General features: G+C 38.3%; 13 protein-coding genes and 2 long non-coding RNA genes across 17 annotated transcripts; 7 read left to right on the forward strand and 8 right to left on the reverse strand.

Moving 5' to 3' along the window:
* The first annotated feature begins 15,345 nt into the window (after positions 1–15,345).
* Positions 15,346–18,708, forward strand: LOC126626404 (uncharacterized). Of its 2 annotated transcripts, XM_050295731.1 has the most exons (5): positions 15,364–15,568; positions 16,367–16,499; positions 17,481–17,577; positions 17,887–17,973; positions 18,290–18,708. In XM_050295731.1, exons 1-5 carry the CDS (start codon positions 15,535–15,537, stop codon positions 18,422–18,424), a joined length of 486 nt encoding a protein of 161 aa, XP_050151688.1. In that variant the 5' UTR covers positions 15,364–15,534; the 3' UTR covers positions 18,425–18,708. The 2 variants fall into 2 exon arrangements, with proteins under 2 accessions (XP_050151690.1, XP_050151688.1); XM_050295733.1 differs by lacking the exon at positions 17,887–17,973 and having other exon boundaries at positions 15,346–15,568.
* Positions 18,709–19,248: 540 nt separating this feature from the next.
* On the forward strand, positions 19,249–22,184 carry LOC126626403 (glyceraldehyde-3-phosphate dehydrogenase B, chloroplastic-like). Its single transcript, XM_050295730.1, is given in 10 exon segments — positions 19,249–19,416; positions 19,511–19,624; positions 20,053–20,068; positions 20,071–20,210; positions 20,350–20,517; positions 20,618–20,778; positions 20,908–20,969; positions 21,052–21,101; positions 21,237–21,643; positions 21,783–22,184. Coding segments are annotated over 10 exon segments (1,353 nt in total). The 5' UTR covers positions 19,249–19,317; the 3' UTR covers positions 21,919–22,184.
* A 1,970-nt stretch (positions 22,185–24,154) lies between these two features.
* LOC126626406 (uncharacterized) lies at positions 24,155–26,940 on the forward strand. Its single transcript, XM_050295735.1, has 9 exons — positions 24,155–24,319; positions 24,497–24,523; positions 24,620–24,699; positions 25,078–25,150; positions 25,234–25,276; positions 25,583–25,634; positions 25,800–25,824; positions 25,939–26,030; positions 26,681–26,940. The coding sequence occupies exons 1-9, from the start codon at positions 24,221–24,223 to the stop codon at positions 26,709–26,711; spliced, it is 522 nt and encodes a 173-aa protein (XP_050151692.1). The 5' UTR covers positions 24,155–24,220; the 3' UTR covers positions 26,712–26,940.
* A 167-nt stretch (positions 26,941–27,107) lies between these two features.
* Positions 27,108–31,706, reverse strand: LOC126626405 (probable protein phosphatase 2C 27). The gene is made up of 4 exons (XM_050295734.1): positions 31,085–31,706; positions 29,445–29,636; positions 28,235–28,440; positions 27,108–27,883 (listed from the first exon to the last, which is right to left on the reverse strand). Exons 1-4 carry the CDS (start codon positions 31,307–31,309, stop codon positions 27,325–27,327), a joined length of 1,182 nt encoding a protein of 393 aa, XP_050151691.1. The 5' UTR covers positions 31,310–31,706; the 3' UTR covers positions 27,108–27,324.
* A 6,953-nt stretch (positions 31,707–38,659) lies between these two features.
* On the forward strand, positions 38,660–39,094 carry LOC126626747 (uncharacterized). Its single transcript, XM_050296143.1, has one exon. The coding sequence runs from the start codon at positions 38,660–38,662 to the stop codon at positions 39,092–39,094; it is 435 nt and encodes a 144-aa protein (XP_050152100.1).
* Positions 39,095–44,707: 5,613 nt separating this feature from the next.
* On the forward strand, positions 44,708–49,740 carry LOC126626407 (glutamate receptor 3.3). The gene is made up of 6 exons (XM_050295736.1): positions 44,708–45,455; positions 45,599–46,947; positions 47,076–47,353; positions 48,416–48,447; positions 48,550–48,956; positions 49,076–49,740. The coding sequence occupies exons 1-6, from the start codon at positions 45,179–45,181 to the stop codon at positions 49,541–49,543; spliced, it is 2,811 nt and encodes a 936-aa protein (XP_050151693.1). The 5' UTR covers positions 44,708–45,178; the 3' UTR covers positions 49,544–49,740.
* A 598-nt stretch (positions 49,741–50,338) lies between these two features.
* LOC126626409 (glucan endo-1,3-beta-D-glucosidase-like) lies at positions 50,339–52,414 on the reverse strand. Its single transcript, XM_050295738.1, has 2 exons — positions 50,840–52,414; positions 50,339–50,708 (listed from the first exon to the last, which is right to left on the reverse strand). The coding sequence occupies exons 1-2, from the start codon at positions 52,251–52,253 to the stop codon at positions 50,677–50,679; spliced, it is 1,446 nt and encodes a 481-aa protein (XP_050151695.1). The 5' UTR covers positions 52,254–52,414; the 3' UTR covers positions 50,339–50,676.
* A 90-nt stretch (positions 52,415–52,504) lies between these two features.
* On the forward strand, positions 52,505–52,881 carry LOC126626410 (uncharacterized). Its single transcript, XR_007624675.1, has 2 exons — positions 52,505–52,675; positions 52,819–52,881. It is a non-coding gene; the product is annotated as an uncharacterized LOC126626410 (long non-coding RNA).
* Positions 52,882–53,014: 133 nt separating this feature from the next.
* LOC126626408 (serine/threonine-protein kinase/endoribonuclease IRE1b-like) lies at positions 53,015–57,512 on the reverse strand. Its single transcript, XM_050295737.1, has 6 exons — positions 57,202–57,512; positions 56,891–57,104; positions 55,162–56,591; positions 54,334–54,506; positions 53,779–54,025; positions 53,015–53,620 (listed from the first exon to the last, which is right to left on the reverse strand). Exons 1-6 carry the CDS (start codon positions 57,357–57,359, stop codon positions 53,173–53,175), a joined length of 2,670 nt encoding a protein of 889 aa, XP_050151694.1. The 5' UTR covers positions 57,360–57,512; the 3' UTR covers positions 53,015–53,172.
* A 1,298-nt stretch (positions 57,513–58,810) lies between these two features.
* Positions 58,811–62,010, forward strand: LOC126626412 (F-box/kelch-repeat protein At5g42350-like). The gene is made up of 3 exons (XM_050295739.1): positions 58,811–59,112; positions 59,395–59,481; positions 59,812–62,010. Exon 3 carries the CDS (start codon positions 59,866–59,868, stop codon positions 61,606–61,608), a length of 1,743 nt encoding a protein of 580 aa, XP_050151696.1. The 5' UTR covers positions 58,811–59,112; positions 59,395–59,481; positions 59,812–59,865; the 3' UTR covers positions 61,609–62,010.
* A 987-nt stretch (positions 62,011–62,997) lies between these two features.
* On the reverse strand, positions 62,998–63,707 carry LOC126626413 (uncharacterized). Its single transcript, XR_007624676.1, has 2 exons — positions 63,524–63,707; positions 62,998–63,374 (listed from the first exon to the last, which is right to left on the reverse strand). It is a non-coding gene; the product is annotated as an uncharacterized LOC126626413 (long non-coding RNA).
* Positions 63,708–65,218: 1,511 nt separating this feature from the next.
* LOC126626414 (U-box domain-containing protein 44-like) lies at positions 65,219–69,849 on the reverse strand. Its single transcript, XM_050295740.1, has 4 exons — positions 69,333–69,849; positions 67,966–68,538; positions 67,570–67,879; positions 65,219–67,020 (listed from the first exon to the last, which is right to left on the reverse strand). Exons 2-4 carry the CDS (start codon positions 68,518–68,520, stop codon positions 65,450–65,452), a joined length of 2,436 nt encoding a protein of 811 aa, XP_050151697.1. The 5' UTR covers positions 68,521–68,538; positions 69,333–69,849; the 3' UTR covers positions 65,219–65,449.
* A 1,126-nt stretch (positions 69,850–70,975) lies between these two features.
* On the reverse strand, positions 70,976–77,925 carry LOC126625963 (cysteine synthase-like). The gene is made up of 10 exons (XM_050295093.1): positions 77,608–77,925; positions 75,427–75,536; positions 74,953–75,010; positions 74,095–74,358; positions 73,301–73,438; positions 72,982–73,033; positions 72,792–72,871; positions 72,498–72,557; positions 71,982–72,062; positions 70,976–71,315 (listed from the first exon to the last, which is right to left on the reverse strand). Exons 1-10 carry the CDS (start codon positions 77,863–77,865, stop codon positions 71,223–71,225), a joined length of 1,194 nt encoding a protein of 397 aa, XP_050151050.1. The 5' UTR covers positions 77,866–77,925; the 3' UTR covers positions 70,976–71,222.
* A 461-nt stretch (positions 77,926–78,386) lies between these two features.
* On the reverse strand, positions 78,387–86,321 carry LOC126625958 (actin cytoskeleton-regulatory complex protein pan1). 2 transcript variants are annotated; one of them, XM_050295083.1, is made up of 13 exons: positions 85,936–86,321; positions 84,354–85,419; positions 83,495–83,713; positions 83,172–83,413; positions 81,975–82,049; positions 81,388–81,459; positions 81,204–81,302; positions 80,768–80,839; positions 80,577–80,691; positions 79,912–79,980; positions 79,456–79,753; positions 79,249–79,324; positions 78,387–79,152 (listed from the first exon to the last, which is right to left on the reverse strand). In XM_050295083.1, the coding sequence occupies exons 1-13, from the start codon at positions 86,068–86,070 to the stop codon at positions 78,589–78,591; spliced, it is 3,102 nt and encodes a 1,033-aa protein (XP_050151040.1). In that variant the 5' UTR covers positions 86,071–86,321; the 3' UTR covers positions 78,387–78,588. The 2 variants fall into 2 exon arrangements, with proteins under 2 accessions (XP_050151040.1, XP_050151039.1); XM_050295082.1 differs by having other exon boundaries at positions 79,249–79,327.
* Positions 86,322–87,091: 770 nt separating this feature from the next.
* Positions 87,092–88,531, reverse strand: LOC126625964 (S-protein homolog 5-like). Its single transcript, XM_050295094.1, has 2 exons — positions 88,325–88,531; positions 87,092–87,688 (listed from the first exon to the last, which is right to left on the reverse strand). Exons 1-2 carry the CDS (start codon positions 88,496–88,498, stop codon positions 87,275–87,277), a joined length of 588 nt encoding a protein of 195 aa, XP_050151051.1. The 5' UTR covers positions 88,499–88,531; the 3' UTR covers positions 87,092–87,274.
* Between the last annotated feature and the right edge of the window lie 53,485 nt (positions 88,532–142,016).

Consider the following 142,016-nt stretch of genomic DNA (forward strand, 5'->3'; position numbering starts at 1 on the left):
GTATGGTTTGAGGGTCCATTGAATGTTCAGATCAATCAAAGCTCAATTACTACTTTGGTTGAATGGGTGTATGGGGCGTTAAATCAAAATATGGGTTGTCAGGGGGATCTCGCTCGGTCTATGAGGTACCTGATTTTTACATGTTGGTTTATTTGGAGAGCCCGATGTGATGCTTTTTTCAACGGTGTTAAGCCCTCACCTCTTCGATCTATTCGAACTATCATTACTGCTTTGGAGTCTTTTATGCAAGCCTCCGCCCCCCTGCTGTTATCATTCACAATCCAAACTAGCCGTCATCGCGGTACGCGCCTTCTCACTCTTTGGTCTCCTCCCCCAGTCAATAAGATTAAGGTGAATGTTGATGCGTGTTGGAGGAGAGACTCATGTTGTGGTAAGATTGGGACTGTGGCCCGTGATTAGTTGTCGGGTTGCAGGGCGGTTAAAAGTGTATGGATGCATGCATCTTCGGTTAGGATGGCTGAAGCTCTTGCTATTCTGGAAGGGTGCTTGTTGGCTAAGTGTTTGCAAGTGTAGGAGGTGGTAATTGAGTCGGACGCACAAGGGGTTATTCGGTCCCTCAATTCCCCTTCTTTGAGCTGTGATTGGGACTTTCTCCCAATTCTTAGCCGTATCTTGGATGTTGGGAGGAGTTTTCATTCATGCTCCTGATCGTGGATTCCACGATCGGCAAATATGGCGGCGGATTTTGTCGCAAGGAATATTTCACTGGAGATGTGCAGCTTTAGCTGGGTTGTTCAACCTCCATCTTCGCTAGTTGGCATTTTGAACAAAGATAGTCTTCCCTGTCCTCCTTTGTAATTGGGGATGGGTTGTACTGGTAATAAGGCGACGCTGGTACTTGTTGAGGTGGTGTCTTTCTTGATCCTATTTATTTGTGTCTGTATCTTCTGGGGTTGCAGAGGTTGTTTCTCTGCGTGTTGTTTGTCCTTATGCCTCTCTGTTCTTTGAATCTATCATTTTACCAACAAAAAAAAAACTATATAGTAATTACATGAGCTTTTTCTCCAAGCATTGGAAAACAAACTTTATATGTCCGATTATAATTGCAAACGTTTCGTCACGTTTCCCTTGATAGTGTTTGGTTTCTGGGTTAGTTTCAATGGAAGTTCAAAGGTTAGTGAAATACACCGAAGAAAAAGGAGAGAAAATGTATTCAAGGATTGTGTCAATTCTATTCACTTCACTTACATACTGAAAAACATCTTCAGCATATATGACAGTTAGAGGAGTGAAAAAAAAAACAATTCCACTCACTCTATTACAAAGCAATCACAACCATTCATTCTTAAGTCATCATGTAAAATGCTTACACATGTCATGAGCTATGACTCATTACAAACTAATCTAAATGCCATATGGAATATGATCCAAAGGCTCACATTTGAACACAACTTGCTTAACACAAAAACTATCACAGCAAATACATTTACATATCAATACACCCTTCTAAATGTTTTGCTGATTTCACTCCAAGTGCAGTCCTCAGATACTCAAATCGATCCTTGGGAAGAGCCTTGGTAAAAATATCTGCCAATTGCTCTTCTGTACTGCAATAGCTCAGTTCAAGTGTCCCATTTTGAATCGCATCCCTTATGAAGTGATACCTCATGTTGATGTGTCTTGTTTTCTGGTGAAATGCTGGATTCTTGGACATGGCTATAGCAGAGGTGTTATCACATAGCAAGGGTGTAGCTTCCACTTGTTCCTCTCCAAAGTCAGATAGTACAAACCTCAGCCACATTGCTTGTGTTGTAGCTTATGCAGCACTCACATATTCAGCTTCTGCAATGGATAAAGCCACACTGCATTACTTGACAGAAGCCCATGAGAATATCCCTGAACCAAAACTAAATGCATAGCCCGAGGTACTCTTCATGTCATCCAAACTTCCAGCCCAGTCACTATCACAGTAGCCTATCAACACAGCAGCTTTACCCTTCACATACTCAATCCCAAAATCCAGTGTCCCTTGTACATATCTCAGAACCCTTTTAGCTATCCCCATGTGTTTCCTGGTAGGTTTCTGCATAAACCGAGCCAACAAGCATGATGCATACATTAAATCTGGTTTAGTAGTTGTCAGATATAACAAACTACCAATCATTTTCCTGTACAAACTTTGATCAGCATCCTCACTTCCATCTTCTTTAGATAACTTGTCAGTGATTGCAAGTGGAGTTTTCACAGCTTTACAGTCTTTTAAGCCAAATTTCTCAAGTAAAGACTCGGCATATTTCTTCTGATGAATAAATATGCCCTTCTCAGTTTGAATTATGCCCAAACCAAGAAAATGATGCAGCAATCCCAAATTTGACATTTCATATTGTTTCATCATATCCTTCTTAAACTCTTGGATCATTTCATCATAACTCCCTGTATAGATAATATCATCTACATACAGAGATACAATAAGCACACTTGCATCATTGAATTTAGTATACAAAGTCGCTTCACTTTGACTTTTCTTAAATCTGGACCTGTTGAAGTATGTGTCTATCTCATCATACCAAGCTCTAGGAGCTTGTTTTAGACCATATAAGGCCTTTTTCAACTTGTAGACCTTGTCTTCTTGCCCTTTTACTTCAAATCCCTGTGGTTGATCCACATATACTTCCTCATGCAGTGTACCATTTAGGAATGCAGATTTGACATCTAATTGGAACAATTTCCATTCCTTTTGAGCTGCCAATGCAATTAGAGTCCTAATGGTATCAAGTCTTGCCACTGGTGCAAATGTTTCATTGAAATCAACCCGAGGTTTCTGAGAGTAGCCCTTAGCCACTAATCATGCCTTGTTCTTCTGCACTGAGCCATCCAGATTAAGTTTTGTCTTGTAAACCCACTTTACACCAATTACAGGTTTGTCACTTGGCCTATTTACCAACTCCCATGTATCATTCTTTTCAATCATTTCAATCTCTGTGAACATAGCTTTTCTCCAAGCCTTATCCCCTAATGCTTCTTCAAAACACTCAGGTTCCACTACACAGAAATTGCATCTCTCATAAACTTCATTCAAACTCCTGAATCTGAAAGGAGTATGATCATACTCTTGTGAATCAGTATGATCCACTTGCTCCTCTTGACTTGAAGAAGAAGTAATAGTTTGATCGTGTTATTCCTATAATGATTCTATGTACTCCACATTTCCTTTATACTCTTCATTCTCAACATTGCTCCCTTCATTCCCATTAGCAATTGAAATAGGCAGGTTCTTCTTAGCACAAGATTTCCAGTCCCAGCAAGTATTATCATCAAAAATCACATCCCTAGAAATAACAATTTTCTTGGTTTCAGGATTGTACAACCTGTACCCCTTTTCACAGGTTCCATAACCAAGAAGAATGCATTTGACACTTGTTGCATCAAGTTTTTGTCTCATCTGTGATAGAACTTGTGCATAGCATAGAGATCCAAACACTCTTAAGTGTTTCACTCTAGGTTTCCTTCCACTGTAGGCTTCAAATGGAGTCTTCTTGTTCAGAGCTTTGGTAGGACATCTATTGAGAATATAGACTGCAGTATTAACTGCTTCTGCCCAAAACTCAAATAGAATGCCCTTCTCCAACAACATGCATTTAGCCATTTCTACAATGGTCCTATTTCTTCTCTCTGTTACACCATTCTGTTGAGGGGAATAAGCCATTGTGAGTTGTCTTTTTAGACCAAGATCTGCACAAAACTGAGAAAATTCCTGAGAAGTGTACTATCATCCCCTGTCACTTCTTAATTTTTTCAGTTTGAACCCATTTTGTAATTCAACAGTTGCTTTGAACCTTTTGAACACATCGAATGCCTCAGATTTGTTCCTAAGAAAATACACCCATCCCATTCTGGTACAATTATCAGTGAATGTGATAAAATACTTATTTCCTACTTTGGTAGGTGTTTGCATTGGTCCACATATATCAGTGTGGATCAACTCCAATGGTAAAGCAGCTCTCCACTTGGTTTCTTTGGGAAATGAATCTCTGGAATGCTTGCCAAGGGCACACCTTCACACACTGTAGTGTTCACTTTCAGCTCAGGTAAGCCATTGACCATATCAAGTTCTTGCAGCTGCATTAGAGCATTCATATTCAAATGCCCTAGCCTTCGATGCCATATCTCAGCAGGTTGCCCAACACTGGCTCTCATGACAATTTGAATTCCTGGTTGCAACTTCAAAGGAAAAACTTTGATTCCCTTTCATTGGGATCTTGACAACTAGATTAGAACATGTGAGATCATCATAGATTTTGACTTCAGCACCTCCAAATACCAGATAGTAACCATGCTCCATCATCTGTCCTACACTTAACAAATTCTCTTTTAAACCAGGTACTAACATAATCTCCTTTATGTACCTTTTTCCATGCTTAATGTCAACCAGTAACTCTCCTTTTCCAACCACATTAACCAATTGTCCTGTACACATCTCAACTTTAGCAGTAACACTTCTATCTATGTTCACCAATAGATCTTCTCTTCCTGTCATATGATTACTGCAGCCATTATCAACATACCAAATGTCTTCATTCTTCTTCACTGCAACAGACATACATACATAGAACATAGTTGGATTGTTCTCCACTTGTTTGACATAATTGGCCTGTTGAGTAACCTTCTTTGACCTGCAATCCTTGGCAAAATGCCCTGGCTTATCACAGTTATGACACCTTGGTTTCCCCTTGAACCAGCATTCCCCAAAATGTAATTTATCACAATATTTGCAAGGATTATTGGCTCCATCAAAGGATCCAATGAATTTCCCTTGCTGATGTACATGTTTGTTATCCCACTTCTTTCCCTTGGTCTTCCAATTCTTGGTGGGTTTAAAATGTTGATTAGCATTTTATATAGGCTTCCTATGAGCTATACTCAAACTGGAAAATGCTTTTTCAGTATCATTTTCAGAGTGTCTCTCCATCCGTTGTTCATACCCCTTTAGAGTAGCAACAACATCATGCACGTCAATAGTTTCCAAATCCCTAGTATTCTCTATCACAACAACAATATTATCATAGGATTTAGGAAGACTTATCAATATTTTTTGCACAATTCTTTGATTTCCAATATCTTCACCATAACTTTTCATTTGTGTAATAAGATCAAATAATCACACAAGGTACACAGAAAATGCTTCATGCTCTCCCATTCGAGTATATTCAAAATCACGCCTTAAGCTTTGAAGTTTTACAAATCTCACCTGTTTGTCTCCAATAAACTCTTGCTTCAGTATATCCCATGCCTCCTTTGCCGTCTCTAGGATGGCGATCCTTGGGAAAATCTCATCTGACATAACTCCTTGAATAATTCCAAGAGCCTTAGCATCCTTGACTATGTTTTCCTTCATATTCTTATACTCAGTTGCAGTGATCTCTTCTTCTCTCTTCGCCGGAGGACTGTACCCTTTCTCAACCATATCCCATAGATCGTGAGATCTGAAAATGGTTTTCATCTTGATCTGCCAGAAATCAAAATTTTCTCCATTGAAAATTGGTGCGCGGAGATCCACAACACTCGATCCAACCATATTAGACTTGTTATCGAATTACCCAGAAATTTTCAGAGCTTTCTTCAGTCACAGCAGAACCCGATTCTTGGTCGAGTTCCTTTGCTGTCACCAACCACGTCATAGTTTCACGCCTAGCTCGAGATCGAACCTGGCTCTGAGGCCAAGATAGTGTTTGGTTTCTGGGTTAGTTTCAATGGAAGTTCAAAGGTTAGTGAAATACACCCAAGAAGAAGGAGAGAAAATGTATCAAGGATTGTGTCAATTCTATTCACTTCACTTACATACTGAAAAACATCTTCAGCATATATGACAATTAGAGGAGTGAAAAAAAACAATTCCACTCACTCTATTACAAAGCAATCACAACCATTCATTCTTAAGTCATCATGTAAGATGCTTACACTTGTCATGAGCTATGACTCATTACAAACTAATCTAAATGCCATATGGAATATGATCCAAATGCTCACATTTGAACACAACTTGCTTAACACAAAAACTATCACAGCAAATACATTTACATATCAATATCCATTTCTTTCTTTTAAAATGATTGGGGAGACGTTAAGTACAAGCTATTGTGCTCGATGTTGATTTATTTTTGGTGATCAAAGTATTTGTTTGTTAGATATTTAAAAATCAATTCCATGAAGGAGATTCTGATTTTATAGAGCCATAGATGAAGTGTAATATGGTGTTAACTAAACCCCATTCATTATAATCTCAACCCTTTGAAAACAATCGTAAAAAACATTTCATTTATAACAAATATTCAACCCATTAGTTTGTTATTGGGAATTTATCATAAAATTGTTCTTGAAATTTACTAAATTTCTCTTTGATTCTTCAATTACAAAATTGATCAAAGCTGTCCTTAAAATATAGCGCAAGACAAATTCATGTCATCCTTACGTTAAAAATTATGTTAGTTTGCTCACATGACACACGGATGAGAGGCCTACTGCTTCAATAATACAGTGCAACATGGATTACACCAAAAATAAATTTTGTTACAGAAATTTCAGGGAGCATTTGTGATGAAAATCAAATTATGACCTCCTTCTTTTATTTCTAGGAAAAAAAACATGGGTGCTCTCTTATTCTCTCTACCAAAATCCTTGATCTACAAAATTCATAGTCGTCGGCCCGTTGCTTCGGCCTGGGTCAATGGCAGCCCACTCCCCATTCTCCTAGTATTTATCCACCATCTTCTCATGGATTGTTGCAGATCTATTTTTCGTTTTAGTATTTCAATCAATAAGTGCTTTCTTGTGAGATTATTTGTGAGTATTTTAATTTTGTGTTGGTGTATTATCAGCTTCCCCTAGATCGACGTAATTGTTTATGGTAGCTTCATTAATGGTGTTGAGCACACAATTCATGTTGGTATGGACATTAGTTGGTTTGTTGTCATTTTTTTTTTGGAGTCGTCATTGCTCGTTATGAAAGGGTGTCTTCATGTTCGTTACAAGATAAAACCATAGAAATTTGAAAAAACATCATTTATTGGATATTGCTAGTAATCTGATCAGCCAAAACCACAAATGCATTAAAAACATCATACCCTTTTTATTCTAGCAAATAAAAGTATCTCCAAACATGTTCTCTATTTTTTGTTAAATTTTAGCTAAAAGGACTATAAGTTTTTTTTAGAAGCTTCTTAAAAGAATTTTACTCCAATCATAGTTATAATGATTGTGGACCAATAGTGACACACCCCGATCTCGATATCTCCAACTACCAGGATAGGCACGTGCTGGCTGACACCCGAGGGTGACGAAGCCATTTTAACATGCATGTAAATAAAATATGTAATTAGAAAGAAGTCTATCCATGCAAAACCGTGTTCAGAGCATACAACTAAACAAGAATAGAGTGAAAGAATTATGATAAAAAGATACGAACAAAGGAATAGGTCCTACGCTGAGAAGATTCGAAGATACCTAAGCGGAAGTGCTCTGATGCAGGGATTGTGTGCCTCGATTCTAACTCATGAGGGTGGAGCAAAAACAAAAGGATGAGTGTACCAAAGTTTATAATAATAATACTAATAATAAGAAAATCATTTTCTTTATGAACATACTAACCCCCTGTTTTGAAAACATATATATATATATATATATATATATATATATATATATATAATACTACGTAGTAGGTTTTCTGAAACTCTAGCATGCCATGAAAACGTTCGTAAAACATGTACGTGTAGAACAATGCTCAATAATGGTGTTATCGACGCCCGAGGGTAAATCCGTAAATCTCATCAATGTTGTACTCACTAGGGGTATCATAGTGGCTCGAAGGCATAACCATCATCAAAGGTGAAGTTGTACGACACTGGGTATACCAGTGAAGAAATCATGGTCCATCACCCGAATGTGAAGCTATACGACTCTGGGTTACGCCAGAGAAGAGATATTGTATAAGTATGTATATGGAGTGGGTCCATCATCCAAAGGTGACATTGTACGACTTTGGGTTACGCTAGAGAAGAAACATAGGGTCCATCACCGGAAGGTGAAGTTGTACAACTCTGGGTTACCCTATAGAAGAAACATATACATATAACATATCACACCGACACTAGCCCCTGGCTAATGAAGTTGGGGGGGGTATGTCATAGATATCCTCAACTGTGTCCTATGGCCATAGGACGTCTACATACCCGGTTGTGTGTATGTGTTGTATGATAACCCACTAGATAAGACCGAAAATACACCTCAAAAATCTCAAATCAAACTGGAGTTCAAAAGCTCAAAGCCTCATCGCATAAATCCACAATAATTCATATTCGTAAACCATAAATAAATCATATCCGCAAATCCATAGAATTCCATATACGATAATCCAATAATTTATGACCTTTTGTAAAACATAAATTCGATCAATCATAAATATTCCGTAAAAGCAATTTAAATAAATCATAAGTATGGAAATTCGTAAAACATATTATAAAACGTGCTCCATTCATGAAGTAAGAAATGCATGCAAGCCTAATATTTTATAAAAACATGCAATTTAAGAAGGGGTCCACTCATAGATATTTCGTCACCAAATAACCGCTCAAACTACGGAGGACGGTATCACTTTCATTGATGCACCTAAACGCACATAGAGACCATTTAGTAAAACTCTACTAAAACAGTCGAATTTGGGAAAATGGACAGTGGATTTGGATTCGACACATTGAGAAACCTAAAGAAAGACCTCGGGTAGCCCCACGTGCCGCCACGGGGCGACGGTCCAGGTGGCTACGCGCCATCGTACATGCCGAGTTGGGAGCCAGCACCGCCGTCACAAAACTTCCGACGAAGGAGCGTGTACTCCACGCATCGACCATGATGAGTGGCCACGCGCACCCACGCGCTGACTTGGAAGCTGGTTTGGATCTGCGTTGGGTCAAATCTGGGCTTGAGTTGATGGGTTAATAGCCCAAATGTTTGGGTTGAATTTTGAATTGGGCTAGTTTTGGGTTGGGCTTGGTTGGATCCAATTGGTTTATAGGTCGGGTCGACTTGATTTTAGATCGTGGGTTGGTCGGACTCCACGAAGAAGAAAACCAGAGCTTCCTAAGCTCCAATCAAGGTCAAAACTTAACCATTTACATCGTATAAATAGTCAAATTGAAGCTACGGAGATAAGGAGTAAGATTATACCATTTTGGTTCACCCAGCCGTGGCCGGAAAATGGTCAAAAAAATGCCTTTAACCTCGCGATCCTTCGCTGGAAACTGGAAAAGTTTCCACCTTCGTTGCTTCTGTGTTCAATCTCCTTAAATCAAAAACTTGGCATCCTAATATCATTTCTAACTCATGAAGGAAGAATGGCAGAGGTGATTTGAAGCTTACCTTGATCGAAGAACTGGAAATCTAGTCGGAGTTTGCGAGATCGAGTAACGGTGGTGATGTGCATCAGTGAACTGAGAATGAAATTGAGAGAACAGACGAAAAGGAAAAAGTGGTATGGTGACCTGAGGGCTCACCAGAATAGTGAGTGGTGGTGGTGTGTTAGTTTACCGAGAAGGAGAGAGAGAGAGGTAGCTGAAATGAGAGGTGAGAGCTGAGAGGTGAAAGAGAGTGTGTCACGAGAGAGAAATGAGAGGGAGAGAGTTCCAAAAGATTAGGGAAGGGGAAACACATGGCAGAATGAGAAGTAGGGTGTGGGCCCCATGTGCCAGAAATTGTTAAAATAATAAAATATCCAATCCTAATATCTAGAATAGTGAAATGACTATTTTGCCCCTCAACTTTGTAGTTTCGTGAAATCCTCATCGTAGCTCCAATTTCGATTCCGTTTGTGCCCACACGTTCATAACAACGAGTACTATAAGGATACACCAAGAAAACAAATCTTATATGACACGACAAGGTGGTCCCTAAAAGTCAACGTATTTGCCTCGAAGGGCATTTTCTTAAATTTACGCTATAAAATTATAAAAACCAAAATATTGGGGACGGGTCATTACAAATACGAATAAAGTTTTTATTTAAATATTAATTAAATATTGGTAATTAATGTTGTGAGCTTATTCCTCACTCCATAAATTTAGGAGCTCTTAAAAGAATCTCTATCTCAGTAGGTGGATAGGGAGCGTGATTGGAGATGGATTTTTCCAAATCCTCCCTAAAATTTGGCTAGTAGCTCATTTTGTGAGCCCATTGAAGATGTTCTAAGTGCCACTGATTGGTAATAATTCACTTTATCTCAAAGCTCCATAAAGACACTCGTGAACACATACGCATAGAAATTATTTTAGCTTTAGAGTGTCATCTCAATCTTTTGAGTTTGAATGTGCTTGATTTCAAGACTTGGATGTGTTACTTTGCTTATTCTCGGGTCAGTCTCGCATTCAATTCCACCAGTACAGTGACAACTAGTTTAGCCAAGTTGACTTTTTATGCTTCGTTGAAGTTTCTTGGGATAAAGGACCTTTTGGATGTTATTGATAAAATCCTCTTTGATATTTGCCCAAGTTGACCTTGTTCCGTTCAAAATCAAGCCTAAAGGCCCCATAAGAAACTTCAAACCCGATTCATGATTAAGTGTTCATTTTTTCTTAAGATCATTATTATTTGGGGTGCAATTCAATCCCTATTAAACCAGGACTCACCAAATTCTTGAGATTCCCTCATAATCAAGATCTAATTAAGTTTTCCATTCTTGGTAGGCTAGTAATATTGTAATACCCTGAAAATTTTAAGTATATGAATTTGATATTCATAATTATGAGTATGTGGAGAAAATAAAAAATAAATCGATTTATGGTTATGAAAATTTAATTGAGAAATTTTATAATTTTATTACCAAAAAATATTATAATTTATGTCGTAAAATTTATCTATAAGTGAAAAAGATGAAAATGCCTTTAGTTGGTTTAACGTAATTATACGAGGACGTATTTTATCCTCATATATTTGATCATATATCTTGGCATAATTGGATAGAGATCGATCTCACGAACGTGTAGGTGCAAACCATTTGTGAAACAGAGTTATAACAAATGAGTTATTAACGAACGAAGTTAGGGGCAAAAATGGTAATTTAATTATTGATCTGGAAGACTCCAGATTTGTTGGAATGTGGATATGGTGCCACGTGTGTGGCTGCGATTGGGAGAAGGGGGAGAGAAATGAGAGGGGGCCGCCAATCGGGAAGGGGGGGAGAGAAGGGATGACCAATGGGAAGGAGAAGAAATAAGGGAAGAGAGAATGAGGGGAACCCGGACCCTCCTTCGGCCCAATTCCATTTTCCAACCCGACCTGGTCCTCTTCACCTCATCCGACGGTTTTTCATTGGTTTTTCTAGCAAACCACATCAACTAATCACGGGGAAAACATTCTCCATCGTTCCCTCTACCTATTACACCTCAAAATTAAGATATTTGGTTTTGATTTGGTGACACCCACATCGGAAGGGGCGACGACACCGTGGCTTCAAATCCACCATTATTGAAACAAGTTCCTTCAATCACCACCACCTATAGCATCCTTGAGCCCAAGAACAAAGCCCAAACAAGGTTAAGGGCGGCAGAGCTGTTTTGGAGTCAAATCAAGAACACCCAATTCAAGGGTTTTCCAGTGGATTTAGGGCGATTTGAGGTGTTTCTCGGCCGAATTGGACTTCGGCCCAGGTATGAAAGTTGTTCCTCTCATTGAACTCTACTTGCCTGTAAAATTTGTTAATTTTGGAGTTCGTCGGAAAATTAGGTTTTCGTTCACTGGAAACCGCCACCCACAGCGGCGTGTGTCCAGTGGCCAGTGGCCCGACGCTGCCTTTTCATGCAAATTTTGATATTTTAAATCCGTAATTGGTACCATTTTGATGTGATTCAATTATGAAAGCTAATGTTGAATATTTCCGTTAGTAGAATATTTCATAAATGGATAAAAGAATGAATGTGAACTACAAAAGGCTTGATCTCATTCAAGGGTACGTAGGCAGTCTAATAAGAGTTAGATGCAACCTTAAAAATAATCGAGATTAATCGTTTGTTGAAAATTTGTCTAAGAAAAGGAATTGGATGATTAATTTAAAAATTAACCTTATGTTTTTGGGAAACAAATTGGGTTATAGATTTTGTAAGTAACTAAGAATTAAATAAAAGAATTGTGATAAAAGGTAGAAAATAAACAAGAGTTTAATTTGGGCATATCATAGTAATTATCTTCCGAAAATAAATTTTTCAGGTCGAGGAGTTACAAATATCCTCAATGGAATTAGCTCTATCAACCATTCTATACCTATTGGATCTCCTAAATTTGTGCTGTCTGGTGAGCCATATCCAGCTCCGCTTACAACTAAGGGTATTCCTAGTTGTTTTGACCACAACAATTGCCGCGTGTCATGATCCAAAAAAAACCATTGGTCCAATAGACAATGAGCTAACTCCAAAAACCCGTTGTCAGTTCGGATTGTAGGCCCAACTTGGCAAAATAAAGTCGGAAGTGCTAGTAATCGCCAGTTAGTCATATGATGGTGATTTCGTTCCCAAGCCTTGTACACACTGTTCATTAAACTATGGGAGTTGGCCTACTTGAAGCTTTTTTCTCAATTCTGAACCACAAGAAAGGGGAAGACATTAAAGGCAGAGTTAGTGATTAGAGTGAAGTCATAACAAGCTAGTCATATTGGAAGGTGCAGCTGGATCACCGCAGTCAAGGTTTCTTGCGCAATGGATCTCTTCTTTCTGTGGATCAACGAAGTGCAACCTGCCAACGACCATTAATTGATGAAGGGTGGTGATGGACTACGGTACCAGAGTGTATATGATCTCCATCAAACATACGTAACACTTTAGCTAGTACACGAAAGTGTAGACCATGATTCTTCTGTCATACAAGTAAAGAGACTCATTCTTTGATAAGAAAACGAAAAAAAAGTGAACACGGAAAAATAACACAACTCTCTAAGTTTTCTAACCCCTTATAAAATTGAAACATATTTGTATGTAAATATTTAGAATATTCTAGGCCTTTAACCAGTAAACGTTGCTCACATTCTCTAGGTGTACTATATCGGGTCACTTTTAATCAACGTGTGCCTTTACTCCTTGTTTCATTTCACTTGTCCCATTTCAATCAAATGGTACCAGGAACCCCCGAAAATTAGTGATGAGTCGTTATTATACTGTATATTTTACCCTAATCTTAGTATTAATTTATTGGTTATTTTGTGAGAACTTTGATATTTTGAATTATATTTCCAACGTAGGACATTGACTTCCTCTTAAGCAAAGAGTGATAAAACGGATGAATTTTGGACTGATTCCAATTATAGGATGTTTGTGAGTCTCCCAACTTGTTCGTGTCAAAGTTTCAGATGGTGTCTTCTGGTGATGGGCCTTCTGGAGATATGTTTAGGACATCTCAAGCTTTAAAAAGTCATGTTGGGCATGTTTTGGAGCTGTTTTCAACCTAGAACGTGACTGATCAGTTTGCTGGACAGTTTCTCCATGTTTGACTAGGAGATTCTTTCCTAGTTTCTAACTTATTATGTTTCCTAGTTTTTAGAAGACCTTTTCTAGGAAGGATTTTATTTTGTAGTACAAATAAGGCTAATTATCCATTAGGGTTCTCAACGCATTACTTTGAAGAATTCGGCTTAGAGAGCTTTCGACAATTCAAGTTTATTTTTAAGGTGTTTTCTATCCATATTCTTAATAGTATTTTGTGTTATGATTGTGTGTAACTAATCTCTTTTGGGGAGGCCACGAGCCTTAGTAAGAATATGTAGTTTCTTTTCAATTTACTTATGATATTATGCATGCTTGATTTGAATTATTAATTATCGTGTTTGAAACTATCTAATTGTCTTAATGCTTGATCACCATTAAGATCTTTAGAAAACTAATTTGAGGCTATTTTGTTTGAAAGGTTCCCTAAAATTGGTGATGGCTTCTTGGGGTTAATAATTGTAATTTCACTTGGGAAGAACCTCATGTCTTAAGAGTTGCATAGCTTTTTAAAGGGCTTATTGTGGTTAATAATTGTAATTTCACTTGGGAATAACCCCATATCTTAAGAGTTGCATGGTTTTTCTAAAGGTTTTTATAAAGCTTAATGAGTCTTTCATGTTCGCAACTTCAGAAAAATCTAATATGTATAAAAAGAAGATGAATTTAGCCTCACAATAAGTTAACAATAATATAATTCAAATTCGTTTTTAAGGTGCGTTTGGTACGTGGGATGGGACAGAACAGAGTGGGACGGACGCATTCCGTCCCACATTTGGTGTGCTAAAATTATGTGGAACGCGCGTCCCACGGAACGAAAATGGGTTAGATTTTGGTTCCCCCTTCCCCCCCTGGAACGGGTTTTTCCATCCTGTGGGACACAAAATTATATTTTTTTGGACAACAATACCCCTCTTATTTTTCATTAATTACATTGTCTACCTCACTTTCTCTCCCGTAACCTCCCTCTCTTCTACCCTTGTCTCTCCCGTAGCCCTCATCTTCCTCCACCACAAACCTAGTAACCCAACTGCTAACCTAATCCCAGCAAACCCATTCGACGACGACGACGTCACCATAGCAAACCCTCTTCTTCACCGGCGCCGTCTAGCGTCACGAACATGACCCGCATCTCTTCATCTCCGTCCGTGTAAGCGAGGTGGATCTGATCCGGAACATGACCCAATTCGAAGCTAAGCTCGTCATCTGAGGTGGCGAGCAAGTGGGCGGTGCTGGGGAGGAGGTTGTGGTCCTGGTCGAGGTGGTTGGGGTCGACCTCGGACTCGTTCCAGCGAAAAATCCAGAAGGAGTAGTTGAATCGGAGATTGACCAGAGGGAGGGAAATGGAGCCCGACCTAGATTTCCATGTGGGGGCGGAGGAGAGGAACTTGTATCCTATAAAGTTGTCGTGGTGGGAGGAAGGGGGCGAGTAGATGCCGAGCCAGTCGAGTCGAGAGGGCGAGTCGATGCCGGACCATTGGATTAGGACGGAGTCGCCCGATTTGGAGAGGGAGGTTGGAGAGAGAGAGAGTGAAACAGTTTGGTGGGTCGGAGGGAAGAAGGTGTACAAACAAGGCTAAGTTAGTCATTTAACACGAAATCCGAACCGTTCCGTCCTATGCATACCAAACATAACACGAACCTCCATTTCGTTTCGTTTCGTTCCGTCCCGTCCTGTCCCATCCTGTCCCTTCCCGTTCCGTCTCATCTGTGTACCAAACAGTACCTTAGCGACCTCATACCCCACTCCCCAACCCTGGGGCGCGAAAGGAAAAAAAAAAAAAAAAGCTCACTCTAGAAAATTGCTCCCTTGTCGAAGAGCATAACGTTTGCCAGTTGCCATAGCGGCAGAGCCCGTCTCCTTTCGTTAGTCACTACCGACAATTAATAATTAATTTCTTAATCAACATTTGAGAGAAGCAGCATTGCATTGTTATTACCGAACCAATTAAACAAGTCGTCTTCTTCTTCTCCTCCCAACACAAGAGTCTAGCAACACTCGTTTCCACTCTCTTTGTTGGTGAGGTGTGGCGTGCAAAATCCAGACCTCTAAGCAATAAGCATGGCTGCGGTTTCGAATTCGCTGGCTTTGACAGGTAAACTCCGCGCTTTCCTTGTTGCCTTCTTTGCTCATTTTTTCCCATCTTTTTATCGATTTATGATTACTAAATCTTAGTTGTAGAATTAACGATTAATGTGCTTTCTGACAACCGTTCTTGAATTCGATTGAATGATTAATGTTCTTGAGTTCGATTGAATTATTAATGTTGGGTTAGTGTATATGCTTTGGAACATTTCACGTTCATAAACTACGGATTCCCCGATGTGTTCTGTCATGTTTCAAGGTTTTTGCTCGAACCCAAAAACAACAACAGGACGAAATCTGAAATCATAAGTTTCCCAGTTTTGGCGCTGCATTGGTTTGGTAGCCCCGGAGAAGGACAAGTTTGTCTACAGCTCTCCTGAGCTCCTATATTTTTTGTCAAGCCTTTCCTGAGCTCCTATTAAATTAATCAGCATTGCACAGGACTTTATGGCTACTTCTTTTGCATCTAACCCGAAACTAATCGGAAATTCGCCGGGAGACCCATGATCTTATACCTTATTATGCTAGGCTTAGACTTGTCGACGCGAGATTCTGTAATCTGCGAGTAAACTGATGTAGCTAACTGGTTTGCAAATGGTAGTCTAGTTTATTCAAAATATCCCCACCTGGTCTAAGGGTTTTAAATAATATTGGTTTCCATTATCTAAGTCATTAGTATTAGAACTCGTTTAACATTCTTGTGACATTTTTCCTGTCGGAAATAAGTTGATTTGTGCACCGTGTGTCTGTTTTTGAGCTGGATTTGGAATGATGTTTCGTTTTCTGTTCCTGTGAAATTCTTCACCAGGATCTTCTCTGAAACCATCACAACAGTATCTTGGGAGTGTGGCCCCGACAAACTTTTCACTCAATTCAAAGCATTTTGGGAAAGTTCAACTTTCCAACTCCAAGAGGACCATCTCAGTTCAGGCTGCATATAGGTATTCTGTTTGGTCTTGCTTTTTTATCACTAGTATTTTTCAGGGCACGTGCTACTAGTTTAATGCAAAAGGTGTGGTTGCTGCTGATTTAATTTCCTTAAGCATGACCTGCTCAATAGAGTTCTATAGTGTTGGATTTGTGTTTTCCCCGACAATATGTATATGATGATTAACTCAAACTATTAAATCAGCAATAAATATAAATGAGATTAAATTTGGTTTCCAGTTAGATATAAAGGAAGTGGGAGAATATTTATAATGCTACCACTTTGGTGGGTTGTTGATTCTTCAAGATTGCACTTTCCTGTTTATGTTTGGGTTCTTGCCCATAGAATGTACCGGCCATTTTATATAAAACTTGTATATACAAATCTCACATGTAACTCACTTATGAGTCATGACTGCATCAATGTAACGGTTAGTTCTTAATACATTTTCTACTTATCATGTTTTCTGGGATTCAATTTTTGTTTCCAGAGTGAATATGTATACCGAATGCAGCTTAACTATGGGAACTTAGGAACATAGTAAACTCAACTAAATCTCATTTACCTAATTATTAGAACTTAGTCATCTTTCACAAATTGGTTAAACGATTGGAAAATACACTTTCATGTGTTTTGTCTTCTCCTATGACGAAAGAATAAGAATTGAGAGAGAATTAGTCTCTCCAATTTGAAGTTTTTTTCATAAAGGAGATGGTCCATTATTTTTATGTCACACTATGTCCTCCTCTAGTGAAACATGGACTTATAACCCTGTTTAATTTCTTTTCCTCATTATCCGGTGTGGTATTCGGCAGTGAATAGTGATATTTTCATATCTCTTCTGTCAGTTGGTGATGTTTTCACGATCGCAAAATTGTTCAAATCTCATTTGGTCTTTCGAAATTTAGTATTTTTAGCCTTTATATAATATTCAATTATATCACATTTTCTTTCAGTAATATTCTAATGTCAATCTCTAATTGTGTAATTACAGTGATGGTGGCAGGTCAAACAGTTCAAGCATCTTTGTCAGTGGCTTTGTATTGGGAGGACTTATAGTTGGCACACTGGGTGCTGTGTATGCACCTCAGGTTACTTTTCTTCTGTGATTAAAATATTGTTTATTTTTTTAAAATTTTGAAAATTCAATCATTATTTTGCTCCATTCTACTTTGTGTCTATGTTATTCATCAGTCAATTATTTTACTTTTCTTATTGTTTACATTTTGTGAGTAATGACTCATGAGTTATCCACTTTAACGAAATGTAAGTGTATACTCTACCACACAATTTTCTTGCGGATGGTGCTCTGTGATGCCTATATGTTGCAGTTTGTGGGCTCTTGCATTAAGCTAATGAAACCATATTTTCCCACTGAGCTTTTCCCTTTTAATCAACAGATCAGTAAAGCACTGGCTGGAGCTGACCGAAAGGATCTGATGAGAAAATTGCCCAAGTTTATATATGATGAAGACAAAGCTCTAGAGGTGAGAAGTTTCGGTTGAATGGTTGACCCTTTTTTTCCATAATCAGTTACAAGGATTATTTGAAATGGCCGTTTTCTGTTTGATATTTTTTTCTTTGGTTTTCCATATGTTTTAAGCATTTGTTGGAAATGCTGAAAGCTAGTTTGTTGTTATTGTGGTTTTGTTCGATCAATTATCTTCACTAACCATTTCTTGCCAAAATGTTTGGTTAATGTTGGCTATAGGTAGACAGACCATTGTGATTCTAATCCCATAACGGTCATTTTTTATTTATTTATTTGTAAATTCACAATATGCATGTATTTTTGCACCACAGAAAACACGAAAAGTACTGGCTGAGAAGATAGCGCAGCTAAACTCTGCAATTGATGATGTTTCTGGTCAGCTCCGACCAGAGGATGACCCAGATGAAGTACCTGTGAACTCGGAAGAAGTTGAAGCTATCGCATGAGTCCTACCTGTGAACTCGGAAGAAGTTGAAGCCGTTGTATGAGTTCTCTGAATTTCGTGTATTTCAGTGTTTCGATATTTTTCTCAATAATCAGTGTAGTGTTTCTTTTCTGTGGGAGCCTATAGTTCTGGTAATGTAATCGTACCCCCTGTGATCCTAAGATTGCTAATATTTGGACAACGCCAAATATAGGATTCTTCTCCTTTTCAATTGTATTTTGGTTAGCTTGTAATTTGTACTGTAAAAATAATATTTGGGATAAGGCTTTGTTGTTGATGTAGTAATTCATACCGTAAAATAATACCATATGCTTTTTACAAAAACAAAAAACAAAATAGTGATGCTGAACTCAATTCAGTGGTTCATGCTCTTCTGAAATCAGTTATCCATGATTTGTGGTTGAGATTTTCAACCCTTAGTGTTGTGGCTATTACGTGCCTTTTTTTATATAAGCGAGATTGTAAATTAAATTCATATAAACTACGGAGAGGGAAATTCGAACTCAGGTGCAAAGGAGAGCACACTGCTCTAACCTCTGACCAACTTGGTTGCATGCATTTTTCTTTCTTTTCTATTTTTGGAAATATGTTTTCTCCTCTTTTTGTCTGTTTTTCGGTCGGATTATATTCATCTCGTGACGAAAGAAATTCGATGGAAGGGCATTTTAGGAAGGGAAGGGTGGAAATAATCTGCGGTTCATATTTTGAAAGTGTTAGCCATAGACATGATCTTATCTCCTATATCTTCATGTACCATGCTATAACCACAAGTTCCCTTAATCCAATTGCAACCATACTTTAAAACATGGTAAAGTCCACAATGCCAATGACAAGGAGTTCAACTGTATATATATGTTGGCAAAGTCAGTCCCTTAGCTCTAGTTGCTTGCAGCCATGGCCTCACACGCAGCTCTCGCCTCTTCGCGAGTCCCGGCTAACACCAGGCTTCCCTCCAAGCCCTCCCACTCATTTCCCACCCAATGCTTCTCCAAGGTCTCTCTCTTTCTCTTGAACGGAGTTCATCGCATCGTGTTATTTATTGGCTTTGCTAGTTTGGTAATTTGCCTACTTTTTTTTGGCTGTGCAGAGGCTTGAAGTTGGTGAGTTTTCAGGACTAAGATCAAGTTCATGTGTGACCTATGCAAGCAATGGCAGAGAGCAATCCTTCTTCGATACTGTCGCAGCCCAGCTTACTCCCAAGGTTTTATCTTCCCATATTCATTCATTTCGTAAGGCAATATATACAATCTGTTTTGCATTTCTTTAGAACATCTCGTATAGATATGATTCCTTCGGATTCTGAGCATGCTTCTAAGCTTCAGTTGATTGACTAGACCAGTACCACAAGCACGATAAAGCATGTCGGAGAACCTTAACTCATACGAGCACTTAACAAACTGAAATTAAGGTGTGGTGACACAGTACAAACTATAAGTGCTACCCATGCCATGCTTACTAATCGGCTACAGCACGTTGGTTCATTACAAGAGGGTTACGTTTCCAGAAAATGCATTTGTGGACTCTCGGCAATGACCAGTATATTCCAAGAATGCTAACGTTTGATCAACGCTATGTTATTGAGTGGTTTTTCTGCTATATACTTTATTAACTGTTGTTTGTTCATAGCAGACTGCAGGACCAACTCCTCCGATGCTGGCATGGCCAAATTGAAGGTGGCAATCAACGGATTTGGACGTATTGGCAGAAACTTCCTCCGATGCTGGCATGGCCGCAAGGACTCACCCCTGGAAGTCATTGTTGTTAATGACAGTGGTGGTGTCAAGAATGTAAGGGAACTTATGACTATTATTTTCATTTTAATATCCTTCTGGAGAGTGGAGAGCCAAAGTACTGGAATTATATTAGCTTTAATTTAATATGATTTTGGAATATGCATTACTGAAATTTAATTCAATCCGAATGCAGGCTTCACACTTGCTGAAATACGACTCAATGCTGGGTACTTTCAAAGCAGACGTGAAAATCGTTGACAATGAGACCATCAGCGTTGATGGTAAGCCCGTCAAGGTTGTCTCTAGCAGAGATCCCCTGAAGCTTCCATGGGCTGAGATGGGCATTGACATTGTTATCGAGGTAACCGACTGCTCTACTTAATGCTTGAATATCAAGACTGAGGATGCCTTGGATAATATTGTAAATAGCAACTTATATAACAGAATTTGAAAACACACAGGGAACAGGAGTCTTTGTCGATGGCCCTGGTGCCGGCAAACATATCCAAGCCGGTGCCAAGAAAGTCATCATTACAGCTCCAGCAAAAGGTGCTGACATTCCTACCTATGTTGTCGGGGTGAATGAAAAAGACTACGGCCATGATGTTGCCAACATTGTAAGGTCAGTGTTCTCAGATAGATTAGCAAGATAGAGAGGGGGAAAAGCGAAAAGAAAACAGCTATGACTGAGCTCGGAGTAAATTCACTTCATATTGTAAAGGTATAAAGTTCTATTTCTGTGTATCTGCAGCAATGCTTCTTGCACCACAAACTGCCTGGCTCCTTTCGTAAAGATCCTGGATGAAGAATTTGGTAAGACGTCATTCGTATGTTCAGCGTGAATCGAACGGCACACCTTCTAGGACTAATAATTTGCTCCCCATGGAACTTGCAGGCATTGTCAAGGGAACCATGACAACTACTCATTCCTACACTGGAGACCAGGTAATGAATGGCACCTACATCCTCCTCTGCATACAGATTTCGTTCTTTCATTTACGATCAAGCATTGACATTTTGATATCGTTAAATCTTATGATCTTGGAGTTATGTGTCATTTAATGCTTATTCCAATTTCAGAGGCTCTTGGACGCTTCACACCGGGACTTAAGGAGAGCCAGAGCGGCAGCACTAAACATAGTCCCTACAAGCACTGGTGCAGCAAAGGCTGTGTCCCTTGTGCTGCCTCAACTCAAGGGCAAGCTAAACGGCATTGCCCTCCGTGTGCCGACACCTAATGTATCGGTGGTTGACCTTGTGATCAACGTTGCAAAGAAAGGTATTTCAGCAGAAGATGTCAATGCAGCCTTCAGAAAGGCAGCGGACGGACCACTTAAGGGCATATTGGCAGTGTGCGACGTTCCTCTTGTGTCTGTGGACTTCAGGTGCACTGATGTTTCCTCCACCATTGACTCCTCCCTGACCATGGTCATGGGTGATGATATGGTCAAGGTGGTGGCCTGGTACGACAACGAATGGGGATACAGGTGAGGTCACTAGTTACAAATCTTCAAAGAGTTTTCCATTAAACAAAGCTAATGTTGCATCGAATGCCAAATCTAGTTCGCTCTTCACTATTTATGCCATTGAGTCTTGATCTTTCATGTCGATTATTATTTTTCGCAGCCAAAGGGTTGTGGATTTGGCACATTTGGTTGCAAGCAAGTGGCCAGGCGCCGCAGTAGCGGGAAGCGGAGACCCATTGGAGGATTTCTGCCAGACAAACCCGGCAGACGAGGAGTGCAAAGTCTATGAAGCATAGACTAATGTTTTCGGCAGGGTTTAGCAGCATTTGTTATCAGCAAATGCTTAATTTGTAATGACAACTGAGGAGGGGGAACAAAATCATCAAGTAAATTACAAATTAAGACAATTCTCTGAACGATTATCTTTTAAAATAATGATCATCATCGTCATCAGAGTTTTCTGTGCAAAACTTTGATTAGATTTTGCACACCAGAGAATGAGTGACTTTGTCCAATCCAACCACCGTTGTTCAAGTTAATAAAAAGATTTCTCACGTCTCAATGTCTTCTAAACTAAATCTTCTTGAGCAACCTGAACTGATGGGATTAATTGAGCACAAGCAGTCTACAATGCATAGGCTAGCTATTTTGCTTTTTTTTTTTTTTTAATAGATTATTGACTCGAATTTGAGACATTCTGCTTATAAATGGAGAAGAATACCGTTGCTAGCTACAGTTCTTTAATTAGACTTTATAGACTTTGATTGCTCTCATGACATGATTACTTACGAGGAATGTTTGCTGCTCAGAGCTAATATTCTATGTTTACTTATCAGGAATGGGAGGAACTCCATAACTTTGGGCTTATTCAAAAATTTCGTGTTTATGATCGGAACCGTTCATATTGTAAATTACACTGTAGATATCATCTCTACAAAAAATCAATGGATAAATTTGGTTAAAGAATTATGAACCGTTTATCTATTTACTAAAATTGATTAACTAAATGATCTTAGTTTTAAGGGAACTTTCATGAAAATGGCTTGGGCAAAGTTTATTTTAATAAAAAAAAACCATGCTATAACGTTATTTAATTAAAAAGACTTAAAATTTAATGAAAATCCCTTAAATTTTAATAAAAAAAAGGACAAAGGGACTTAAATTTTAATGAAAAAGACATAATTTTAATATTAAAAAAAATCTAACATGTGCATAAACTGTTTATAAAACTTTGTACACTGTTTATGAAACTTACTATACTGTTTATGAAAACTTACGACACTATTTATGAAACTTACTACACTATTTATGAAAATACAGTTAAAGTTAGCAACCATCTAGAACCTGCCATACCAATCAGAATTTGCAATTTTCTCAAACAATTCACTTTGTATTGAAAAACTTGATTTGATATTGTTCCCTTCTATTATTGGCAAACCTTCCCTTATGCAACCTTGTTCCATCAAGCTATGGCTTTCCTGAAAATGAGGCACAAAGGAAACTGGGTTTGATTTGAAGGATAGGCAATTAGGGTATAGGTTTACTAGGCTTTGTCGTGGAACGAGGCGCGGAGACATAGAGGATGGTGCGTTTGTGGATGGAGCTAACGATGAAGTGTTGGGCAGATGGGTCGTAGGCGAAGCTTTCTGTAAAGGTTGGGGGATCGAAAATTGACAATGGCCAGGAGTAACAAGCGACAGGAGTGGAGGATGGAGGTGATCTCGTAGCAGAATTAGTGGTATTAGTGAAAGAGGGATAGACTATAGGTATTGTGGGAGAGGGGATTGGGATGGGGTTTACATATTGTGGGAGAGGGAATGGGGTTTACGGAGGAGGGTGAGTTGGAGTTACAGAGTTTTTGTTGGGGGGGGGGGGGAGAGAGAGGAAGGGACGTGCGCTCAGCGCACTTGGATTTGTTTAAGTTTTTTTTTCATTTTTATTTTTTGTTCTTATTATTAAATAAAATTTAGTGTATGGTTTTTTTATTAAAATGTAAAAATTTGAAGTCATTTTTATTAGTTTTAATTAGATTTTTTTTTTTTGGTAAATATTATCTTTATCGAGTAATTTACAATATAAATAGTTCGAATTATAAGTAAAACGTTCTTTGAATAAGCTAATAAGTGTTTTGAGGAGAAACTCCTCCTCAATCTTAAGGAGTTAAGTTTTTCTCGCGAGTGTCAAATTAAACTCAGTTATTCCAAAACCCTGAAAAAAAAATTAAAAAAAAAAAGAAACTTTAACGAAAAGCACCCGGTACTGTTCACTTTAACGAAAAACCACATTTTTACACTAAAAAGTCAATCCTGGTACTATTCACTTTACCCTTTATTTTGTCCTTATCATTAAAACTCAAAGTTTTCAAGCCATTTTCATTAGTTTTCCTAAAAAAAAACCTATGGAGGGTAGTTTATAACACGTGAACACCTCTATCTTTGGAGAGTAACAGTGAATGGATATGGGCCGGGATCTTGGCCCATTCGTCAGCCCACATCAAAATCAAGTGAATTCGCCCTTAAAATGATACTCGATCTAGAGAGTGAGAGAGAGAGAGAGAGAGAGAGAGAGAGAGACTGAAAGTGGAAGAAGTGAAAGAAAATGAGAGGGTCAATGGTGGTGAGGTTGGCTTTGATCTTCACCATTTTGTCGATGGCTGCTTCCATCGACGACAAATGCACTGCGTGCAATGCGGTCGCGGTAAAATCGGAATCCTTTCCTTCCTTGTCTTCTTCTTCTTCTTTCCCCCTTTTTTTTGTTGGTCAAAATCTTCTTTCCCATTTCCTTGATCTGAAAAATGGGAAGAAAAAGTAGAAAAAAAAAGTAATAAAGATTTCTTGGAATGGAATTTAATTCGGGTTTGAAATTGGGTTGCAGGAGGAGCTTGAGCTGGGACTTTCCAACGTAAGATTTTCGATTATTCCTATGTTTTTCGATTTCGCAATTCTGCACATTACATCATTAGTTACCGGATGCAGTTTCATAAGATTTGTTTTCCAGGAAAAACCCAGAAACCATTTGGATATGAGACACCGTTTGGACTCTACCGGTCAACGGAGAGGAAAGGTAATCGATTACAGGTACTACCTTCTCTGCATTGCCTCCTCACTCTCAATTTTACGCTCGCTCTTGTATAATTTGTCATGAATTTACATCTCAAATGCCCCACATCGAAAAAGCCCCAAATTAGTATTAAAACACTGAATTAAAATTTCGAGTTTTACCTATACTTCTTAACATGTGGTGTCAAACTTCTCGAATGGGGTGATCTATTGACTGATTTGTTTTGAATGCGTTTGGTGAGATTGTATATATGTACATAGTGCTTAGTCTTATAGCATTGGTTGGCGAGATCACGATGATGGCTATTTGTATACGATCACTTGTTGTACAAGTTGTTTTTACTTCACTTTCTTTTGCAAGTGGTTGGTGACTATTTCCGCAATTGTTTCCAACAGAGTCAGCGAGCTAAGAGCGGTTGAACTCCTCGATGGACTTTGCGATAAGATGCAGGAATACACTCTTCACAAGGTCAATGCACCTAAAAGGTTGCTTTCTTCTTATTTATTTTCGTATTTTGTTGGGAAACATCCAACTCTGGTTTTTGTTTGCAGAAAGAGTGGGTCAAAGTGGATAGCTGGGATAACCTCACGATAAGTAAGTATTTCTTCGTCTATATAATCAATTCTATAGCTGTTGTTTTTTCCTGATTCATTCTACATGTTATCTTTGTGACTGACATATCGATTCAGTAAGCAACAAGCGGATGTGCTGCCTTTTATTTTAGTCAAAGCGAACGAACTAATGGTCTAAGAGATTGATTAAATAGATCCTAGAATAGTAGAAAATGCAGAAAAGTTGATTATCTGTACCATACATAAAACAAAGGGAGTTCTTATAGATTCAAAGACAAACCATTTCATGAGATTATGATATTCTGAACAGTGAATGTGTGTTTTTCAGGTAAACAAGAAGCTAAAGCATATTCAAAGGATTTGTCGACCTATTGTGGAAGGTGAGATTCCAACTTTTTTCCCAATACCTATCGTTTACAGAAATTTTAATATTTTATCTTTCGAAACTCTAAACTGATTGTACTCATATGAACAATGAGCATTTTCATAAGCCGGTTAAGGCTCCCATGATTCAGAAGCCTAACCAGTGTATTTATTTTGGACAGATTACTTGAGGATACAGAAGACGAGGTGACTTAATACTCCTATATTTTTGGTGTCGATGAAACAAATAATTAATGGTTATCTGTATTGTACATTGAACATCAATGCTTTTTGTCTGCTAATTTGAAATTATGCTTGCAGTTGACTGAATTGATAAAGAAGGGGTCTGTTAGAGTAGGGGATGTAAGCAAGGTCCTATGTCAAGATCTGAGTAAACACTGCAGCAGGGCAAGGTACACTTTGTTTGCCATTCATCGTTCAGTAAAAAAATATGAGTAGCAAAATTAGATAACTTCTACTCCTCCCAGGCCCCCAATCATATCATACCATGATATCAACAATAGATGCTAACAGTTTTCTTTAACACTGGGCCCTTTAACTTAAGGGCCAGCTTGACAACCATTTTGTTTTTAATTTTTGGTTTCACTTTTCGTGCTTGAGACAATAGGAAAGTGTATGGGGGGAAAGGAAGAATGAAGAAGGGTGATGGGAGAAAGGGGAAGAAAATGAAGAAAGGAATGAAAACGAAATCTTGTGAAAACAACGTAAAATAGTTTTTGGTTTCTAGTTTTCATTTTGTGAGCCTTTCCGTGTACATGTCTTCTACAATTCTACCATCATCCTTCATCCACTTTTCTTCGTCCCTCCTTTCCCCTATGTAACCAAAAGCGAAATGGTTATCAAATTGGCCCTAAATTTCTTTTGTTTACGATTTTGGGTAACGTGAGCTAAAAGGTTTTGACCACAGAAACTCATCTGCTTTCTGGAATTATTATTAATCCTGACTTTGTCTGGGGATTGTCCCCGGTTAGAAGGTTACGCTCGATAGCAGGCTTCCCCTTTTGTATAATATCCTGAAATTGTTTATGGTGTCTGTGTGCAGTGTCTCGAATGGACCAGATGGAGAACTTTGAGTTACCCGAGTTTACATACTTCACCAGCAAGCAGAGACGATGAGCCAGTTAACTTTTAATCAATGTTTCATCAGTTTAAGTTGGTTTTGTTTACGAAGTGTTATGCTTGGGTGACATTTTGTTATTCTGTAATACCAGCAAATTTTGCTTCTGAACTTATGCCATTATGTACCAATTTGTTGTCAACTAATACAAGACACCAAGTCAATGCATCTCTTATACAACTGAATTTGAGTTGGATTTTTGTCTCGTCGGTCGCACTAGTTCTTCATATAACCAACATCTGCAGTGATTTTGACACGTTTTAGCTTTGTAAACTACTGCATGAACATCCCTGTCAACTTTCGTTTCTCATGAAGAAAAGGGTGGAACAAAGGAAGAATAGCAAGCAACCTATTTGCCAGAAATCAAACAACGAAGATGAATACTTCCCATTCGTAGAACATAGCTTTGTTAGATGTACAGAATATACAGCATTACAAACAACCTGACTTTTAGTAACACAACAATCAGCAGCTTATGCCTTCGGGGTGAGAAAAACAGAGCCCCCTCACATCCGTTTTAGGCCCTTTCGCTTCTGTACATAACTCACTCATTGGACCATGTCTTTGTTTCATGAGTTACAGTCCAGTACACCCTTCAGTAAATTGAGCCCTTCTAAAGATATGCTCCTTCGAACTCTGGTTTGCGGTATCTCTATTTTAGGGGGAGGGTCCGGTAGAAAACAAACCACAATAACAGTTAAATTATCACATGCGTTGCGCATGAGCGCCTCCCTGACCAGTTCTCTTGAGCATCTCTCAGGATCATTGTGGACCATCAATTCTTTCCTTGTCATTGTGACGGCGCATTGGCTGCTCATTACGTCCCACAAGCCATCACACCCCATTATCAAAAACTCATCATCTTCAGTCAGGCGTGTCTCCTGCAACTCAGGCTCTGCACTTAGAGGACAGGCAGAGCCTTTTGCACCCTTCATGTGCCAGTCTCCTAGAGCACGGGCCACAGATAATTGGCCATTGAGATAACCGTCATATATGACACCGCCAAGATTCTCAATTCTTAGTCTTTCAGATTTACAATTTGGTTTGTGGTCTTTTGACATCTCTACTGCTCTACCCCGCCTCCCCAACACAGCTCGACAATCCCCAGCATTAGCAACTATCAGGGTCCTGCGGGAAGTACAGAGTATGTAAGACTAAGGCATGAAACCTAATTAAGATTCACCACTTCTAAATGCAAAGTATTTAGAATCAATTCTATGCAAACTCAACGCTCATCATTCAATTTCGTTCTTCTTTCATAATTTACATAGAGAACTATCACAAGATTCACAACTGTAGTCAGATATAAGTACGCCTTATCTACAGAAACCAGTATAGGCACGAGATGTCCTGGAACCTGGGAGTTAAACTTGTGCCTAATTAAAACAACTGTAAGAAAAACTAGCAAAAAGTTCATCAGCACCAGTAGCATCCCAAATGCAAATATATACTTAAAAAGTAGCAAAAGAGTGGCCTTACCTTCCCCAAATCAGGGAAGTCAGGGCAGTAGTGCCAGAGGAGATGTCAAGAGAAATCACATCTGCAAATGCACAATCAGCTTTCAGATAAGCACTCTTAATGGCCCTGTCCAAACACCTTGGAAAATGGGAATCATCAACAATGTATTTAAGGATGTTTTTTCTGATAAATGATGCTGCATCTGTGCCTCCGTGACCATCAAATACCTGTTTACATGTGTACAAATTAATATCACAAAAAAAATCTGTATAAAACGCAATGTACGCCACTTTCCAAGATCACTATCCCAATTACAAGAGAGGGAAGGGCAGACACCATTGAATTTAATAGAAAGTATGTAAATAATTATTTACTAAATAATGGTCAGATAAAAGTAAAAAAGACTATTAACAATTGAAAGTCCAGTATACTAATTTCTCAATCCATGGATTCAGCCAGTTTATCTCCAATTAACATATACTAATCTCTCACTACAGGGAAAATATTTATTACAACTATATTAACGACAACATTTTGTATAAGGAAGATAAAATAAATCATTGGAGGTCAGTGATACTACAGAGTACAAAATTGTTTAACTTGGGAAAAGACTGATGATGATCAAATACTTCTTGGGCAAAGCTATATGGTGGCCAGGGGAGCACGTGCCCCCTCACATTTATTGCAAAGTAAACTTCTCCTAATATGCTGTCTTTCAAACCATTTTGATGATTTTTATTTGGTCTTTTTTCTAAAAAAATTATTCTTTGTATCTTTTGCAGACAGCAACCTTCCTTGGTCCAATATATTTACATTTCCTAGTTCGCACATTTTTTTCTCGTCCTACACATCTCTATTTATTTTTGGGCGTTGAACTGGAGAAATCATTTGAAAATCAAGGGACATAATAAAACAAAGGTGTGCAAAATGATAAAGGATGTACGAAAACCATTTCCCTTAGGGAAACTTGAGTTTTTTTCCCTTCTGAAATTGATTTATATTAGGGATACAAATTGAGGGTGCCCCCTATGTATAAAACTCCTGGCTTTGCCCCTGCTTTTGAGTATGGATTAACAAGTAACAACCCTGCTATATACTCTACAGGAACCACAATGATAAAGAAGCAGACAAATTACTAATGTTCCATCAACTATCCTGCCTTAAGAAGGGCATTAAAATGTCTTCTGACTAATGAACAGTTAAAGTGGTAAGGTAAGAAGGGGACGCTCACCCCATAGAAAGCTCCAGGTGAAGAGAAGTCATCAGTTTCACCAAAATGATCAATAAGATTATCTATGCATACGTGTTCATCCTCCATGTACTGTTTAGGTCCTCTTTCAGCACAACTTCCTGAACGGAACACAGGGAGAAACCTTGACTTTTGATTGGAGGGCGACTTAGTGGATACACTGTCATCATCCAACTGGAGAAAGGTGATAAAGTCAGTTCAAATGAAATCCTGAAATTTGATGCCAAAAGAAAACAGAAGGGAAAACTGAATACAATAAAAACAAATTCACTCTTTTAGATGCGAAAAGACAGTGGAAAAGAAAAACAGAACTTGGAATCTTACAATTTTTGGAAGGGAAATGTTATTGGCACTCCAAAAATCTCATTTTGCACTCCAAACTTTCTATACTTAGAAAGAAAAATACACTTGTGAGGAGTGTAAAATGAGATTTTAGGGTGCTAAAAACACTTCCCTTTTTTTGAATTGCATCAGTATTATAAAGATTCCAAACATGATTTTCCTTTTCAAGTTAATTGCACAAAAACAGAAACCAAAGCAAAACATTACAAGAACGATCCAGAGCATATGCAAGGATGAAAAACGAGCCCACAGTAACCTTTACCTTATCCAAAACACTAATCTCATGAAGCGATTTTATCAAAGACAAGTTTTTACACACAGACCACAAACTGGAAAACAAAGTTTGGGTCCTTTTGCATGTGATGAAAAGATATAGTTATTGATCTTCGTTTCATGCTAAAAAAGAACAAATTTATACTCCTAGTTTGTTCAAAGCATCTGTGACACAAAGTTGACACTAGGGATAAATGCAAGTGATGATACGGGCATTATGCTGAGACATTTGTGAGCTTGTGGACATGGTTATTTCATTAAGCACACATTAACAAGTAATCATATCGAACCCAACCACCATGAAAGTGTTATTTTACCAGTCTATGTTGAATATTTATGATGACTTTGGCTTCCAAACTTCTACTCTCCGGTACACAGTTTCTGTAAATTTGATATTTGACCTATCCATCAATTGAAGCTCAAATCTGAAGCCAATTTTGATTAACCTGTTATGTTTTTTCTCTCTTTTAAAGCCAATTTTGATTGACCTATCCATCTATCCGCCTAATTGTTAGATTCTAGATATTCAATACATATTGTGGATAAAATGGATCACCAAAAGTCAAATTTTACGCGAATTTGACATTAGATTTGTTGAGTGATTAACCCATTCTTTTCTTATGTTTTTATTTTTTGGTAAAAAAGGGTTTCGGGGGAGGGGAGGCTACCCCATCCAAGGCCAGGGCATACCACAAACCTCATTGAGGACTTTCTGAGGGGGTCTTAGCCCCTTTTTTGGTTTTTACAGATCGCCCACCAGGATTGTCGACTGCGGATCTCGAACCTAGGCCTTGGATTGCTTTTGTTTTTGGTAAAATTGACCTTGGATTGCTTTCAATAGGCTACAATTTCTTGTTTCTTATATGAAAGCTTTTTACGGACTCTTTTTGCCCGTATATACTCTATCCATTTACAGTAATCATACACTAGAACAGGAGTTACTCTATGCATTTACTTCAACCATATGAATATTGATAACTTAGCAACCAAGAAAACAAAATGCTTACCAAATCATCTGCTGTCAGATGCCCGACGGAGCTCACGCTGTGCCGCAAGGCTGAGGAATACCGCGGAGGCTTTCGATTTGTCATTTGTTTCAAATCACTCAAACTATCAGAAACCTCACCTTCCAATGCTGCTGCATTATCCTTATTGCACCCAACTTCCAGCACGCTAGAAGGAGGCGAAAATTCCGTGCCGGCCGCCATGCTCACAGGCAGATCAAAAGTCATATCACATATGCTTCAATTCAACACAACCCCCCGTAAACGATTCCTTCCAGAACTTTGCAAATGGAAGCAAATACGCAGCACAAAATTGTTGACACAAATGTCCCAAATTAGAAGCAATAATTACCAAGCTAGCAAACCAAAAGCATCGACAATTTACCATGTACCATTTACTGAAAGGATTCCAGTTTCACCCAATAACCAGAGAGAATTCTCAAAGTAAACGCAATAATTGACAGAGAAATTGGACAAGGCAATTGCTTTGAAGAATGTGAAAGAAATTGGAAAGATATCTGAGCTTTTTTAGAATGATGGAGGAGAGAGAGAGAGAGTCGAGTTCGTTAACTTTGCTGGTATATTGTTGGCCACCGGCGATTCTAGGTAATCCACTGGATCTCGTAGCTGGACGTACAAGTACGGGGGAGGATACCGACACGTACGTTTTGCATTCAATTCAAAGATCTGTTTGTTGACGTGGATGTTACCGACAAAATGACCCCAATCAAATTAATTCGGTTTGGAAAATTTTATTTGAACTCATCTAATTTCTTTCTACACTCAATTTACTTTTTACATCCATATTACTTTTAATTAAATTATCGATATCTCTTTAAACCCAAATTTATTACCTAAATTACCCTCACAAACCCAATTCAATTTATAAATTTATCTTTGCACGCATTTAGAAATAAAAACTTAAAAACCAATGTTCTGCAACTCATTCAAGAATTATTTGATGAGATGAGTGAAAAGGTTGAGGTCACTTATGACTCATTAGTTTTGGGGTACATGTTTCATGGGTTTGTTGACAAAGCCGTAGTTGTTTTTCGAGATAGTAAGAAGTCAAAGTTAAGTATTTGGAATGCTGTGATTTTTGGTTTAGTTCAAAACAACCGGCACGAAGTGGCATTAAATTTAATTTGTGTAATGCAGGCATGCGGTTGCAGACCAAATACTGTGACATTGTCAAGTATTCTTCCCACAGTATCGTATTTATCAAATTTGAAAGTTAGAGAGGAAGTACAAGCTTATGTTGTTGGAAACAATTTAATTTGTCTGGGCACAAAGGGATTTTGATCAAGCAAAAATTAGTGTGCTGCAAGTGCTATTATACATCGATATTCATGCAAAGTCGAGTTTTCTTTACTAGGCACAATAGGATTTTAATCAAGCAAAATGTAAGAGCTTAATCATTTGGACATCAATAATATCAGCTAATGCATCCCACAAATATGCTAATACGTCTCTTGGCCTTTTTTATGAGATGCTGAATAGCGTGGTTCAACTAGAACAAGTGACATTTACAGCATTATTAACAGCTTGTGCAAATCAACGCTTTTCAAAATCATCATCCATCCGGTAGGGTTTAAAGCGACATTTAGCTAAAATGAACATAGGATAAAGATTGCATAGTGGTAGGGTTAGATTATTAATTGTGGGTTTATTGATAAATTTTAATTTATTGTTAATTTTATCTTGTACTTGATAGTAATTATGCAATAAAATAAAATAAGCAATTCACATTTAAAATTTAAGTTGGGTGTAGAAAAAAAGTTATATGGGTTTAAATCAAATTTCCCATTCAGTTTTACAATTTAAAAGGGTAAATTACATAGTAATCTATCAGGTTTGAGGTCTATTATATTACAACCTCATACAACATCTTTAAAACATTTCACTTTCATACCTCACGTACTATTTTATTTCAAAATAATACCTCCGTTAAATTTTCCATCAATTGATCCGTTAAATGCTAACATGACTGCCAAATGTGTGCCACATGGCAAAAAAAAATAATTAAAAAAAAACCTTAGAAAACATAGAACCCACCCTCACAACCTTTCCCCACCCCTCTTCTCCTTCCCAAGCCTTCCAACCACCTCCCTCTCCTCCACTCTCTTCACCTCCCCTCTCATCCAAAAACCCACCCCACCCCCACCTTCCCTGAGCCCTTTCTCCTTTTCACCCCCACCCCTCCCCCCTCGGCACCCATCTTCGCACCTGCACCCACCCTCTTCCCTCCTCTACACACCCCACTCCTTAAATCCACACTCATTCCTCCCATTTTCACCTCATGAGCCCGGCAATGGTGGCGTAGAAAGGATCTGGGTTTTTTTTTGTTTTTTCTAGGTTGCAATTACGAGGGTCGGGGGGGGGGAAGAAGATGAAGATGGGGGAGAAGAGAGGGGATGAGGAAGGGGAAGAAGAACTGAAGGGGTTTTTTTTGGTGGGTTGTAGGGGGAAGAATATGAAGATGGGGAAGAAGAGATGATGAGGAGGAGGAGGGGGGAAGACGAACTGAAGGGTTTTTTTTTTCTTTTTTTGTGGGTTGCAAGGGGAAAAAGATGAGGATGGGGGAGAAGAGACGAAGGGGAAGAAGAAGAGGAGGGAGGAAGACGAACTAAAGAGTTTTTTTTTTTCTTTTTTCTGGGTTGCAGTGTCACATCCCAGCCCGGGACGGACCACTTCCCGGGCCCGCTCCATCACCGTAGCACAATATTGTCCACTTTGGGCTTACCATTCCCTCACGGTTTTGTTTTTGGGAACTCACAAGCAACTTCCCAGTGGGTCACCCATCCTGGGAGTGATCTAGCCTCATTCTCACTTAACTTCGGAGTTCCTACGGAACCCGAAGCCAGTGAGCTCCCAAAAAGCCTCGTGCTAGGTAGGGATGTGAATATACATTTAAGGATCACTCTCCTAGGCGATGTGGGATGTTACATGCAGGGGAAGAAGATGAAGAGGAAGGAGAAAAGGGGGGAAGGAGGTGCGTCTGCATGGGTCGTGGGAGGATAAGGTTTCTGGGTTTGGGGGTTACGGGGAGGTGTGTTTCGGCTTTTGTTTTTGGTTTTTTATTTTTTTTTATTTTTTATAATTTAGAAGATTCAGGTTTTTTTTTAAAAAAAAAAATTATTATTTTTTGCCACATGACACACATTTGGCAGCCACGTCAGCATTTAACGAATCAATGGATGTAAAATCTAATGGATGTATTATTTTGAAATAAAATAATACGTGAGGTATGAAAGTGAAATGGTTTAAAGATGTTGTATGAGGTTGTAATAGACCTCAAACCTGAGGGATTACTATGTAATTTACCCAATTTAAAATTAAGAAACTTGAACCGTACTGAACAATAATTTCAGTTCAGCTTTAAGCTAGAAACCAGAGCCAGATGAACCAAACTCACCCCTATGGCTTGATTGGTTTGAGATTGCTCCTCCAACCAACAAAAAGATTTATATGGAAACGACACGGTTACAATTTCAGTGGTGTTCGTTCTGCTAAAATAATGTCATGTATAATATGAAATTGTATTGGATCATGGCACCACACGATGGTGAACTTATTCAATATAAATGTAAATTGTTCCCCTTCATCAAAATGTCCAAGTTGTACACGAGGAAATGGTATGTTTGTATTCGAAGTCTGTTAGGATTTATGCCTAAAACTTAAACTTTTATCTTCCCTCCTTTAGTAGCATGCACATAAGGGTCACATGTGCGGCTAAGATGGTCATTTCATTGTTAGTAGTGGGCCCATAACTAAAACCCTCATTTTTGGCGTTCCCAATTCTGAAACACGAGAAGAATGCATGGCAAGATAGCAAGAATGAGTGGCGGGGATGGAACCAGTATCATTCCACCAAAGGGTTGGGATAATGGTGTCAATTCGTGGGAAGGAGGCTCTCAAAATGTTGCTTCCATGACAGGTAGTAGATGGGCTTATCAAAAAAATAATTTGGGTTCTGTGAAAATTGGGAGTATGTTCTTGGTCAAAACAACAAATCTCTAGAAGATAGAGAATAGAAAGATCGTGGAGGAAATGAATGGGGTTGAAAAAATTGGTAGAACCAGAACAAATAGAAAAATAATTTGGATCTTGCAGCACTAACATTTTCAAAATCCATTTGATTTCTAACGGTGATTGCAGTTACGATTTCACCGTTTCACACTGATTTCTAATGATGATTGCAATTGCGATTTCGATCTCTAAGTTCAACACCCAGCTGATTGCAATTTCATCATTTCATCGTTTTACACCTAGCTGCAAAAGGGATAGAGACCAAGGGATGAAATAACCATCTTTGCCTCACACTTGATCCTCACATGGAGGCTACTAATAGAGAAAAGACAGAAGTTTATCGTTTGGACATAAATCCTAACAGACTTCACCAAATTCGAATTTTTTTATAGGGTTATGTTTCGAATACCTCATCAGCACAGGGATCATTTATCTGATTTCCCCATTAGTATTTAATGAAATGAATTGCACACGTATTAACTTGAAATTTTGAAAAAACTAATGAAGATATTTTTGGAAAAACAAATGAAAATGATATCAACTAAATTAGTGTTGTAAATAGTGGGATTGTATGCCCACATGTGAATAGTAATGAATAAGGCATAATTTGTTGTGTTATGTCACGGGAAGTTGTTTTCATTCATTGTAAACCTTCTATAAATAGATCACCACTTAGGTGATCAAGACACTACGAGAGAAAAACAACTGATAATAATAATATTCCTCACTTCTTCTGCAATCATTTTGTGTTGGTATAATATTTTGGAATTGCTTCGCTCCTGTCCCTAGCAAAGGTTATCTCTCTAACTTTTGCTTATTTATAACACGTTGTCAGCACGACTCTCAAACCATTTCTCATTTCCCTTCGCCGAAAGAAAAAAAAATGTTTCCTTTAAGAATTTTACTGTTCTTCTTCTTCCTCTGTCTCAACTACTGGATATACCCTAGCAAAGAACTGTATGCACCATGTCTGCTTTTAGTTCTTAACATAACAGTTACTTATATCTTTGATTTCTTGTTTGGTGTAGCTCTTGACTACTAACTCATTGTTTATTTATGCAATCCAAGATGGTGCAGTATCATCGCCTATCTTGAACTGCATATCTAATTTCACTGCAAATTTTAGGTGGAGCGATATAATCGCCCACCCTACCCTGCTTTTTTAAATTTTCCTTCTATTTAATTTTATTGCAATTTTTGGTGGTGTGGAATAATCACCCACCCTACTCTGCATATTTAATTTTTCTGTTGCTTGAGTGGTGTGGAATAATCGCTCATCCTATGTTATTTCAATGAGAATGGTGGGGTACAATCACCTTCCTCATTTATCATATAAATCTTGAGCTTGAAGTTTCGAGTGCTTATCATTTTGGCCTGAAGATCAAAATGAAAAATATGTAAGGACCAGAAGTTCTAACAATATATGTTGGAAATATGCCCTGAAAGTCAATCTTTGGAAGAAATCTTTCAGGACAAATGAATGGATGTATGGATGAATCTTATACATCAAAGGCAAAAACACGAATTAGGACTATCTCAAAGAACGATATATGTCCTAAATAGTGTATCCATGGACAATAGATTGATTAAAGAAGTAATCTAATGATGTTAGATTACAGAGACCTTCTTCATATAACCAAATGTCCAAAAGGTTCCTAGTCATTGGATTGTCAGAGGGATACTGACAATACGTAGACTGGTACATACTGTGTCTGCTTCAAATGGAAGGATGGAAAGTCTCATCCCATTTGTGTTGTGACACTAAGACAAGTATGTAGGTGCTCATTTGGGGAATGAGTTCACTGAACACAATCGAACAAGAGTACTTGCATGGAGGTCTACTCACATGTCAAGCAAGTAACTCTAATGGTTGGAATAATGTAAGTAGTCCTTAGACCTGAGGCATCGTCGTTGTCTTGTGGCTAAGTACTTAATCTTTGATTATGTCAAAGTCTCCCCATTCGAGGGTGTCCACGGCATGATTGGGGTTAAGCCACTTAGTCATGAAGGCAAGTGTATGCGCAACAAGGAATCTCTAATCCTCGATAAGAGAGGAAGAATGCTCTAAGATATGATTCGGGAATCTTCGGCCGAAGTATCGAGCGTATTAAAAGGAATGCGTTCATATACGACTCAAATGAATCATATAAGAAGGAATAATCACATTAGGGGTTTGACATAATATATCCATACCCTAATGATGTGATTGAGAGTATTGTATTAGAGAAGGATCGAATTACATTGTAATTCTAACTGAATAGGTTCTCTGAATAAACTTCTACATTAGCTTGGGTAGCTATGACATATGGTTAGATGTCACTCATAGCTTGTGAGTTCTTCTAGATGATTAAATGTAGTCATCAAAGAAGAATGGTGAATTGAAATGAAGTTTCAATTCACTAAGTGATTGAATTAATTGGATTAGTGCCAATCACCTCACTGCCTTGCTAATTAGAACCTAAAAGATTGTTCACCAATACACTATTGTAGTGAGTAATTAATGGATGATGGAAACAATTAATTGGATTAATTATGTGTTGCGATTAATTTAGAAAAGTCTAAAGAAATCATAAAAGCGATAAAGATCGTTTTGGGCTTAAAGAAACGTTCGGGTTTAATTGGGCCCATTGGGCCCAAACCCATTGGGCTTTTATTCAAGCATCGGATGACTTGAAATAAATGAAAGCCCAAAGCCCAAACAACACAAAGAGGGCCAGCCATATTAGGTGTGGAGAGAGAGAGAGGTCAAATGTTGACTTGTTTTCTTTTGGCTATAAAAGGAACTTTATAGCAAATGTTTCATTAAGGGTTTTTTGTGTGTTTAGAACAACAAATAGGCAAAAGAATATCTCTCAAAACCACAACAAAGGGCCGGCCACCTAGGGGGTGATTTAGCTAACAATCTTTCACCCTTTTGGTTATTCCTTCATCCTTCTCACTACACTAGTGGGTGAGGATCTTTAGAGGTTTCCTACTTTGGAAACTTGAAGAGAACCTAGGAGCACTCATTCTTTCAAAGTGGAGGAGGCAAGGAGGGAAGCTAGGCTCAAGGATTTCAAGGAGCAAAGAGATTGGAGGTGGTCCATCCTTGGTCTAAAATCAAGATCAAGAGGTATAGATCTATTCCTTGACTTTGTTCTTGATTCTTTAAAATGTTTTGATGCATTATATATAAACCTATGAACCTTGAAGGGGATTTGCATGACTATAGCTTTGATTTTATTTGATAACATGCTTCCGTTGCTCATGTATATAAGTCTTTGAAATGTATATGCATGCTAGTCATCTAGAAATCCCACATGAAACTCATAAATTTCCCTTCAATATATTCCTCCAGAATACATATTATTGCAAGTTCTTACACACCTCAATTTTCTTTCAGAAAAGAAAATGGCGAACTTGGCAAAGCTTGATTTTGTTGCCCTGGATATTACTGGAAAGAACTACCTTACCTAGGTAATGGATGCTAAAATTCATCTGGAGGCAGTGAATCTTGGATAAACTATTAAGGAGGATAACAGTGCATCCTCTCAAGATTGGGCGAAGGTCATGATCTTTATCTGTCGCCACCTTGATGAGGGACTGAAGATCGAGTACCTCACAGTTGAAGATCCACTAACCCTCTGGAAAGCACTGAGAAATGGATACAATCACCAAAAAACGGTGGTTCTTCCAAGGGCTCGTTATGAGTGGGCTCACCTAAGGATCCAAGATTTTAAGACGGTGGCTGAGTACAATTCTGCTATGTTCAAAATTACCTCCCAATTGAAGCTCTATGGAGAAACCATTACTGAGGAAGACATGCTAGAAAAGACTTTCAGCATCTTTCATGCCTCCAACGTGCTCCTGCAGCAGCAGTATAGAGAAATATGCTTTGCCGAGTACAACCAGCTGATATCTGTACTTCTTGTAGCTGAGCAAAACAATGAGATTCTGATAAAGAATCATCAGTCCCGACATATTGGATCAGCACCATTCCCATAAGTGAATGCTGTTTCCATTGAAGGGAATACCACATCCTCTCACAACAATAATTACAAACGAGGACGTGGCCACAAGCGAGGCTGAAATGGCAAGAACCATGGTGTCCAATTTCACAACCAGATTCCAAGGCATAATACAGGCCCGAGCTTTAAAAATGCAAATCGCCAGAAAGGCAAAGCTCATATGTCTCATAGAAATCCTGAAGGAGTTTGCCATATGTGTGGTGGCAATGGGCACTAGGCACGTACATGTCGTACCCCAAAACATCTGGTGGATCTGTATCAAGCCTCCTTCAAAGAGAAGGGTGTCGAGACCAATTTTCTCGACCAGGATAAAATGATGGATATACCTGATTCAGTGTTCGATTTATTAGGACAATTGAACACAACCCACCTAGATGTTTCAGACTTCATTATTCAAAGAGGGAATGAAGTGTTTGGGTCCAATTAAATCATTTTGTTTGATGTACTCTTGTTATTTGTACTTGTGATTTAATGCTCGCATTTTCAATTCAATAAAAGTAGTATTGCAGTATGAATAAACTGCTTTTTAACTGTAATTTCTTTACTCAGAGAACATGGATAAAAATTATGATTATTCTCAAAACAAGAGCAATGACGGAGACTTTTGTCTTGCAGACAGCGCAACCATGCATTCAATACTTTAAGATCGAAAGTGTTTCTCGAACTTGGTACTTGCAAAAGTAAAGGTAACAACAATATTAAGACAATCAGATGTAATTGAAGGCTTAGGAAAAGCCCATATTATGTTACCAAATGGAACAATATTGTCCATATAAAATACGTTGTACGCCACTCGGTCTACTCAAAATTTATTAAGCTTTAAAGACATACGTCTAAATGGATACCACATTGAAACGAAAAGTGCAAAAAATGTGGAATATTTATGCATTACCTCCAATGATACCCAGAAGCATATATTGGAGAAGTTGCATGGTTTATCGAGTGAATTGTATTATACATACATAAAGACAATTGAGGCATATACTGTCATGAACCAGAAGTTCATTGATTCAAAAATTTACATGTTTTGGCATAACTGTCTGGGTCATCCAAGATCTACCATGATGCGTAGAATCATTACCAACTCTAATGGACATCCATTATTGAGCAGACACATTGATGTCTCAAATGATAACCCTTGCAAGGCTTGTTCCCAAGGGAAGTTGGTAATTAGACCATCACAACTAAAGGTTGATGTTGAATCCCCATCATTTTTTGCAAAGAATTCAAGGGGATATTTGTGAACCTATTGAACCACCTTGTGGACTATTTCGATATTTTATGGTTTTGGTTGATGGATCTACCCGATAGTCATTTGTTTACCTATTGTCTACTCTAAATGTAGCTTTTGCGAGGCTTCTTGCTCAAATAATTAAGTTGCGAGCACAATTCCCAGATCACCTCATTAAGTCAATCCGACTTGATAACGCTGGTGAATTTACGTCTCAAACCTTTGATGATTACTGCATGACACTGGGCATTGATGTTGAACATCATGTTCCTCATGTCTATACTCAAAATGGCTTAGCATAGTTATTTATCAAACGGCTTCAATTAATACATCGCACTCTACTCATGAAAACAAAATTGCCAGTCTCTGCATAGGGACATATCATCTTACATGCTGCACTATTGGTTCGGTTGAGACCCATAGCCAACCACAAATACTCATCAATACAACTAGTGTTTGGGCATCAACCAAACATTTCACATTTACGAGTTTTTGGTTGTGTTGTTTATGTGCCTATTGCACTGCCACAACGCACTAAAATGGGACCTTAGTGCAAACTGGGAATTTATGTGGGTTTTGATTCACCATCTATCATTAGATATTTGGAACCCTTGACGGGTTATATATTTATAGCTCGTTTTGCGGATTGTCATTTTGATGAGACAGTCTTCCTGTCGTTAGGGGGAGAAAAAATCGTTCTAAAAGAACAGCAAGAGCTAACATGGATTGTTCCCACCTTATCTCATTTTGATCCACGAAGCACTCAATGTGAAAATGAAGTAAAAAGGATCGTTCATCTTGAAGATATTGCTAATCAAATGTCAGATGCATTTAATGACGCTTTGAAAGTGACAAAGTCACATATATAAGCTACAAATGCACCTGCAAGAATTGATGTCCTTGTTGGTCAAAATAAAGTGGCAGCGAATGATTCATCTAGTGCACGCCTGAAGCGTGGTAGACCCCCAAGTTCAAAAGATTCAGCCTTTCGAAAGAAAAGATTAGGGCATAGTTGAACCCAAATGAAAATGAATGATAAATTCACAATTCATGATTATGTACTTCTAGAAAAAGAAAATATCCTTGATGAGACACTCATCCCTGAAGATACAGAAGTACATGAAAGCAAAGAAATATCCATAAATTATGCATGTACTAATTAATTGTTGGATCGAAATGAAATAATCATCGACAATATGTTTGCATTTGCAATAACCACTGAAATTATATTAAGCGATGACATTGAGCTCTGCTCTGTTGATGAATGCAAACAGAGACATGATTGGCCTAAGTGGAAAGATGCAATCCAAGCAGAATTAAATTTCTTGGAAAGGCGAAGTGTTTTTGGACTAGTAGTCCAAACCCCGCCTGGTGTGAACCCCGTATGTTACAAATGAGTATTCACAAGGAAATGCAACGAGAAAAATGAGATTGCAAGATATAAAGCAAGACTCATTGCACAATATTTTTCACAAAGACCTGGAATTGATTATGAAGAGACATACTCTCCTGTAATTGATGCAATTACGTTCCGTTACTTAATAAGTTTAGTGGTTTCAGAGAAACTTGATATGCGACTTATGGATGTCACCACCGCGTATCTATATAGAGAATTAGATACTGACATATTTATGAAAGTCCCAGAAAGACTTAAGTTGCCTGAAGTAACTAACAAACCATGAGGTATGTTTTCAATCAAATTAAGGCGATCACTATATGGGTTGAAACAATCTGGACGAATGTGGTATAATCGTCTCAATGAGTATTTGATCAAAGAAGGATATATCAACAATGTCATCTGCCCTTGCGTGTTCATTAAGAAATCAAATACTGGATTTGCTATAGTGGCAGTATATGTCGATGATATAAACCGAGTTGGAACTCCTGAAGAGCTCAATAAAACTGCTGAATATCTGAAAAGTGAATTTGAAACGAAAGACCTTGGGAAAATAAAATATTGTCTCGGCCTGCAAATTGAGCATTATGCTAATGAAATTTTGGTCAATCAATCAGCTTACATTGAAAAAATATTGAAGCAATTTGGCATGGACAAGGCTTATTTACTTAGCACCTCAATGGTCGTTTGTTCTTTGGACATTAAGAAAGATCCATTCAGTCCAAAAGAAGATGATGAACTGGTCCTTGGTTCAGAAGTACCATATTTGAGCGCAATAGGTGCTTTATTGTATTTAGCACAATGTACTAGACCATATATAACTTTTTCAGTTAACTTGTTAGCCAGGTATAGCTCTGCTCCAACAATTCGTCATTGGAAGGGAGTCAAAGATGTTCTACGATACCTTCGTGGGACAACAGACATGGGTATCTTCTACTCAGACAAGTCCACAAATGACCAGATCCTTCTTGGATATGCAGATGTTGGTTTCCTCTCTGATTTGCATAAAGCCCGCTCACAAACTGAATATGTGTTTACTAATGTAGATACTGCAATTTCATGGCGCTCAACAAAGCAAACATTAGTTGCTACATCTTCCAATCACTCAGAAATAATTGTTTTGCATGAAGCAAGTCGTGAAAGTTCTTGGTTAAGATCAATGATCCATCACATTCGGAATTTATGTGGTCTACCTTCAAAGACAGACACTTCAATTGTCATCCATGAAGATAATGCATCATGTGTTGCCCAAATGAAGGAAGGATTCATCAAGGACAATAAGACTAAACACATATCTCCAAAGTTTTTCAGTACACATGAGCTTCAGAAGGCTAAAGTTATTGAAGTCAGACAAATCTGTTCCAATGAAAATCTGGCAGATTTGTTCACCAAATCTCTACCAAAGTGCACATTTCAAAAGTTAGTGCAGGGAATCGGATTATGTCGGTTTACCAATTTGAAGAATGCGGAATCGAGGGGAGATACAATTTAGGGAGAGCATCCATGACACGTGCATGTTGTATTCTTTTTCCTTCGATTAGGATTTTTTCCTATTGGGTTTTTCCTATCAAGGTTTTAACAAGGCAACGTAAGCGTGCTTAACACCATATCAACAATCCGGGTAAAATTGTACTCTTTTTCCTTTGTTATGGGTTTTTTCCACTAAGTTTTTCCAAGCAAGGTTTTAACGAGGCAACTGGTGTTGATATGTGGGCATCCAAGAGGGAGTGTTGTAAATAGTGGGATTGTATGCCCACATGTGAATAGTAATGAATAAGGCATAATTTGTTGTGTTATGTCACGGGAAGTTGTTTTCATTCATTGTAAACCTTCTATAAATAGATCACCACATAGGTGATCAAGACACTACCAGAGAAAAAAAACTGATAATAATAATATTCCTCACTTCCTCTGCAATCATTTTGTGTTGGTATAATATTTTGCAATTGCTTCGCTTTTGTCCTAGCAAAGGTTATCTCTCTAACTTTTGCCTATTTATAACAATTAGTTAATTAAATAGGTTATGATTGATCAAGTTTTTTACTTACTTTTATGAATGTAAGACACTGTATTGGGCCTTAAAATTAGCATCAGGTTTCTAGGCCTATTGAGCTTGTTAACTTAAGTTGTGCATGACAACTTACAAAAAATGGATCTAAAGGCCCAAGTACACCATTGACCAATTTTAGGGGTTTTAGATGGACAGAATTTCACGTATGACTCACCTATATAAGTAACTTTATGGCTCCATTTAGACTTAGGAGTTTTTGTGGAGCAAAATGAGAAGGATGTAGTCCAATATCTTAGTAGATTAGATGTTGGGTTTCTACCCTTGATTCATAGTTCGAAACTCTCCTTCCTTAAAATAATATAATAGTTTTAAACTTTCTCCTTTCCCCTTAAATCATCTTCAACCCTTAAATTAAAATCTAAATTTTTTCTTCTCCATGTCATCCAATCAAAATGGAGCTATTGGGATTGCATATGGGTGATTGGCAACTAGGGGTGGTTTGGTATGAGATGCCGAACCAAAACCTTAGTCCCGATTTCCAAACCGAAATTTTCGATATGAGAACAAAACATAAAACCTCTCGCTTACAAATAAAAAGAAATACAACTATATTATAGTACTAACTGACAATCAATTAATCAAACACCTTTATTTACAAATAAAAAAATGTAAGCACATATCTTACACAAAGTAAAATTTCCCACATTTGTATGGCCCTGTGAACTTTCACTTTAAGTCCAAACCCAAAAGTATCGGGTGGATGCCTCTTAATCTCTCTCTCATTCTCTTTTCTTATATTTGAACGACTAGTTAAATCCTATTAACATTTTATATTGATTTATTTATAAAAATAATAAGACAAAAATCAATAAGCAAAAGGATGAGAGAGAAATGGTTGAGAATAAGAGAATCTACTCCAAAGTATAGGCAAGCAGGTAGCCTTTTTGTCAGAGAAAGGAAATTCCTTGATATTTTTTTTTTTTTTTTTGGGGAAAACGAAAGGAAATTCCTTGATTGGCGAGGAAGAGAAGAACAATTTCCTCCCTCTCTACACTATTGATTTCACTTGGTTGGGAGCTTTACTTGTTAGGTATAAAGCATGATTCTCTTGTGCACATCAACCTGTTGAGATTTAATTAAATTAAATTTTTAAGATAAATCTCAATCGCTTTTTATCGTTTTTTAATGCTTAAGGAGGTAAAGCTCCAGTTTAATTATAATCAGTACTAGCAGCAGAGTACAAATTGGGATTCTCTTGTTTAATCCAATTACTTATGGCCGAATCAATCACTGTGTTGTAGTGCCTTGCCGACAAATGAGGTTTTGAGTTTGGGTTTTTGATGCTCCTCAAAATCAAAGACTCAGAGCAGAGCTTTCTCTTTAGTGGGAAATCCAAATTCTTCATAGAAATAGTTTATTCACAATGAATTTAGGTTTTAGGGTTTTTGGATTGGTGTTTGTGTGTGTTGTTTGCTGGGTTTTGCCATTTGGATTTGGGTCTTCACATTCAAGTTCAAGACCAGCTGTTGTGAAAATTGGAGCAATTTTCACCTTTGAGTCCACCATTGGAAGAGTTGCCAAGCTTGCCATTCGGGAAGCTGTCAAAGATGTCAACTCCAATTCCAGCATTCTCCATGGTACCAAGCTTGCTGTCAATATGCAGAGCTCCAATTGCAGTGGCTTTCTTGGAATGGTGCAAGGTGACCACTTTTTTACGCAATTTTCGGTTGGTTTTTTTTGTGTTTTCTAGATTTTGATAGTCAAGAATTCTATTTCAGAAATTGCTTTGAGATTGTACGTAATTCGTTGTTGTGCTGCTAATTAAAACTTGTGCTAATTACAGCTCTGCAATTCATGGAGACTGATATTGTGGCCATTATAGGCCCACAATCTTCTGTCGTTGCCCATATCATATCCCATGTTTCAAATGAACTCCAAGTTCCCTTATTGTCATTTGCAGCCACAGACCCTACTCTCTCGTCCCTTCAGTTTCCCTTTTTCGTTAGGACAACACACAGTGATTTATATCAAATGACTGCTGTGGCTGAAATGGTTGATCATTACGGTTGGAAGGATGTTATTGCCATTTATATTGATGATGATTACGGACGTAATGGAGTTTCAACTTTAGATGATAAACTTGCCGAAAGGCGCTGTAGAATTTCTTACAAGTTAGGAATTCCCCCTGGACATGGAGCTACCCGGGGTGACCTCATGGATCTTCTTGTTAAGGTCTCGCAATTGGAATCTCGAGTTATAGTTCTTCATGTCAATACTGATTTAGGTCTCAATGTTCTCTCCGTGGCACAATATCTTCAAATGATGGGTGATGGATTTGTGTGGATAGCTACAGATTGGCTATCGTCTCTTTTGGATTCTGCTCTTCCTCTTTCTCCTGAGATCATGGATACGATGCAAGGAGTTCTTGTGCTGCGCCAACACACACCGGATTCTGATAGAAAGAGGGCCTTTTTCTCTAAGTGGAACAAGCTAACTGGTGGTTCCTTGGGACTGCATTCTTATGGGCTTTATGCTTATGATTCTGTTTGGCTGGTTGCTCATGCTATTGATGCATTTTTTAACCAGGGTGGGATTATTTCGTTCTCTAATGATTCTAGGATAAATTCTGTAGACAAAGGTGGTAGTCTTCACCTTGAGGCAATGAGCATATTTGATGATGGTCCGCTCCTATTGAAAAATATATTGCAGAGTAGTTTTCTTGGGTTGACAGGCCCTGTGAAGTTTGATTCAGACAGGTCTCTTGCTCTTCCAGCATATGATATTATTAACGTGCTTGGTACTGGGTTTCGACGAATTGGTTACTGGTGCAACTATTCTGGTTTATCAACTGTCCCCCCTGAGATGCTCTATTCGAAGCCACCTAATCGTTCAAGTGCAAGCCAGCAATTATACAGCGTTGTCTGGCCAGGCGAGATATTGTCAAAGCCCCGTGGTTGGGTTTTCCCAAACAATGGGAAACAAATAAGAATTGGTGTGCCTATCCGGGTCAGTTACCGAGAATTTGTATCACAAGTTCGGGGGACTGATAACATGTTCAAGGGTTTCTGCATAGATGTATTCACAGCTGCTGTAAACTTGTTGCCATATGCTGTTCCATATCGATTTATCCCTTTTGGAGATGGCAAGAACAACCCAAGCTACACAGAGCTTGTGACTTCCATTGCAACGGGTGTGAGTAAATATATTATGCATTTGGTATTTGAATTTTAACTCATAAAAGGGCAAGTTTAATCAGCTAATGCCCTTATGTATATGTGTGTGTGCATTCATTAGCTAATTCTCTCTTTTACTAATTGCAGGTCTTTGATGCCGCTATTGGTGACATTGCCATTGTTACAAATCGTACAAAGAATGTGGATTTTTCACAGCCATATGCTGCATCTGGACTTGTTGTAGTGGCTCCGTTTAAGAAATTGAACTCCAGCGCTTGGGCTTTCTTTCGACCATTTACTGCACGTATGTGGGTTGTCACTGCTGCTTCCTTTCTTGTTGTTGGTATAGTTGTGTGGATTTTGGAGCACAGGATAAATGATGAGTTCAGAGGTCCGCCTAAAAAGCAATTAATAACCATCTTGTGGTAAGTTCTATATTTAAGTTTCTCATCAGGATATTTACTAACTTGCGCAAACTGTTTTATGTTTTTTGGCCAACTTACAAACTGATTACCTGGTTAGTTTTTCCTTTGCTATCTCACTGTATCACTGCTTAGAGCACTACCATCTTCAGGTTATATGTGATATATAATGGAAAAGAAAATTTCGGAAATTTAAATATGATAGATATATGGAGGACATGGCAGTTGATGACTTAATGTTTATTTGAAGCCAAAATAATGATTTTGGTGCACTTTCTCCGTCACTTCGGTAACTCTCACTATTCCATTGCTTAGAACACTACTATCTTCATGGTTATGTGTATATATTATGAAAATTGATCACTCTCCCTCTACATGCCTTCAGCAGTCATGATGTTTCCAACCCCTGTAACCAGGGTGGGTCGGTATTTGTGGACTTGCCTCAACCCATTTGGGATTGCTTTTGTAGTAAGCAATTCTGCTCATAAGCGCTTGCGATAAAAGTGCTTTTATTAGAAACACTTTGAACCTAAAAGACCTTTCCCATAGAGCTTGTTAGAAACTGTTTTCCATGCTGAAACTTTTCATGGAATCTTCGAGTAGGTAGTGGAACTTAATGTTCCTCAAAAGAATGGAGACAACAGAGGAAGCTAGTGATGGTAGCAGTCAATCGTAGAATTCTTCTGTACAAGAGATGAATTTCAATTTTCTGTAAAGGTTTTTTTCCCTTTCTAAAACAGAAGAGGGCTAGTCAATATGTGTTTAATCAGAGCTGTTTTAAAATTTGTGAGCGCAGAAACACCTCAAATGTGACTACGTTCCTCTTTGTTTTACCTTTTTTTTTATTTGGTCAGGTTGTGTGATTCGTTTTGCTTCTTATTGGAAGAATCCTGAGTGTTTGCATGGGTTTTGGCCTCCGTTTGCGAATCTGTCCATTGTATATGTCTAGAGCATGTTATGGTGCTAAACCAATAATATGTTTTTCACCTGAAGTCTAAGACACTTGCCTCAACATCAAATATTGGTTTCTTTTCTAATTTACTGACTTGTTTCTTAACCTTGCAGGTTTAGCATCTCTACTCTGTTCTTTTCCCATAGTAAGTGAAGCGTAGATTCTTTCTTCAAAATCCGGCTTATTTGGGCTTTATTGAAACAAATTTTCATTTATTATCTGACTCGCTTCTGTGCCCCTTCCATAGGAGAGAACACTGTGAGCACCCTTGGTCGTGTAGTGCTAATCATATGGCTCTTTGTGGTTTTGATAATCAACTCAAGTTACACTGCTAGTCTGACATCAATACTCACAGTGCAGCACCTATCTTCTCCTATTAAAGGAATTGAATCCTTGAAAAGTAGCGATGAGCCAATTGGTTATCAAGTTGGTTCCTTTGCTGAACATTATTTGAGTGAGGAACTTGGGATACCCAAGAACAGGCTTATCGCTCTTGGGTCTCCTCAAGCATACGCGCGGGCGCTCCAGCTTGGTCCTAAAAAGGGAGGTGTTGCTGCTGTGGTTGATGAACGCCCTTATGTTGAACTCTTCCTCTCATCGCAGTGCAAATTTAGGGTTGTAGGACCAGAGTTCACCAAAAGCGGATGGGGATTTGTAAGTATTCTTTCTTAGAACATTCTTATTTTGAAAACAGGAGCATTAGATCTTTTCGAAGTTAGCCGAAATGAGAAACACAAAGTTTTGACATGTCTTCCTTTTCCTTGCCATAATAGGCATTTCCGCGGGACTCTCCATTAGCTGTTGACATGTCAACTGCAATTCTACAACTATCAGAGAATGGTGATCTGCAGCGTATCCATGATAAGTGGCTTATGCAAAGCTCTTGCAGTTTAGATACCACTGAACTTGAGTCAGACCGGCTTCATCTTAAAAGTTTTTGGGGCCTCTTTCTCATATGTGGAATTGCTTGCTCTGTTGCTCTCTTCATATATCTTTTGCAAGTTTTGAACAAGTTACGCCGTGCTGAAGTCACACAACGTGTTTCAACTAGTCCTGGCAACTCCCAATCTGGGCGTCTCAAGAGATTTTTATCTATAATTGATGAGCGGAAAGATCAGTCCAGTAGTGGAAGCAAAAGAAAGAAAATCGTTAGATCATTCTCCGACAATGTTACTGATGGCAAGTTGGAATTAAAACAAACAGAAATGACTGCTAGGAGTGACATTAATTCCAACAACTAACTCGTTCATTAGATCATCGTAACTGTATCAATACATGTAAGTTCTCATCTAACCATACCTAAGCATTAATATTATTTTGAACCATCTGCAGTATATAATTTGTATTCTAGGAACAAATTCTGGATCTATATTTATTCGCTGAAATGGAAGGCATTCTGCCGTATCTCTCAATCATCGCTATGATTGTTTATATGTAATATTTGGTGTCCGAATTCAAGTTTGTATTTCTTTATATCGCATGTTTCGTCTAGCTTTGATTTCAGTTTTGAATCCTTGTTCTTATTTAGTTAAACATCCAGATTCAGTACCACCAGGAAAAGAAACGAAAGTTAAACATTCTGAAAAAAGTTCGTCTGTAATGTTTATTTTTCTAGATGCTGTCAGTATAAACTTACATTTTACTCGTGCGCCGTTTATACGTCGCTGTATTTGTTATATAACTTTAAGAACTACAGATCTTGTTGTATAGTTATTTTGAATCATCCAATTATTGTATGTTGAGTTGGTGATCAACTTATAAATTCGAGATCTTCAGATTTCGAAACTCTTAAATATTTACCGAGGCATTATTCTTTGATGAAATCTGAATGCCAGATCGAAACATATAATTCGTTATCCTGGAAGTAACTTTCTCGCTCGCTTTCGCGTGAAATTCATGTTTTTTCTTCCCCCTTGAATTTGCAGACTTTCTCAGAAATTCTCATTTGGTTTCAGATGAGGATTTAAGACCAGAAACTGAGTCCCGTGAAAAAGTACACAGTGAAAAAAGATTCCAAATCACAAAAGAGGCAGGACTTTATCAAAACAGAAAAGCCTTTGATTGTGGAGGCATCTCACTTTTAACCACGTGCACCGAAAGAAAAAGACCCCACTTTTTGGGACAAAACCTGAACCCACCCTCAAATTTCAAATCCCTCCTCCTTTTCTTCTGTTTTACATTGGGATGGGATAGGGATAGGGATAGTGACATAACAAAGGCTATGTCCTCATCAACATAAAAAACCACATAAGTCTTAAACCCTAATTTCAGAAATCACAAACAGTACTCAGTATTGAAGAGTGAAAAGTCAAGATCTAGCTGTCCCTGTGTTGTAAACCACATGGTGCCCTCCTGTCATTCCTTCCCTGTTCATTTACTGTTGAGGATACCGGCATGTCCCGTAAGCTGATCGGAAATCGGAAATCAGAAATCAAATAATGAATTAATAACAAGGAGAGAGATTCGAACTTCGATGCAAGGGAACGGCCACATTTGGCGTTGGTTAAAATTGTGATATGAAAATGGTAAATACTTACTTGGATCGCTGAAAGTAACCAAGCCAGTGCCCTTGAAGTCACAATTCCAGTAGTTCCTGCCATGCATCTGATAGTAAGCATTCATAGCATACGATGCATGAGCAAGCAGCTTATCAGGCTCGAAACAATCACCGTGCTCGTAAATCTCCCTGCAGTCCACACCACCTGCTCCGCAGCAAAAATCTAACACAGCTTGAAGCACCTTATCATCGGAGTGTGGCTTAGCAACGCACCAAACTGACGGTCCCCTCAACACTCCCGCTACTTTCTCACCAAATCCAGAGACTCCTCCGGATCCACTTCCGTCAGTGTTGCTGCAGAATTGGCAGCTCAAATCCACATTGTACACCTTCGATCCGTCCCCGTTGAAAATCCCAAAATTTCTCTCCGTCGCACCCCCTTCCTTTTTGTTCTCGTTGAACAAAGCAAACACAAATATTTCAACCTTGTCATTAGGCTTCATAGGCGTCCCTTTGTTAGACTGGGCACGCTCAATCAACCTCGTGTTATAAGTCTTGGCATTATCTGGCGTAGCCGCCATATCTCCGGAGTCACCTTTGGACGGCCACCCGGATTCCGACACCATGATCTCCACCTTCCGGTGGCCAAGTCCCAGTGCATCAATGGCAGATCGAACAGCATCAATTTGTGCATCCAGCATGTTGGTGTATACATAGCCCTTGGGGTCACGCACGCTGGTCGAGGTTGAGTTCCCCAGTAATGCGTACTGTAGATTGACCATGTCGGGGTTGTCCCGGTAGGCGAAATAAGGGTAGGCATTGACCATGAAAGGGGCGTTAGTGTCAGCCAAGAAGGCGGCTATAGAGGTCATAGTTGGCACGAGATTTGTAGTGAAAGTGGAAGCTGAAGGAGGAAATGAGGATGCCAAAACCGCCATGCTGTGCGGGGTGGTGACCTTGATCTTACGGTCCAGCCCTCGGGCTATAAGCACCGAGTGCAAGTTCTGCATTGCTTGGACCAGAGCTGCTGGGTCCGATGGGTTTGGGTCTTTCTCATCGTTTCCTGCGGCAGCACCAGTTGTTAAGTACTCGTTTCCTACGGCAATGGCAGTGATGGAAGTGGCGGGAATGAATGGCAGGACGCGAGTGGCAAACCACTGGTCCGCGGCGGCCACTTCCGTGCTGATGTTGGGGACATGGCTGTTCTCCACAGCGACAATGAGGTCGATCCCGGTGTTGGAAAAGGCCTGGAGGATTTCGGGGTTGGTGTCATAGATTTTGACCTTGTCTATGAGAGTGGCTTGGAGGAGCTGAGCCACTCTCTTTGGAGGTGGCAGGTTGCTTCCGAGAGTGCCGTAGTTTATGCCTACAGCTGAAACAACGGCGTTCTGGAATGGACTGAAAATCAAAGGGTGGAGGAGGAGGAGGAGGAAGAGCGAGAGGGAGGTGGCCATGGCGGTTCAAGTTCAAGCAAGTATTGTGTTTAGGCGCTGCGGCATGAATTGTGGTGCATTGATTCATATAACATGCATCGGATCCCACTTCTGTACTTTTTACTTTGTAGTGGTAATTGTCTGTCACTGGTATTTTTTACAAAATTACAAGATTAACCCTGCTATTTCAATTTTATATTACATAGGAAATGGATAGCTTGGACATTTCAGCTCGGAATATCTTCTGGACATGTCACGTGGTAGGAAGACAGGAACACAAATCTTTGTTGCAGTCTCCCTTCCTAAATGCGTGAGCTTGACTGATTCCAAGATTATGATATTTTTACCAATGTAATTTTAAGTGTTTATTTTCCCCCCTTAACTCTGAATGAGTAGCCATAGTAGCATCCCCGTTGCAAAAAAATTCTTCTCCTTCTAGTGGAGTAGACATCGATTCATGCTTCGATTTCTGTTTTTCGCGTTTTTCGGTTTTGTTTTTCTTCCAGTTAAGCCATTCCAAATAGACTAGCAGCAGCAGATGGAAAATTGGGAGGGTGAGACAAAAAGGGCTAGAAGTAGGAGAAAGGTTTGCATCAAACAGGTTCACCGCCATATGGCGTCCCAGTCCAATAATACAATGTCATATTTAGATTTCTCTTAACATAACATTGACTTGCCGGATTAGGAGTCAGGATGCCATAGTGGCAGTAAATCCGTTCCATCATAACTTTTGCTTAATGGTTTTAAATTATAGCTCTCTAGCAACGAAATGCTATAACAAGTAATAATTAATAATCATGTTCATTCATCGTGGCACTGTTAGTGTTCGTACATATGATGCAATTTCTAGTTACAACTTTTAAGTTAATTCATGGAAACAGGTCAACAATGTGGAAGCTTGAAAACAGCTTTTCTAGGGAGCACTCTTCCTCTTTAATAATTAATTGATGCTTTTTATATACTTACAGAAGAACTCTTCCTCTTTGCAGCACCTGTACAACACTTTATACACCTCGATTAACAGTTTTGGAAATCGACTTGAAAAATATCCATCAAACCCCTCAGGAACTGGACCCAATATCTCCTTCACTTCCTCAGGAAGTTCCCTGTAGTGATTTAACTTGTTCCGTATCACTCGTAGTAAATCACGAACGCTATCAAACTTGTAACGCCTGTATCGTCCGATGTTATTTATAAATGCTGGTTCCATCTTTTCATCCCACTTCCCATTTAAAGCCACCGCTGCAGTACTTTCTAATGAATTTAGTAGTTCAGACTCATTCTCCCTATCTTCCAATTCAACCCGATCACTTGCATCTCGAAGGAATGAAAGTCTTGTCTCCGAACTCCAGAAGAAAGGATGATGTAACACATCCATGGATGTTGGCCTGGAGATCATTAATTCAGTGAGAACGAACGATTTAGAGCCAAAAGGTGTCCACATGGATGTAATGTGTCTAGACTCTACGGGTGTGTGCGTAAGACGAGGGGGTACTCCACATAAAATTTAGTTTTAAGTTGATGGATAGTGAATAAAGAATCTTACCGAAGATCAGGGTTGGGATTCAAGAGACGAGTAAAAAGGTCTACAGCTTCTGGTATAGTGTCTACTAAGAACAAGTCTTTGCGGTCATTCACTATATTTACATCACGCTCGATGCTATCACCATAAGGGTGTTTGCCCCCAGTGACGCAGAAAAAGAGTAGACAGCCTAAACTAAACAAATCCACTGCACGCGTTTGGCGCAGATGGAGAAGTTGTTCGGGTGCTTGCCAGCCTGAACTACCATAACCTGCAGCCAACAAACAAGTAAAGAAATAAAAGGAAATTTTAGTATCCATTAGAACACAAAAAAAGAGTCGAGGTTCATCAGTAAGAAAGTCTACCCAAATACTAACAGTAGTGATAATGTTGAACCAAAAGGCCATGGAAAATAAATATCAATAAAAGGTTAACTAATGGATAATTCCGGGTTGTTTTCAAATTCAAATCACCACATTTCATCATTAGAACTCATTCATACGGGCCTAATAACCATATCTAGCACATGTTTGCCTCGAAATCAATGAACATGACCATTCAAATAGTTCCTAAGCTTACCAGTAGCATGCTGGGTTATGGAAGACTTGTCCCCTTGTAGGCGCTTGCTGATACCCATATCTGAAAGCTTGGCACATAAAGACCTGCCCTTTATTATCAAAACATTTTGAGGCTTTAAGTCCCGATGTATAATTCCAAGTTCATGTAAATGGGCAAGCCCAGAAACCAGATCACTGCAGAAAAAATGATTATGTCAAAATCTTGAGTACTTTATTCAGCTATTTTCAAGATTTTTCTTTTTTCAGAATAAATCTTCGCAAGATTCAAGGAACATATCTATATTAATGGGATCAAATTTCTTCATGAGCTATTACTGAAAATCAAATCTAAGATGTGCTTTCACTAAATAGAAGCAAGTACAAACTTCAATCCCTCACTTAAAACAACAATTTCAAAGGGAAATAAATTGGGAAAACAAAAATGCTGCTCGTACCACATTTGTACCACCTATCTAATAGAGATGGGATCCACATGTGTTGGTGGGCCCTACCTCTATTAGAGAGGTGGTAAAAATGTGGTAAGTGTAGCATTACTCTTGGGAAAATAAGTTTCGATACGGCAAAATTACAGTAAGTCCCCTTATGTAAGTTGCCAACATTTTAAAGGATGAAAAATGGAATATCTAAATCTAAAATGAATTCTATCTATAAAGTTTGCTGCATTCCATAATCCCAGCATCAGCTACTATAGGTTAAGTTCACCCCAAAATTCTAACTTATTCATGATATGAAAAATTAAATCTTGTGTATGCCGAAAAAAGTTGAAAACACCATTAGACAGTTTGATAAAAAGAAAGATGGAAAGGCTATTGCAAGACATTAAACTAACCTCATTAATTTTAACAACTGGGGTGAAGGGTATCCATTTGCCTTCCACAATTCAATGTCCCTGTTATTTCCCATCATGGAATGCAATCGAGTGGTATACTCAGTCCAAAAGTGGGGATCCTGATCCGTGGTGATTTGGCTTTGAATGGACCCAGAGTGAAAATAAATAAGATCATATAAGCTACATGTACAACGCTCCAAGGATAGATAAACAAAATCTTGATCATACTCCACTCCATGCCAACGTACAATATTTGGATGCTGATCAGAAGCAATAAGATTCTGAACCTCTTTGAAAGCCACATCATGATGAGTCCTCACAAGACGTTTAACAGCTACCGCACGACCATCATAGATTCCCTCAAGTACAATGGTACCATTACTTCCCTGAGCAATTTCATTGTTGGAAACAAGCAACTTGCCAATCCTGCGCCCCTCTAATTGACCATCAAGATGATCAGCTGAGGTCAAGAGAAACTTCATTTCACTTCTTTCATTTTGTATGAAAAATTTAGATTCTCCAACCTTATCTTCATGTGACATATTGCTCATGTTCTTGACATCAATGGAATTTCTCTTATTGTTTCCCAGTCTACGGGTTCTCTTCTTCTTTGGAACCCCAGCTTGCATCTTAGTTTCCTCAGCCACCTGTTTGAGTTTATGTTGTTTTCCAAATGCTCTTGGACAGCGAAAGATACAGACTACAATGGACAATAGTGTGAGACACAGAGACAGTAATTTTGTTACAGCTTGAGCCATTATGCCTTCATTGCCACCAGATGGATTATTCTCTTCAATAATCGCAGGAACATGCGATGGATGATTCTTTTCAATAATCGCAGGAACATGAGATGGATGATTCTCTTCAATAATCGCAGGAACATTGGCATTAGGGGAATGCTCATACGCAGAACTGTCTCCAGAATGGCTATCATTTATCCCAGCATATTTTGAAAGATACTCTGTCAATATGGGATCCAGAGTACGGGAGATATAAGTTTTGTTCTGACTAGGCAATACTGAGTTGGAAACCCCGCTGTGTCTTAAAGCAAGCTCATTTCCAGTATTAGATATTTGGGGACGAGATTCAAATGTAGCAAATGTCACAGTCCAAACAACCTTACCAGAAGAATAATGTGTGATTTCATAATCTGTTCTCACAATGTAAAGCATATGTTCAACGGCTTCCAAGCCTATGGAACCAGACTCTACCAACCCGTGAGCATTTTTCACTTTCGGAGACAGATCACTTTCGGTACTCCAAACCACTAACTTGGACGGAGTATCAGCCGATTTATACATGTGAATTAGTTTTCCGGTCTTGGCATTAACAAGGAACACAGTGTTCCTCCTTGATCCCGTTGTGACTCCTCCATCCTTTGACCAATATGGAGCACCTCCTATGAATTCTTCTACACTCGATGACAATTTCTGTCATATAATGAACCATAATCAAATATAAAACAATGCAACCACAACAAAGATATTACTACAACAGAGATCTAAGCTATGGAAAACCATCCAATTTACTGACACTTGAAAGCTGCCCACATAATCTTGGCAAAGATTGAGATCAAGAATATATGAATGATTACCATAAATCATCAACCTAAAAACTAAATATCCATTACATTACATTACACGCAAAAAAGACATATTCGAATATAATAGAAGTAAAAAATGAAACGAAAAAACTGAACACCGATTATCAAAGATGTGAACCGGTATACCTCCTTTCCGCTGCGGGTATGGCTATAGAGCGCCCCGTCTTCGCCCAAATCAATGAAGTGATCATTACACCTAGTATTGTTAAAAAAACTGGCATCCTGATACGAAGTATGAATTGGAGCCCCAGAAGGGAAGCCCCACAGGATACTCCATGGATTAGTATTGACCATATATATGGTTCCATCCAATGCAACAACCAGCGTTATATCATTTCCTCTGCATCAAATTTCAGAATTCAAAAGTTTATGAATTTCATTGAAATTCAACAAATTAAGCCGAAAATATTGAGACTTTGAGAGCAGTCTGTGCTTACAGCTTCGGCAGGAGAGAATTGAAGCGGTTGGAAGGCGAGGAATGTGGAATGGAGAGGGCAGTCGCGGTCTCTGGTTCTGGGACTGTGATGGCTGCTTCTCTGGTCAAACATTCAATTAGCGGAGCAAATAGGAGAAGGAAGATGAGAGGTCGTCTCATTTCTTAGATCCAAACGAATCGAGTAAATCAGAGATCTTTCAATTGGAGATTTAGGGTTTTGTGGTGACCTGGGAAACCAATTGGGAAATGGAAATTGGTGAAGATAGACGGCTGAGAGGCGAGCCAATTTCAGTACGCGTATTTTGACGTTTACGATTTTGATGTTTGGGTTGGATTTATTTTGTGTTTTTTTTTTCCAACTAGGAATTTGATTAAAATAAATAAGTAATTTTGTTTTATTTTTTAGGGGACAGATTCGTGATATTATTTTTTTTACACAAATTTTACATGTTTTTGTAAAGAACATTTCGTAATGTATTTTTTAACGACCCAAACTGTTTATCTTTTGAGTCTTCTCTAAAAGATCATGTCAACCAAAAACATCTAAATATGAAACTAAATGACCGTTAGATTAAGTGTTTTGATTTCTTTGTAGAACCATATTCTTCTTTTTTTTTTTAACTACAAATAAATGTGTTAATAGTTTTGAATTTATTTAATTTTTTACAAAAATAATCTATAAATGATGTTTTAAAATATAAAATGCTCGAATTCTTAAAATACAATAAAAAATGAACGTTACAAAAACATATGTATAAAAAGTTAAGAAAAAAAATAATTTCGCCAATCCGCTTACACACACACTAATTACTATTATGTTTAATAGTTGCAACTTGAATTGTTTAACATTGATTTGATTTATAACCCTAACTTTTATCTTTCATGATTTGACTGACTAAATGTGTGTGAATAATGAAATTGAGCAAAAATGGGGTTGAGCTAAAAATCAGATTTGGGCCCAAAAAAAAGTCCATTATCAAATTGATAAAATCCAACAATCACGCCAACTAAATTTTGTGACAAACCGAAATTTAGCATACCAAAAATTTAGTATCATAATGATAGTAGATTTTGTCACATCAAGAGGTTGGTATTGTAATTGAAACAGAAGTTTGGTTACAGTAATTGTACTGTACCCACCCTTTATATCGTACTATAAAAATAACATCAATTTTACCAAAAAAAAAATTAATTTAAGAACTGAATTTGTAACTAAATTGTCAAAACTACTTAAGAATAAATAACTTATATTGAATGGTTTCACTTCTAATTGTACCGAGTCTTATGGTGTAAATTCCCAACACTTACCTAATTGTGCAAGTAGTTAAGTTATAGATTGCTGTATGTATCAATTAATAATAAATTATTAACCCGACTCTTAAATTTGAACGTAACTATTTATATAAATTATTAATTAGGCTTGAAAGTTTAAACATAACTATTTTATAAATACGTGAACTAGCAACACTATTAAAACTATATCTTAGTTGCAATCTTAAAAAAAAAAAAAAAAATTGATTTGATTCAATTCCATCATAAGTTACAAAAAAAAAAAAATAATAATAATAATAACAACACACTTAAATCTTTTGGATCTCTTTTGATTAAAAAAATTCGAAAAATTGAATTTGATAATCGGAGAATCTCATCTCCTTTTTCTTTCTTCCTCGCTTTACCTTCTTCATCATTCAATAGCGCTCAGATCGCTCACTGCAACAGTGCTGCGCTCAATTGCCCGTTTGCTTTTCAAATCTTTTCCTTTCCCTTTCTTTTCTCCATTTCTTTTCCGCTTTTCAATTTATTCCATATCAGTCGATTCCAAGTTCGAAATTACTCCTCCCCTCTCTCTTTTCTCGGCAGCCAAACCCATTCGTATCTGCAAACTTCGATCTCATTAGGGTGTTGATTCCCGGTATGTTGCAAAATTCCAGCCCCTATTTTGTTTATGTAATTATCAGCAATCAAATGAGCTATATATATATGTGTATATTTGTTCATTCAATTGGATTTAAATGCTATCGGGTAATCTGGTGAATTGGAATTATTGATTCGATGTATTGTTGTCTGTATTTTCTTTGCCTTTCTGTTTTAGTATTATACTGGAGTCCTTCTATGGTGATTTTGACTAAATATGGTATTCTACCCATTGTTTATTTCGATTTTGTAATCCTTTGCTCTATGTTTGGTTGCCCAGAAAATTGAGGGAGAACTTTGCTCTGTGTTTGGTTGCCCAGAAAGCTGAGGGAAAACTTTGCTCTGTGTTTTCTCACTTTATGCAAGTGTAAGTATCTGTCTTTTTTCGGTTAATGAGATGGAAATGAATTTAGGAGGATTCTTGTTGCAAAGATTTGCGAGGTTGTAAAATTTGAGTAATCAAATTTATTTTCTTGTGATTAGAAAAGGAAATGCTGAAAATTAATCTCTTATTTTTCAAGGGCATAGTTTTAAATAACCTAACCAAATCTTAAGTATGCTGCTGCACATGATTTCACCACTCGTGTTCTATATGAGTTTCTGGGAGTGCCAAACTTATATGGATATGCATGCTTATGTTCACTCTTATGCACTCTTGATTAGTAACTTATACTTGTGGTTTTGCTTCTTCTTTTAGGGTTCATGACTCTTGCAAGAGAGTGCTTTTGCTTGCTAATGACTATAGAACAGAATGTACTCTGGGAGACCATCTGGTGAAGAAAATCTTCATCAAGATTTTGAAGCTTTGCGTGTATCGAAGTGTCTGATGAGAAATGTTAGCCAGAAGTTGAGGAAGAAGAATCAGAGGTCTGTAGGAGATGAGGACAATGGTGTGAGGGGAATAGCTTTGAGATGTCTTACTCTGTATGGAAGGGGTGGAGGTTGCAAAGTTGGTGCTGACACATGTGATGATTTTGGGGATACAAGTAACAGGAGGAGGTCAAGTGCCAGTGATGAAGGCAAGGGATACAGACCAATATGTGGTACCGAGGAATCTGGAGTGGATTGCTTCTCATATGGGGTGAGGGAGAAATTTTGGAAGAAACATAACAGAAAGGATTTTGAGCTTGAAGAATCAATTATAAATAGCAGGATGCACATTTTTCTTCCAGATGACGTACTGGAAATGTGCTTGGTGAGGCTCCCACTAACCAGTCTCATGACTGCACGCCTTGTGTGCAAGAAATGGAAACACTTGACTACTACTCCTCGGTTCCTGCAGATGAGACGGGAAGGCTCATATCAGACCCCATGGTTGTTTCATTTTGGTGCTGTTAAAGATGATTATTGCTCTGGTGAGATACATGCATTGGATGTGTCTCTAAATCAATGGCATAGTATAAATGCTGAAATCCTGAAGGGAAGGTTCATGTTTTCTGTTGCTAGTGTCCAGGATGATATTTATGTTGTTGGGGGTTGTTCAAGCTTGAACAACTTTGGGAGGGTGGATAGGAGCTCTTTTAAGACACACAAAGGGGTGATGCTGTTTAGTCCCTTAACAAAATCTTGGCGCAAAGTTGCTCCAATGAAGTATGCAAGATCAATGCCTATTTTAGGAGTTTCAGAGGTCACTTCAGATTTTTCCACCAGTCAAAGTTATCAAGGTCGCCAAGATAGACGTATTCCCAGATCACGGGTAGGTGGAGTTTCAGAGGTTTATGAAGATCCTCACAGGCTTTCTCTTAGGCGTCAACACAGACATTCTGCTGATGACAATGAGTCTTTGGTGTTGCCCAATAGAAAGTCGTATAAATTTATGAAACAAAAAAGTGATCACTCATCCATGAAGGGTTGTAGAAGGTTTGTGCTCGTTGCTGTTGGTGGTCTTGGCACCTGGGATGAACCTTTGGATTCTGGAGAAATATATGATTCTGTTTCAAGGAAATGGACAGAAATTCAAGGGTTCCCTGTGGACTTTGGGATTGCTTGTTCTGGGGTTGTTTGTAATGGGATGTTTTATGTTTATTCTGAAACTGACAAGCTCGCAGGATATGACATAGAAAGGGGTTTCTGGATTGCAATCCAAACCACTCCTTTCCCACCCCGTGTTCATGAATATTACCCAAAACTGGTATCTTGTAATGGCAGGCTCTTCATGCTTTCTGTCTTCTGGTGCGAAGGGGATGGTCAGATAGGCCGGAGAAACAAGGCTGTTAGAAAGGTATGGGAGCTGGATCTCATGTACCTTAACTGGACTGAGGTCTCAGTACATCCCGATGCTCCAATGGACTGGAATGCTGCGTTTGTGGCAGACGGAAACATGATATTCGGTATTGAGATGTTCAAAATATTTGGTCAAGTATTGGATTTTTTTACTGTATGTGATGTGTCTGATACGGGGATGAAATGGAGTCATATCTCAAGGAACCATGTAACTCGCGAGCTGGATGCCTCTTCGTGCTTGACCAAGTCAATGGCTGTGCTACATCTGTAAGTTAAAGACTGTAAAGTCCTCTGTACGTTGTAACTCACAGAAACAAAGTATTACACACAACACATGATCATCATTCATCAACGCTCTGGTTCTCCCTCTCTTCTCAAGAGCACTTTGGGCGTACCTGCTACCGTCAAGTTCAGTGTTGAATCCATTGGGCAAAGCATTTTGTATCCTGGTGAAAAGATTTGAATGGAGATTCTTAATAAAAACCCCGACCATTGGAGAAATACGGTATGCTCGCTCATTCGCTCGCTTATGTAGTCTCGGATGTAATTTGTTCACCAACATTCATGAAATTGATTCTGTAATTTAAATCTCACGTCTTTGTTAATTATTCCCACTTCATCGTATTCATATGTTGCAACTCTATTGAATTGAATTTGGTCCCTCCTGCTGTTATTGATTTTGAATGGTGGATATCCTATTACTTCTAAATTGATCCACAGTTGGTCAATCTTAAGGAGGAGGTTGTTGCAATGCACTGTAAGTTTCCGTTGACCATTCCGATTCTTTTTCAACATTGGTGGTCTGCGGAACGAGAAATTATGTGCTTAATCTTTTTTTGTCTGGTTTATTTCACAAATCGAATTCCAGTTGCTTAATCCTTGCGCGATGACAATCTTCTTTTTGAAGCGTTAGATGGAGTATCAGATTAACACACTCACTCTCTCATAACATCCCTTTTTTCTTCTTTTTTTCCTTAAGTTGTTCTGCCTAAATCTGTGTTTCACGATTGCAAAGATGTGCATATGGTGCAGTGCTTCAAACAAATTTGGTTTTGCGATTCAAGTCTGGGATTTGCGTTTCGAGTTTGGGATTTGCGATTCGAATCTGGGTTTCGCTTTCGTGATTCGAATATGGGTTTTGCAATTCCAATGAATTCGGGTGTTGTGATTTGAGCGAATTTGTGAAGATGTGTAGAAGATGGAAGATGTGGTTGCAGAGGCTCCACGGAGGGATTATCAGAAGAACCCAAACAAGCATACTTTGCGGTTCTGGGTTATGCGATGGTGGCGCCTCAAGCAGACGTAGCAAGCAGAGTGAGGAGAGAGGGGATGCGACTTGATTTTGGGTTCTTCGATATTTGAAACGAGCAGACAACGGGATTCTGGGTTCTCCCTCTGCGATTTTGGGTTGGCAATTGTAGGCGATGTTGGCGACGCGAGCAGAGAGGAGAGAGAGAATGCGACGCGAGCAGACGCAGCGAAGATCTTTGCAATCCCATGGTATTCAGTGGTCTTGCTAAGATCTTCTAGTGAACGAGAATCCATGCGAGTCCCGTTTTATCCCATTAAACTTGGTTCATATACGTAACAAACACAAGGCTACATGTTGTCCAATCCAATCCAATCTAGTGAGAGTTAACGAGTCCAAATGCACCATTAGTACACTTAAATTTGATGATTAAAATTCCATCCTCAAATGAAAAAATTATAATCAAAGTTTCATGACCTTTTCAATATAATCGCGCTGAACAAGAGAGTTTCTAGGTTCCGATTAATCCATTTTCAAATTTTCCTAAACTTTCTCGGTGACCAAACAGCAGAACGGACACTCAAAACAACGATCTTTATCAACTTCTACTCCATATATATAGAATAGCCAAGAAAATAAAGAATTTAAAAGAAAGGATCGGAATAGTTACCGTTACGGGGATCAGTAAACGCTTCCGGCTTCGGAAATCAGAATCGCGGAGTTGAAGAATACTAAGCACACCCACCCATGGACTGTACTATTTGGCAGCCATGTTCAGGAGAATCTAACTGCGGCAATCAATCAAGAAAAAAAATCGTAAGAGAAACATGTACGAATGAAGTTACAATGCATGCGTTGTCTTTTGGTTTTTCCCGCTTTTTCTCGGGAACCAACCAAACAGGAACGGAAAGTGTACGAGAAAGACTGTAAAACTGACCGAAGGGAAGTTAAAATGTAGAGACGGACGACGTCGGAGCTGCGCTGTGGATTAAATATATAGAAAAGCTAGGGTTTGTGGATTAACCGTTGGAAGGAGGAAGCAGGGAGATTTGCAGAGCAGAGAGAGGCCCGTTAGGTCGTCGGTCCATCTTGCATGTTGCACCACCCCCTTTTTCATGAATGGAGGAAGGACTGACTGGCTTGCACATGGGGATTGGGGCCACTCTTTTTATTTAATCTTTTCAAATAAAAATTTATTTCCTTTCAAATTTGTTTATTTTGTCACACGACCACTTAGCAATCAGTCTGACAATTGACTATCGAAGATCTATCATTGCAAAGAATTTTTAAGTTGATATATGATATTGCAATGTTTAAGATGTGATGTATGAAATTATTATGCCGTCAAAAATTAAGGGGGTGTGGTCTAATGAGAATTTTAAAAGATTTTAAATGACTTATAGTTTAGAATCATGATATAGTCAAGTAGGATTTTCAAAACTTTTAAAAGAATCAATTCAAATACCGGGGTAGTCAATTAAATGATTTTAAAAGACTCTAGAATTCTGATGTAGTCAACTAGGATTTTAAAGGATTTTTATAGAGTCCATGCAAGTTTATAAGTATTAAAAAATTCATAGATTTTGAAGGATTTCTTTCAATAAGAGATTTTGTAGGATGAGAAGGGATTATAAGCATACCAAAATCCTACCTCCACCCCTAGGATTTCTTTTCAACCCCGTCGCTTGGATTATAAGCATACCAAAATCCTACCTCCACCCCTAGGATTTCTTTTCAACCCCCTCGCTCTCTCTTTCTCTCTCTCTTTCCCTCTCTCCATTCTACAACTCGACCTTTCTTTCTCACTCTCCATTTTCTTCCAGACATAGAACCTGCCAACTTGATTTCCTTTCACGTTCATCTGTCACAGTCCCAGTTGCAAATTACAATTTTTTTAAAATTTTTTATTTTCTTTATTTTGGACTGTGTAATAGTATTTCTTGTAATGCTTTGATGGGAAATGTTAATGGCTACTAGCAATTCTTGTAGATAGAACACATGTTAATTGAACTCTTGAAAATTACTACTAAGAATCTTATTGCCAATTCAAGCTTTCTTTTCTTTTTCGTGTAATCATGTTAGTGTAAGGGTGTAAGCATCTTCCAAAGCCTATTTATATTGGTAGCTGTACTTAGACTAAACAACACATTATGAACTAATCAATTGTTGAGGAAAAAGGGTTAATTTTGAGACATTTGATTTACGAAGCACTACTTGTTTTGGTTAGTTAAAATTATTTTTCGTAAAAAAATCACAATTCAAATGAGAAAGGGAAAGAAAAGACATTTGATTGGTTTATATTTCCATATCAATATATATATATATATATATATATATATATATATATATATATATATATGTTTATGTCTTTTTTAGATTGTGCACTGAGAAAAGAATTTATGTTGTAGGAGTAAAAAAAGAAATACTAAGAAATCCATGAAAGAAATCCTTACAAATCCATAGAAATCTATAATACAAGTGGGAGTTGTCCATACAAATCCATACAAATCCTTACAAATCAAAAAAGAATTTAGGTTCTCCATTGTTTGGCTTAGCCAAACTTCCCCTCCGCTCGTGTAAAAATTCGATGTACTCAAACAAAAAAAAAAAAAAAAAAGAGGTGTTCAAGAAGTGGGTGTTCCAGAATCGAAATCTGGGTATAACAGAATTTTCCTTAACAATTTGTACAAAAAATGCAGCTGATTAACAGAAACCCAAGTAGATGGAGACACCACCATCCTTAAAAACAAATGAACAGCTTTCTTTCAAAACAAATGAAAAATCTGCATACAACAAATATATACCCCCCTCCAATGGCAGCTTCGCAAACTATAACAATAAAAACCACCGGGGAAGATATCTATCATGCGTTCGGAAAGACACCAGAGAAGTTTGGTAACCTGTCAACGTGCTTCAGGGCACGTTCAGCAATCTGCCGGGTTCGATAGTCACCATGCTGGAAGGCATCAACAAGTGCGGTGCTCACGTTCGGATCTCCAGAAACTTCATAGGCTATCTCATCACTCCGCAATAGTCTTTCAACTACCCAGACTGCCCTCCTCCTCAGATTCTCTGTCCGTTTCTCTAACAACACGTCAAGAATAGGCTTCACCCCCTCTGCCTCACACAACACCATAACCCCTTGTTCGATATCAACCCCATCATCCAACAGAGTAGAGAGTGCTGCAAGTGCTGCTTCGACCACCTTCTCGTTTGTGTGGTCCAGAAGAGCTACCAACTTTTCCACAGCATGTCCCTCCAAGAGACAAAAACTCTCTCTAAGTGAACACGTCCCACGATGAAGCCGACACAATCCGTTTATGGCAGGTGGCTTGCTAAAACATGAAAAAACTGAAGCACAGAAACCAGGTGTAGGCAACTCGGGCAATCTTGTCAAATTTTTGGATTCTTGTGATAAATTCTCCAATGCTGCTGCCGAACTCATCTGTACATTCTCCAGTCCATTGGACTGTAGAAGTTCAATGAAAAGTGCAGCAAGATTAAGTTCACGGCACAGAGAAACTGCACCTTGCTCATCAGCCAACACAAGTGTAACCCTGGCTAGAACTCGTACAAGTCCTTCTAGAAATGGCGTCACAAAGCGGCCACCCCTACTCCCCCCTTGGCGGATCTTAACTATTTTAGAATGTACCAGCTCAAAGGCACCGTCATCTAGCATCTGCCTGGCAAGGCCTAGATCCCTCTCCGGTAGTTCAGCTAAGACACTAATGGCTGCTGCTTGCTCTTCAGTGATTGAAATATTCTCTGATATGACTTTTATTAGGCTTCCAAGTTGGCCCACTGTGCCACGTAGGGCGTCAGCTAGCTCCTGGCCCACATGTGGAGAGAGGTTCTGGAGAAGTTTAATGGAAGCCACACGTAATTCCTTTTGTGGAGCCTCAATAAACTGCACCAAACTAATAATGGCCCCTGAGCTTTTAATGGCGGCAACAACACTCAGAATAGTTGAAGGAGAGCTAGTGAGTCCAACAAGAACCTGGAGAAGCTTGCTCTCGATTGCTGGTCCAGTGTTGCTAATGAGATGTAGTAGGTTATGGACAATGTCTTCTGAGACTAGCGTTTGCTGATCGGGTCCAACCAAGATGGAATCAAAATCATAGTCTGTGCTAACAACATTAGCAAGAATTGTTGCAGCAACCTCCTTCAGTCGCATAGGCTGGTTAGTCCCAACGAAAAAGAGATCTTTGACCAGAGACGGAAGTATTCCTGCCTCTATCAGTACCTTGGCACTTGCCTCACAAGATGAAATTTGGTTGAGAGCTTTCAAAGCTGCTTCTCTTGACTGCATATCACCACTTCTCATGATGTTAATCAAAGCTGAACCCACACTTTTAGCCACTAGGACCTTTACATCATTGTCCAAAACTAACTCACCAAGGAAATTAGACATCGAAAGTTGGGTTTCTGGAGGGCCTGCAATCATATCAGCAAGGAAATTTGAGTTATGCTCAACATTATTTTTTTTAATTTTTGAGAGAGATAAAAATATCTTCGTTTGAAACAATAAAAGAAAAGTATAGATCAAACTAATACCAACAGTCCACTAAATTGTAAAGCCCCCCATAAACTACAATAATCAGAGGTGGAGATAGAGAAAATTAATCTGTACTCGAGTTTAGACCAAGAAGTCATAGGCGGGACAGCTACATTTAATTATTAAAAAAAATAACGAATGGATAGTTGTCTCATAAGTAGGAAAACTCGTCTTGGATCAAACACTCAGCAGAATCATGCAAGCTGCAGTGGACTGGAGACGCTAAGCAAGGTGCAGAAAATACAATAGTTCAATTTTGCAGTTAGAACGGTTTTTTGTTTTGTCTATGAAAAAATAAATACAAAAATGAATGTTTACCATATTTGCAGGACATGTAGTGCGAAATAAATTATCAAAGAGCACTGGCTGTTTGGTTGTCCTACTTCTAGCAACATGCTAAGTGTAAAGATAAGAGAAAGTACAAGTACCTTCACGAATTTGTGTCAGAAGAGGCTGCAGTCTACCATTTTCAGCCATCTGTCTCACATTGTTCTCATACTTCTCCAGATTCTCTAATGTTTTATCAGCGTTCTCAACAGTCAAAATGTTATCTGATTTGCTGCTTGTCATTCCAACCAAAATAAGAATCGCTCCATTAATTGAACCAATCTTCTCACATAAGGCTTCAGATTTGGATAGTTCATACAGCAAAGAGACAGCTTCCTCCCTCTCTTTGGATTGCTCATGAGACAAGAACTTCACTATAGTTCGTACTATATCCCCATCAGCCAATATTTCCTACAACCAAACAAATATTAGTATGAGGCCCTAGAAATAGCAATTTCATGGAAAATGAAAAGAGAAACACAAAAATCTAGGACTACCTTATTATCGGAATCATCCTCCACCACAGTTTTAAGGGTTTCCAAAGCTTTGCACCTTACTTTACGACTGCTGCTCTTCAACATGTCAACTATCATAGGTATCAGCCCTGCATTGCGTGCAACATGCTTATTTGATCTTGTTTTTTGGCAGATTTGCTGGACAAACTTCAAGGCCAAAAGAACTTCACTTTCTGAGCTGCTCAGATTCAATGACTTACGAGCCATATCAAGCTGAGCAGCTTCATTTCTGGCATTCCACTCTTCAATGGTGTTCCTCAATGCTATGCTAGGCTTTAGATCACCTCTTTTCAATTCTTTTAGTGTCAGTGGGCAGACCAACTTCCTTCCACTCTCCTTGCATTCCCTAAACCACTTTTCAATTGCTTCTCGCTCAAATGTTTGGCCGTTTTCTAAGGTAACAGGATCGCGCATAACTTGCTTTGTTAAAGGACAAAAAAATGCATCATAAATAGGCTCGATGTGCAATCGCTCAAACTTATGGCTGTCATCTGATGGACTGCCGGTGTCATAATTTCCATGCCAACTTTCGGCCATCTGACCTAAATCCTCCTACTGCAACAAAGTAATACAGCATACGGTTAGAACAGCACACCAACAATCACAAACTAGCGGTAAATCCGAATCAGCTCTAAAATCAAACGAGAACCAAAATGAACGCGCTCAAAGAGTATGGGAAATGAACTGAACTGTTTTCTAACTCCATTTCAATGCAAAAAGGATTTAACTTTGGATGTGCAGTATACTGCAAGAGTTGCATTGCACGAATGTTCTATACAAATTATACTAGATTGGGTCAGTAAGATACACTAGAGCAGCACATTTGGAGCAAATTATCATGTTTGACTAAGAACTGGAGGTCAGAATCAAACATTCAAAATTTCCTATATCCTGCAGATCATCAAAACTAATATGTGGAATCTCTAAAATCCAGGTGTTGGACGAAACGCCAACAGCTTGATGTCAGCTTCTCAGGAAGAAGCTGCAAAATCCAATATTTGCATTTCCCACTTGAACGACAAGCGGTAGAAATAGGGAGCAAACTAAAGTAAAAACACAATAAGAGTACTGGATCGATAAGATAAAGCACAACAACACTTAACCCAGATAGAATGTGGTCTAAGAAACTGCAAATTAATGATCTTTATGTTGGTTTCTTCCACAGGGCCGAGGCGGAGACAGATTGATCACCGCGCAAATCAGGGTTTCGATTAGATTAGATAAGATTAGATAACCGAATTACATATTTATGAATGAAAATCATGCCCAACTATTAAGTTTAGCAAAAGGTTTATGCTTTAAACTAAATTACCAAGAAAAAGGCACAAGAAAAGGAAAGAAGAGCATACCTTTGAGTAGTTATGGGGCTGTGGTGGCCAAAGATGGTGTTCTAATTTAGGTCTGAGAATTGCAGACAAATTTTGAATAGGGGTTGAGGAAAGCATGAGCAAATACAAACTTCATCTTCGTCCATGGATCAAAAAATCAGATAATTTCTTCTTTTTCATTAAAATAAAAAATAAAAGAAATGGAATTGGGGTTTTCTTTTATTGTAATATGTGGTTGTTGATGATGGTGCAGTGTGAAAGTATGAAGTTTGATGATCTGAGGAAAAGGGAGAGAGAGAAAGAGAGGAGAGAGAGAGAGAGAGAGACAAGAAGCAAAAGCCAAAAACCCAAAGGCAAGAAATTAAAGAGAAGAACAACAGCAGCAAATACCAACAAGAACAAATAAATAAATAAAAGGAAGAGAAAAATTAAATTTGATATTTGTACGCAAGAATTGAAGACAGAGAGAAGGTTGACTCGATGAGAATAGTCATCTCTACTCTTCCAGCTTCTGCGTGTAAGAACCAGAGCTTCACACCGCCGCCCGACCCCACTTTAACCAGGCTGGCTGGCTGGCTGGCGGGTTCACCCGGGAGCCAACGACTATTTAACTACAGGTTAAAAAATAAAAATAAAAAAAAGAACCCGAAACGGTGCCGTTGCGTCATTTTATTTTTCTACACAAGCAAACGATATTATATTACGGAATCGAAAAATGAATTGCTATTGAACTCGTCATTCATAACAATTGAACCACAACATCTTACTTATAATTTACAAGTGAAATATCACTAAACGGTAATATAATTGTCGCTTACTATTGTGGTTTAAATTGAAAAATAATATACGTTTTTCTATTTGTGAAATTTTTTCCTTATTATTGCCACCACACCAGAAGAGGCAAAAAGGACTATTAGGTACGTGACTTGGTTTCGAATTGAAGTAGAGTGGGTGAGTAGAACTGTTGAAGTGGAAGGAGAATAGAAAACTTTAGCAAGACCATCATAAATTGCAATTTTTCGGAAGTATAATGAATACGTATACGATAAATTTTATTAGATTAGATGTTAGATTATTTATTGACGGATTCGAACTCACACGGTCATGTAAATGTACAACTCATTTCCACTACTGTAATAAAAAGCCACTTGCCATCAATCAAATAATTGAATATATATAATTGCTAAAAGGCTAAATTGAGTAGCAAAATTTAAAACACAAAGCCTTTGTAAAGTCTGGGAAGTAAAGCGTATAATTTGGACGACAGCGGGACCCCAGACAGGCCAAACTTAAACTTTGTTTTTATTGGGGCTTACATTTTACGCCCTTTTAAGTAGGGATTGTTTTGAATAATGAGATTTTAATTTTTTCACATTAGGTTTTAAAACTTTATTTTATGTCTTTTTCCCAACAAATTATTTAAATTTTAATTAAATTGATTACATGGTGAGCGTGAAACTCGTAATTTAGGTGGATATATAAGCCACATTTGTACCAAGTTTGACTAAAAACTCATCAATTTAATGAAGAATTAGACATCAATTTAATGAGGAAATTGAAACCTCATGGCCATTCTAAACATTGAAAAATGCAGTTTTATTTCTTTTGCCTTTATGTAGATGTAACAAAAAAAAAAAAAAATAGAACTATGGAACTCGATTGAATGAATTAACAGGTGTGCCCTCAAATAAGCAACACCAGCAAATTCTTCTCCATCTTGAGTATTTCAAAATATTCATGTCAAGCAACCGGGCTACCAATGGACACTCTTATACCATTGATCCTATCTCTAAGGAGTACATCAAGGAGATTTACGGAAAAAGAAATAACGTGTGAACGGGAAAATATGAAAGGAAAGTTTCGGGATAAACAGTGTGCATCGCTGTCACAAAATTGCTTCAGCAAGGGAAATCAGTGCTCCGGTTGCATCTTCTCACATTCTTCTCTGATTGACTGGAAAAGAATGGTGGAGAGATAACGTTCACCAAAGCTCGGAAAGACTACCTGGAAGCAGTCAAATTCTCAAGTGCATTAATACACAAAGAATTGAAAGCAATATAGTTTTGAGTGCGCGCAGATCAGACAACAAACAGCCCGAGAAAGTAATGACAGTGTGAACAACCAGGACTACCAGTCCGTCATTATATCATGCTTCTATACTCCATGAGTGAGATTTTACCTTGACTGCATAGAATCCAACCAACAAGCACACATGCCAAACATGGAGTGACTTTTGTCCCCTTTACCAAACTGGTAAAAAGTAAGATGCCACGTGCACAATCGAATTAATTCCTGTGGGAATTCCCTAGTTTTGATTCCACATGAATTCCACAGACCTCTTGTGACAAGCTAAGTAAGATCTATGGCCTCTTTTTCTGGACAAGATCTAATCTAATATAAGAGCCAGCAACAATTGTAGGAACTATGCATCCAGTGAAACCATCTCAAGCCATCTCATGTGAAAAAATTCGAAGAAAAAGTCTTACATTTTCATAGTCCCACCTCAGTTGTAGGATATAAGTTCTAGAGCCTACGCAATCTTCTGCACTCGGTATAATGTTGTGTGTGCGTGATCTAAAATGAACACCTTTTATATCTTCCCAACTTGCAGTATGTAAATTCTATGCAAAAAGAATTACTTTAAGAGAAAATAGAGAGAGGATGATATACCGCGATAAGCTTCCCTGCATTCTCAGGCCTCTTACCAACCTTGATTGCAGCAGCAGCAGCTGCTCCTGAAGAAATCCCAACCTGATACGAAATAATTATTAGAAAATATTCTGAAATTGGATCTCAACTCTACATTCTACTCCATGGACTTTTTCCCTACTTGGTTTCATTCATGGGCTGTGAAAGAATGTCGCAGATGGAGAGGTTGAGGAAAGAAAGTTCATTTTTGCTCCATTGACAATGAAAAAGGTTTCATGTCGTCGACCGAATGTGCTAAAATGTGCTGAAATGTGTGCAAAAAAGTGTCCCTTTAATCTAATCGTCAAAAATGTGCTTCCAATTCTTCTCCGGTTGTAATCTAAAACCTATGTGTGGAAAAAAGGCATCCCTTTAATGTAATCGTCCAAAATGTGATCTCCCACTTGAGGTGATTAATCCCAACACCCAAGAATGAGGATTAAGTTAATTTTTCCTTCGTCTAAATATAAATTTAGATGAAAAGTAGAAAACATGTACCAACAAGCCTTCCTGGAGTGCTAATTGCTTTGCAGTTTCAACAGCTTCATCACTTGAGATCTGCCAAGATCACTATCTGTGAGAAAAAACTAGAAAGCAATTCCAAACAGACCTGATGTAATTAATGATACATAGACAAATGACAAGAAAAATAACATTTGATAGGATCAATTACAGCGTAAACATGATTTGTATTGCAAACGTTAACGTAAGCACAATTGATTGTGTAACTTGGAAAGTTAGCTTTCATATAAGGATAATGTAACTAGATTGAGTTGGAATAAGATCTTAGACCTCTATAATTTCATCGACAACATCCTGGTGCAAATTTCTAGGTATAAATCCAGCTCCAATCCCTTGAATCTTGTGGGGACCTACATTTTCGACAATGAATAGTAAACAAGCATGTAATTAACGAACAAATGACATAATATTTTTAAAAACACTGCATTAAGATGATCAGAATGCTGCTCTACTATCTTACCTGGCTTTCCACCTGAAAGGATGTTGCTTTCCGTTGGTTCTACGCCAATAATCTGTTAATTTTTAAGATCAGATGGTGGAAACATAAATAACAGAATGGAAAACAAAGAAAGACGGCGAAAAAGAAAAGGAATGCAAATGAAGAAAAATCTTCTGTTTAAAAACAATTTTCCCTCCAGCCAATACAGATATAAACCAGGAACTGATTCGAGTTAACTTTTCCTTATAATTGACACATTCAAGGTGAAGCTATCAGATCCTGGTTGGTCAGGATGTTTGCATGTATGTCTTGGAAACTGTGAATCAGAAAAACAACATACCTTTACTTTAGGATTTTTCTCTTTAAGGAACCGTCCTACACCAGAAATGGTTCCACCTGTTCCAATTCCTCCGACAAATATATCCACCTTGCCTTTTGTATCTTCCCAGATCTCTGGACCAGTTGTCTCATAGTGTATCTGCATATAGAACATCCAATATAAATATAGACATCTAACTGTACTGGAAGCCAGAATGTCATCACACTACAACTAGTTAGAAGATCTCTCTGCCAATTTGCTATCCTTATGGAAAGGTGACAAAGGTCAAACTCACGTGCTTCTGGATGCCAAAAAAAGTAAAGTTCGAAGCAAATGATCATAACAGATAAAAGAAAAGTGAACGTATCTACTATCTAAGAAGAAAAATAATCTACCAAGAGACAATTTTCTCTTTCATGTGAATATCTCTGGGATTTGAGTTGAATATTATCCAATTTTCCAACTCCATATACTTCCAAGGTTAAGCTACACAATGTTCTTTCCAAGGTTAAGCAAAGCACTATTCTGCTTTTTGACATATAATGAACAAAATTTGGGCCGCAGGTCAGCACTGTACAAATATTCCCATGGACAGGATATAAACACCACGTCCACCATCACTATGGATATGTAAAACGAAACTAACATGAATTCTCTGGCCTTTTGTGTAGGCATATGACAATTACAAAAAGACAAAGAAAGAAAACCAAAACTGAAACCTGGCAGTAAATGCAAATGCAAGTGGCCGAATAGCATAGATGCTAAAACGACCCGTGTTAAATAATAAACAGAGTAGAGATAGGAAGCCAAGACACCTTAGGATTAGCAGGGTTGTCGAACTGTTGAAGCATGTATGCATTTGGAGTACTGTTGCATATTTCTTCAGCTTTCTGAACTGCTCCCTTCATTCCCTTTGCTGAATCAGTCAAAACAAGCTCAGCTCCAAATGCCTTTAAAAGAACCCTTCTCTCCAAACTCATTGAAGCTGGCATTGTCAAGATAAGTTTATATCCTTTAGTTGCAGCTATAAATGCAAGGCCAATGCCTGTGTTTCCACTCGTGGGTTCCACCAAGACACTCTAAAAAAATAAGGGAATAAAACAATGTCAAGAATGTAAAGAAACTATGAAAAGGAAACAAAGTGAAGCTTCACAGGCATGTCTGATTTTACATGAACCAAAACAACAAATATCTAAACATGTGAACCATGCACTCATTTCAAGTTTTAAACAGCCAAGACTAAATTATGGGAAAAAGAACATTGCTACATGATTCCATGAATTTTTGTAAATTTTGTTCAACACAAGTCTACACTCCACAAAGACATGGCGATGAAAAGCAGCCAATATTTGAAGGACATCCAATTACAGGTGGAAAATATAGCACGATGCATGCACAGATGGCCAGCATCGCAATTATGAATTATGATACTATTTAGTATATAGGCATCTTTTAGAACTAACCCTCTGCAACAGGAACCCTAATTGGAATTGAAATCAGAACCAAAGAACTAATGGCTGGTCAGAGAGCAATAACTTTAGGGAATAACCAAAGAGCCAATTAGCAATGCAGCCTAATTAAAAACCATCTTACTCATTAGCGCACATGCATAAGAACTATATTCTTTTTTTAGTCTTAACAACATCATGAAATTTATATCCATAACAAGCTACCTGTCCAGGCTTTATGAGTCCTCTTTGCTCAGCATCAGTTATCATACTGTAACCTATTCTGAAGATGAACATCAAACACATTAGTAATAGTAGGAATATAAAACATATGATATTTACAATAATCAAAAGACAAATAAACACATTAGCTTTCATCATAACAAGATGTGCAATTACACAATACTCATACAAACACAATTAGGGAGAAGGCCAGTAATGCACATTTATTGCCATACGCTTTTGAGTTTTTGAAACCAGCAATTATTATATATGGAAATTTGTTCTCCATAACTGCTATTTATTGAAAGCTAAGCTATGAAATGTAGAGTTCATTATCAACTAACTATGTCATTTCATATATCAATCCAGGGGTTTGTTTCTCTCACATCAGTCTGAGAATATTGTTTCAGAATCACATTAAAAAACCAAAAAAATCCAAGTGCTGAGTACCCAGAATAACAGTCAATGCTTCCTCACCTGTCCTTGACACTGCAACATGGCTCCATAATCTCAAGCTTGGCAGCAATATTTGCAACCGACCCCTTTACAATATTATTCAGGTACACCATTGGTGTTTTCCCAATAAGCTGCATCACCAAAGTAGCGATTGTAACAAATGAATTAAAAAGAATTCAAATTTAGAAGAAAAACACGTACACATTGTAGTCACATGATTTCTAGTTATGTCTATTAACCAGAAAATGGAACGTTCAGTACTATTGTACTCAGTGTTAAGAAGGGAAATAGCATTTCCAACAAAATTCAAATAATACCATCACATAGATCAGCATTTCAACCCAACCCAAGTTAACTACATTTTCAATACTCAACACCACATCAAAAAATTTCACTCATTCTCAGCTATTTGTGTTTGGTATGACATAAGGCAAAAGAACTTCCATGCTTTACTTTGAATCTTGATAAAAATATAGAAGAAAGAGATGTGTGCTTTTCTACGAACTATGAATTCTCATATTGGATTTTAGGGTGGACTAGAACAGGCCTCATCAAAGGAGACAAAACTAATCCTTTTCAGTATACTATACATATTGAAATTTTCTTTCCTCGACAAAGACTTCTCGGTAAGAAAAACAGCTTGAAGCATCTGATATAGTGATTGAAAATATTCTGTCCCTGCACAAGAATAATTCTAAACGATATAATCACATGAAGAAACATAGTTTAAGTTTCTCAGATTTTAAAGTTCAATGAACTCCAATTTTTTTAGAGCCAATATTTATATAGAAATATAAAATAATCATACGATTCTAATTTCCATGCAGCTAAACTAAATACTCTGACTTCCATGGATTATTCCAGAACTTCCTTATAACTAGATCTTGCAGCCTATTTAAGCATGTTCCAGATTTTCACAAAAGGCAATGTCTATTCATTTATTCAATCAAAAAGCAAATGCTACCCTAATCTCAGCAAGGGCCGACCTTCTCAACTCCTTATAAATTCAATTTCTAAAATGTCTTAACTTTTAAATTTTCTGATTTAAAAAAACAACATTGCCCATTTATAGTTTGAAAGAATTATATACTCACAAGTGACAGTTGATGGCATTAGAATTATCATAAAGTAGTTTAAAAGGGTAGAACCCTATTGGTGCTTTCATTAAAATTTATTTAGTTATCAGGAATATAGATAACTAAATAATATGGCACAATGCTGATTAAAATTATTTCAAACTTCATCCTTCTTTGTCTAGTGTGAGTAATCACACAGGTCCACTCTCCCAGAAAGATCTCGATATCGACGATAATAACAATAACATGGACTCACTTTCAAGCAAAACAGCTACGAATATGACATGCTCCATCAACCTTCTGAATTTTCTTGGAGATAACGTAACTGTGCAACCTAAATAGTGGGTTAATTGAATAAAACAAAAAAGATACAGTATTTGGCTATCTGTATCAAATTAACATTCCTAAGTAAGAGTTGACGATATCAAGTACACTAAATAAAAATGAAAAACGAAACTAGAAGGGCGAAAACTACCTCTCTCTTGTTCTTACAAATGATCCTAGATATTATCAATTTTTTCAAGTTAATTAAAAGGTATCCACAGTGAAGAGTAGACCTGAAGTAACTCACAACATCGTTTCTTCTCTCCACAAGGAAATCAAACCCCAAGTGAATCCACAATGAGGGTTGACCTCACTAGCATCAATCAAAGCATCCCAAAAGTAAATAAAAACAAAAACAAAACCAGTGTAAGAAATGTGGATATTCCTAACTTCCTTATTCCGAACTTGTAATGGAGAGAAATTTAACCTTGCCATCTATAGTTTCAACAAAGCAAACCGACCAGCTTCATAATTTCGATCATTTGCAAGGAAAAAACGGCAGTAATTCGTGACCCCTGTCACCCCTCAAAATTCAAAGCACGTTGAAAATGAATTTGGGGACAATTAAACCAAGAACCAATTACAATTCCATAACATATTCAACCAACAACAACACAACATCAATCAAATGAAACCAATCTACAGTTACGAATACAAATGCACTATCAAGTAAGCAGATTAAACTAATTAAATTTAAAAATCAAGAATCGCATTCGAATATTGACATCAAACGTAGCAGCCAATTACCTACTGGAATTCGCATTTCGCAGAGAACAAAAAAAAAAGTGAAAAATGGTTATACCTGAGTGACATCTTCGGCAATGTTGAGACCTTCAACAGCGGTTTGCGGCTTCACAGACACAGCCTTGCACACCACAGACGAAGACCAAGACTTGCCTTTCAGCCTCAAACCATTGATCTTGGTTATACTGGTGGACCTTAGGCCGGTAGTCGTGGTGGGGCAGGCCGCCCAGAACTGTATGGGAGCAGCGAGCTCCGAGGGGCCGGAGAGGGAGGATGATGTCAGCGGATTGGTCAGAGAAGCGGCAGAAGAACCCATCTTTCGTTGCTTTCGCTTGTGAGCTTCTCTGTGTCAGCGTCAACTTGTTGAGTGGTGTGGGTGCGGATTAAGGTTGTATTTAAAACCCGTTAAGCCAGGCCAGCAACAAGTTTTTTGACCCTTTTGCCCTTTGAAAAACTACAATTAACTCCAAACCCAGCAGACTTTTCATTTCGTCCGCCACCATTTTTTTTCCATGTTGATAATGACTACGGCAGAAAATAAAACGGGAAAGAACCGAACCGCTCGAACCGTTCCGAAATTGCCCCATAAACCGGTCTAACCCACATTGCAAGGCTGAGAATTTGAGATTGTTTTATTTTATGAAAATTGTTATTAACATTCTGAATTTTAATGTACACTCAAGTAAACCGGTCTATCGTACATTGTAAGGCTGAGAATTCGAGATTGTCTATATTTTTATAGAAATTATTATTAGCACTCCAAACTTTGATATACAACACGATTGATTATTCTTGTCAATTATTTCAGATCAAATGAGTAATAAATTATACACCGTATTGAACAAATATAAATGGTCTGTCATCAAATAATACAACAAGGCCATACAAACAACAATACAGGTTCTTCCAAGCCATACACTTATACAGAATTTATCACACAAAAATTTGGCTACCATAAACAAACCCTCAACCCTGAAACAAAATGGAGAAAACAAGTAACGAAATTTCGGCTTTTTCACGGGGTACAGTGGATTTCCCGTTAGAAAGCGCTCCAGCTATCAGATCCTTTCTTCGATGTTTGACTCTCTGATGAGACCTTAAATGGCCCAGAAGAGCCGAATGGATCAGTCTCGTCGAAAGAATATGCACCCTGGCCAAAATCTTTGGTGCTGTTTATGGAGTCGAACCTTGTGAGCTGCGGCTCGCGACCCTGACCAAAGTCCCTGCTGCTGCTCATGGAGTCAAACCGACCAAAGTCCTTGCTGCTGCTTATGGAGTCAAACCGTGTGTGGCCCCCAAAATCTCTAGTGCTATTTATGGAATCGAACCTCGAGAACCTCTCAGGTTGGGAAGAAAAGCCAACGTCATTCCTGTTGCTGCTGAAGGAATCAAACCTCGATAAATTGTCAAAGTGGTAGTCCCCAGCCTCGCTGTATCTTGGAGAGTTCTGAAATTTGGAGAGCGGAGTGCTGGGAACAGAGTCTTCAAAGAACAGGCTCTTTTTCTGAAAGCTGGTTTCTGCGTGGGGGGAACCAGTTCTTATTGGGTTGAGACCAAAGTCGTCCGATCCAAAGAAATCTTTATGCTTCTCAGCATCTGAGCCCTGCAGGTTGGCATCAAATATGGGAAAGATTAGTTCGTTTGGTGTAATCTAATAATCAGGAGCTAGAATGGTGTGCTTCAGCATGTCCAGGAGTACCTTGGTGTTAAAACCCCAGACGGAGTCAGTATCATCATTATTGTCAAAGGCGCCACCCCAGGTCGATTCATCAAAACTTCTGTCATCAGAAATTCATAAAATCAGTGTTAGGACTTTTGTGTGTGTGTGTGCGTGTTTTGGGGGGGGGGGAGAGAGAGAGAGAGAGAGAGAGAGAGTCATAAGTAAAGAATTGAATTAACTCCATACCCATGTGTTTCTGCATCTGCTTCAGAACTTTTACCATAATGGATGTCAGAGAACTCTCCTGATGGGCTTTCTGGAGCATTCCTGGCAGCTGGACTACCATTTGAGCTTCTTCCATATTCATCTTCACCATGGGCGAAAACAGATTCACTTCCAAAGGCATGTTCCCCATTCCTTGACTTGCGATCAGCAAATGATGATGTATCAGGAGTGGAACTACGATCAGGGGAAGTACGTTCCCTCTGAACAGATGCAGATCGTGCTTTTGCCGAGGCATCAATTGTCAGATCATTACCAAATCCTGAAAAAGTTGACATGTCCACATATAAGAATGAGCAAGTATTTCTACAACATCTCTGTTGGATTACCATGCTTAATGTGCATCTGCATATTTGAGAATAATGACTAGATACTAACTCATTAAAAACACAACAAAAATATAATAACAAGAGGACAAACCTTCATCTTCAAACTTATCCCAATCTTCATCCCAAACAGCGGCTCCCTCTTGAATTCCAGGTTGCCAACCTTAAGAACCATCACATGCAAAAAATGTCAGGAAAAAAAAAAGCAAAATACGAAGGCTAAATGTTGGGACTTCGTAATGGAGGCACACATCAATAATGATAAATTCAAGCATAAGTGCAACGGGTTAAACAATATATAAAGTTAGTTTCTCATATAAAAAGGGTGTGAGATTAAAGCAACTTGGAGTCTTCTTCCTTGGAGTTTCCACAAAACTTTCCCATGCACAAGGCCACATTAAACATGCACTTTTTTTAAGGCATTAAGACTTCCATGCAGATAAACCCACATGGATAATTGTGTTGTATACTAACAAACAGGCTAGTGCATGTCTTAAACTCAGTTGATGGTCTTAAGCGGGTTCCTAAATGAGTTTGATTGCACTTGACTTGTGGAGTGGTCTTACAAGAGTGTCCCTCAAGTAAGCTTATTTGAAGGATCCCTGAACTGAAGCTCACTCTAAATGTATCTGATTAGGTTATTCCTTTTCTTTATAATGAGTATACAGTGATATACTAGATTATTTGTATTCTCCTTGAATATGGGACATTGCTTAAGTGAAACAATAGAGTACAGGAAAACGAATGCAACTGTAGTACCAGTTGGAAGTTCAATTATTGCACTTGACTTCATGTTTAATCCATGTTTCTTGCAACGTTCTGTAAGAGCCTTTACTAGCTCCTCAAGATCATATTGTATACGATCAGCACGGACCTATCGTAGACACAATGCATTAGAAACAAACAAAGTTACACGCATAGTTCACCATAGCTAATGGGAAGGAGTTTACCTGAAGAATACCATCTGCACTACCTCCTTGCTCCATCTTAACAATTGCTTGATGCAATTCCATTTTCCTCTCCTGAGAATGAGTCGAGTAATATATAAGCAATGAAATTGAAGGTTGTTGTAAAAAAGGCACACTTCAAAGTAATAAAAGCACTCATTACACAACAAAACATTTGAATAATAAAGCAGCTACTGGGGGGAACTGAGTATTATTACTCGTGTATGAAAACAGCAGAAGAAAGAAAAAGAAATACATATATATGCCTGCAACATATGGCATGACTGCATTTGAATAATAAAGCAGCTACTGGGGGGAACTGAGTATTATTACTCGTGTATGAAAACAGCAGAAGAAAGAAAAAGAAATACATATATATGCCTGCAACATATGGCATGACTGCAATAAACCAATACTCCTGAAGCAAGAATATAAATACCTGAACTTCACGAAACGTGGCCTCTTCAATAGTTAACTTAGATGCTATTTCTGCCACTTGTTTGTACTTCTCCTCATATTTTTTGGCCAGTAACTCAGCCTGCAATACAACTCATTAACATGAATTAATGGGAAACCATTCTTGCTAAATATTAGTAGTACAATTCATCTTTGTAAGAAAATACCTCACGCTTGTCAGCAATTGCCCTTTCTGTGATCTCATTTAATCTGTTATCACATCTGCTTTTATACAGAACCTGTAAGAAATGACCAAAAGAAAGTTAAGAGAGGCAGAAACCATGCACTATGGCCAAAATTCCACTGCTTTAGAAGCTTATAACAATACCCAGCAGAAACATAGAACCAGAGGCAATGCCTGAACCCAGCAGAAACATAGAACCAGAGGCAATGCCTGAATGCATTATATCTCAGAACTTAAAAGTGGACAAAGTCACTTGATTGAAATTCAAGGATCAACTGAGCCAGATAACTTTCTGCCGGTAGGAAGGTTACTAAAATCACTTTCTATAGCAATTTATTATTTCTGATCCCACACTACCATAACTAACATTATAGAATCACTAGACACCAATATAATGTGAAACAAGGCATTTCAACTACCCCCATGAACAAGCCCTCTATTGTCGCATCCTATGGACAAATCAATATATCAATATATACAATTGAACAACTGAGCTATACTGTAAGGAAATTTAACAGTACTCTAGACCAATGACCAGAAGAAAAACAGCCAAGGACAGAAGCTACTAACAAGTTCCTGCATTTTTGTGCGATAGAACTCCATCTTCTCTCTTGAGTCCAAAATCACATTCTCAGTTTCTTCAACCTGCCATGATTAAAAGAATGATTTCTTATCCCATGAAGACAAAAATTAAAAATCTTTGAGAAGAAAATATAATTATCAAATTATCAATAATATGAAACCTGACAAAGCACATTATTTTCTGCAAAATCGTATAAAAGTTCCTCCATTCTAAGATGGGTTGGGAGAGGAATAAGAATGATTGAGTAGTGAGTACTCACAAATTTAAAGGCAAGAGACGCTCAACTCCAAAAATATGTCAACACCAACAATATTGCAGGAAAATAAACAAAAAGCAAATACACGAAGCATGGAAAATAAAGAAAAATCAAGGTTGAAAAATAACTGTCTTTGGTCCCCTTCAGACAAAACCTTTTTCCATGTTTAAACAATAACCAACTTCAAGATGCAATTCTTAAACTGTTTGACTGAGGATTAATTATTTTAACGAGGAGCAATTTCCAAGACTGTTGTGCTTCACCTCTTCTTTTTTTTCCAAGACTGGAGGTATATCAGATGATTCAACAAAATATTCTGTCTACAAAATATTCCTGAGATCATTTCCGCATAAACAAATTTTATGAGGTTCAAAATGATATTAAGATAACAGTAACATCTCTGGTCTTTCCTTGTTCAAGATGTTGGATTGAACTGGAAATTTAGAGGGGACTCAATTTGCAATCTAACTGTTGAACAGCGTTCTATACAATACTGTACTGTGAATAATATTGACCTAACGTGATCAGGTAGGATGCTTATTATTTTCTCATTAGATCTCTTAAAGATACTTTTGTGTATTAGAATGGCTATGCTGGTCTTTCAATTTATAAGTTACTTAGACTTGCAAAACTGAATAAACCTTAGGCTTTCTGTCTCTGTAAAAACTAAGTTTCTTAAGTGAAAATTTTGCTTCAAAGAAGTGATTTATCATGCTTAGGACTTAGGAGAAAAGGAAGAAGGAAACTTGTTCGGGACAACATGACCCACTTCGAGGGGAAGGGGGGGTGGGTTATGAACTTCCTGTCTGAGATTGTTAGAGTAATTCATATCACCAATATATCAAATGACACCGCAGAAAATAAAAGAGACTGTTAAAACTTGAAGCAAGACTGTGTACATCGGAATAAAAAGAAGAAAGGAAATTGCCTTTTTCCCTGCATCTTTAGGCTCTTCAGGATTTGAGTTAGCTGAATCATGCTTCCCATTATCATGTTGGGTTGTATTCAAACCCTCCATCCCTCGCACTCTCAAATTCTGCTGATTCGGTTGCAATGCACCGTCAGCCTGGGGAAGACTTCGTTGCATTGGTGGCCTCAAACCCGCAGCAGGTGTCACACCCTGCATCCCTTGATGTCGTCCACCTTGCATCCCTTGATGTTGTCCAAAACCTAAATTCAAGGAGAACATGTATCCAATGAGCAATCTAACGAGGCGAACACTAAATGTAAAAAGAGAAATCTAGCCATTACCAGGGTTGGGACTCCAAGCTGCATTTCCATAAGCCATTTTGGGTTGACCGGTCATTGAGAGTAGAGTCTCATCATGCATCACATTATGTGGAAGTGTGTCTGGAAGAGGACGACCTTCCCTGTAACGTTCCATCAAATAGAGAGAAAAGCAGAACTCCCTCAAGGAAAGCATGCTGTCATTATCTTGATCAGATAAGTCCCACACCTGCTTTAAAACCTCTGAGAAAGGCAAAAATGGACATTATTGAGCATTTGTTGAACCAAACAAAGTCTTCAAAAAGATTGTCCAATTAAATGTAAAACAAAAAGCATAATTCCATCGATACAAACATCTTGAGGGTAACAAAGATCTTGGGTCAAAATTAAATTTGGCCACTGTATAAATGTAACTTAAGTGCTTGACCTGTCCAATGACGAACAGTTAAATTACTGTAAAAGTAAATTGAATGTCCATTCATAGATGAATGGAAAACTGATTTGAATCAACCACATCACCACCAAAATGTACACTTTCATCCTGAATATTTTCAACGATTTTACTAATATAATTTTTCACATATGAAAATCCACCACATCACCTACACAGTTTACCAATACTGAACCCCAAATATCCTATTCAAATCAGTCCCTTCACACATGTTCAATGATCACGAGGTTGAAATGTGATATACACATTACCAATTTGATCCACTAATTCCAAGAAACTCTAACAAATAACCATATGAAATGCTGAATGATGAACTTCATTTAAAGAAAAATTAAATGGGTTACTTATTCTCTTTTTAAAATTGTTAAATTAAAGATTAGTCATCTAACCTAGTGCATTAGTTATGTTTACATTCAAATGAAAAAACCTTACCTCTTGGTAACCTCCAACTCAGAAACAGATTCCGTGCCTGCTCACCAGTGATTCTCCCATCTCTGTCAGTGTCTACTTCCATAAACACTTTTGAATATTTCTGGACATCAGATGGCTTCATCTTTGGCCAAGGAATCTGCGAATTTCCAGACGTAGAGTTTCCTGCTCCCACTGAACTCCCAGATGATGGAAAAGAGGAAGAAGCTGGAGCTGAAACCTGCTGGCTTGGGTTTGAAGGTCCCTGCGGCTGCTGAAACTGACTGCCAGAAGGCTGCATGGTGAATGCACTCAATGAATCAAGTGCATTGAGCTTACTGGAAGATTGGGGCCCACTGGAAACTGGAAGAGTGGCTGATGGGGTAGGTATGCTTCTAGCAGAATATATAGACCCAGAAGATTCCTGTTTCGGTTGACTGGGAGTTGCAGAAAATAAATCACCTGATAATGCCGAACTGGATGCAAATCCATTGCCAGAAACAACTAATGCTTTGGAGTCGCCAGTTGTCGGCAGGGAAACTGGAGGCTGTGAGTTTGGTGTAGATGAGGGCATGGAAGGACTAACCCCTCTGGGCCCAGCAGGAGATGCACCAGCGCTTCCACCAAGCCAATTATTTGAGATGTTTGAGTTTGGAACATTGGGAGGCCCCATACCACCTCCAACACCTTGTTGGGGTGGACGAGAATTAACGCCAGTAGGCATTCCAGTCGGCATGGCTTGAGGAGGTCTTATGGACTGATTTTGCTGGGGTGGAAAATAATTCTGGTTTGTGGATGCATTAGGAACTCCTGGTCCTCTAAATCCAAAATTTTGAGATGTTGGCGGGGTTCCCATACCCATCTGTGGCCTAGATGCAGCAGCCACTGGATTTGATTGAGGTGCAGATGTGGGTGGAAGATTAATCTGTGGAGCAGGAATTTTTGCAGCAGCTGGACCGTATAATGCCGCCTTGACAATATCCGGAGTTAAATCTCTCTTACTCTGTGCAACAGTCACAAGTCTGAGTGCATTATAAAATTCTGGCCGACCAAGAAAACCAGTTTTGTTCTGATCAGCATGCATCCATATCTGCAGCTCGTAAACATACAACATTTGGTCAGCCAGAAGTACCATGCTAAATCAAATTCTGAATTCTGTAGATTAAATAAGTCCGAATATAAGCACAAGCAAGAGCAACACAGAAAACTTTCCAACAATCTTAAGCTGTTACAACACCGTGATGTATAATACTAACAATAAGATGAACAGAACACAGAGACATATGACCAACTAGGCACAATGTTCACTGAATATCAACTAGGACAAATAATAGACTCGTTCCAAAACAATGAAGTTGTAAAATTGTCCATTAGAACAAGGTGAGAGGAATGTGAAGTTGGTCTATAGCAATCCATTAACTTTGTAAATTTCCTAGTTTCTCAAATGACAGAATTCATACACTAAATATTATTTGTGGTAATTCAGATAGGTATTCAAGCTTATGAATCCACAAATACACACACAAATAGATGATGATTCAAATCTTTATACACATACATATATATATATATATATATAGAGAGAGAGAGAGAGAGAGAGAGGAACCTGAGCAAGAACTGGTTTGGGCAAATTGGAACCCTGGAAGAAAGCGACGGCTTCAGCTCCGCTGATCCTGCCATCTCCATCCAAATCTGCTCTCCTGAAGTAGGCTTCAAGCTGATCCGCATACGGACCCGCCATTTTCCTCCGATCTCACACCAGATCACCACCACACCCGCTCAACACAATCGCAATCCCCGAATCCCAAATCAAATCATACAGGACGTATACCACACATATACATATAGATACACAGTGGATAGAAATTGAATCTCTCTCTCAGAAATTCCTTACAGAAAGAAACAATGGCAAGTCGAATCGAATGCGTGGGAACCAGAGGTTGGTACTTGCAGGCTGGATCGAAGAGATGACCGAGAGAGAAATGTGGATGTTAAATATTAAGAGAAAATGTAACTACAATGCTCAGCCATGCTGGGTTGACCTCTCGCCCGACCCGAGACTCCGTGGGCTCTTCTTTGTTTCTACAGCCTGTTGGGGCCGCGCTTATTGGGCCCACTGAACCTGCAGTCCAGAACCCAGAAGATAAAAACAATTTTATTAGTTGGGCCAGCAACCCCAATAGTTTATGGGCCCGAAACCGGCCTCATATTCCGATCTAATATTTTATTCTTTTTCTTTGGACCCATACTCATTCTAGAGTCTGAAAGGTACCCAACTTCACTCTACTTGTACTATATTGCATATTGTGTTTGCTTGCAGGTATCCAATAAACTGGAAGCTCATTAAAATCGAATTTGAAGTTTTGAATAAGCGTTATTGAAACTTAGAAGTTTTTGTAAATCAATATACTCGTGAAAACTTGAAGATTTTCATGCTAAAATTAAACCAAACATGTATAATACAAGCGGAATGTTCTACCTTTTTGTCTATAGATATCTTTTTCCATAGTACTATCCACAATTTTATACTATCCACAATTTTGTTCCCTTTGTTACACCGATATGTCATACCTTACCAAACTCAAATTTACAGCTCTAGAAGTCTTTGGCAGAAACTTGCTCAATTACATGAGGAATTTGTGGCCTCCTTGACATTTACATGTTCATGGTTCTTATGCAGGGTTCCAATTACAGATAGGAAGCTTAACATGGGAACTTGGCAGGTATTTAAAAGTTAAAAACAATAATTTTACTTTTCCCAGTTTTCTAATTGTAAATTGCTTGGATCTCTCAACCTTGTAATCATGGTTTATACAATGAACAAAGAGTGCACCACGAGAGTAATAAAAACGAATGAAGAGTATGCATTGGGCAGAGCATTATTTGGTGAACTTGCCCTATCCTCAATAGTGAAGTCCTTGTAGAGATTTTTCCACCGCTTGGTATCAAGGGTGAAGGAGAAGATGCCTTTTGCATGTATCTGCCACTTGCAACTTGCAACGATGCATGCAGTGTCTTAGATCCCTCTTGGGCTCGTATATCTTAAAGGCGCCCTTGACCCATTTGCCATCTGGCCTTTTCCACTGCATGTAGCAATAGAAGAGGGTCGTGTCCCACAGATTGTCATGGAATGTAAAGTTGTCTGCTCCGCTAGGTGGAATTACATGACTGCCCAAGTCGTCATTCTTGGACTTGCGGTGAAGTTCGACATCAGCTTTTGGTAATACTCTGTTCTCTACGTCAATATGGATTTTTCTGAAAATGGTTGCAGAAACAGAATGGCAGCCCAAGACAAGCATAGCAAAAATAATGGATATAGTCCTTGCATCCATTAGAGTCTCCCTCCTAGTTTCGTTTGACTATTTGAACGTATACCATAAACAAATAAAAACAAACGTAAACCACAAAAAATAAATTCAAGCATTTTTCTAAGAACAAAAACACCTTAATTCAAGGGCAATTTATTCACGAATTGTTCTCTAAAAACAAGACCTAATTCATCGCTGTCAAATGAAATGAGATATTTCGAAAAATAACCAATTTTAGAGGTTGGAAATAAATTTTAGCCAAACTTTCCAACTTCTTATAATTTTAACTAAAAACTCAAGTAAAAAATCATAATTACCCTTAATAGTACTACCTCTGTATCCTGTCTTCTCTTCCTCTCTCCTTTCTCACAAGCTTGATTTCAATCTTTTGGATTTGCTTATTTGAATTGATTGTTGGAAACAAATTGTAAAAGATTCGAGATTTTTTTAGTGCTTAACCACAAGAATGGCTTGGATTTTAAAATTTGAACACTTGTTAGTAACCCAGTTCGACCCAGCAACAACTGTTTCGATCGATGCAGAAAACACATTGAAACCGAAAACCATAGTGCGTAAAATAGGAGAGAGAGAGAGAGAGAGAGAGAGAGAGAGAGAGAGAGAGAGATGAGAGAGATGAGAGAGATAGAGGTAACATGAAAGGGACCGACAGAGAGAAAGAAGCATTACCCGGAGAGAGGGGAGGAAATGGCCGAAGAAACAATCGGAGTGGGCGACTGATGATGGTGATTCCCAGACGAAGGCTTCAAAGGCGAAGCCAAGAGGGAGGTAGGAGGAGAAGAAGAAGAGGGTGACTCTATGTGAGTGAGTAGACTGAGAAGAGAAAGTAGTCATGAATGCCATTTTTTATGAGTTCAATTCAATTGCCGGAAATGGCAATCACAAAGCCACCCATCCTTTTTTTTTTTTTTTTGCTGTTAATAGCAAAAAAAACAGCGCGCTTCTTAACACACTGACATTACATTACACTTACCCTATTGCCCGCGTTGGCAACATTTGCCGCGTTGAATAAATTAGCATTTAAGGTTAAAACATCCAAAGGAAATTGCCATGAGGTCCTTCCCTCTTATATGAGCCAATATTGCACCATCTGCAATATCTGATGTTCTCTACAATCCTTTAATTACTTGAAAAAAAATAAGGGGTTTTGAACATTAGTACTTACAAAAGATTAAAATTAAAATTAAAAAATCTGGTGCTAGATTACATATTCAATTTAATCCCTTAAAGTGTACTTTTATCAAAATTTATATTCAATTTTTGTTATTCAATGTGTATTTTTATTTAATCTCTCCACATTACATTTTAATTTTATTAATATGCACATATTTAGTTCTTTAATTATAAATGAACATAAATGAGAAAATATTAAAAGAAATTTTTGATACAAAATATATAAATACATGATTGTTCTATGCCGAAATATATATATAATTGCCTTTTTTGTGCCCACATGATTGTACTGAAAAATATTATAATGAACCTAAATGTATGTACCGAAATGTATTATATTGAATTAATGTACCTAAATATCAATACCGAAATGTATGTACCAAAATGTACGTACCGAAATGTATGTACCAAAATATATGTACAGAAATGTATGTACCAAAATATACGTACCGAAATGTATGTACCGAAATATACGTACCAAAATGTACGTACCAAAATGTACGTACCAAAATATATGTACCGAAATGTACGTACCGAAATGTATTATATTGAATTAATGCACCCAAATATCAATACCGAAATGTATGTACCAAAATGTACGTACCGAAATGTATGTACCAAAATATATGTACAAAAATGTATGTACCAAAATATACGTACCGAAATGTATGTAACGAAATATACGTACCAAAATGTACGTACCAAAATGTATGTACCGAAATGTACGTACCGAAATGTATTATATTGAATTAATGCACCCAAATGTCAACACCGAAATGTACGTACCAAAATGTATGTACCGAAATATAGTATGTTGAATTAATGTACCTGAAAGTCAATACTCAAATGAGAAGTATTAGGTTTGAATCTCATGGATGACGAATTCGATACCAAATTTGATACAAAATATATAAATACATGATTGTGCTATGCCGAAATATATATAATTGACTTTTCTGTACCTACATTGTACCAAAATATATTATAATAAACCTAAATGTAGGTATCGAAATGTATTATATTGAATTAATATATATAATTGACTTTTCTGTGTCCTGTTACCATAGAAATAAATAAATAAGTTAGCTTCTAATACAGTGCATATTAATATTAAAAGGAGTTGGAATTAGTATAATTTGAACAAGGTTGTAGCGCACCTGAAGATTAATGAGATAAAATATGTCAATGCGGGGACAACCGATTACAAGCAAACAGTAAACTGGACTGGCAAGAATTTGGCACCAAAGGACAAGGAAGCCTGGGCTAAAGGCCTGTTCACGAAAAGGAAAACAGTTATACTATAATTCTTATACAAAACTAAATCCGTGTTTAAAAAAAAAACTTAATCTGTTTCTCCCCTGTGTAATTACTTACTTGAATACAGTTGTGCTCCCCACTCTTAGCGGGATTGACACACCAATGGTCCATCGGGTTTGTTCATACGCATATTGGGTCTTCATGTACTCGAGCAAGTAATTACACAGCGGAGAAACAGATTAAGTTTTTTTTAACACAAATTTAGTTTTGTATAAGAATTATAGTATAACTATTTTCCTTTTCGTGAACATGCCTTTAGCCTAGGCTTCCTTGTCATTTGGTGCCAAATTCTTGCCAGTCCAGTTTACTGTTTGCTTGCAATCGGTTGTCCCCGCATTAGCATATTTTATCTCATTAATCTTCAGGTGCGCTACAACCTTGTTCAAATTATACAAAGTCCAACTCCTTTTAATATTAATATGCACCGTATTAGAAGCTAACTTATTTATTTATTTCTATGGTAACAGGACACAGTCGATCTCTATTCGCAAAAAGAGCGACCAACCAAGACTAGAGGCTCTAATAATTACTTTTGGTGGGGCGTTCTTGATTGGAAAATATAATGGCCCGACCAATGCAGCTCATCAAGTTCTTTACGAGAAGTGGACCTGGCCATTGTGTCTTCTAGTCGCTTCAGTATTGTGCTTGGTTTGCCACAATGTACTCATGGTAAGAATGTTATAGTTTTAGATCATAAAGTTGATTAATAATTTTTAAAATGGTTTTTGATTAATAATTTTTAAAATGGTTTTGGTCTATTTGTTTATCAATGGCTGTTAAGCATGTTCTAGTGGTGGAAAGTATTTAATTCTTCTTATAACTCTGTTTTTTTTTTAGGAAAACATTATGGAGAAGTATGACATTGAGGCTTTATGGCTTGCAACCATAGTACGGTTTTCAACTATGATCCCCAGCCTTGTTATTGCCCTGGCCACCACTCATGGACGAGCCTATAAGTGGGTTATGGGTTGGGACTTCAACACGTTTTGCTGGGTATTCGCGGTGAGTTTTGTAAACTAATAACATCTATAATATTATGTAAGTTATGTTAGTTTACAATGTGTAATTTTTTGACCTTTCTCTTGTAGGGCATTTGTGCTGGTCTAGGGCAGTATTTGGGGACCACTTTGACAAAGAAGACGATTGCTACATTTGTGTCGTCATTTACCCCAATATCCATGATTTTAGTTATTGGGCTATCAGCTATGATCGTCCATGATCGCATAAAAAAACCGAGGTAAAATCTGAAAACTTAATTCTAATTGACATTAATTGAGTTATTTGTAAAGTTAATTGATAACAAAGTGCATCGTTGAATTTTTAGTATTGGGGGTGTCATAATGATCGTGATAAGGCTTTGCATTTTTCATTGGCGAGAATATCGATCAACATCTAAGGAGGGGGCTCAAGCTGAGAAGGAGCGTTTGAGGTGGAGGCTCAATCTATGGAGGAGGTTCAAGCTATGAAGCAGGTTCGAGCTGTGGAGGAGGTTAGAGCTGATGAGGTAGTTGCAGTTACAGTTATCGTTTCTTTTATTTTTATATTTTCTTATTTTTAATCTAATTATTTGTTTTTGTTGTTTGTTCATACAGGAGGGACCTTATGCATGTGCAGAAAGATGAGCATTCTGTATGAACTGCTCACATCCACCATAACCCAAACCTCTGAAAACCCAAACCCATGAATAAAGGCATGACCAGTAAACTGCTAAAGCCGCCACAGAACCCACAACCCAAGAAGCACTCCACGTCCCACGAAGACGAATTTCTTGATTGCAATATAGTTGGTGCCTGTTGGAAATTTGATTGAGAAATATAAGACAGCGAAGCATCTATCCTACTGCTAAATAGGGTTAGATTGCTTGTATCCTTTTGTAGTCCTTATGCTTTCAAGGCACCATTTATGGTCGGTGAATATGAATGTCATTTGCATGTCTAGATTCAGCAGCTACTCAAGGACTTACACATTTAAAGCTTTGATGCTCCTTCACTTCACTATGAGAACATTTCTGCCATGGCATCAGCAACCAATCATGTATTGCACTCCAACTTTGTAAATTGCTTGGATCTCTCAACCTTGTAATCATGGTTTATACAACGGGTTTTTGAACATTAGTCATTGCAAAAGATTAAAATTAAAAAAAAAAAAAAACCTTGTGCTAAATTACATATTCAATTTAATCCCTTAAAGTGTACTTTTATCAAAAATTATATCCAATTTTTGTTATTTAATGTGTATTTTTATTTAATCTCTCCACATTACATTTTAATTTTATTAATATGCATATATTTAGTTCTTTAATTATAAATGAACATAAATGAGAAAATATTAAAAGAAATTTTTGATACAAAATATATAAATACATGATTGTTCTATGCCGAAATATATATATAATTGACTTTTTTGTGCCCACATGATTGTACTGAAAAATATTATAATGAACCTAAATGTATGTACTGAAATGTATTATATTGAATTAATGTACCTAAATATCAATACCGAAATGTATGTACCAAAATGTACGTACCGAAATGTATGTACCAAAATATATGTACAGAAATGTATGTACCAAAATATACGTACCGAAATGTATGTACCGAAATATACGTACCAAAATGTACGTACCAAAATATATGTACCGAAATGTACGTACCGAAATGTATTATATTGAATTAATACACCCAAATGTCAACACCGAAATGTACGTACCAAAATGTATGTACCGAAATATAGTATGTTGAATTAATGTACCTGAAAGTCAATACTCAAATGAGAAGTATTAGGTTTGAATCTCATGGATGACGAATTCGATACCAAATTTGATACAAAATATATAAATACATGATTGTGCTATGCCGAAATATATATAATTGACTTTTCTGTACCTACATTGTACCGAAATATATTATAATAAACCTAAATGTATGTATCGAAATGTATTATATTGAATTAATATACCTAAATATCAATACCAAAATGTATGTACCGAAATGTACGTACCGAAATGTACGTACCGAAATTTACGTACCGAAATATACGTACCGAAATATACGTACCAAAATGTATGTACTGAAATATAGGTACCGAAATGTACGTACCGAAATATATGTACCTAAATATATGTACCGAAATGTACGTACCGAAATGTATGTACTGAAATATACGTACCGAAATGTATTATATTAAATTAATGTACCTAAATGTCAATACCGAAATGTATGTACCAAAATGTACATACCAAAATGTATGTACCGAAATATAGTATATTGAATTAATGTACCTGAAAGTCAATACTTAAATGAGAGGTATTAGGTTTGAATCTCATGGATGGCGAATTCGATACCAAATTAAGTTGTCTATTGTGTGACTTAGCCAAACTGACACACCCCGATCCTAGAATCAAGGCGTGCTGGCCGTCACGTGAGCGTGACGTAGCCACAAGCGCGACACGGAAGTTAGAGATATGAGAAATATGAAGGAATTTAAAGCAACCACTAGCACTGATATCATACTAGCATAATAGAGTGAGTTATAAGATAAAACAAACGAATTTAGAGCGTAGATGCTAGGTGCAGTCAAGTAGGACTATAATTAAAAGTACAACACCCGCAGGTGAGTCCTACATGCAGAACGTCTGTCAAAACGCCGAAAAGTACCTTGTGAGCCACCAACTGCTAACTAGAACTTGGAGGGGCGCAAAACAAAGTTGAGTGGATCAGTAAAATCAAAGATTTTTACAAAACATTTCATTTAAAACATTTCTAACCCCTCACTGTAAAACCTGTATACTTTCCCAGAAAATAACATAATAGCATAATATTTACTCAAATTGCTCAAAGCATCAATTTTATCAAAAACCAGTAATTATGCCAGCAATAATGTCAATGATTAAAAATATGGATGCATTAATATGACAGGTGATATAATGAAATAACCGAAGACCCTACAGTGGTCTTGTACGGCTAATTCTAACTCAATATTCCCCCCAGCCGGAGTCACCACAGTGACCTATACGGCCCTACTCTGCACGTCACTCGGAACTACTTAAGGTAGTCTGTACGATGGAAAGGTGTAAGAATACGCTCTAGTGCTTCTATCATCAATCATCGGCGCGCATAAACTATGGTCACCCACTAGTCGGAATCACCTCTAGCGATCTATACGACTAGCATGTTGGAACCCTCACATGGTCTGTACGACATTCACCTACTTGGATCCAAGGCGAGCGTGCGGTGCGGTGAATAATATAAGCATTAACACCAAGGGTGCAGGTTATGAGCTTTCAATGCAATTCACATAAAATAAATCGTATGAATAACGTAAAACTCACATGTGCATCCACAGCGTCAATTCATATATATATGCATCAATTATCAATTCAAAAATCTCATAATATGCATGCATGGCATTTTAAAACATATTTTCATATAATTTCATTTTCTGGGAAAACCAATAGTATATAGGTAATACGAAAAACAAAAACTGCCCACTCACTGGTAAGTTGATGGGTCGTAACCCCCGTGACGTCCCTGGATGCGTTCGTCCTCGAGATAGGTGTCACCTATATGCGAAACAACTATGGAAACGTTAATTAAAACACATAACCAATAATTCGAAATAACTTCTCATACGGTGCTCAATTTGGGTATATGAATATACCACATCGACCTACTCGACGTCACGGACGTCGAGAAATTTTTAGAAAAAATTTCTGACGTGGCACGTGCCCCCACGCACCGGGGAGGACACGGGTTCAACCGCCCCCACGCGTGTCTCCTACCTTGGCTCGCCGGACTGGTTTTTCCGGTGGTCGGAATCTGGGCAAGTTTTGGAACCACTTGTTCTCCTTCGTTTCTCAACTATTTTCTTCGTATTTTATATCAAAATGAAGCCCCAAGCATGTAGTTTCACAATATACTACTTTTAAGGCTCTAAAAAAACTAAATCTCACCGGAAAAATTCCAAGAAAAACCGGCCAAAGTTGAACCTAGTGATCCCGACGTCTAAAACCTTCAAACGAAGCACTCCGAGCTTCCTTGTGACCTCACTAAGCTCACTATAAGCTTAGAATTCCCTGAAATGCAACATATCACGTTTGCATGAATAGTGACATAAAATGAGGGTTCGGGTTTCACGTGATTTCGAAGGTTTCACTACCTAAAATTAGCACCATTCAACTCAGGACGACGAAAGAATGAAGAACCATACCTCATTAACCTCGATCCGTGATGTTTAGAGGGTTCTTGGGTGTGGCCGTACAATTCGAGAGGGAGAGAGTGAGAGAGAACCGTGAGGGGGGAGAGAGAGACACGGGGGAGTGAGGGAGAATGAAAGTGTGTGTGGGGTCCACCCTAAACCTTAACCACACAAATAACAACCATTAAATTAATAAAATTTGCCAAACTTTGGAAAATAAACATTATGAATATAGTAAATATCACACACCCACCTTAGTAACATCGAGGGCAACATCGTCATTTCACGTCCACGTTATATATTCCCGGAACGGGCTGTGACAATCTCCCCTCCTTATAGAATTTCGTCCCCGAAATTCATACGACCAAATAATCCGCTTAATACCTATAGAATAACCTTGGGTACATCTCTCTCATTTGATCTTCTGTCTCCCAGGTAGCTTCTTCTACCGAATGGTTCCTCCACAATACCTTCACCAAGCTCACTGTCTTATTTCTTAGAACCTTGTCTTTCCAATCCAGTATAGTCACTGGTTCCTCATCATACGTCAAATCCGGATTAATCTCCAAAGGTTGAGGAGGAATTACATGTGAAGGGTCAGAAACATAATGTCGAAGCATTGAGACATGAAACACATTATGAACCTTAGATAACTCCGGAGGCAACTCCAACCTGTAGGCAACTTCACCAATCCTTTCAGTGATCTCGTAAGGTCCTATGTACGTAGGACTTAACTTTCCTCTTTTTCCAAATCGTACCACACCTCTCCAAGGTGACAATTTCAAGAATACCAAATCACCCACATCATAAACTCGATCAGCAGCATGTTTATCCGCTAAGCTCTTCTGTCGATCCTGGGCCGCTTTTAGGTTAGACTTAATCACCTGAATATTTTGAGTAGTCTCATCCATAATCTCTGGGCCTTCCAACACTCTTTCACCAACTTCCGACCAACACAATGGTGTACGACAAGCTCTACCATAAAGTGCCTCAAATGGTGACATACCAATGCTCGAATGAAAACTATTATTGTAGGCAAATTCCATTAAGTCTAGGCGATCATGCCAAGAATCACTAAATTATAACACTGAAGATCTCAACATATCCTCCAACGTCTGAATAGTCCTCTTTGATTGCCCATCAGTTTGAGGATGATAAGCAGTGCTGTAAAGCAATTTCGTACTAAGAGCTTCCTGGAAAGCTACCCAAAATTTAGAAGTAAATTTTGGATCTCGATCAGAAATAATATTCACTGGAACTCCATGATACTTCACAATCTTCGTGATGAACAACTTAGCCAATTTATTCAGAGGATACTTTTCCCTCACTGGAATAAAGTGCGCTGACTTGGTAAGTCGATCTACAATCACCCAAACACCATCGAATCCATTTCGTGTACGAGGAAGCTTATATACGAAATCCATGATTATATTTTCCCATTTCCAATGAGGAACGGGAGTGGTTGCATTCGCCCAAAAGGTTTCTTTCTTTCAACTTTAACTTGCTGGCAAACAATACATCTACTTACATATTCTGCAATTTCCCTTTTCTTACCCGCCCAATAATAAAATGGTCGAATGGTATGATACATCTTAGTTCCTCCTGGGTGCATCACATAAGCTGAACAATGCTCTTCATCCAAAATTTCCTTCTTTAATTCCTCATTATTCGGCACATACATTCTGTTCTCCTGCATAAGCATGTCATCCGATTCTCGAATCATGAGGTCTTTCTTTTTCCCTTCATTCCTCAATTGAACCATTTCTTGAATTTCTTCATCCACCATCTGAGCTTCGAGTATACGATCAACCAAAACTGGCCTGACTTGAAAACTAGCAAGAAAAGCTTCTCTTCGATCTTCTAACTCCAACTTTACTCCGGTAGCTCTCAGTTCGGCAAGAAGAGGAACACGACAAGCATATAAAGCATTGAATCGACCTTGAGGTTTCCTACTCAGTGCATCAGCTACCACATTAGCATGATCCGGATGATACTCAATAGTGCAGTCATAATCACTTAGTAATTCCATCCATCTTCGCTGACGAAGATTAAGATCATGTTGAGTAAATAGATACTGAAGACTCTTGTGATCTGTGAAGATCTTACACTTCTCACCATATAGATAATGCCTCCAAATCTTCAAAGCGAAGACAATGGCTGCCAATTCAAAATCGTGAGTAGGATAATTTCTTTCATGAATCTTCAACTGTCGAGAAGCATAGGCGATCACCCTATTATGTTGCATCAAAACACATCCTAAACCATTCAAGGAAGCATCACTGTAAATCTCAAAATTACCGGTATCATCAGGAAGTACCAATACTTCAATTGCTGGAAACTCTGCTCACAATTCTCATCCCATTCGAACTTAACATCCTTCCTGGTTAACTTCGTTAACGGCAAAGCAATCATAGAAAAATCCTGAACAAACCGCCGATAATAACCTGCTAAACCAAGAAAACTCCGAACCTCAGTGACGGTTCGAGGTTGTTCCCAATTCTCCACTGCTGCTATCTTTTGAGGATCTACTTGAATTCCTTGTGCCGATACTACATGCCCCAAAAATGCCACTTCAGTCAACCAAAACTGACATTTACTGAACTTGGCATACAACTGATGTTCCCTCAATTTCTTTAATACCAAGTTAAGATGTCGAATATGATCTACTTTAGACTTAGAGTATACCAGAATATCATCGATAAAAACAATGACAAATCTATCAAGATATTGCTAGAATACCTCATTCATTAACCTCATGAAGGTTGTAGGTGCATTAGTTAATCCGAATGGCATAACCAGAAATTCATAATGTCCGTAACGGGTCCTGAAAGTCTTCTTAGGTACATCTTCATCTTTAATCTTCAACTGATAATAACCCGACCTCAAATCAATCTTGGAGAACACACACGCACCTTTCAGCTGATCAAACAAATCATCGATGCGAGGTAATGGATAACGGTTTTTAATCGTTACCCGGTTCAATTGCCTATAATCAATGCATAATCTCAGAGTTCCATCTTTCTTTCTCACAAATAATACTGGAGCTCCCCAAGGTGACGAACTAGGTTGGATGAAACCTTTATCAAGTAATTCTTGTAACTGAATTTTCATTTCTCTCAACTCAGCTGGAGCCATTCTATATGGAGTTAAAGATATAGGATCTGTACCTGGAAGCAAATCGATAGAGAATTCCACATCTCTGTCTGGCGGCAATCCCGTCAAATCATCAAGAAATACATCAGGATAATGCCTGACCACACCAACTTCTTCTACACTGCTAGGAACAACATCATTTAACACCACATAAGCTAAGTGGCCTTGGCAACCCTTCGATAATAACTTCCTTGCTCTTATGGCAAAAATAACGCCATGTCTCACCCCACTTCTTTCGCCCACAAAAGTAACCTCGGGTAGTCCAGGGCGATAAAAAGTAACTGATTTCCCGTAATAATCAATATGGGCATGATGATAATGCAACCAATCTGCCCCGAGAATCACATCAAAATCCACAATATCTAATGGAATAAGATTAGCTGGCATAACTACGCCCTCTACCAATACTGGACACCCAAGATATACACTATCAACATAACACTTGTCCCCTCTAGGCATGGCAAACTCTAATTTAAACCCTAGAGGTGAAGGGTGAGGTTGAGTCATTTGAGCAAACGTAAGAGAAATCACAAAATGCGTAGCACCACAATCAATCAAAACTCTAGCAAAATGACCAAGAACATTTAACGTACCCATGATCAAATCTGGATGGTTATGAGCATCTTGCAGTGATATGTGAGTAACACGTCCCTGAGCTTGCTGTCGTCCACTACGACCTCTATTGCCTTGATTACCTCGCCCCTAAGAAGTACGTCCCTGACCTGACTGATTAGACTGCCTAGATGATCCTGCACCACTAGCAGCAACCTCTCCCTGACGGGGCTGACCTCCCTGATGCCACTGAGATCCACCAGCTGGCATGGAAGAATATGAAGAATAACCCCCAAGGTCTTGGGAATACCCAGTCTGAGAATAAGGATCCTGGGGATACTGATACGGTCCGGAAGCATAAGGAGCAGCATCACCCTGGTAGTGGTAAGCGCCACCACGACCCGACTGACCATAACTGCCTGAACCAAAGCTCTGCTGAATCGGCGCTGGAGGTGGCATAGTGGTCTGCTGAGGTCTCTGCTGACCCTGGGGACACTGAGAAGCCTGATGTCCCATTTTTCCACAAGTATAACAAGCATCACCACTTCTCCTGCACTCACCATGATGACAGAAATTACAACGGCGGCACCACGGAGCACCAGAACCACCAGCACCACCGGAATCCCTCTGTCTCTGAAATCTGGGTCCATCAGAAAATCTTCCACCACCTCTCATCGGGCCAGTGATATTAAATCCTCCACTGGAAGAACTCAAACTCGCTCCACTTTTCTTAAAATTCTGCGTCTTACGGGGTCCCGAAGTGGAGATACCCTTACCCTTATCATCTTTCTTCTGACTATCGTTCTTATCCTCGTCATCCTCACTGTCACTAGGAAGATTGTCGGAGTCCTCCATCCGAACCAAAATCTCGAAAAACTCATGATAATCGGCACAGGGAAGTGCACTGGTAAAAGTCCACCATTTCCTCTTAGTTCCCAACTTAAAACGTCGAAGCATCTCTACCTGATTACCAGATGTATCAGGGTCATAACGAGACAAGTCAGTAAACTTCCTGTAGTACTCATGCGTTGACATATTCCTTTGCTTCAATCGAGTAAACTCCTGCTTCTTGCGATCAATGTACTCCGGAAGGACAAATCTTTTCTTGAAATTCTCTTTAAATACTTCCCAATCAGCTGCCATCTCTGGGGACATAAACTGAGTTTGATTCCTCCACCAACCTGCCGGCTCTCGTCCCAAAAACCAAGTAGTGGTCTCAACCCACCTATTAGCAGGAAAGTTCCCTTGACTTTGCATCACCTGAAACGTCTTCTCAATATGGTCTAGCCACTTTTCTGACCCCTCATGACCCTTATTACCCATAAAACGATCCAATTTCATATTGTACATAGTCTCCAGGGGTGTCCTCTGAGGAAGGAGAGGAAGACGAATTGCATTCTGAAAAGCCTGGGCCATTGCTTCCCCTAATTGAGTGATATCAGGGAAATTAGGTTCAGAAGTACGGCGGGATTCACTACGAGGTAGCATAATTCTGACAGAAAACATCAAAAGATCATTAGAGCATTAACAATTATTCAGGACTGCAACCTAAGCTCTGATACCAAACTGACACACCCCGATCCTAGAATCAAGGCGTGCTGGCCGTCACGTGAGCGTGACGTAGCCACAAGCGCGACACGGAAGCAAGAGATATGAGAAATATGAAGGAATTTAAAGCAACCACTAGCAGTGATATCCTACTAGCATAATAGAGTGAGTTATAAGATAAAACACACGAATTTAGAGCGTAGATGCTAGGTGTAGTCAAGTAGGATTATAATTAAAAGTACAACACCCGCAGGTGAGTTCTACATGCAGAACGTCTATCAGAATGCCGAAAAGGACCTCGTGAGCCACCAACCGCTAACTAGAATCTGGAGGGGCGCAAAACAAAGTTGAGTGGATCAGTAAAATCAAAGATTTTCCAAAACATTTCATTTAAAACATTTCTAACCCCTCACTGTAAAACCTGTATATTTTCCCAGAAAATAACATAATAGCATAATATTTACTCAAATTGCTCAAAGCATCAATTTTATCAAAAACCAGTAATTATGCCAGCAATAATGTCAATGATTAAAAATATGGATGCATCAATATGACAGGTGATATAATGAAATAACCGGAGACCCTACAGTGATCCTGTACGGTTAATTCTAGCTCAATATTCCCCCCAGCCGGAGTCACCACAGTGACCTATACGGCCCTACTCTGCACGTCACTCGGAACTACGTAAGGCAGTCTGTACGATGGAAAGGTGTAAGAATATACTCTAGTGCTTCTCTCATAAATCATCGGTGTGCATAAACTATGGTCACCCACTAGTCGGAATCACCTCTAGCGATCTATACAACTAGCATGTCGGAACCCTCACATGGTCTGTACGACATTCACCTACTTGGATCCAAGGCGAGCGTGCGGTGCGGTGAATAATATAAGCACTAACACCGGGCCCGCTCCACCACCGTAGCACGATATTGTCCGCTTTGGGCCCGACCATGCCCTCACGGTTTTGTTTCTGGGAACTCATGAGCAACTTCCCAGTTGGTCACCCATCCTGGGAGTGCTCTAGCCCCCTTCTCGCTTAAATTCGGAGTTCATGCGGAACACGAAGCTAGTGAGTTCCCAAAAGGCCTCGTGCTAGGTAGGGATGGGAATATACATTTAAGGATCACTCCCCTGGGCGATGTGGGATGTTACAATCCACCCCCCTTAGTGGCCCGACGTCCTCGTCGGCACACCACAGCCAGGGTTAAGCTCTGATACCAATTGTCACATCCCGGCCCGGGGCGGATCACTTCCCGGGCCCGCTCCACCACCGTAGCACGATATTGTCCGCTTTGGGTCCGACCATGCCCTCACGGTTTTGTTTCTGGGAACTCACGAGCAACTTCCCAGTGGGTCACCCATCCTGGGAGTGCTCTAGCCCCCTTCTCGCTTAACTTCGGAGTTCCTGCGGAACCCGAAGCCAGTGAGTTCCCAAAAGGCCTAGCACTATATATATATATATGTTTATATACTACTTTTCTGGAAAAGTATACAGGTTTTACAGCGAGGGGTTAGAAATGTTTTAAATGAAATGTTTTGGAAAAACTTTGTTTTACTGACCCACTCAATTTGTTTTGCGCCCCTCCAGGTTCTAAATAGCTGAGCTTTGGTGGCCACGAGGAATCCAACGGTGTTCTGACAGAATTCACAAAAGTAGGATTCACCCTCGGGTGTTATATCTTAGTAATTGTATTTTTAAAGCTTCCGAACTGTGTAAATGGTTACGTCACTCTCACGTGACGGCCAGCATGCCCTCCTTCGGGATGGGGTGGCCCTCACGGTTTTGTTTCTGGGAACTCACGAGCAACTTCCCAGTGGGTCACCCATCCTGGGAGTGCTCTAGCCCCCTTCTCGTTTAACTTCGGAGTTCCTGCGGAACCCGAAGCCAGTGAGTTCTCAAAATGCCTCGTGCTAGGTAGGGATGGGAATATACATTTAAGGATCGCTCCCCTGGGCGATGTAGGATGTTACAATCCACCCCCTTAGGGGCCCGACGTCCTCGTCGGCACACCACAGCCAGGGTTAGGCTCTGATACCATTTGTCACATCCCGGCCCGGGGCGGATCACTTCCCGGGCCCGCTCCACCATCGTAGCACGATATTGTCCGCTTTGGGCCCGACCATGCCCTCACGGTTTTGTTTCTGGGAACTCACGAGCAACTTCCCAGTGGGTCACCCATCCTGGGAGTGCTCTAGCCCCCTTCTCGCTTAACTTCGGAGTTCCTGCGGAACCCGAAGCCAGTGAGTTCCCAAAAGGCCTCGTGCTAGGTAGGGATGGGAATATACATTTAAGGATCGCTCCCCTAGGCGATGTGGGATGTTACATAATCCCTTAAAGTGTACTTTTATCAAAATTTATATTCAATTTTTGTTAATTAATGTGTATTTTTATTTAATCTCTCCACATTAAATTTTAATTTTATTAATATGCACATATTTAGTTCTTTAATTATAAATGAACATAAATGAGAAAATTTTAAAAGAAATTTGTGATACAAAATATATAAATACATGATTGTACTGTGCCGAAATATATATAATTGACTTTTTTGTACCTACATGATTGTACTGAAATATATTATAATGAACTTAAATGTATGTACCGAAATGTATTATATTGAATTAATGTACCTAAATATCAATATCGAAATGTATGTACCAAAATGTATGTATTGAAATATATGTACCGAAATATACGTACCGAAATATACATATCGAAATGTACGTACTGAAATATACGTATCAAAATGTACGTACCAAAATATATATACCGAAATGTAGGTACGAAAATGTAGGTACCGAAATATACATACCGAAATATATTATATTGAATTAATGTACCTAAATGTCAATACCGAAATGTATGTATCAAAATGTACGTACCGAAGTGTATGTACCGAAATATATTATATTGAATTAATGTACCTAAATATCAATACCGAAATGTATGTACCAAAATGTACGTACCGAAATATAGTATATTGAATTAATGTACCTGAAAGTCAATACTCAAATGAAAGGTATTAGGTTTGAATATCGTGGATGGCAAATTTGATACCAAATTAAGTTGTCCATTGTGTGGCTTAGTCGAACCCCCTCGCCTTAGTGTAAAATATATCGTTGTACTAAAAAAAACTCAAATGTGTGTACCAAAATGTATGTACCAAAATGCATGTATATGTTTGTATCAATGAATTAATGTTGTTGATGCACAAAATCAAAGGGGACTTTGGTACAACAGAAAGTGTTAAGTTTATGACCTTCGCTAGATTGCTCCGGTCACTAGTGTGGATAAGTATGTAAATGGATAGGGACAGGGAAGCAAACATAAGATGTACGTTGTTCACCCAAATTGGCTACGTCCACGGAGTAGAGGAGTTCTCATTAATTGTGAAGGGTTTACACAAGTACATAGGTTCAAGCTCTCATTTAGTGAGTACTAGTGAATGATTTAGTACAAATGACATTAGGAAACTTTGTGGGATAATGATCTCCTTTTATAGAAGAGAGTTTCTAGCTTTGTTTTGACATTGACACGTGTTGTGTTGTGATTGGCTTCTGATGTTGACACATGTCGCACTATGATTGGCTTCTGATGTCGACACGTGTCACGCTGTGATTAGCCTCCTGGTTAGAGGGAAACTCTTTTGGGTCCTTGATGGTATAACGTTGACCGATGCTCAGTAGTTTCGGGATTGGTCAAGTATGGTACAAACAGTGCTCCCCTAAGTTCCTGAGTGAGGGAAGCTCTTCGGTTGGGGACTTGCAAGATCCAAGCCGCTGAGTAATCACGAAACTTCTAAGTGCCGAAGTGTGGTATCGTCTTCACTTGCCTTATCTGTCTCATAGGTAGATGTGGCATCTTCTCTGGAAGTACTTTTCCTCCATCCAGGGCTGGTATCCTTACCCGGTAGAGATACACAAGGTAATGTATCAATTTGACTTGAAGCTTACTTGTAGTTTCAGGCTTGGTCAAGCGCGATACAAACCATGTAGTAGGAGTCCCCCAAGTCACCGAGCTAGGAGATCCGCCGAAAGAGGTGACAAACAAGGTAAGCAATCAGAGTCCCAGCAATCAGTCCTAGATCAGAAGTTTGATTTCAAGTTTCGGTTGATTGTTCTCATTCTCCCTATCTTGCAAGCAGCAGGAAGGATAAAGAGAAGAAAAATGAGAAAAGATGATATGAGATACTTTTGCTTTTAAAGAAATAACTTTCCACAAGCTTATTCTTGAATTGGACTGGAGGGTTTTCTGGTTTCCTCCAGAGTATAAGGTCGACTTAGAATCTGAGGGTCAAAACAAGTCCATCAAATCAAGAGTGAGTTCGACCTTGATGATATAGGATACTTTTGTTGTTGACAAAGTAATAGATGAATCAGTACGTGTTCTGTTGCGCTTGTCTACATATGCTTCCTTGTATCCTTTTCACTTGCCCTATATGTTCCTTAAGCATATGTGATATTTTTTCTAGAAGTATAAGATGTTGAAGATGAGTACTCGAGAGCAATGCCAGGTAAGTAATCAGGCAAGGAGTTCTAGGTAGTCAGTTCCTAACTGGAAGCTTGATTCCAAGTGCTAACTGATTGCTCTCTTTCTCTTTGTCTTGCAGGTAAGAACAAGGCCAAAGGAAAAGACAGGGAAAAAGCATGATATGGGATACTTTTGCTTTTAACCCTGATGATATGAGATACTCTGGCTCTGGTGTGGCTTGCTTGCAGAGGTATTATCGGGGGGAAAATAAGTTGAGTATTTCCAGAGACTCTGCTGAGAGTGCCCTCTCGAATGTGAAGAAAAGTTGAGCATTTTTTTTATTTGCAGGTTTGCCTGGCTGTGGAGGATTAAGGTCGACATTTATAGGAATTGTCCCAACAACGAGTAGTAACGCTGTTCCTTTACCCTTCTCGGTCATAGTAATGTGGGAGCTGCAAGATTCATGTGTTTTAACTTTGTCAAAGCACTTTGAAAAAGTGGTATGTAGTATCTGAAAAGCTGATGTTGCGTGTGAAGATTACAGATAAGCTTTATCCAAGGAAATCTGGCACTCGAAGTTCGAAGAGCGGTGCCTCTTTGGTTTTCGAACAAGCAATCCTGTCGATGACCTGGCTCTCGAGATTCAGAGAACGGTGCCGCTGCGATTTTTGAGAAAGCAATCATGTTGGGAGTCTGGCTCTTGAGATTTGGAGAGCGGTGCTTCTTCGATTTTTGAGAAAGCAATCCTGTTATGAGTCTGACTCTCGAGAGTCGGATAGCGGTGCCTCTTCAATTTTTTAGAAAGCAATCCTGGTGGGAGTTTGGCTCTCGAGATTCAAGGAGCGATGCCTCTTCGATTTTTGAGCAAGTAATCATGTTGGGAGTATTTTCTCGATGTGAGTAAAGGTTATGCATTTTTGCCAGTCTGCCTTGCCACGGAACACGGAGGTTGACACACACAAGGATTTTCCAGTTATCAAGCAGCGGTGTTGTTCCTTTACCCTTGTGGGTAATGGTAAGGTAGCTGGACCTTCAAAATTTATGTGTCTAAACTTTGTCAGAGATCTTTGGCAAAGTTATCTGTGGTACCCGAGGAGCTGATGTTGCATGTGGGAATTGTCGACATATTTTACTCAGGAAAATCTGTTTCTCGAATTGTGTGCAAGAATAACGTTAAGAGAGTTATTGCTTGCAGGAATTTTCCCCTTATTTTTGTACTTCAGAGATTTATTGCACTTCATTTCTCCTTCATCATTTCGGAGAATGTCTGGCCCATCCGACCATCGTTTTGACTTGAACTTTGGTGAAGAGGCAGCCATGCCTTCTCAAGACAACATATGGCGCCCATCCTTTTTATCCCTTACTAATCCTCTTACTGTTGGGGACTCTATGATGAAGAATGATATGACCGATGCGGTGGTGGACAGGAACCTTCTCACTCCCAAATATAACAGACTACTTTCCAAATGGTCTGATCAGTTGGCTGTTAAGGATTTTTTAGCTCTCACTGTTCAGTGTGTAGGTTCTGTGTCTAATATGACCCAACGCCTATTTGCTCGAACCCGCCAAGTTGAATCATTGGTGGCTGAAGTGATAAGTCTCAAACAGGAGATTAAAAGGCTCAAGCATGAGAATAAATATTTGCACAGGCTCACACATGACTATGCTACAAACATGAAAAGGAAGCTCGACCAGCTGCAGGAATCTGATGGTCAGATTTTACTTGATCATCAGAGGTTTGTGGGTTTGTTCCAAAGGCATTTATTGCCTTCGTCTTTTGGGGCTGTACCGCGTAATGAAGCTCTAAATGATCAACCTTCGGTGCCTCATCCTTTTGGGGTTCTGCCCAGTATTGAGGCTTTGAATAATTACCCTCTGGTGCCTCCTCTTTCTAGAGCTCTGTCGACTGCTGAGACTTCTCCTGAGCAACATTTGTGAAGGCTCCCTCTTGTTTATTTATTTTGATTCATGTATATGTACATATTTGTAACTTATCGAAGATATCAATAAACAAGCTTTGCTTCATTTCAACGTATTGTGTTAAATACATCAAGGCCTTCTTCACTAAGTTCTTTGAATTATTTCTTTTGTTGAAGCTTGTATGTTGAAGTTTTGTGAGTGAAGCATGTATGTTGAGGTAGTGCTCCCTTAATTTCCCAAGTGAGGAAAACTTCTCGGTTGGAGACTTGAAAAATCCAAGTCATTGAGTAGTCGTGAGACTTTCGAGTATTAAGGTGCAGTAGCATATGGTAGGAGTTCCCCAAGTCTCCGGTCGAGGGAGTTGACAAATGAGGCATTTCCTTTCTAAGTGGTAGCCCAAAACTCCTCCTTCATATGTATTTGTTATGAAAGTTGTTAGGCTTAAAAAAGATGAGGCCTAGACAATTTTTTTTTTCTTCTAATTTTCTTTTTCAAATTTTCTTTTTGAATTTTTTTTTTCAAATTTTCGAACTTTTGAATTTTTGAATTTTTGAATTTCTGAAAATATATATATTTTAAGCTTTGTGGATGAAGCTTTGTAGGTGAAGTTTTGAGGTTGAAGTTTTGTTGGGTACCATGAATTGATTTTGCTTCACACTATCTTGATCAAGATAGTGTGAAGCTTTTGTAAGTAAAGCTTTTGTGTTGAAGCTTTGTAGGTGAAGCTTTTGTTGGGTACCATGAATTGGTTTTGTTTCACACTGTTTTGATCAAGAGTGTGTGAAGCTTTTGAGAATTGTGGTTGAACTCCTTTGATGAAGCTCTTGTTGGCACCATAAATTGGTTTTGCTTCACAATGTCTTGATCAATAGTATATGAAGCTTTTGAGAATTGTGGTTGCCCTTCATTGATAAAGCTCTTGTTGACACCATAAATTGGTTTTGCTTCACACTATCTTGATCAAGAGTGTGTGAAACTTTGAGAATTGTGGTTAAACTCCTTTGATGAAGCTCTTGTTGGAACCATAAATTGGTTTTGCTTCACACTGTCTTGATTAAGAGTGTGTGAAACTTTTGAGAATTATGGTTGCCCTCTATTGATGAAGCTCTTGTTGGCACTCTAAATTGGTTTTGCTTCACACTATCAAGAGTGTGTGAAGCTTTTGAGAATTGTGGTTGCCTTCCATTGATGAAGCTCTTGTTGGCACCATAAATTGGTTTTACTTCACACTGTCTTGATCAAGAGTGTGTGAAGCTTTTGAGAATTGTGGTTGAACTCCTTTGATGAAGCTCTTGTTAGCACTATAAATTGGTTTTGCTTCACACTATCTTGATCAAGAATGTGTGAAGTTTTCTACGAGTTGTAGTGTTTGCATTGTTACAGAGGAGAAATATCTAAAGCAAATGCAAGATGGCTGAATAGCTTGATCTTCGTATGCCATGCACTGAAGTTGTTGTTGGCTTGCAATAAGACTTTGTTGGTGACTATAACTCTTGTTGGGCATAAGTGCTCCTCTAGTTGAGTTGTCAAGCTTGAGGTTTTTTTATTATTTGTGAATGCTAGGAGTTCACATGTACAAGTTGTACCACTCGTTATCTAGTAAGTGGAATGAATTGTGAGTTGCTTTCATCACTTGGTTGGTGGTACGAAGGTGAGTTCCTTCATCACCTTTCATCACATTTCATCACTTGGTTGGTGGCACGAAGATTAGTTCATTCTTCACCTGGTTGGTGGCATGAATGGCAAGTTGCCAAATGATATTAGAGTACGGGTTGTACATTTCATCACCTGGTTGGTAGCATGAATGAGAGTACGGGTTGTACATTTCATCACTTGGTTAGTGGTATAAAGGTGAGTTCCTTATTCACCTGGTTGGCGGCATGAGTGTCAAGTTGCCAAATGATATTAGAGTACAGGTTGTACATTTCATCACCTGGTTGGTGGCATGAATGGCAAGTTGCCAAATGATATTAGAGTACGGGTTGTACATTCCATCATCTGGTTGGTGGCATGAAGGAGAGTACGGGTTGTACATTTCATCACCTGGTTGGTGGCATGAAGATGAGTTCCTTCTTCACCTGGGTGGTGGCATGAGTGGCAAGTTGCCAAATCATATTAGAGTACTGGTTGTACATTTCATCACCTAGTTGGTGGCACGAAGATGAGTTCCTTTTTCACCTGGTTGATGGCATGAATGACAAGTTGCCAAATGATATTAGAGTACGGGTTGTATATTTCATCACCTGGTTGGTGGCATGAAGGAGAGTACAAGTTGTACATTTCATCACCTGGTTGGTGGCATGAAGATGAGTTCATTCTTCACCTGGTTAGTGGCATGAGTGGCAAGTTGCCAAATAATATTAAAGTACGGGTTGTACATTTCATCACCTGGTTGGTGGCATGAATGAGAGTACGGGTTGTACATTTCATCACCTGGTTGGTGGCATGAAAGAGAGTACGGGTTGTACATTTCATCGTTGTACATTTCATCACCTAGTTAGTGGCATGAAGGAGAGTACGGGTTGTACATTTCATCACGTTGTTGGTGGCATGAAGATGAGTTCTTCACATTTCATCACCTGGTTGGTAAGAATAAGGGCAAGGTGTCGAGGCATATTGTAACAAGTGTCGAATGACACAAAGTATGTTGAACCTTTTCGAAGCATAGTTGGCTTATGTATAAATGTGTTGGAATGTATGATTGAACGAATATACTATGAAGCTATTCGTTTATTTGTATAGTCTTGTTGACATATACTTAGACTTTGTTTCATGTTGGAAATATTCATGTTAAAGCTTTGAACCCGAGTGTTTCATTGCTATGAATGTAAAAGGATTATGACCAAGTTGTCTAAATCACCTCTTTATTGAATTCATGCCAAATAGTCTTCGTTACATAGGATGCTGAACGGCTGAAGATTAACACTTGTACAATGTGAGTTTACTTGTAATAGTACTTCAAGTGATTAGCGTTCCATGGATGGCCAAGGGTCTTGCCATCGGAGCTTCTAAGCTTGTAAGAGCCAGGGCGACTGATACCAACAACTTCAAACGGTCCATCCCAGTTTGGACTAAGTGTTCATTCACTCGGGATTTTGTCACAGAGTAATCTTTTCTTCAATACCCAGTCCCCCACTTTGAAATAATGAGGTTTGACCCTTGAGTCATAGTAGTTGGAGAGGCGCTGCTTGTAGGCGACATTCATCAAGTGAGCTTAGTTTCTGTGTCCTCGACTAGATCTAAGTTGATGGTAAGTTGTTTGTCATTTTCACTTTGCACATAGTTCTAGACTCGGAACGTTGCTTGCTCAAGCTCAATTGGGACAACAGCCTTTGTACCAAAGGCAAGTGAGAATGGGGTTTCTTCTATTGACATCCGATATGAAGTAAGGTATGACTAAAGAACTTGGGATATAAATTCTGGCCAACAACTTTTAGCCTTGTCCAAGCTGGTTTTCAAAGTTCGCTTGATTATTTTCTTGATGGTTTCAACTCGTCCATTAGACTGAGGATGAGCTGGGGAGGCAAAACATAAGTTGATGTTGAACTTAGAGCAGAACATCCTGAACTTATTGTTGTCGAACTGTCACCCATTGTCAATGACTAGCATTCGGAATGCCGAATCTGCAAAGTATGTTTTTCCATATGAAGTCTTCTATTTTTGCCTCAGTAATGGTTGCCCAGGGTTCTACTTCGGCCCACTTTGTGAAGTAGTCAACTCCAATGATTGCTTAGCGGACCTTGCCCTTCCCTGCAGGCATTGGGCCGATCAAATCAAGTCCCCATTGGACGAAGGGCCAATGGCTGATCATAGGAGTGAGCGGCTCGAGAGGAGAGTGGGGAATAGTTGCGTAACGTTGATACTTATCACATGAACGGGATATTCTGATGGCATCTTGGTGGAGTGTTGGCCAGTAATATCCTTGGTGAAAAGCCTTGTGTGCTAGGGATCAAGATCCAGCATGATCTTCACAGACTCCTTCATGTATTTCCCGAATGATAGTTTCCGCCTTCGCGGGCGTAAGGCATCTTAGGTATGGTAGGTTAAAACCCCGCTTGTAGAGTTGGTCATTGATGATCAAGTAACGGGTAGCCTTGTATCGATTCTGTTTAGCTTGGACTTTATCATTTGAAAGGGTGACATGAGCAAGGAATCTATAAATCGGGGTAATCCAACTATCCCCATGTTGAAAGTTGCATACTTCTGCAGCCATGGTGCTTGGTGCTGCCAACAATTCGACCTTAATTTTTCTCCTAATCTTGTCTTCCATCGTTGAGGCGAGGCGAGCCAAAGCTTCTGCATGACTGTTTGCCGCTCGAGGAATTTAGGTGATCTAGTAGTGGAAGTGCTTGAGCAACAATTGTGTTTATGCCAGATATGCTGTCATGGAGCTATCTTTAGCGTCAAAGTTGTTGGTGACCTGGTTAACCACCAATTGGGAGTCATTGAAGATATCAATTCGTTTAACCCCAAGGTGTTTGGCCAAACATAAGCCTGCTATGAGGGCTTCATATTCGGCCTCATTGTTCGACGTCTTGAATTTGAAACAAAGAGCATACTCCATCGCCACTTTGTTAGGGGTAGTAAGGACTAGTCCTGCTCCACAACCCTGTTGGTTAGATGAGCCATCAACATATAGACCCCATGCTGAGGTTGTTGGTTATATTTTCTGAGCTTCTGAAGGTAATGAAACCACTTCTTTAGGCGTAGAAACAATGTCAACATGATATGTGAAGTTGGCGATAAAGTCTGCCACTGCTTTGCCCTTCTCAGCTGGCTTTGGTTGGTAGGAGATGTCAAACTCACCCAATTCTATCGCCCATTTGATCATTCACCCCGAAGTGTCAGTTCTTTAGAGTATCTGTCGAAGAGGATGATTGGTAAGCACGATGATAGAGTGTGCTTAGAAGTAATGGTGAATTTTTCGAGCAGACATGACCAATGCTAGAGCCAATTTCTCAATGTTGGAGTATCGTGTCTCTTGCATCTTGTAAGGCCTTGCTAGCGTAGTAGACAGGCCGTTCGACATTACCATCATTTTGAATGAGAACGGAACTTACAGCTGAAGCCGATACCGACAGATAGATTATGAGAGTGTCACCAACCTCAGGTTTGGAGAGCAAATGGACTTTACTCATGTAGTCTTTGAGGTTTTTGAATGCCTCAGCACATTCATCAGTCCATGTAATGTACTTCTTACTTCCCTTAAGTGCTTTGAAAAAAGGAGCACATTTGTCTGTGGCCTTAGAGATGAACCTAGTTAAGGCTGCCACCTTACTGGTAAGGCTCTGGATGTCTTTTGAAGTTACCGGTTCCTTCATGTCGATGATTGCTTTGATCTTCTCGGGATTAGCCTCAATGCCTCGTTGGCTTATCATGAAGCCTAAGAATTTACTAGAGCCTATGCCAAAGGCATATTTGTTGGGGTTCAACCTCATTCGATACCTCTTCATAATGGTGAAAGTTTCAGATAGGTTGGTGATGTGTTGGTCAACATGTTTGCTCTTGACTAGCATATCATCAACATAAACTTCCATGCTCTTCCCAATCTGTTCAGCGAACATCGAATTGACTAGTCTCTGATAAATCGCCCCTGCATTCTTTAGGCCAAAGGGCATGACTTTATAGTAATATAGTCCTCTATTAGTAGTGAAGGCTGTGTGTTCTTGGTCCAGAGGGTTTATAAGGATTTGGTTGTATCCAGAGTAAGCATCCATGAAGCTCAGAAGTTCACACCCTGTCATAGAGTCTATAAGTCTATTAATGAGAGGAAGAGGAAATTTATCCTTCGGGCATCCTTTGTTTAGGTCGGTGTAGTCGACACACATTCTCCACAAAGCCTTTGGAGCATGAGACTTTCTTTGGTCGGATTTTTCTTATCAAGGAGCACATTTGCTACCCATGTTGGGTAATTGACTTCGCGGACGAAGCCTATGCCTTTGAGTTTTTCAATCTTCTGCCTTCATTGCTTCATATCGTTCAGCGTCATAAGATCTTCGCTTCTGTCTCACCGGCTTAGTCTTGGGGTCAATACTCAAGCGATAACATATGATATCGGGAGAGATGCCTGGCATGTCCTCGTATGACTAGGCGAAGACCTCAGTGTTCTCTTGTAAAAAAGAGATCAATGCCAACCGAATGGGTAGTGACAAGGTGGTGCCAATCTTCACCATGTGATATGGATAATATTTTGATATAGAAACCTTCTCCAGCTCTTCAGCGGGTTGTGCTTGCTGGGCGAAAGAGTCATCTCGAGGATCGTCAGGTTGATTGTTGCCATCATGAAGATCCAAGTTGGCTTTATCCGGGCTGGTCTTTATGACTTGGTCATGTATAGAAAAGGTTTCCTTGGGCATAGGCAGGTGTTGTTGCTTGACTGAAGTGTTGTAACATGACAGTGCACTAAGTTGATCTCCTCTGATGTAACCATTGCCATAGGGGGTTGGAATTTCATCAATAACATATGTGTGAATACCATGGCCTTGAGATCATTGATGCCTGTGCATCCAAAGATGACATTGTATGTCGTTGGGCAATCAACTACCAGGAAGTTAGTGGTAATGATAGTTGTGTAAGGGCCTGTACCAATGGTGAAAGGTAAGTGTATGCTCATTATAAGTTGCACGATATCACTGGAGAAGCTTATTAGAGGAGAAATCGAGCGATCGAAAAAATGTTCAGCTACATTAAGTGCCCTGAAAGCTTCAACAAACATGATATTGACCGAAGCCCCCGTGTCTACCAAGATTCGTCGTACTTCAAAGTTGGCTATGTGAGCCTCCACGATCAGTGGGTCGTTGTGAGGGTAGATGATACATCTTTCTTCCTCGGGGTAGAAACATATTGGATCCCAGTTAGGCTTTTGACACTTGCCTCCTCTGATGTCTTTCACGTGAAACACTTGGTGGCCAGGCCTTAAAGCTCTTTCACTGTTTTTCATAGTCCTATTGGAAGATTCAGATATGGGTGTGCTGCCACTTATGGAATATATCACATTCACTTGGCGTTGGTTACGGTTATCCCTTGAAGGGTGAAGGAGGAATCGATCAATTTTTCCTTCACGGGCCAAAGTTTCAATATGATCATGAAGGGTGATACACTTCTCGCCGTCATGGCCGTTATGCTCGTGGTAGCAGCAAAACGTGCCCGTGTTCTTCGTGGGCTTGTAACCCGACTGTCTCGGCATTAGCTTCGATATTAGGTGTGCTATGCTGCGGTAAATGGTCACGCATATGACATTCAAATGTGTGTATGTCTCATACCTCGGGGTAAGGCATGTCCTGACACGTGCTTGGTCGACTGTGTTGACTGCTTGGTGGCGGGCATTATCGTGGTGATACCTTTGGTTATCGAGATAGTGTCCCTTACTCATTTTACTAAAATGAGACCGGTGAGGATGGAAATCTTTCCTTTTGCCCTGAGATTTATCTGTCTGTTAACTTGGTGAAATATTAAGTAAGGCAGGGGAAGGCACCGTTGCCGTTTGGAAGGTCGAGGTCTTTTCATTTGGTTGGATCTGGCTTCCAATCCCTACTTGCTGATAAGGGGTGGTTATGGGGGGTTTCCCTTGATTTGTCATTGCCTCAGCGGAGGCATGGTTGTAAGCATGTGCCATCACCTCAGAGTAAGTTTTCCAAGTGTTGGCATTGATCATGTACTTGAAAGAACAATCACGTAGGCCTGCCGTGAAGGCTTTGAGGGCAGTCTTGTCGTCTGCCTCAGCACAACGGGAATACTCATGGCTGAAGCGGCTATCATACATACGTAATGACTCGTCTAGCTTCTGGCGAATAGTGTACAAGTTATCCGTAGAGTGCAAGTGATCGGTCTGGAAAATGTGTTGAGAAACAAACAGTTTCCTCAATTCCTCAAATGAGTCTACCCTCTCAGGTGGAATACGACAATACCAGTTTAGAGCTCTACCAGAGAGGATGGAAGGGAAGAGAAGACATCGCTCTTCGTCAATGTGCATCCGGTATGCCATTGTGGACTCAAAGAGGTTAAGATGTTCAATTGGGTCCTCATTTCCAGTATAGAGTTGCAAGCCAAGCTTCTGTTTTGTCTTTGCTTTGAGGGGGTGTCAAGGATCCTCCTTGTAAGAGGGCCAGACCTAGGTTGGTTCCAATCAGGTATCTCAGCTTGTCGTTCGGCCTTCAACTTGTTTACTTCTTTAAAGAGTTGTAGGACAAGAGGGTTCTGAGTGGAGTCATGTACCACTGGAGCTTTCTTTCATAAATCTCCATCTCATCTTGGAAGTATGAAGGTTTGATCAAGAGCATGTGATTTTTCCCTGGACTCGCCATACTGACTTCCAAGGTATGTCTGTCGGAACATCTCTAAGTCCCCTATACCGTCATGTTTCTCTATGACTTGTTGCCCCTTCCCCAAATTGGTAGCCAGCCTGGGACATGGGAAGGGACCAAATATTTCAGAGACCCTTGGGTCATTGATCTTCGAGCTTACATGGATAGGATTGTCTTGACGTTGCTTTAGAAAGTCTCGACAGTCGCGAAAGACAGCTTTCGATCCTTCCACTCATTCTGTAATGAGGTGTCTTCCTCCACTCTTCCTGCTTCGGGTTGAAGCAGTTGGGTTGAGAGAAGTCTCATGTTGGTCACCATTTCAATAAGTAGCTCGCTCTTCAACAAGAATACCCATGTCGAGGGTAAATGACCCTTCGTGTTGGGGGTACCCAGTTGATGGTTGACTTCCACATCGGTGATGAGCTCGTGTGTTTTAGTATATCTAGCCTCGTGGAGCATCTCGAAGACCTTCTCATACTGCTCTTGGAGGATCTCATTCTTCATCGCTATCTTGTTGTTTTGAGCCTCCAGCTCATCGACTTTAGCCTGAAGAGCAAACTTCTTTTGTTCCTTCTTTCGTTGCTTCGCACCAGGTGCAAGAAGGGTGCCATTCTGTGTGTTGTGGCTTCCTTCGCTCCCCATGTTGGAAATGGATGCTTGGTCAAAAGAGAGTGTATGAATGGTGGAAACCAGCTTAACAAACCTAAAGAGAGGGCATAAGTGTCGTTCCCACAGACGGCGCCAAATGTTGATGCACAAAATCAGGGGGACTTTGGTACAACAGAAAATGTTAAGTTTGTGACCTTCGCTAGATTGCTCCGGTCACTAGTGTGGATAAGTATGTAAATGGATAGGGACATGGAAGCAAACACAAGATGTACGTTGTTCACCCAGATTGGCTACGTCCACGGAGTAGAGGAGTTCTCATTAATTGTGAAGGGCTTACACAAGTGCATAAGTTCAAGCTCTCCTTTAGTGAGTACTAGTGAATGATTTAGTACAAATGACATTAGGAAACATTGTGGGAGAATGATCTCCTTTTATAGAATAGAGTTTCTAGCTTTGTTCTGACATTGACACGTGTCGTGTTGTGATTGGTGTGGATGCAAATTTCTTCCTCTTTGATCTTGGACAAAATTGCACCTACAAAACAAATAACACCTTAGGTCAAGGCCAAGAGCCTCACGCGTCCACGATGAATTGGGGGGGGCTTTGGCCGAAGAACCTCTTATGCCAAAGTTAGAATTTTGAGAGAAAAGTGTTTGAGAGCTTTGGAGAATTTTAGCAAGAGTGAGGACCTACGTTTTTGGTGAGAATGGGAGCCTATTTATAGGGATAGGGTTCTTGATTTAGGTTGAATTTAGGAGTTATGGAATAATTAGCTAATTAAAATAATTCTCTAATTAATTGGCTAATTATTATCATAAAAGGGGAAAGATGTGGTAAACAAAGGTAAATGGTATGGCTGATTTCCTTGGTGTGGAGGATAACCGGCCTTTATGGTGTTTTTTGGATATAATGGATGGTTTAATTGACAATTAATGGGTTAGTTAGGCAATAAACCCATTAATTAGCCAATTAACAAAATTTAAAAGGAATGTGTTTGGGAATTACCTTGTAGAAAGGATTTGATGTGGTTGGATGAAATAGGTTTTGAATTGTTACCTATTTTGGGCACTTTTGACTTGGTTGAAAGATGATTCTCCGCTACTCGCGCGTAGGAATCCCGATGTGTCTCAAGGGTATTCTTTTTTATCCAAAGATCCATGTGTCGCCTTGTGATTATTTTTTGCTCCACAATTGGCTTCTGATGTTGACACGTGTCGCGTTATGATTGACTTCTGATGTCGACACGTGTCACGCCGTGATTTGGCCTCCTGGTTAAAGGGAAACTTTTCTAGGTCCTTGATGATATAACGTTGACCGTTGCTCAGTAGTTTCGGGATTGGTCAAGTATGGGTATACCTATATGTTTGTATCGATGGATATACCGAAATATTCAAATATATTAATGTACCTAAATGAAGAACATACAAAATTGTTATCGGACTATATATTATAAAAAAAAAATTAGTTGCCTAAATGTAGACATTAAAATATTATGATAAATTAAATGAAAATTAAATTTAAATGTAATTAATACATTAAAATAGGAATAAAAAGATAAATAAAACATCAAAATATAACTGATAAATGAGATGGTTACATACTAGGGACTAAAATTAGATTTTAATCTTACACAAGGTTATAGTCTAAAACTCATCTTTTTTAAGGATTAAAATGAAGTTTTCTAAAAAAATAAACAAGCCACAACTATAGGGTTGATCAATTAGCTTGCTTTTGATCTCACAACAGATGTTTCTAAAGAGAAGAGATCTCAAATTTGATCTACGTTCATATTTTGTAGTGAAAAAATTGATGGGGAATACTTCAAGTTTGACCCACCTCAAGAGATCTCAAGTTGTTGTATTTTTTTAAATATCTGACAAGGAGTACCAATATTGGTACATGACTTGCTCAATTATAGATCAAAATTTCATGCGTCTTTCCTCTAAAAATGATAAGGAGATAATGCTAAAATTATATGACAATTGATGAATGGTAACCACATCCACATGCATGGAAAGGAAACAAAGCTTGGCACTTGCACCTTGATATGTGGAAGTTTTATTTATTTTTTATTTTTGTGGTATTGGAATAGTCTAATTTAACATTTGCACGATACGATTTAAAAGCAAGGAACTGATTTATGCGCTCCTAATTTGTTGTCCTCCTACTCTCAGTCTTGTTTTAATATTAATAAGTTTGAATGGAATAAAGGCTAATAAGTAGACAAAAACAAGATGAGTAGTAATACAAGTACAACATTGATCCACCTTTGGCGGGATTTGATAATCAGGAAATTAAACATTACAAATATATTACAAAGATAATTCTGAACAGAATAAAGAAGATATGAAAATAATTACCAAAGCTTTCCAGGCTACAGGTTAACAAGATATGTAATCATGTTCGTTTCAAGATTCAGACCCATCCTTTTCGATGAACCCCTTCTTCCTTTCTCATCCCCGTCTTCTCTTCTCCCCCACTATCTTGAGCTTATTTTATTGGGTGGTATCATAAGTTAGCATTATGCTTGTGCCACTTCAACAAGAAGTGAGCCCACTTATGCAACATAAGCAAACGTAACATATATGTAACGAAATTGACAAAATCTTGCCAAAATGAAGCGATTGAGTTTCTAGTTGCAAACTGGGGATATTTAAGTTTTAAGGAAGAAAGTAAGATCAGGTTCGAGTTTCAGAAGAGATAACAAAAAATAAGATTTTGATCAATAGAAAGGCATCATCATGCACAGAAGTCAGTCAATTTAATCAAAATCTATCAAATATACAAATTACAAGTTGATCTTGCAAAGAAGTTATGCAAATTCCAAGGTGGTGAGAAGCAAGGATCCGAACCTAACTTAATCTTCTCATGTAGATCTTATAACGTGCATAACAAGTTACAAGTTGAGAACTCTAACAATTTCAATCTAAGTAGGCTTAAGTATTCATTCTCAGAGCTAGACAGCCATGTCTATTTCAGATCAACAAAGGATTTAGAAATGTAGCCTTTCAGATTCAGACGTCTTGTAAATCCAACCTTGACATGGTTTCATAATGAATCCAGCCTGAAAAACTTCGGAAAACTCATTGATCAAAGATCTACATGCAGCATCAGGTAGCTCCCCATCATCGGGATCAGGTAGATATACTCTTCTACACTCTGCAGATGTCTGAAATTCCTGAAGCAAGCCTTCAACGCTTCCAAACTGATAGCCTTGTACCCACAAGGTACGATCCAACGAAAAGGGGCCAAGTCTGTGTTTACATTCACTGCTACGCCATGTTATGTTATCCACTGGTTGACTCGTATTCCAATGGCTGCCAATTTCTGGTTTCCTGAAGAAAGATTCAAATATAGACATCACAGAAAAATTCCAGCCGCCAGTTTGAGTACCAATGTTCTTGGTTTTTTTTTGTTTTTTGTTTTGTTTTTTTTTTTTTTTTTGTTTTTTCTAAACACGACTAAATTAGGGAACTAGGAACCGCTACTTGTAAGGGAAGCTATAAGAGCAAAAACTCGGTACTGGCAATGATAATAAGCTATAATACAAAAGGAAGGAGATACAAAATGCCTTCACATCCTCAATCAAAGGCGAAGCCTATGATTTACTGATGTGGCACTAGCACTACTAAATTAAACACTTTACGCGACGAGGGACACTTTGTCGCGCAAAGCATCTTGAGGTCGCACAAAACCTATGGCGATAGATAAATTGTCGCGTAAAGGTCGTGAAAAAAGACCTTGCGCGACGGCGAAGTAGACATTCTTTGCGTACTGCCCGATGCTTTAGTACTCGTCGCACGAAAGGTATACAAACAAAGGCTTTCGGTGCACAATATAAAAGGGTACAAGTTTGCTTTGTGACGAGAAAATTATGGGGACGTCTACAATTCGTTTGTAAAATATTTGCGCAACGAAAAACCTAAGACGCTGTTTGGACCCAAATTTACATCATCGGCCCGTGTAATCGAGACCGTAGAGTAAACATAGTTCTCAGCCGTCGGATGAAAAAGTGAAGATATTTTTGTTAAAAGATAATATTATGGTTTTTATCATAATTATCTTTTAATTTGAATTATCTTGACATATTCTTAAACGGGATGGATAGGATGCAAATTATATCCTCAAGTAAGAGGTACAGTTCAAATTAATTTGGATGTTTAGCAATGAACGTGCAGATTGAAAAAACTTGGGGATTTGATGATTTTAAAGTCATGGTCTTGGATAATGATGGGATAAGGAACCTAGGTAGACTAGGTCTTTTTACATGGTGATGGATGGTGTCAGATGGGGTTTTGATGATAAGAAGTTTAGGTGGGCTAGGCTTTTTATGAGATATGATAAAGCCTAACTTTTATTAGGTTTGAAAAGTCACAAAAGCTGGAGGATAGGCTTTGGCATTTCACACGGATCAATTTTGAAGGAGTCAGAGTTGCAGTTCGTGCCAAGCAAGTACAAAATACTATAAATACAAGCTATTCTGCGACAGAAAGAAGCCCCCTACAAAATCAACACAAAATTGCCCTGCGCAAACTCTCACAACTTGTGATTTTTCTTTTCCCTTTTTCGCTGACACATCTTCCGTTGGCATCAACAGCACTGTGGAAGCAACCGGTGATATCTTAAGTCGGCATAGATAGCTCTGTCACCGTAGAGTCAGTCGATCTCGCAGTATCTTCCGTTGGCATCAACAGCACTGCGGCGAGAACGATTGATTACCTATCCAAGTCTCGGTCGAGAAGGGTTTCTGAATCCTTATTGGTCGAGGTCATCTCATCAGCCTTCTCGGCGAAGTGAGGTGTTACAATTATTACATTCGGCACATTGAAAGCCGAATTTGATATTGAACTTCGTAAGAATAGTAACCTTGTCTTCAGGTTTGAGAGCCCAAGAGGCCGAGACGTGTTCCTTTCTCGGCCGCAATCGCAAGACGCAGAAGTCAGTAGCGCGACCCAACGCAACATCAACAAATTTACTCCTCGGCCGAGCTCGGCCGACGAGTTGGCACGCCCCGCATTCACCGAAAGACGTAGTTAGCTCATTAATTACTCGGCATGCGCGCCACGTAGGCTTTGTAGTTTCTAGGGTCAACATTTTGGCACGCCCGGTGGGACCCAGTGCTAATACTACGAAGTTCATATGATATATCAAGATTCCAATCTGGCTCAACGTAGCCGATTGTACGAGCTCCTGGAGGAATTGAAAAAACATAATGAGGAATGTAAAAAATCTTTGGAAGCAGAAAAAGTTCTTCGTGGCCATAAAGAGATGCAAAAGTCATTCGCTTGCATGTTGAAAATAAAAGCTCCTGTTACCCTGCAAGGGCAATGGGTAAATGAAGACAAGGCTCGATTTAATGCCTGGCTAGATGAAGAAAATTTTCCTTATGTGTCTGATTACAGATCGATTCCATTTGAAAAATGGTTAGGCCCAAAGGCCGGGGGGCAATTTTTCGCTCCGGCCGTAATCAGACATCGACCTAAGAAAATTGTTAATTTGGCCGAAGAACAAAGGCCACCTATTTTTTCGGTCGAGACTGAAAGTGTGGTAGGCCTGGATGAAAAAATTCAAGTTTTTGCGCCACAAATCGACTCAGAAAATAATTCGTCAAAAGAATGCTCCAATGACGAACGAGGCCGAGATATTGGCCTAGCCCAAGATACTACGCCAATTGATATGATTATTGGCGATAAAGTCGATATGGAGAAATCCTGTTCAGCTAAGTTGTTTGAATTAAACGCCGAAATTATGCCTGGGGGGCATAATACTTGTTCCACACATTCGGCAGCCGAAAATGCAAAATATTTTGCCGAGTCAAAAATATTTTGGAAAAATTCTTTATTCGGCCTAGAGCGAAATCAATTTGAAAATTTTGATGCAAAAAGATCACGGCTTGGAATAAAGCATCGTTGGCCTCCTCCTAAATATGGTTCGGCCACTTTTATTTCCATTTAGAAAAAAATAAAAATAAAAAATATTTTCTTAATCATCTGGCTACGTAAGCCAATGCATAAGAAAATAAGGGGGGCAACGATCCAAATATATATATATATTAGTTGGTCGAAGAAGCAATCCAGGCTTATATATATTAGTTGGCCGAGATGGCTGAGAAGAAAATGAAATTTCGGTTTTAGCCTCGGCCTCGGCTACTTTACAAAAGCCTCGGCCTCGGCAAGTCATTCCGCCAGGTCCCCATGTGTTCACACCTGTCACATCATCACCACGTAATACTCAAGAAAATAAGGGGCAGACAAGCAGAGATTTGATAGCAATTTTCGAGGTATAAGATATATTTGGCAGTGCATTCGGTGAAAAGCAGTGCATGTGAAATGGCATGCATGCAACGTTTTGGGGTGCTTCTTGTTCAATAGTCTCAGCCGAGAGAAATTGCGGCGGATAAAATAATTTTTTTTTTATATGGCCGAGAATGATGGAGCTATAAAGAAGCTGCTTGGTGAAACGACTACTCAGTACAGAAATGCCCACAATTTTTGGGGTGCCAATTCAAAAAAGACATGTTCTAGTGGCCGCAAGTTTTAGGTGGTAGGCCCCTGGCTTAATATTATTTAGTCAAGTCTTTGAATGGGGTCATTCGGCCATGGGGTCGTTCGACAGTAATGTGGAGACATTATTAATGGCAGCTTTTCGACTGGTGCATTCGGCTGATGCGTGTTTTCGGCCCGGGTGTCTCGGCTACCCAGTTTATCTCGGCCCCAGTTAATTAGCTGGAGAGACTTAATTTCCTTAATCATTCGGCTTGCGAGCCGAAGCTTAAGAAAACTGGGGGGCAATGTTTGGACCCAAATTTACATCATCGGCCCGTGTAATCGAGACCGTAGAGTAAACATAGTTCTCAGCCGTCGGATGAAAAAGTGAAGATATTTTTGTTAAAAGATAATATTATGGTTTTTATCATAATTATCTTTTAATTTGAATTATCTTGACATATTCTTAAACGGGATGGATAGGATGCAAATTATATCCTCAAGTAAGAGGTACAGTTCAAATTAATTTGGATGTTTAGCAATGAACGTGCAGATTGAAAAAACTTGGGGATTTGATGATTTTAAAGTCATGGTCTTGGATAATGATGGGATAAGGAACCTAGGTAGACTAGGTCTTTTTACATGGTGATGGATGGTGTCAGATGGGGTTTTGATGATAAGAAGTTTAGGTGGGCTAGGCTTTTTATGAGATATGATAAAGCCTAACTTTTATTAGGTTTGAAAAGTCACAAAAGCTGGAGGATAGGCTTTGGCATTTCACACGGATCAATTTTGAAGGAGTCAGAGTTGCAATTCGTGCCAAGCAAGTACAAAATACTATAAATACAAGCTATTCTGCGACAGAAAGAAGCCCCCTACAAAATCAACACAAAATTGCCCTGCGCAAACTCTCACAACTTGTGATTTTTCTTTTCCCTTTTTCGCTGACACATCTTCCGTTGGCATCAACAGCACTGTGGAAGCAACCGGTGATATCTTAAGTCGGCATAGATAGCTCTGTCACCGTAGAGTCAGTCGGTCTCGCAGTATCTTCCATTGGCATCAACAGCATTGCGGCGAGAACGATTGATTACCTATCCAAGTCTCGGTCGAGAAGGGTTTCTGAATCCTTATTGGTCGAGGTCATCTCATCAGCCTTCTCGGCGAAGTGAGGTGTTACAATTATTACATTCGGCACATTGAAAGCCGAATTTGATATTGAACTTCGTAAGAATAGTAACCTTGTCTTCAGGTTCGAGAGCCCAAGAGGCCGAGACGTGTTCCTTTCTCGGCCGCAATCGCAAGACGCAGAAGTCAGTAGCGCGACCCAACGCAACATCAACAAATTTACTCCTCGGCCGAGCTCGGCCGACGAGTTGGCACGCCCCGCATTCACCGAAGGACGTAGTTAGCTCATTAATTACTCGGCCTGCGCGCCACGTAGGCTTTGTAGTTTCTAGGGTCAACAGACGCACATGGTTTTGCACAAAGAAACAAAAAAGAAGCGCGTGGTTTTCAACGATGACTAGGCGGCATCGCGTAAGTGTAATTTGTAGTAAAACAATAATAAATAGTATAAAAGGAATATTATTAAAATATATATTTCATACAATTGACAAAAACAATAAATTAATGAATAAAAAAAGTATTTATAATATAAATAAAAATGTACGTACAAATACAAAGTTTAAAAAGAAAGCGGGAACAAAAAGTACAAAAAAAAAAGGAATAATCTATGGGCAAGTCGTTCGGAGGTGGTTGGTAATCTTGTTGTTGGAAGGGGGTGGGGTTGGGGATGGGGTCGGAGGTCGACAGGCCTGATTGCTGTGTATGCTTGGGCTTGAAGGGTTCTGATGGCGATGGTGCAAAAAACCAGGGAGACGAATCCAGGAGGAAATGAGGGCTTGCACAAGCAATGACATTTGAGACTTGTGTGATACAAGCTCACTCCTCAGGCTAGCGACTTTTTGCGTCAAAGCCGTAACCTGGCCCTTCGACTGCAAGGATGAAAATGCTGCACTCTCCCGCCGCCTGGCATTCCCAATCCCCCTACAATATGTCCCTAGCCTCTAACCGAAAGTCTGGTCCAATGTTTCTGTGAGGATGTGAAACCCCGCATCTTGAGGGAGATCTACAGACTCGATCGGCATGTCAGGGGGAAGCTGGGAGGCGGACTTCTTAAGCACCGACTGACCCTTTTCCACCATAGTCGGTTGTGAACAAAAACACGGATTATTAATAGAAAACAATTTGAAATAATTAGTATAAATCTTTAATGTATAAGAAATTACTTACATGAAGGGAGTTGGTCAACTCATCCGTAGGCTGAACATAAACCTCAGCAAAGACGTTGATCTTTGGGAATTTTGAACTCGCCTGAAATAGAAAAAAGATGAGGAAAATGTTAGTATGAAAAAAAAATATTATTAACGACATTTTAAAAATGGAAATGAAAGTTGTAATATATACCATCCGTCAAGCTTCCATCCTATACGAGAAAGGCCTCGAACCCGAATGGTGGAGAAGAGTCTTCTTCTCCCAATTGATCTTGTTCGCCTTCTTCTATTATCCATAAAATAAACATATTAGTTGTAATATTTAAAGAACATTAAAAAAAATTCATAATAAACATTAGTAAAAATTTACAAAAGTAAAATGAAAGAAGTCCTAATTAAATACGCACCACATAGCTCGACTCCTTGAAATGACTGCAGAGCCAGACCCAACTATCTTGTCGGTCTTCAAGCTCGTTCGCAACCCTCCTTGAGAGCGACCTGTGAATCATCAAATATCTTGAAATAGTGGTGCAGAGCACTCTTCCACTGCTTGTAGCGTTCAGAGAAGAGCCAATTGAGGTACATTGATGAGTAGATTTTATATTATATAGTTAACCCTATTCTTAGTATGTTTTGGTTAATATTTTGGAAGAATTTTGATACTATGAATTGTATTTTCAATATAGAACTTTCAACTTTCTCTGGAGCAAAATATAATCAAATAGACAAATTTTGGAGTAATTCCAATTGGAGGACGTTCGTGAGTTGCTTAGCTTGATCGTATCAAAATATTGGATTTTTCCACTAAACGGTGATTTTCTGGAGATATAATAAAGGAGCAATACGCGGTGCTGGAATAGTGACGTTTTGGGATTGAATTGCGTTTTTGGAGCCTAGGATGAGCTCTGATGGGTTCGTGGTCTTCTGGAGATATGTTCAGAACGTCCTGATCTTCAAAACAAGCTATTATGGGCCAGATTTAGAGGTTTTTTAAGGATAAAACGTGGCTTGACAGTAGCTTAGCAGATTCTCCTAGCTTAATTAGGACTCTATTTTCTAAGTTATTTTATTATTATTTAGTTTCCTAGTTGGAACAAAATTATTTTATTATTATTTAATTTCCTAGTTGGAACAAAAGACTACATTTTAGGGTTTGTGCGATGGCATAGAAGCATATATTGCTTTGCCGTTCACAATTTTTCTCGACGCTCTCTTTTATTCAACTTTGGAGATAGAGGAATTGCTAGGGTTTTCAAGGGCTTTCAGATTTTCTACTTCAAGATGTTTTCATTCCTTTTCTTCTAATAATATTCCCTATGATTTCAATTATGAATAAGCATAACTAATTCGGTTTTCTAGGGGCAAAGTCTTGAGCCTTAGCAAGAATACTTTGAATTATTGATCACCGTTTTAAATTATCTAATATTATTAATGCTTGATCACCATGAGGATATTTAGAAAAGTAATTTGATGCAATTTTGGTAAGAATATTCCTTGAAATTGACGACGTCTTAAGGGTTGCATTATTTTTCAAAGGATTTTCACAAAGCGTAATGAGTCTCTCATGTTCATAGTTGATTCGAACGTCCGGACGGATTGCATGTTAGATATAAGTGCTATGTTGGAGGTTCCAAATAGAATATAAATTAGGAAAACCTAACCTCCAAAGTGGGCATGTGTAGATCATAAGTAATTGGTAAAAATTCATAGGATTGCTAGATGATGGTGAAACCCTACTACTATTATAAATTGGTGTTTAAAACTCTTTTCTTTTATCATATTAATTTTGGGTGAATTTACTATTAGTTTTATTTAAAATTCGTTTTTAATATTACCTAATTTCAAAATCTCTTTTATTAATTTTTAATTTTAAGTAGTTAATTAAGAATTGTTTTTACATAAATTATCCAAATAGTCCTTGAGAAGAACGATCTTGCATGAGCATCTATACTACAATAACCTTGAACCCTTGCAAGTATTTTGTATGATTTTAACCCTATTTGCGTAGACGGTAAAAATCCTATCATACACCATCATGTCCTCGTTTTAGCCTCTTACTCTGTGCAACAGTCACAAGTCTGAGAGCATTATAAAATTCTGGCCGACCAAGAAAACCAGTTTTGTTCTTATCAGGATGCATCCATATTTGCAGCTTGTAAACATACAACATTTGATCAGCCAGATGCATCATGCTGAATCAAATTCTGAATTTTGTAGATTAAATAAGTCCGCATATAAGAACAAGCAAGAGCAACACAAAAAACTTTCCAACAATCTTAAGCTGTTACGACACCGTGATGTATAATACTAATAATGACATGAACAGAACACGAAGATACAGGACCAACTAGGACAAATTAGAGATTCATTCCAGAACAATATAAGTCTTAAAAAAAGTCCATTAGAACAAGGTGAGAGGAATGTGAAGTTGGTCTATAGCAATCTGTTCGGACATGAATTTACCTAAGGAGGATCCCTGGCTCGAGCACACAGCTCCCAAGGAGTTGGCACTTTGGTTGGTTGTTAGGCTACTGCTTGTTAAGAGGCTGCAAGAGGAGGACAAATTTAGTTCTGAAATGTGCCTTTGTGGGGCCTCAGGTGTAGGCCTTGAGGCTCGCAATCAAAACTAACTAAGTGCTTAGGCATGCCAATGCCATCTCAGTATGGCAGATGTAGAACAAGTGTGTTTAAGTCGATTACATGCGCCCCAAGTTATTCTGACTTTTTGTTATCAAAGGATTATCGTAGATGAGTTAAGTCTACATTAAGTTATTTTTTGTGCCTTAAGATTAAGGACTTTTAGTTCATTATCTTGTATGCTTTAAAGGGTGGAAATCCATATCTAACTAAGTCATCAGTTTGATCCCCATTTTGGCTTTTATGATAGTAAAACTACTAAGTAAACCAGATATGAGGATCAATGGAACTTGTGATCAATGGATGACTGGAAATAACTTGAATATATATTGGGGAGTACATCATAATACTAGATCTACTAATTGAAAGATGAAACAAAGAGAGTCAGGCAAGATTTCACCTTGTCGGGCAAGGTCAAACGTGTTGCAATTTCTTCTCTTTGTGATTCTAGAAGTGTGTGTTTAAAAAGGATGAATGGTAAACAACTTTTTACGAGATAATTGATACTACGCCACTAAGGGTGATAGCAGAGCCTTACACTAGACAAAAGATGGCTTTTGTAGAGAGTTATCCTGAAAAGGATTGAGATATGGGCTGATTACAGCTTTTAGATGCAAATTTGGCTTGAGAGCAGAGTTTGTATGTTTGTTTGTTTGATTGGTTGAGTGTTCTTGTCTATGGGGCTCTTTCTCCTTTTATAGAAATTTTATCTTGGCTGTTGCAAGCTTTGCCCAAAAGTACTTCAGTGAATCATCATCTTTTTTACATGTTCTGCCATTAGAAAGTGCTTTTGGGTTGAGAGTAGGTTGATTTCCATCAGTTGTCACTTCTCTTGTAAGCACATAACCTTTTCATTAATGAGAAGTCGCCATATTGTTTTGAGATGGATGGTTGGGCTTAGTGTTGGACCTCGGGTGAGTTTCTTCACTTTAGCTCTTTTGGGCTTTCATTCATTTAAGTCCAAAGTTTAAATATTAACCCAAACAGTGCCCCCTTCAATTGTTGTTGAGCCTACAAACTGAGGCGCAAATAATGATTGAATAGCCGCCCACGCCTTTACTCGGGACTCGCACCGTTTTAAAGCAACCGTCGGTTAACAAGGACCTTTGCACTAACCCACGAACTCTACCATTAAATATCCACCTATTATATAATCCCCTCTAATCTCTTTAGTAAAGCACCCTTAACCAATTCAACCCCTTTTAATTTCCAAAACCCCTCAGAAATCCTAGAGTTCAAATTTTTTGAAATCCCTCTTGTTCTTCAACTCTTCCTTCTTGGTTCCAAATTTCATCCCATTGTTTCCTCGAGATTATCCAATGGTACCCACGGTTGCCTGGATTCAATCTCCCTACGAGATTGGTAAGGGGATTTCCATCATGCGTAGTCTTCTTAATGGCCTTCATCGCCCTCGGGCGAGCCTGTATACTGGGCTCTTCCCCAAGGAGGAAGGAGTGCACTTCTTGGGATCTGCATGGATTCCTCAATCACTGGCTTCTTCATTATCCTCATAGAGACGTACTGCATCCAACTTCAGTTTCAAGACTTTTATGGCTTTGTGGGGTAGCCGAGCACCGTTAATTACACATGTAGATCCTACATGTGGATGCAAAGCTAAACTTCCTCATATTAATATCCACAAGCCCAAACTTCCCCATAACTTCTGCTTCCTTGATCAATTCATCCTCATAGGTGTATGCTTCGAGATCAACCACCACGATAATGCCAAAGACCTTGGTAGAACTTGTGGAAAAAGACTCTTCACTGATTCGAACGTCGAGCTTATACATGAAAGTGGCAATGGCCGTTAGTAACCACTTAGCAAGATCTTCTGTCAATCAGCTTCATCATAAGCCTGAAGAGGTCAAGAGAATAAATTTTGAAATTTAACGATGCGAAAGCATAGTTAGCTAATAGTATCATTCTAAGATAGCTTCCCTAGTCAATGATGTAGAACTATTAAAGTGACTTTGTTGTAACTTCAACATTCAATGAAATGAAAATAATTTCTTTAATCGACTTTGGCTTGCATTTCTCTCTTGAAACTTGACTACGATGGATAAATAAGCTGACATTAAACTTCCCGCAACGTTTACACTTCTTCAATGTAGCAATCCCTGACATCCCACAAGGTTGGGTGATACTTCTTAAAAAACTTGGCATTAATCGAATGCCTTTGTAAACTTCCTTCCAAATCTGCCAAATAATATCCTCCTTTGTCCAAGGTTTGGTGAATAATGAAATGACCTTCTCAATTCGGGCTCCACTTCCCAAAGCCCCTTACTTGAGCTCCCACATGGAGAATTGCCTTCCATACTAACTCCCATTCTTTGAAGTTTTTCAACTTCACCTTTTTATTGTATGCTCGAGCAATAGCTTTCTTCCCCTTCTGAATTTTATCTAGATCTTCAATTCGGGCTATATCAAGATCTTCAACTCCTGGACACATAGTCTGAACACACTCAATCAACCTAGAGAAGAAGATGAGGGAGTATTAGATGATGAAATTAAGAGAAAATGGAAATGACGGATCCCAGATGGAGGAAAACCTAAGGGGATGAGTGCAGAGGCCAAATCTGCAGTTTGCCTTTGCACAACTGAATCTAGATTAGAAAGTTCACCGTTTGGACGAATGACTTTGCGCAACGAACATGGTCTTCGTCACAAATGTACTTTGCACGACTACAAGTTCATTTGTCACACAAATTATCTTCGCATGACAAACAAAGCATTCGTCGCGCAATGCATATTTTATTTATTTTTTTTATGTTTTTGCATTTTATGAAAAAAAAAATTAATCTAAATAAAAAACTCAAATTGACACATCTCAGCCCGGGCCCTCACCACATCCCAGACTCAACTCCACCGTAGCACGATATTGTCCGCTTTTAGCCCCGACCATACCCTCACAGTTTTGTTTCTGGGAACTTACACGAGAACTTCCTAGTGGGTCACCCATCATGGGATTGCTCTCGCGCGAACTCGCTTAACTTCGGAATTCCGATGAAACCCAAAGCCAGTAAGCTTCCACAAGGCCTCGTGCTTGATAGAGATGAGAATATACGTATAAGGCTTAGAAGATCCACTCCCCTGGACGATGTGGGATGTTACACAAACCTAATTAAACATTAAATTAATTAACTAAACTAATTTACTATCCCAAGTACAAATTATAATTAATCTAAATATTAATACTCATCCACATAACATAAATTATTAATTAAAATAAATATAAAGTCCACAAAATCTTTTTTTCAAAAAAAAAAAAAATTATTACAATTCCTTCAACCCTCCACCACTGGGGCAACAGCATCTCACTCTGCATCCCACAACACATCAAACTTCCACTGCTGGAAACGCTTCTTGAAAAGCTCATCTAGATACTTCCGTTACTTGTCATTAGTTTCGTCAACATCCCAATGAACCTACATTATTGCCAATACCAATAAATTAGTCATTTTAAAAATACTACTTTTTAACAAAAACAATTATACATTATTTAATACAAACTTACCAAAAACTCCTCCAGCATGGACTTCTTCAACTCCTCAGGCACCTTTTCCAAGACTCAAACTCGGCAGAACATTCCCTTTGCACCAAACCGCCAATATCATAAATAAGTTCGGCATACGCCTCAGCCACGCTTCTTTTGTCCTCAAAGTACGACACTTGCTTTCGTCGATACCTCTCTAATTACACTACAAGTTTCTTTTTGCCAGAATCTTCACCAGAATTAGCCATTGCTTTTGAAACAATTTTTTTTTGAAATTTAGGTTTCTGAAACTCTGTTTATATAGGAATAGAAACACTTTGCGCGATGAACTTGTTAGTCGCACAAAGCCCAAATTTCGTCGCTCAAACGTATCATAATTGCACAGTAAATGAATCGTTATCTGACCGTTTTCTTGCGCAACGACAGTGCGCTTCATCGCGCTAAGTGGTCTTGCTTGACGGCTGTTTCGTCGCTCAATCTTTTGCGTGACAAACGTTATTGATTGTAATTATAAAGTTTACGTAAACATACATATATACATTTATGTAAACTTTATAATTACAAACAAATATTCAGTTAAATATTTATTCGAAAAATAATTACTACCGTAAGTATTTATTCTAAAAATAATTAATTACTTAAATATTTATTCTAAAAATAATTAATACCTTCATCCATTCATTTATTTTAAAAACCAAACAGGAATTAAAGTTTAATTAAGTCCAAATACATAACTTATAAAAAAAAAACCTTCAATTTAAATATTGTCCTAAAAAAACATAAATTTAAAACTACTATTTCGATGGCCCTGATCCATTCTGCAAGACATTATAACACCACCAATTGTAACCTCCCTCCAACGTATCTTCCATCAACTTCATCAAATGTTCGTTCGTATCATTATCAAGAGTATAATTACACTATTACACATATATGCAAATAATTAATTCTTACATATAACAAAAAATTTCACAAAATTAATTATTGATCCATCAATAGTATACTTACTAATAATTCATCCATCACCGCCTTCTTCTTATTCCCTGGCACATTTTTCCAATAACTTCACTCAGCAGTAGGACAATTATTCCCAATGGCTACAACAATCGCATGGGCGAACTCAAAAAGCTGTCGTGGATCATTTGGGTTGCGGCGGGCATGCTCTGATCCTTGTTTTTATCCTCCATCCCAGCACAAACAGAATTGTGAAGAATAAGGAGAACTTAAATGTGAAGAATAAGGAGAGTAGAAGCGCATATTTATAGGAACGTTAGGGCCTTTGCGCGACAAAAGCTTTGTCGCGCAAACATCTGTAGTAAGTGCAATGGATTCCTCTGATTCACCTACCCTAAATGGTCTAATTGAAATTTGACAACAACTTGCGTGATGAATCCTTTGTCATGCAAAGGTTCCATTTTTGTCGTGCAAGGTTTTCGCACAAAAAAAACTACCCCGTGTTTTCTTGCTAACTTTGCGCAACGACAACAATTTTTCGTCGCGCTAAGTACTCTTGCAAGTTTTTATTTTGCGCGACGAATTTATTTTTTTTCGTCGCGCAAGTACCTCTTGTGTGACGAAATGTAGTTCGTCATGCAAGCTGTTTTTTCTACTAGTGTAGCCTTATGCTGTGAATTGATGTAACATAAATTAAAACGTAGGTCTAAGTGTGTCCCCAAGTGGAGGGGTTATGCAGGGAACTTGCTGGATAGCTAAGTAATTTAATAAAAGAATCCTTCGGATCAAAATAATAAACATCATAAATTCCTTACTAATGGCTTCGACATTGCATTGATAATGTTGCGTCACCTTTACGGTGTGATTTTATTGTCAATTTAGTATCGACTAGCACATTTTCACCTTTAGCTGCAAAACTAATCGGGTCGGGGTGTGTTAGTTGACGTCAAATTCATTGAGGTGCCAATTTTGGTCAGCGGCAACAACAAGCATAAGACAGATGGTGACAAGCTTGGCGACGAGGAGTTTCTTTGTAATCAAGGTCTTCAATTTTGATTGTAGCCCTTTGCTATCAAACCAGCCTTCTAACGGTCGACGGTGCCATCCAGGTTGTGCTTGATTTTCTCATTTGCAACCGACGAGTTTCTTCCCGGGTGGCAAGGGTTCTAGTGTCCATGTTTCATCAGCCTTTAGGGGGCAGCCTCTTAGTGCATGGCAAGACACCATTGGGCCTTCTTCATTGCTTGCAACAAAGAGCTTGGTTTGACCTATGTTGTAATAATCCGTTTCGAAATTTATTATTTATTTATTTTACAGTTTTGAGAAAAGTGGTTTAAAGCTCATTTTACATTTCACTTCAGTGTTTGAAGGTGGATTTAAAATAGGTGGATAGAGCTCGAACTTATGAGTGCATAGACGAAAATGACGTCCAATTCCGAGTTTGAACGAAAAAGTTAGAAGTGTTTAAGTTGGAGGGAATTTTGGTCTTTTTGACCAAAACTTACTAGAAATAGAAATCTGACCCCAGATTTTAAGAAAAAAAAACAAGATTTTCAAAATCAAAACCCGAATCGCAGCCAGAGCTGGATCAGAAAAGGGGTCGACCCACGAGTCATCGACCACGCCCTTGCTTGATTTTAGGGTCAGAGGACCAGTCCAAAAAACTTGGACTAATGAATAACAGGGACCGGATCCAATACCTTATCAAAAGTTGATCAGTAAATTACAAATACTTTCTGATTACAAGGAAAGAAACCCAAAAAATGGATGGTAGCAATGTTCAAGGGATGGATCATGGATGAACATGTGAATTGAAGGGTGTGAAGAAAAGTATGAACTATGATTTTATTCGGATGGGACCTTTTCTCGAAAAGCTTTGGATGAGAAGAGTTGAAATGGTGCAATACAGAATCTTGTGTCACCTTACTTCGAATGGAATATTATCCCTCTGAACGATATTTTCTTTTTATTATAAGAAAATACTATGATTTGTGTGGCAGACATAAAATTATAATATCAATTATTATTATTATTGAACAAACGATATTATCTATGCTAAAAGTTGGAGAGTGGGCTAAGCCTTACAATGGACTAGCAATAATGTTAAGACCACTCACTTATAAGAAAAGAAGAATTTTACTAGACCGTAGTATTAAGTGGCAATATTAATTATTAAGGATGAAGTAATATGCCTTCTTTTGTCTTTTCACACAGTTAATAATACAAATTTAATTTAATTTAAAGGAAAACTAACGAAAATTCTGAAAAGTCCAAAAAGACTTTAGTTTTAATAAAAATGACAAATAAATGTGTGATGAATAGTACCAGAGAAAGGTAAAAATGTGGTTTTTCGTTAAAAATAAACAATATCAAAAGTGTTTCGTTAAAACTCTCTTAATTTAAATGGTGAGGTGAACTTGGATGATGGTGTGCTAAAAGAAATGATCTTACTATTTTTGGTGTAATTGGTCAGAATAAAATTAATGAAGATATAAAATTAGAGATGGATCGAATTTCATGCATATAAAAGGTTTATTTATTTATATAGCAAACTTCATTTTAATCCTTAAAAAAGATGAGTTTTAGACTATAACCTTTTATAAGGTCCAACATCGTCCAGGGGTGAGGATCATGTTAGCCTTATATGTATATTCTCATCTCTACCTAGCACGAGGCATTTTGGGAGCTCACTAGCTTCGGGTTCCATCGGAACTCCGAAGTTAAGCGAGTTCGCTCGAGAGCAATCCCATAATGGATGACCCACTAGGAAGTTCTCGTGTGAGTTCCCAGAAACAAAATCATGAGGGCGTGATCGGGGCCCAAAGCAGACAATATCGTGCTATGGCGGAGTCAAGCCCGAGATATGGTGGGGGCCCGGGCCGGGATGTGACAATTTGGTATCATAGCCAATTCCTGGGCGGAAATGTGCCGACGAGGACGTTGGGCCCCTAAGGGGGGGTGGATTGTAAGATCCCACATCGCCCAAGGATGAGGATCTTGTAAGTCTTATATATATATTCCCATCTTTACCTAGCACGAGGCCTTTCGGGAACTCACTGGCTTCGGGTTTCATTGGAACTCCAAAGTTAAGCGAGTTTGCGCGAGAGCAATCCTATGATGGGTGACCCATTAGGAAGTTCTCGTGTGAATTCCCAGAAACAAAACCTTGAAGGCATGGTTAGGGCCCAAAGTGGACTATATCGTGCTATGGTAGAGTCAAGCCCGAGATGTGGTGGGGGTCCGGGCCGAGATGTGACACTTGTGTAAGATTAAAATTCAATTTTAGTCCCTAGTACATTTAATCATCTCATTTATTAGTTATATTTTGATGTTTTATTTATCTTTTTATTTTTATTTTTATGTATTAATTATATATAAATTTAATTTTTATTTCGTTCATCATAATATATTTTAATGTCTACATTTAGGCAACTAATTTTTTTATAATATATATTCCGATAACAATTTTGTATATTCTTCATTTAGGTACATTAATATAATTTGAATATTTCGGTATATCCATCAATACAAACATATGGGTACATTAATTCAATATAATGCATTTCGGTACATACATTTTGGTACACACATTTGAGTATTGACTTTTAGGTACATTAATTCAATATATTATATTTTGGTACATACATTTCGGTACATATATTTAGGTTCATTATAATATATTTCGGTATAATCATGTCGGTACAAATATTTCAGTACAAAAAAGTCAATTTTATATATTTTGGCACAATCATTTATGTACACTTACGTATTTATATATTTTTGTATCACAAATTTCTTTTAATATTTTCTCATTTATAATTAAAGAACTAAATATGTGCATATTAATAAAATTAAAATTTAATGTGGAGAGATTAAATAAAAATACACATTAAATAACAAAAATTGAATATAAATTTTGATAAAAGTACACTTCAAGGGATTAAATTGAATATGTAATCTAGCACCATGTTTTTTTTTTAAATTTTAATCTTTTTCAAGTACTAATATTCAAAAACCCCTTATTTGTATATTCATCATTTGAGAATTACATGCAGATTTTTCATTACAAAAAAGTTTATTTATTCAACTTATTAACGATATTGTTGGACTACAAAAAAATAATTAAATTCTCTCATTTCTGCCACTCATACCAAATATCCCATACTCCATTTGTATTCATCATATGTAAAAGCTGCATCTTGTTCAATGCTCCACCAACAAGTTGCACACCGCCTGTCATCTATGTCAGCATTGTATACCTCAAAGCTTCCGCTGACATTTTCCCACCACATGGTGTAAAAGAACAATGTGTTGAGCGAATTATTTTTGAACTTCCATGAAAACGAGCCTTCAAACATTATGTAGTGCTGGCCAAGGTCATCGTCTTTGGATTTGCAGCTAGTCGTCAAACCCATCTCTGGACCTAAATTATTAATTGGGTAAATTACATAGTAGCCCCTCAGGTTTGAGCTCTATTGCAATCTCATACAACATCTTTAAAACATTTCACTTTCATACCTCAAGTACTATTTTATTTCAATTTCATACAACCGTTAGATTTTCCATCCATGGATCTGTTAAATACTGACGTGGCTGCCACATATATGACACGTGGCTGCCAAATGTCTGTCACGTGGCAAATAAAATTATTTTTTTATTTTTTTTTAAAAAACCTGAAATTGGAAGAAAAAAAAAAAAAACAAGGTCCAAACACAGAAGAAGAAGAAAGAGAAAGAGAAGAAGAAGAAGAAAGAGGAGGGAGGAGAAAGAAGAAGAAGAAGAAGAAAAAAAAAAGAAAAAAGAAAGGGGTCCGAACCCAGAAGAAGGAGGAAGAAGAAGAAAGAGGAGGAGGAGGAGGAGGAGGAGGAGGAGGAGGAAGAAGAAGAAGAAGGAAAAAAAAAAAAAAAAAAGGTCCGAACCCTGAAAAAGGAGGAAGAAGAAGAAGAGAAGAAGAGAAGAAGAAAGAGGAGGAGGAGGAGGAGGAGGAGGAGGAAGAAGAAGAAGAAGAAAAAAAAAAAAAAAAAAGGTCCGAACCCTGAAAAAGGAGGAAGAAGAAGAAGAAGAAGAAGAAAAAATAAGGTCCGAACCCAGAAGAAGAAGAAAAAGAAAGAGAAGAAGAAGAAGAAGAAAAAAAAATAAGGTCCGAACCCAGAAGAAGAAGAAAAAGAAAGAGAAGAAGAAGAAGAAAGAGAAGAAGAAGAAAGAGAAAGAGAAGAAGAAGAAAGAGAAAAAAAAAAAGGACCGAACCCAGAAGAAGGAGGAAGAAGAAGAAGAGAAGAAGAAAGAGGAGGAGGAGGGAGAAGAAGAAGAAGAAAAAAAGGTCCGAACCCAGAAGAAGAAGAAGAAGAAGAAGAAGAAGAAGAAGAAGAAGAAGAAGAAGAAGAAGAAGAAGAAGAAGAAGAAGAAGAAGAAAGAGAAAGAGAAAAAAAAAAAAAAAAGAAGAAAGGGACCGAACCCAGAAGAAGGAGGAAGAAGAAGAAGAGAAGAAGAAGAGAAGAAGAAAGAGGAGGAGGAGGGAGAAGAAGAAGAAGAAGAAAAAAAAAAAAAAAAAAAGGTCCGAACCCAGAAGAAAAAAAAGTGACAAATATGTTTTTTTTTTTTTTAAAATTAAAAAATTATTTTATTTGCCACGTGGCAGACATTTGGCAGCCACGTGTCATATATGTGGCAGCCACGTCAGTATTTAACAGATCCATGGATGGAAAATCTAACGGTTGTATGAAATTGAAATAAAATAGTACTTGAGGTATGAAAATGAAATGTTTTAAAGATGTTGTATGAGATTGCAATAGAGCTCAAACCTGAAGGGCTACTATGTAATTTACCCTTATTAATTATAACCACATGTCTCTTCAAAGTACCGCTGCCTAACAACAGCAATAACAAGACAATGAGCAAGGCGAACGGCATAATCCTCAACATTGCTCGAATACAAGGTTTGTTTGGCCCGCACCCTTTAAATATTCCATGACAATATCTGTTTATGGAACATGACAATTTTATTTTATTTTTTACCTTTTTTGAGAAAGCACGATTTCCTATTGGGGGATCCTAGAAATATTATCTATTTAAATTATGTTTTACGTACCACACGTGATGTTACATTTGATAGTTTTGTTTTTTTTTAATACATTGATTTCTTATTCGGTTAAGTCACATAATGGGCAAACTAATTTTGTATCAAATTCTCCATCCATAAGATTCGAACTTAAGACCTCTCACTTCCAAATGAAGAGAAATATCATCACACCATAGTACTGAATGATTTTTTTAACAATTAATATGCATCATGTGATTTACAAAATATAAATTAAATAAAGGGAACTTTAACAAAAAGCACCCGGTACTATTCACTTTAACGAAAAACCACATTTTTACACTAAAAAGTCAATCCTGGTACTATTCACTTTACCCTTTATTTTGTCCTTATCATTAAAACTCAAAGTTTTCAAGCCATTTTCATTAGTTTTCCTTTAAATAAATGACCTCCATAGCATTTTTCATTTTTTTTCATTGAAGGAAATATCTATTTAAGGAATATGACAATATCTTTTTATACTTTAATAGAAGCTTGGAAGATTCGGTTGCACAAGGAGGAAGAACATCAGTCATAATCGAACTTGCTTTAGGCTATATAGGAATGACTGAGTTCCGTCACTCAAGTAAAACGTAATTTGCAAAATAATTTTCATCGGGAATAAGATAAACAATAATTCTTTTTTGTATGTTTGGCAATGCTGAAATTATTCATAGAGACCAAATTTTGTTTAGAAAAATGTTAGACAGATCATATTTTTAAATTATATTTTGTAAACCACGTGATGTATCGTTCAATTGTTGAATTTCTTTTTTAAATCATTAAAAAATAACTCAATTATTAACCTCTACATCAAGTGGTCAACAAAAATTAAATTAAACAGAGGATCTCCATAGTATTTTTCATGTTTTGTTAAAGGAAATATATGTTTATGTTATAGTATGAACTAGCAAGGAACGCCCCTAAAAACCGTACGAAAATTTTGTATATAGTACTATTTACATACAAAGGATAATACTTGAAGTGTATTACATACTATTTGCATACAAAAGATTTGATAGATAGCCTTATTAAAAATCGTACAAAATCTACAAACAATCAAATTGAGAGGCATAGCAGCATAAGACCCTTCTCTACTTTGAACTCCCCTACATATTTTACAAAAATTAAAGACTAAATTAAATAAAAAACATCCAACAAAATTTAATCACAAATTTCTTCTGGGTAATTATCAAAAATCGTAAAAAAGAAGAAGATTAAAAGGGTCAAGGGAAATAATTAGGAGAAGAGTTAAATACTAATAAATCAAAAGAAATTTGTGACTAAATTTGTGATTAATGACTAAGAGTTAAATACTAATAAAAAAAATCCAACAAAATTTAATCACAAATTTCATCTTGATGTGTATTACATACTAATCACAAATTTCATTTGGGTAATCCCTTACTTTGTAAATCTGTAAGACCCAATGACTATGAGTCAATCTGGAGATTTGATATAACATCTCAGAAATTGAATGAATAATTCAAATAAAATGAAATCAAATTAAAAGAACCCATAACTTTAGAAAAAAAAACAATTTCCTAAACCTTGAAAATTTAAACGAAGAATTCTACAAAAAAATAAATCAATCTGATAAAGATGTAAGTAAATTCATTTCATAAAGATGAATTCATAAGCTCAACACAGTTAATTATCCAAAAAGTACCAGAAGTTATCCACAACTTAGTTTGTTTTTTCATGGTGTAAGGATATATTTCCAACAGTTCTTTGTCATTTGTTTATATGCATTTGCACCTGCATCTGCATTTGCTGCAGATTATATTTGCACCTGCACATAGTTTTACCTCTTTGGGTTCGATGGAATGTGCAGCCAGTCAGACTTGCTAGAGAGTTTTTGGTTCGAACTGAAGTCGAGCATGAACGAAGAGATGGATGAGGAAACTGAATTTTCTCGCTATGTTGTCCAAGGGAATGAACGACAGCTAAGAACTCAGCAGACTGAAGGGCAGCCTTGTAATAGCACAAACTAAGCAAAAGTCGGAACTACACTGTGCTTATGAACAATTTTTCAGTTGCTTTTCAGTTTTAGTATATATTGAATTTACCGAAGGAAAATAGGGGGAGCTCGGCCCACGAGAAGAGAAGGGAGATCATGTAGTATGTCTTTATTTATATTAATAAGGGGACAAAATTTTGTTCTCTAAATAATATAAATTGCATACATAATCTACTAATATTTCCACAATTATATTCCTAATTAGATTAAGATTTTGTGGAATATGCCAATATTTTTTATAACTTCATAGGAGCTTGCAAGACTCTGTTGCACAAGGATTGGGAGTGTCGAAATTATAGTGATTAAATTAAAATAATATTTATTCACTTTTAGTATGGCGATAGCACTAATGAGTTAGATAGTTGTTAGGGAAAGTAAGAATCGAACTTGCATCTGGTTATATAAGAATGATAGTTGTTAAGGGGGAAAGAAATAAAAAAGAATTGAACATGCATCAGGTTATTAGAGATTATTGATTTCCGTCACTACTGTAAATAACAGTTTTACTTTTGTTTTACATATTTAACTTTGGGGTTTCATTGTAACTTATTTACGGTTTTTAATGTTTGACCGTTGTGAGATTAGCATTTTTTTGTTGTCAACGGTACGAGATTAATAAGGTTTCTGATAATGATGGTAAGTGATGATGCGTTTATCATACAGAAATGAATTCATAATTTTCATCTGAAATATGAAACGGAATATTCTTTTTTCTATGTTTGGCAACGCTTAAATTATTCAAAAAGGCCAAATTTTTAGGGAAATGTTAACGAGATAGTCTTTTATTTTGGAAGAGATTTTTCAATGTGACCGTACATAGAGTAGTACATCACGTGTCACTATACAAATTGTGAGATATGTATGTTAAAAAGTTAATAACTTAAAACATAAAATTTCCCACCACTTATATAAAAACATGTGATGTACCCCTGTGTTCCGGTCACAACTAAAAATTTCTCTTATTTGGAAGCCTGGTGATATGGCATTTGATGGTGAAATTCCTTTTTTAAAGGCAAATTAGAAGTATTTTTTTTAACAAATGATATTATCTACACTAATGAGATGAGATGAGCTTAGTCTCATAATGAGTCCACAATAATATGGTTCAAATTCGCATATAGCGAGAATCAAATCTAAGATATCTAACTTACAAATAAAGAGAACATCATTAAACCGTAATACTAAGTGACAAACGCTAATTAGATTTAAACGCCTAAGATTAAAAAAATTATCGAACATATATGCTTTTTAGAATTTTAATTAAGGTGCTTAGGTACCTTAGGTCACATTAGCATTTTTATTTATCAAATTAAAAAATATTATTGTAATTTTCGAAATTAATATTTTATATTGATTTCTCAAATTTTCCTTTAATTAGTTGAGAGATTCTTTTTTCTGCCAATTTTTAATGTATTTTAGATGTGTCGACTCTTTTTTTTAGGAGATAATCTTGGTTTTCCATTCAAATATTTATCCAATTATTATATTATTTTTTTGTACAAATAATTTTTTCTCCTAAAATTAAAATATAATTTTATCTTCAAGATAACAAAAATTGTGGATGTGTAGACACCTTCTGATCTTCATCAAGATCTCAATGTAAGAAGGCAATGTTGACGTCGAGTTCATTGAGGTGCCAATTTTGGGTAGCGGCTAGAAGAAGCAGACAAGCTTGGCGATGGGGGCAAAAGTTTCTTTGTGATAGGTCTTCAATTTAATTGTAGCCCCTTGCCACCAAATTAGCTTTGTAATAGTCGACGGTGCCATCCAGATTTTGCTTGATTTTGTACACCGAGTTACAATCGACATGTTTCTTTCCGGGTGGCAAGGGTTGTAGTGTCCATGTATAGTTAGCCTTTAGACAATTTCCAAAGGAATTGTCAAATTATAAGAGTTAACAATTGATGGCTGATGCAGCAATCTAAAACCTTATGTCAAATTTTGTATTTCTCCAACAGAATTGTCAAATATTATTTTATTATTTAAATAGAGCTTTAAATTATTGTAATTATTAAAAAAATGTTGAAACAAAATTTTTATTGATTGAAATGTTAGTAGAATAAGAGACCCACTATTAAAATGAATTAAAAAATAAATTTGACATTGGGTCAAATTTGACATCAAATCACTAAGCCTTCAAATCCAGTCAACAAATAACAATTCGGTTGGAAAGACTTT

Source organism: Malus sylvestris, chromosome 6 (genome assembly GCF_916048215.2).
Source record: "Malus sylvestris chromosome 6, drMalSylv7.2, whole genome shotgun sequence".
NCBI classification, from domain to species: domain Eukaryota; kingdom Viridiplantae; phylum Streptophyta; class Magnoliopsida; order Rosales; family Rosaceae; genus Malus; species Malus sylvestris.

Excerpts from the sequence above, each read along its gene's own strand:
- LOC126626409 (XM_050295738.1), bottom strand. The coding sequence starts at position 52,253 with ATGGCCACCTCCCTCTCGCTCTTCCTCCTCCTCCTCCTCCACCCTTTG. Across the intron at positions 50,709-50,839 it reads GGTTACTTTCAGCGATCCAA|CTTACGGGACATGCCGGTAT; the intron begins GTAAGTATTTAC and ends ATTTCCGATCAG.
- LOC126625964 (XM_050295094.1), bottom strand. The coding sequence starts at position 88,498 with ATGGCATTCATGACTACTTTCTCTTCTCAGTCTACTCACTCACATAGA. Across the intron at positions 87,689-88,324 it reads ATTTCCTCCCCTCTCTCCGG|TCAAACGAAACTAGGAGGGA; the intron begins GTAATGCTTCTT and ends ACGTTCAAATAG.
- LOC126626412 (XM_050295739.1), top strand. The coding sequence starts at position 59,866 with ATGTACTCTGGGAGACCATCTGGTGAAGAAAATCTTCATCAAGATTTT.
- LOC126626747 (XM_050296143.1), top strand. The coding sequence starts at position 38,660 with ATGATCTTTATCTGTCGCCACCTTGATGAGGGACTGAAGATCGAGTAC.
- LOC126625963 (XM_050295093.1), bottom strand. The coding sequence starts at position 77,865 with ATGGGTTCTTCTGCCGCTTCTCTGACCAATCCGCTGACATCATCCTCC. Across the intron at positions 73,034-73,300 it reads AGAAAAATCCTAAAGTAAAG|ATTATTGGCGTAGAACCAAC; the intron begins GTATGTTGTTTT and ends AAAAATTAACAG. Across the intron at positions 71,316-71,981 it reads ATGCAGGGAAGCTTATCGCG|GTAGTCTTTCCGAGCTTTGG; the intron begins GTATATCATCCT and ends GACTGCTTCCAG.
- LOC126625958 (XM_050295082.1), bottom strand. The coding sequence starts at position 86,070 with ATGGCGGGTCCGTATGCGGATCAGCTTGAAGCCTACTTCAGGAGAGCA. Across the intron at positions 80,840-81,203 it reads CCACGTTTCGTGAAGTTCAG|GAGAGGAAAATGGAATTGCA; the intron begins GTATTTATATTC and ends ACTCATTCTCAG. Across the intron at positions 80,692-80,767 it reads GTGCAGATGGTATTCTTCAG|GTCCGTGCTGATCGTATACA; the intron begins GTAAACTCCTTC and ends TGTCTACGATAG.
- LOC126626408 (XM_050295737.1), bottom strand. The coding sequence starts at position 57,359 with ATGAGACGACCTCTCATCTTCCTTCTCCTATTTGCTCCGCTAATTGAA. Across the intron at positions 54,507-55,161 it reads CAGTTGTTAAAATTAATGAG|TGATCTGGTTTCTGGGCTTG; the intron begins GTTAGTTTAATG and ends TTTTTTCTGCAG. Across the intron at positions 53,621-53,778 it reads AATCCCAACCCTGATCTTCG|GCCAACATCCATGGATGTGT; the intron begins GTAAGATTCTTT and ends AATGATCTCCAG.
- LOC126626406 (XM_050295735.1), top strand. The coding sequence starts at position 24,221 with ATGAGAGGGTCAATGGTGGTGAGGTTGGCTTTGATCTTCACCATTTTG. Across the intron at positions 24,524-24,619 it reads TTGAGCTGGGACTTTCCAAC|GAAAAACCCAGAAACCATTT; the intron begins GTAAGATTTTCG and ends TTTGTTTTCCAG. Across the intron at positions 24,700-25,077 it reads GGAAAGGTAATCGATTACAG|AGTCAGCGAGCTAAGAGCGG; the intron begins GTACTACCTTCT and ends TGTTTCCAACAG.
- LOC126626404 (XM_050295731.1), top strand. The coding sequence starts at position 15,535 with ATGGCTGCGGTTTCGAATTCGCTGGCTTTGACAG. Across the intron at positions 15,569-16,366 it reads GAATTCGCTGGCTTTGACAG|GATCTTCTCTGAAACCATCA; the intron begins GTAAACTCCGCG and ends ATTCTTCACCAG. Across the intron at positions 16,500-17,480 it reads TCAGTTCAGGCTGCATATAG|TGATGGTGGCAGGTCAAACA; the intron begins GTATTCTGTTTG and ends GTGTAATTACAG.
- LOC126626407 (XM_050295736.1), top strand. The coding sequence starts at position 45,179 with ATGAATTTAGGTTTTAGGGTTTTTGGATTGGTGTTTGTGTGTGTTGTT. Across the intron at positions 46,948-47,075 it reads TGACTTCCATTGCAACGGGT|GTCTTTGATGCCGCTATTGG; the intron begins GTGAGTAAATAT and ends TACTAATTGCAG. Across the intron at positions 47,354-48,415 it reads CAATTAATAACCATCTTGTG|GTTTAGCATCTCTACTCTGT; the intron begins GTAAGTTCTATA and ends TTAACCTTGCAG.
- LOC126626414 (XM_050295740.1), bottom strand. The coding sequence starts at position 68,520 with ATGGCCGAAAGTTGGCATGGAAATTATGACACCGGCAGTCCATCAGAT. Across the intron at positions 67,880-67,965 it reads AGGATGATTCCGATAATAAG|GAAATATTGGCTGATGGGGA; the intron begins GTAGTCCTAGAT and ends GTTTGGTTGTAG. Across the intron at positions 67,021-67,569 it reads TCTGACACAAATTCGTGAAG|GCCCTCCAGAAACCCAACTT; the intron begins GTACTTGTACTT and ends ATATGATTGCAG.
- LOC126626405 (XM_050295734.1), bottom strand. The coding sequence starts at position 31,309 with ATGACTTTTGATCTGCCTGTGAGCATGGCGGCCGGCACGGAATTTTCG. Across the intron at positions 28,441-29,444 it reads CACCTGGAGCTTTCTATGGG|GTATTTGATGGTCACGGAGG; the intron begins GTGAGCGTCCCC and ends ACATGTAAACAG. Across the intron at positions 27,884-28,234 it reads ACTTCCCTGATTTGGGGAAG|GACCCTGATAGTTGCTAATG; the intron begins GTAAGGCCACTC and ends TACTTCCCGCAG.